Source organism: Melozone crissalis, unplaced genomic scaffold (assembly GCF_028551555.1).
Source record: "Melozone crissalis strain CALT ecotype California unplaced genomic scaffold, PUWL_Pcris_2 ptg000036l_1, whole genome shotgun sequence".
Classification (NCBI taxonomy): Eukaryota; Metazoa; Chordata; class Aves; order Passeriformes; family Passerellidae; genus Melozone; species Melozone crissalis.
Genome location: NW_026535814.1, coordinates 7,016,268 through 7,160,446, shown reverse-complemented (window position 1 = coordinate 7,160,446; position 144,179 = coordinate 7,016,268). Strand labels below are relative to the sequence as shown.

The 144,179-nt window shown below is 46.6% G+C and overlaps 1 protein-coding gene across 1 annotated transcript; it reads right to left on the bottom strand.

Annotated features, from left to right (window-relative positions):
• Window positions 1-76,712: 76,712 nt before the first annotated feature.
• On the bottom strand, window positions 76,713-143,973 carry LOC128941467 (serine/threonine-protein kinase PAK 3-like; the record flags this gene model as incomplete). The annotated part of the gene is made up of 6 exons (XM_054283244.1): window positions 76,713-76,809; window positions 106,156-106,208; window positions 141,752-141,948; window positions 142,328-142,427; window positions 143,106-143,223; window positions 143,867-143,973. Coding segments are annotated over 6 exons (672 nt in total), but the record flags the coding sequence as incomplete, so codon positions are not given.
• Window positions 143,974-144,179: the final 206 nt, after the last annotated feature.

The following is a 144,179-nucleotide window of genomic DNA, read 5'->3' as shown; positions in this document are numbered from 1 at the left end:
AGTTAGAAAAATGTACAACTGTTTGTAAAATATGCCTTAGAGTTCATAGTACAATACTCATTATGGGTGTTTGCAATTCTTAGGATCAAAATCAATAAGTCTATGATTAGGAAAAAGGAAAATGTTATATTTCTGTCTCAGGCAATTACTGCTGTGCCTTAGGAAGCCTTAGTGTGTTTATTAAGAAGTGTTTTTCTAATAGTCCTCCTCATCATTATTGACTTGTTTCAAGAAGAATGGTTAAGATCCAAGGGATATCCAGTAAGATACTCATTAAAAAAAATCAGTTTATCATAGCCAAATTTCAGTTGCAAAGTTCTTTAACTGAAGTTCTGCCACTTGTCATCATTTTGTCCTAGGTTGCAAGGTAATGTCTATCATCATTTTGTCCTAGGTTGCAAGGTAATGTCTGTATTCTATTTGTCATCTGTTAGAGGTGTGGCTCTGTTATCTTCTGTTAATTGAGCAGTTTTCTTCATCTCTTCCAGAAACCAGTCCTCCCTCCGGGGAGACATCTGCTCTTAATGTGCCATTGAGTGCCCCAGCATGACTGATAAAATTACATCATCCCACATTGTGAGAAGCTCTGCCCAGAGGGAGGAGCCAAACATTCCTAACTGGATAGAAGCTGAGATTTTGGGACACCAGGAAAGCCTTTTCCACTGGATTCCCAGAGAAGCAGCTGCCTTTTCCACTGGATTCCCAGAGGAAGACCAGGCTCATCTACACCACCACTGGACCTTCAGAGGAAGACAACACCCTTCTATAGCATCACTGCTTCAACAGAACCACATCTGCCTCTCCAGGAGGATGGCAGCCACCATTTCAATTGGATTGCTACCAACCCCCTGACCAACAGGGTGTCTGTTGGGATCTTGGAGGACACAAGACAAATGATGGACTTTGGACGTGGTTAACATCAGAGATTTGAGAACAGGATGCCCTGGCAAAAGCAAACGGAACTTTGAAAATTAGACCTAGATTGCAAGAAGATGAAATCAAACGGGTTTATCAGAAAAAGAAAATCCCACTAAACTCTGTAGCAAGAGATCTTGTTATATGCATAACTTTGTGTATGTGATTTTAACCCAATCATTGTAGTACTCATTACTAGTCTCCCTGAAATATTATATAAGTGCTTGTATCCCACAATAAAATTGGATTCTGATCACCAAGGCAGTCTTCCCCATCTCTCTCCATCACCGACAGGTGTCATGTGGTGTTCTGACTCTGTCAGTGTTGTTTTGTACTGAATTGTTTATTTTACTTTTATTTTCTTCTCTAATAAAGAACTATTATTCCTGCTCCATATCTTTGCCTGAGAGGCCCCCTTAATTTCAAAATGATAACAATTCAAAGGGAGAAGGTTTACATTTGCCATTTCAGGGGAGGCTCCTGCCTTCCTTAGCAGACATCTGTCTTTTCAAACCAAGACACGTTTTAAAAGGTAAGTCATCTATTAAATCACTAACAAAGATTCTGTATGCAAAATAATGGGGAGTAACATTGTACTTTGGAGGATCATCTTCTCACCAATCATTAGCTGTAAATGCAAGGCAGAAATCCATTGTTAAAGGACCAAGGATTTCTAAGTCTTGGGGCTCAGATACTGCTTTGGGGTGTTCTTTGGCCCAAATGTTCCCATGCAATACAGGATTGCTCAATTGTCAATTTCACCAGACTAACAACAATGAAACCAACACCTGACACATTTGTAACTAGCATAAAATCAGAGTTTGCAGGTCCCACTGATAAAGAGGGAACATCAGGTGTGACCCATGATCCCTCTGTTTCGTTCACGTCTGTGTACTTGCTTCTTCAGTTTTGGACTCGTCAACACGTTCTGGGGTGCAATATGGTTTGACGTTTTTGGCTGGGACACACTTAATTCCTGCACCTGTAGAGACAGAAGCATACCCTTTACCCCAGGTGATTAATCGGAAACGACCTTCAATCGGTCCAGTCTCAGGAGATCTAATTGAAACAGGAGGATTTTCTTTCAGTTTTGCCTGTGTGTTATTTGAAAAATGCCTTAAAATTGGTGTATTAGGTTCTGACCCAGAGCTGTTTAAGAAATTAGAAACATAAAAAGCTTTGTTCCACCTCATCTGTGGTGTGACCACTTCCCCCCCCTTCTGTCAATGAAAAATGCGTTTTAATGTCTGATGTGTCCTCTCAACAATTGCTTGACTTGTGGGAGAAGGAGAAACACCAAGGATGTGACAAACACCCCAAATCTTTAAAACTGTGGCCAATTTTTGAGATACATATGCAGGATCACTGTCGGTTTTTACTTCTTGGGGCACACCCAATGAAGCAAAAGCTTGCAAAGAATGTTGACAGGCATGATTGATAGTGGAGCCCTGGAAAAACGTAAAGATAGCATATAAAATGTTAAGCTTTGTGTTTTCCCAGATCAACTGCACCTGCGTAAGCAGTATGATAAATGATATAATTGTTAGATGTGATGTTTAGTAATTAAATATAATTATTATATCAACGTAAGAAGAATAAAGAGAAACTATGTTGGAAATTCAAAGGGGGGCTATGTTTAGCTGAAATCTATGCATACAATAGAAAAATAGAAGTTTAATAATTAACATGAAAGTTACATAACGATAGAGTATAAAAATATGATCATCTCAGATGTATGGTCGGAATCAGATTTGGGTAATACTCTGATTCCCAGAGCTCCTAAATAAAAAGCATTGCATATAATTGCTTCGTGATTATGTGTTTTTGAACGCTAAAATGATTACCTGCTTCCCTTGCGTGAAGAAAAGCAAAAACTGCACCAGAGAACGTGTCCACTGAAATATGACTATTATTAAATTTACCCAAGGAAGGCTATTTAATGATATCTGTTTTCCATAACTGCAGGCTTTGCAAACCCCGTGCATTGACCGCTCCTGCAGAAACAGGAGGCTGCACAAGCTGACAGTCAGGGCAAGTACTAATGATAGATTTAGCTTGACTTTTGGAAATTTGGAACATGCGCACAAGTGTTTGCAAGTTTTGGTGAAAAAAGGCGTGACTCAGTTTTGCTTGTTCCAAAATGCTTGGTAAAGTGTTTGAAATAACCATTGTCAGTTTGTCCGCTCTTGCGTTTCCTTCCACTAAAAATCCAGGAAGCAAAGAATTAGCCCTGATTTGAGAAACAAAATATGGATGAGTTCTATATTGCAAAGTTGTATAAAGACATGAAAGCCAACAGTATAAAGTGTCATTACTAACATCCTTTAAAATTGACCTTTCTAATCTCTAAACTAAAAACTTCTTAATTTTTGTTGTAGAAATTTTAGGTCCAGCATTCTGGATTTCAGTAACAACACTAGGACAAGCTTGCTCCATCTGTGGCTTCGTTGGAGCTGCGATGAGCAAATCATCCATGCAGTGTGAAATCATGGATCTTGGATACTTCAGTCGAACTGGAGACAAAACTTGTGCTGTAATATATTGGCAAATTAGAGGCGAATTCTTCATTTTTAGAGGCAATAATTTCCAGTGCTACCTCTGCATGGGTTCTCTTTGATTGATGACAGGAACTGAGAAAAGCAAATCTTGGTGCATCATTGGAATGTAGAGGGATGTGGAAAAAACAAAGCTTTAAATCAATGACAATGAGAGGCCAGTGTTTTGGGATCATTGATAAAGAAGGAAGTCCAGGCTGAAGTGGTCCCATGTCTTCAATCATTTCATTGATCTTCAGGTTGTGAGACAACCTCCAGGAGTCCAATATCTTCTTGTGGATGAAGAATACTGGTGAATTCCAGGGAGTATGTATGGGAGTGATGTGACTTTCTTCTAATTGCTCCTTTACCAATCTTTTCAAGCTATTTAATATTTTCTCTGTTAAATGCCATTGACCCATCCACATAGGAAGATCAGTTTTCCAGTTCAGCTTTCAAGTGGCAGGTTTTGATGTGGTTTCCATCAGAGGCCCACCTCCAGCTCTGCTCCCCAATGAGACAGGACTTCTCTCCCCTAGACGGTGAGAAGCTTCTGAACAACAAAAGGACGCATTCTTGCTGCCTTTCCTTCAGGACCTGTAATGTTAATCATGGATGCACTTTGCCAACATACTGCAGCACCTCCAATCCCTGTGAGGGAACCTGCAGGAGCTACTAAATCCCAATCATTGGGCCAAAACATGTCAGAGATTACAGTGACATCAGCACCAGTATCTGCCATGCCTGCAATGTAAACTGTTTTACCACAGTGAGTCAGGCAGCAAGTCAATGTTTCCTGGTTGCGGTCGAAACATTGAACCCAAAAGACCTCAGGACCTGAGGTTCCAAATGGCACGGACAGCATTGAATTCTCTGGAAAGTTGTTTTGCTTGGCTGTACTCATGGGTAGAAGAAATGCAATAGCTAGAGGTGTTTTTGGTGGAGTCACTATAGGAACATTAAATGCAGGAGATAAATATATTAGCTCTTTGTTACAAATTATTGAAACAGCAGCTGGAAGAACTGAAAGTCTGAAAATTTTGTTGCTAGCTCTGCCTAGAATCAGAAGCTCTTGTCTTTGCTGAAAACACCTGATAATTCCAGTAGAAATACTTTCATAACAGAAAGTGTTTAAAATGTGTATCCATTTTTGAGGAGGCCAATTCAAACCTTGTACGTGAGGGTATTGACCTGGGACCATTTGAGGGATGGATGACAGGAATAAATGACTGAGGTACCAATGCCATTTGACTGGGTAATTGACTTTAAGGAGGTCACTACTTGTGTCGAGGTGCGGTGGTAATCCGCGCTCTTTTTTGAGTTTAACGACAAAGCTTTGCCATCAATGTCAAATTGAGAACGACAGTACTTAGCAAGAGGCTTCCTTTCCCACATCGAGGGCAAATAGAATGTGGCTTAGGCTGGATTATTGTACTAGGACAGTCCCTTTTCATGTGTCCTGCTTTACCACAAGCAAAGCCACAAGCTTTGTTATCTGAGTCCAGCTGTACAGTACCAACAGATTTTTCTGGAAATGTTTGTTTGTGCTTCAAGGGCCTTTTCAAGCTTTTCCATTTCTTTGTCCCAATTTTTCTGCCATTGTGTTTTTTTTGTCTTGTCTTGAGCATCTGCGATCTGCTTTCCAAAAGCATTGACTTGCCTTTTTGCAATATTCTATGTAGAGGTGAGCATACTGTAGGCTCTTAGCATCTGTGTTACGGTTGGAGGCTGATCTCGTAAAGTTATAATATTTTTTTTACATTTTTCTTATAAATTCTTTGATCTCATGGTGAGAAAGAGTTTTGTATTGTGGATTTACATCATTACAACCATTTCTAACCAGAATGGCGAGGAGTTGTTTATTTGAATCCAATTTTTTCTATATTTTGAATAATATTAGACCAATTAGGTAGTTGCGATGGAAGGTTTACCACTGATTTAGACTGTGTTTTGTTTTTCCCTTTCATCACTCCTGTATCTGATCCAGAAGAACAGGTAATGTTGTCACAGCAATCAGCTGTCCTAGGAACCCTGCCAAGAAGCTCCAAGTTCTTGGCAGTAGGGTTGTCACCACAGCAACAAATTTTCTCAGGAGCCATGCCAGGAAGGGCTGGGGAGGAGAGCTCCAAGTTCTTGGTGACAGGAAGAAAGCCAGAGCCTGCTAACTCACGTCTGGATTCACTAAATTGGATCTTTTTAGATTCATACAAATCGGGCTGCTCTCCAGCCGCAGATCTGGAATTTGTATTTGTGAGGCTTTCCAATGGACTGTGACAGGTACCACACTGCATCCCTGCCGGCAGGGATACAGCTGGAAAACTCTCAGGTCCAAGCTGCAATCTCAGCATGCTTTTCCCTCCTCAGCAGAGAATGAGACAGGCTTCAAGGCTTCTGAATAAACTGTCTGTGTCTCCACAGCAGCTTTCCTGAGCTCTCCCACCTCCACCCCGTCCACCTCTCTGGGCAGAGCCATCCCTGCCCTGCTCACACCCTGGCTACCACACTCCACCTCTGTCCTCCTCCCTGCCTGCTCCCCTGCAGGCAGAGCCAAATCCAAAGCCCTCCCACCTGCTGTAATCTGAGGCTTGGGAACCAAAAGTGGTGAAAATCTCGGAGGAGGCTTGGCAGATGAATCTCTATGAAAAGATTCCTCAGATCCAGAAAGCAAACTGCCTGCCTGAGCCCGATTTGAGGGGGTGACTTCCCGGGATGGGGAAACAGTGGCAGGGCTGACCCTGCAGCCCCTCGGCCAGGCAGAGCGGATCCAGACCCGACCTTGGCACAACTTCAGAACAAGATTCGGCCGCATCTTCTTTGGAAAAGGAGCAGGGCACAGAAACAGCAGCCCCTGTTTTATAAAGCTTCCCCAAATTCTCATCTCAGGGACCCGTTCAATTCCCAGCCTCCCCAGAACATGACCTCTGACCCCCCAAGTTCTAAGAAGGCAACAAAAATTCCAAATGCTTTCAGGGAATTCTGGGGGTGGATGATTTCATGGAGGAATGGGAGGACAGCCTGCCTAAGCACCAGTAACATAGGGAATCCCGGAAAAAACAAAGCTGGAAGATGATCTCATTCTCCGTTCCTGGGCTTCAGGGTGCTGTCCACATCACCTGGGGAAACCCTGGACATGCCAGGAGAAGGGAAGGAACCCCAAACCAAACCCGAGATTTCCCCAGAGGAGGACAAAAGCCCAGCACCCCTCAGCATTAAAGTCTCAGAATCAGGTGGTCTGTTTTGTTGTTCGAGAAAGTCTCTGTTACAATCATTCTGTTCAAAGCTCTGCATTAAAGCTCTGGAGACAGGCATTAGTTGGACCAAATTCTCTTCCTTTCTGAGAGAGACTAGATTTTAAAATTTCCAGTTTATCTGGTCAAAGGTAAAAGGAGGCTTCAAGTCTGTATGTTGAGTATTTGCTTTTACCCAGATTAATAAGTCTTTTAGTTCATATTTTGAGATGTCTGAATGTCCTTTACCCTGTAAAATTGCCTCAAGGTGGTAAAAGACGTCCCATTCTGGTTTAGATAGATGGTTTCCCATCTCATTGCCCAGGAACCTCCAGAGCTGCTACTTATTACTGACAGGGGTATCAGCTACAGACGGCCAAGAGGACGATCCATTCCTCCTTTAAACAGCCTGGGCCCCTGGCAATGGCACTGTCCATGCTTGTGGGATCTCAGTCTCTCAGAACTGGGGTGCAGGGTGAACGAGACCACCCCTGGGGGACTCGGGAGTCCTGGAATGTTGCCAGAAATGTCTGGTGGCTGGATTTGATCCCACATGGGAGATGACATCAGTATGAGGATAGGAGGATTTCACCGGGGTGAATGGTGAGGGGATAAGTTAATTGGAGTGTGAGATAAAGAGTTTAAGATTTCTGTACAGGGGGGTCTAGAGAAGTAAGATGGAGGAATTGGGGCGTGCCCTTCTCCTTCTTCTTCTTCCTCTAGGCCTCCATCTTCTGTGGTGGTGTTGGCACTCTGGGATTGGACCTTACTAGGGGAACACTGGTTAATAAGGGTAGAGGGTATTGGAGAAAAATGATAAATATTGTATACGTAACTCCGGGTATAAAGATAGGTGGCCGCCCCAGGGGCTCTCAGTGTGTGCCCATGGCTGACTGCTGAGCAGAACTCTGTCAGGCCAAGAGAAAATCTTTTAGATAAGCAATTAATAAACACCGAGAACAAGAAAAAATCTGAAGTTTCCTCTCGTCCTTTCGAACCCGGGGGCCCAAGGCCATCTTGGGCTTTTCCCAGACCATCTAAACAGCCCCAAAATCCGACACATGCTCTTCTTTTTTATTTTTATATTCCTCTAGGCTGGAAATCCTCCTCACTCAGGGGCAGCTTTCCAAAAACCTTCTGATTTTAATGATTCCCACAATATACTAAGTAATATATATTTTAATATATGTTCTCTAAGAAATAGAATGTATAAAATGTAGCCCTGACCTTTTTCTCAGCCAGCAGGCCTTTGCAGCAAGTTCTGAGCCAACGTGCGGCTCTGCTGCCAGCCCAAATCTGTGCTTCCCTTGCCCAGCCTGAGTGCAGGTGGAGCATGTGCTGGGCATGGCTGGAGATTTGCATGGCCAAAATCCTCCAGCATGTACATCTGCCCATGGCTTTGGGTAGCACAAATTACAACACATCCACCTCACTTGACAAATGGCATGTCTTATAAATTGCTACACCAGCACTGACAGCATAGAACTATAGAGATCTCTGTTAAATTTTAAAAAAGTAATTTATTTGATTGTTACACCACATTATTTAAAAACATGCAAAAAACAACTTCTGTAAACAAAAACTAATTTATTGGAAACCTCTACAAACAGTCACTATACACAGAGAGCAAGGGATAATTAACAACCTTATTTATTGCATATTATGGCAAACATACAGCCCATATAGAAATACAAAAATATCAGTATTTCTTGGTAATACCAAGTACTCCACAAATAGAATTCCGCCACTATACAACTCCATACACATTTAAATAGAACTGAATACATAAATAACCACTACAATATACACATGTGAATACAGATTAAATGTTACCTATTAAATTCAAGAAAGAGATACATAAAACAAACCAATCTAGAAATAGACAAACAGCACTACCAATCTAAATATCTGTACAACTTCATCAATCCAAATATACAACTATACATCAGGATATATATGTAAATATAGTATATATGGAAATACATCAATATACATCTAATAACATATAAAAATACGTATATACCAAAACAAATACCAATATACGTATTTAAAAAGATATATACTGAAAACTACATCAATACAAATAGATACCTACACAACTGTATACACACGGAAATCTAAACACAGATATTACAATACATATAACGAACTAGATACATATACAAACAAATATGTGACTGAAAACCTGTATGTATGCAGGTATCTATACATACATATATACATACTACATTCATAAATCTGATACCATATGTACAGAAATATACCTGTACAAATTGCAGGCTACATATGTACAAGTCCATATAAAATCCCTGTTCACACGCAAGTCCGTGTATCTTTCAACAGAGCTCCAAGCAGAGGGATCCCAGCTGCTCCATCTTCAAAGCCTCTCCCTCGGTCTCCTCCTCCCGTGCAGAGCAGCTCTCCTGGACAGCGACAGCAGATGGGACATCTGGCAAGCAAAGGGAACACTGAGTGAGTATGGGGACGCTTCCCTTGGCAGCAGCTGCACTTCCATCAGGGAAGAGGAAATGTCAGAGCCTCCCCAGGAGGGTCAGAAGGAAAAGCAGCCGAGCGGGCCAGGCTGAGGTGAGCTGTTCACTTCTTTCAGGCATCCCAGTTGCTCTGAGGGAACTCCCTCATGTCACGTTATTGAACCACCTCTGCACTTACCAAGATTGTGGCCCCCAAATCAATCAGTATTTATGTCTCCAGCTGCTTGCACCAATGACAGGGAATGTCCTCTAACAGTGCTGGGGCACAAAGTTACCTTCCACAGGTCATCTGACAGGGCCTTGTGCTTCCTGTGCTGCCTGTCTTTCTCCTTATCTTCCTCTTGGAATTTTTACAGCATTTCTTTTTCTTTCCCCTTAATCAGTGCTAAAATGCATGTTTCTCTCCCAGGGTTGAGTTTGTTCAGTGATTCTGTCAAGCCTTTTCTCAGAAGCTTTTATCATGGAATTGAGTGTTAATTTCAGCAATTTTGGTGATTTTATGTGAGATTTATGCAAGTGTCCTGTTCATTGGGCACCATTTAGGAAGGTACAAAAGAGAAAAAGGATGTTTCTACATGTCAGTTTAGTAGTGGAATATTCATGGACACAGAGAGTGATTAGCTGAATTTTACATCTACTCCTTACCTGAATGTGCAACAGGTAACTTGGGGAGAAATTAAAGCCAGATCTCTCCTTCTACCAGCCTGTATTCAAATGTAAAGTAAATAGAGCAGGGTGAGAATGTCACTGTTCAGTTCCTGAAGTGCCTTACTAAGGTGTTCTTCAAGTAATGGAGATAAAATCTGGGTGGGCATTCCTAATTTCCAGACACTCATTGTCAATTCCATTGACTGAAAAAAGCAGAGAAATGTGCACATCATACCTCATCAATCCATTTGGGGCTGTTTTAGGTTCAGATTCTCGGAGGCCTTAGATTTTAGATCTCTAGACAATGCTTCCAGGAATCTAAACAACCTTCAGAAACTAAACTTTTCTCCTTTTTTCCTCTTTTTACTCATGTGCACCAGAAACATTCAGTGCACTCATGTGCACCAGAAACATTCAGTGAATGGATTCCACTCTAATCCATTTCCAAGCTGAATCTCCCAGCTGCGTTCACACTGGTGGTTCGTGTGTCTCTTCTGCACAGTGCAATTTTAAAATCTTCGTTCCTTTCTATCTCTACCCTTCTTTTTCTGTTTTAGCTTGCAAATGCATGCAGATGTATCAGAAATTATACACTTCATTTCTAATGCATCACTTCCTGTCTAGTAATTTCATTTTATCCTGTTCTGATGTTATGCTAGCCTTATATGTTTTATTCTTAGTGCACTCCTGTTTTCTTGAATGTGGAAGTTTACGATGCAATGTTCTCATTCACCTGCTCTCATGAAACCCTTCATTAACATTAGCACAAGTAACTGTGTGGTTCCCTATGGCTTTGTAGAACACTTGGGAAACTCAAGTCCTGCTTAGCTACAAAATACATACATGGTGCTTGTTAATTCCCCTAAGAGCTTAAGTTAATGGTTAAACAACTGCAGCTTATTCATTTCACAGAAACTGGGAGAAAAGACATTGCAAACATTGAGGAATGCAGTGCAAGGTTGATGGGCATCCGTCAGTTATCCAGACAGACTGATCTCACTGGCAAAATTCCCTCTTTTCTAAAGGTTCTAGTTTGCTTTGGCTTGACTTTGTATGACTGCAAGTCACATTTCCCTTGATTTAGGGAAGTATCTTGGCAGGTATTCTTGGTAATACATCTTGCTAATTCTGCCCTTGGAGGAATTACTCAGTTCTGCAGTCCTTATTACACGCCCTGCTCTAAAAGACTTTTATGCTATTTTCCCTCTCTCTGTGTTTTCACACTTGTTCAACAAGGTTTGCTTTCTAAGGATATTAATCACAATATCCCAAAGGATTAAAAAATGCTTAGCTATTTTTTCCCTATGTATTTACAAAAGAAAAAAAAAATCTGTAAACCAGTAAACATGCTGGATGTAAAATGCAAATAGAAATAAACTTGAGAGTTCTCCCAAAAAACTTTAGAAAAAACCCCATGTATTCTATAAAACCCAGGTTATTCATCAACAGTATACAAAAATGGGCATGTTCTAGAAGAGAAAAACGGTTCTGCACAGAATTCTATGCTTTCAAGCTTTTTGCCCTTCGGGGGCAGTGCCATTCTCTGAACTGTAATGCTCTGAGCACGTTCTGCTCACCACGGCAGCTTTCTGCTCTCCCCCATGTTATGTTTGCCCAATTATCCCATCATAAAAAAAAAATTTAAGGTAGCAACAATTTGAATTGAATAGTTTAGAAAATACATAAATAAGGGATAATTTGGTTGGAAGAATAGCGCATAAGCAAGAGATACCGCGGGGTACGGAGTGCAGAGTTCAATGACCCTTGCCACTTCACGTACAAGCTTGCCAAGTAAAAGTCACCCCTTATATGCCATGTGTCAATGCCATCTCCTCCTATTTTCGGTTCGTCACTTTTCTGTCTCCGCCCTCATTACCACCCTCATCACGCATGCACCACCACTCGGTTTGGTGGTCGCACAAGTCTTTGGGGGTTGTCACTGATGAAGGCCCTGCAGTCTTCTTTGTTGTCCTTTAATTCACCTTTGGGTTACACATGCGCACCAAGCCAGTACAGTGTAAGCCAAGACTAACATATCACTGCATCTACACATCAAAGCAATAAGTCCCTTATAATTAGCATTTTCTCGGACCCAACCAGGTTCTTGGTCATTTTTAGCAACTGTATCTTTGGCTTCTTTCCTGTGGTCCTTGAGAACATATGTTGAGAAGGGGTGGGGGGGTGGGGGGATGGGTGGAGCCCCTCCTTTCCCTCTCTTCTTTGGCATTACAACTTTTAACTATTAACTATTTTATTATTCTCAAATATTATTACGGTGTCAATATTGATTACTGTTTCAATTTTTATCAGCATGAATCATACCTATTTATCACAAATCCCCCATTTCTCTTTTTGATCATTATGATTAGTGCTGGATTTAAAAGGCTGTGCCCTGACATCTTTTGTATTTTTCAGAATTTTGGTTTCCTCGTTGTCTCTTTTCAGCTTCAAACTTTTCTAGCATTTCTATTACTGCTTCTAGTCTTTCACACTGTCTTTCAAGTTTAGTTAGCTTTTTTTTTTGGTCTATTTCAATCTTTTTAGGTCCTTGTTCTTTAACAGCCGTTGATTTAGCTTTTAATACCATTATAGATCTTGGTTTTCCTTTGTTTGCTGATTCTGAATCTAGAGACATTGTTGTAATCTGCATCTTTTGAAGCACTGAGTGAATTAGCCTAATAAAACACAAAATCATACAAGGCAGAAATAGAAGTCCCAGAATTGAGCATAACAACATGAACTCTAACTTTTTCCACCAAACATTTCCAAAGAGGTTACTCCACCAATCTGCTTTCAAGATTGAATTCCACTTCTGTACTGGCACATGAGCCACCCTTTTAATTTTCTCTGCAAGTTCTGTGATAGCTTCCCCATAATCATCAATTTCTACACAGCACTTAAATTCATTAAATTTCCCACAAACTCCTCCTTCTTCTGCCAACAGATAGTCTAGGCCGATCCTGTTTTGGTACACAAACGCCCGCATTTGTGTATATTGCCTGGCCAACATTTTTAAGGCACCAGAGGTGTGATTTGACACCACCTCCACTACTGCTTGGAGCCTTATGAATCTATTCAACAGGTAAATTGGGGTCCTATATCCCTGTCGTGGTTTGACCGGAAATGGGACATCTGGGATATGTTGTTTTGCTGTGGTTACCAATGGGTAATTGGAATTTAAGATGGGCACCTAGTTTGACCAGTGGGACATTTGGATCCGCCTCTTGAGACTACGAACCCAAGGGGTTAAAAGCAGGGCTCTTGGCCTTCGGAGCGCTCTTGGGATTTCCGGCGTGAAGAAGTCTCTCCCCCGGCCCAGTTTCTGGCTGGGCTGGGGGAGGGGAAAGCCACGTGGCCCATCTACGGTAGGCCCGGGTTCGGAGGAAGGGTGGCAGACCCTTGAGCGACCAGTTTATTTCCCCCCCCAGAGAATGCAGCCCGTGCTCGAACTGTATATCTTGAAACTTGATATCATGTGCCGGCAGGCAGCACGGCTGGGAGGAGAAAGGGGGGGGGGGGGGGGGGGGGCAGCGGGCAGTCCGGCCGCCTGGGAGAACTTTTAACCCTTTGGGGAATGAAGGCTTCGCAGAACATTGCCTTTCCTGGGAAAGGGACAGGAGTGGAAGATGAAGGAAGAAAATCAGGCCAGTAAGGAGGGTCTGGCAAAGGGAGAAGAGAGATGTTGACGGAATGGAGGAAGATGGAGTGGCAGTTTTTTGCTGGACTCTTTTTTGTTGTATTTCCATGGACTGTTTCCTGGTGAGGCAGAGGCTGTATTGCAGGGGGAAGCGGAGGCTCGGCGTCAAGAGAGTTTGGTTTTGAGACCCCTCGGCCCCAGGGGGTATAGAAGACATGGAGGGGGGACAGAGGTCCCAGGATTGTGACTGTACTCTGCTTGGAACGAGACGAGGCATTCTTAAAAGGCCCTGAAGGCAGGCCCCTGCCCCATCCCATGCCAGGTGGTGAGAGCACCTCGGCATGGAAAGGAGATGTCACGAGATAGCAAGATACCGGGCGGATTGCTGATTGTGACAAGAAGTCCGTGGCACAAGGAAGGACTCCGTCTATCCCTTATGAGCTGAAGATTTGATTTTTTTCCAAAGGGTGGTGCCAGACCGAGACGAGGCATTCTTAAAAGGCCCTGAAGGCAGGCCCCTGCCCCATCCCATGCCAGGTGGTGAGAGCACCTCGGCATGGAAAGGAGATGTCACGAGATAGCAAGATACCGGGCGGATTGCTGATTGTGACAAGAAGTCCGTGGCACAAGGAAGGACTCCGTCTATCCCTTATGAGCTGAAGATTTGATTTTTTTCCAAAGGGTGGTGCCAGACCGAGTGTGGATAATTTTTGGGAAATGTAAATGTGTTTGGGAATTTGGTGGGAGGAGGATAAGGAAGTGTTTCTGTGTAGTTCTCATTCTCCTTGTTTTTTTCCCCTGTGTGTGTGTAGTTTAGTAATTGTTTGTGTAGTTTAGTTAATAAACTTCTCTTTATGTTTAAGTTGGAGCCTGCTTTGCTTATTTCCTGGCCACATCTCACAGCAGATATCAGGTAAAAGGTATATTTATGGGGGCCCTGGCTTTGCCGGGCCTAAACCATAACAATCCCCATGACCCATCCTGAGCCCATGTTGCTGGGTCATAATTTGCTATAATTTGTTCTGCAGGCCATTCGTCCTCCTCCCATTTTTGATTCCCTCCTGCTGTTGGAAAATTTAAATTCAAATTTCCTTTATTCCACTGTAGGGTTTCATACAGTGGCCTAGCACATTGCTCCTGGACCCCAGTAAAACAAAGAAGAAGGATTGTATTACTCCCAAAGTACAGGTTCCTCCCCATTTTTGAGGCAGCTCATTGTATGCTCGTTGCCCACAAATCCAATATATCCCATCTGAGGCTTTCCATTTCTCATCAGTTTTCTCTGGTCGTTCCCAGTAAGACCTCAAGTTGTCGATGGATTGGTAGGGGTTAGCTCCAGGACTTTTGTACCAGCATAAATTAATCTGTTCATCCCATTCACAATTTATTTCTTTTATTGGTCCCCAATATCCAATGGGGTTTTCTGATCGCCAAATTTTTGAACAATTATCTATATTAACCACCAGTGTGGATTTACAAGGAGTTTGCCCTACTATTTTATTAAATTTCTTTCCTTCTCAAGTTATACAAATAATTCCAATTATTTGATGACTTAAAATCCATCCTTCAGGTCTCTTCAATGTTCCAGAAATTTGGGGGTGGTTCCACTTTAAAAATTGCTCTGGAGCTAAGCTCTCACCTTTCCACGGCCATCTTTCAGCCATTTTTAGACCTCCACAAATCCCACATTTGGATAATTCCAATTCCGTAGCAATCTCTTGCATCAATCCCACAAACAGATTCTTATTCGAGGCTGGCAAATCCCAATCTTTGTAATACTGTTTTATCTGTTTATACAATTCAGCCAATTCTGTTGACTCTTTTCTCCTGTTCTTTCCTCTATTTTCCTTTGTTTCTTTTTCTTCTTTTATTTTTTTTCTTTCCATTTTTCTCTTAGTGCCCGATTTCCCATGCCTATACTTGGATCTTTTCCATTATCATTTCTTTTGAAATAAACAGATCTTTCATATTGAGGACAAATTTGATCACCATGGGGATAAGGAACTTGGCCATTACATCCCAAATTTTTCTCTACCCAATACATCTTTCCCTCCTTAATACAAACATGTATAACACTGCTGCGATTGTAGCAGGCAGAACTAACATATGGGTGTGTTACAAACACAGATTCCATCTTGTCCTTAATACATACAGGGTGATTGTAATAATCACAAATGTTGAAATTGCTGGGACTTGGTTTTTGCCTTGTTTGCTTTTTCATTGCCGAAACTCTGTCCAGCGTGGCTCTCTGGCTTTGGCCAACTGCCCAGGGTACCAGAATGATCACAGTGAAAATAATCCTCAGGAAATCTACCTTTCTACCTTTCTCAAGGCCCCTTGGGTTGCAACCAAGGGCCAAGATGCCAGTCTTCTCGGTAGCAAAGCTAATATCCCGGGATCTAGTCACTGGTGCTTTTAGTTTCCTTGGTACCCATAGCTCCACAGAGTTGGCTTGTCTCCTTTTAAATGCCATTTCCCAGTTCTAGCTGGTTAAGAAGAAATAATTAAAATGAAAAATAATTTAAATGAAAAGAACAGGGAAAAAGATTAAGCCAGAATACCATAAACCTGTATTTTCCAAAATTTCAGGGATGTGCCAACCACAATAAGATTTTTCTAATTTATTTTCTGCTTCAAGGGCAGGGAGTTCATTAAGTCGCCACCTCCAATAGGCAAACTTGCAGCACCAATATGCCCCTGCAATGTGCCTATTATGTGGTATATAAACTTCTTCTCCACAACAACTATCAATTTTGAGACACTGGTCTATAATATTATGAGTTGCTCCTTCTCCTATTTGTGTTACAGCCAATACAGCAAGAACCAATTGATCTAAGTTCCCTATTAATCCAGTAGCTGCTGGAAGGGTCCCGTCTCCCAGTCTCAAAGGTATCCAAAAAAATCACTAGCAATGCATTCTATAATTAGCTGGCTAAATACATAACCATAGCAAAGCAAGCAAATCAATTGTCTCTCCTTCTCTTCTCTTTTACTCTCCACTATGAGTTAAAACAAAGTGTGCAAACAATACATATCCGTGGATGACACCCTAAACCATGTTTACCGCACTCCCAACATTTTACTTGTCTCTGAGCTCTTTTAACAACAGGTGTTATCAATCTCAGTTTCTAAAATTGCAGTTCTGTAATCAATTCTAATAATGTTGCTGGTGGGTGATCCTGGAGGAGATCTTCGATCTTTTTAGGCTATTCCCACCGATTCAGAAAGTCTTTTATTCTTTTTCCACCAGCGTTCTTCTGCCTCTGAGCTCAAGGGAATTGCAGTCTGCAGCCACTCCAGGATGCCTAGTTCCTTCTTAATAAATCAGGGATAATATAAATCAACTTAAATCCCACCATATTATCCCATTCTTGGAATTACATGTTCCAACAATATTTTAGTTACTGTATGAACTGTAGCCCGAGCTGCTGGAAATGCTTCAACTCACTGGGTTAACTGATCTATTATAACTAACAAATATTTCACCAACCCACTTTAAGCAAGTCTACAAAATCAACCTGGATCTTTTGAAATAGCCTGTAGGCTGTTTTGCATCCTCCAGAGGGAGGGCTCTTTAACACCTTTTTTTTATTTACCTTTTAACAGGTGAGACACCCCTGGGTAATTTGCTTTCCAATTTCAAATATCCTCATACACCCATAAAATTTTAAAAAGTAATCACAAAAGGGTCTTGTTTCCCAGTATGTCCGTCTATACAAGTTATCTAAAATCTAATGTGCCACTGCTTTTGGCATCATAATCCTGCCATCAGGAAAAACTCACTTTCCCTCCTTAAATGTTGCTCTTAATTTAGCTGCCAGTTCTGCTAGTGGAAGGGAAAGTGCCTCCTGCTGAATTTCTATTTTTTTTGCAAGGTTATAATTTCAGTATCTTCCTTTCTTAAGGTCGCTCTTTTTGCTTCTTCATCAGCCAAATTATTTCTCTGACTTTAATATCCCTCCCTCTCTGGTGTTCCTTTACATGAACTACTGTTATTTTCTTTGAGCCTTTTTAAAGCTTCAAATATCTAAATTATCAATCCCCCGTGTATTAACCCTTTCCTTTGAGTGTTTATAAGTCCCCTTTCTTTCCAAATTTTTCTAAAAGTATGTACCACACTAAAAGCATATTTGGAGTCTGTATAAATAGTCCCTTCTTGCCCTTTTAGTATTAATAATGCACGGAGTAATGCATAAAATTCACAGGCTTGTGCTGACCAGGAGGGACTAAGGGGACCAGACTCCTTCACCCTAAACTTTTTCCCACTTCACCTGAATGCCAACCCGTGTCATTAATTTCTAGATTATCTTCTTCAGTTGAAGAATAAATTTTAAGTTTTCTTTCACAGGGTTTTATCTGTAAATTTAAGGCTATTATTAGATCTCCTCCTAACATATTATTTTCGGCTTCTGGTATCAACAATAAATCATTTACTCCAAATTTGTCATCTGTTTCAATTTGCGCTCCTTTTATTACAGGAACAGGGAAAGCCTCTCCTGTAATTCCGATTACTGAAACTCGCTCACTACTTATCTCACATCCCTGGGGTAATTTTGTCACTGTCGACCGAGAAACTCCTGTATTGACTAAAAATACGACTTCTTCACTCTGAGGACCTACTCTTAGCTTTATTATCAAGGCCTCTTCTGGGTGTAATTTGGTCCTCTTTGTTAAACAAAGCTCTTACCCTCTCTTGATTCCCCTGAGAAGTTTTCTCATCTTGCTGTTTCTTTCTGCAATTTTTTTGCAGGTGCCCCTTGTTATGACAATAAAAACAGGTGGGTCCCCCACCCTTCAAAGTGGGGCAAGAATTTTTTAAGTGTCTTTTCTTGTGGCGGGAAAAATGCACAGGTCTTGTGTTCCTAAAAACAGATCCTGACATCCGCTGCTTGTTTTTCCCTGCAGATTTTTCTGTATTCAAAGCTGCCTGCATTTCTAGAACTGCTGCCACCAAAATTCTGGCATCTGCTTTCTGCTTTTTCTTATTTCTCTTTACAAACACCCTTTGTGCTTCTCTCAGTAACTCTTGAAGTCCCCTATCCTGCCAATCTTTTAATTTTTCCAGCCTTTTCCTGATGTCACTGCAAGATCCGGTCACAAACTGAATTTTTAACAGAACCTGCCCTACTGCAGTATTAATATCTATACCTGAATATAATTGCAAGTCTCTTTTTAATCTTTTTAACCATTCTGCCGGTGACTCATATTTTTTCTGATGCTCACTCAAAACTTTTCCTATATTATGTCCTTTAGGCACTGCCCTCTGAATTTCTTGATTTTCTTCCCTTCGGGATTTCCAGGATTTCCATTCATCCCAAAATCGTATTATCATCCCCAGTAGGCTGTCCTGAGGAATGCTCCCCCCCTGAGAACCCCCCTCACAGTTCCCAGATACCTCAAACCACTGCGAATTTTTCACACAATCCGCAGCCCCTGGGTCAAGGAATTTACTTTTTCCCTGACCTATTTCTAGCGGCAACAAACTAAGAAATCCCCGGTACCAGGAGAGTCTTAGTTTCCCACACTCACCTCATGGCTCAACTTCCTCACTTACTACTCTGCCACACTGCCTTTTCAATCTACCTGTTCCACTCCTATGTCTCCCTCTGCAATCTACTTGTTCCACTCCTCTCTCCCTCTTTCTCAATCTATTAGTCCTGTCCTCTCACCATCTAATCACATACTAAATTGCCTGCTACCAACCCCTCCAAGGAAATTTAACCTATTCTTTCACTCTCTCAGTTTCCCTACTGAGTAAATCCCTCCTGCCCAAGGACCTTCCCACAGGTGCCTGGACCAGGGATCTCCTCCTTCCCCCTGGGTCAAATCCTCCCGGGGTCCCCACTCATTCACTTTTCTTTCACTTCCCTCCTTTTCCAGCCGGTCTCCTCACGGAGATGGAGCCCCCATCTCAGACACTCCACACACACTCACACATGCATACGGCCGCCCCCCGACCCAAAACCCCGTGATACTCACAGCCTCCTTTTCTCACGAGGGTCTTCATGCACAAAGCAGTTTTCTATGTATACTCTCTCTCCTATAAGCCAGCACTTTGATGGGAGCCTCTCCTGCGCGCTTCCAATAACTAATTTGCTTATGTGTTATTGTAAAAAAAACTCTCTTTTCCCAAGGGAGAGTGGTCTAGCCTTGGGACCAATTAAAAGTCTGGTGGGGAGCTCCTTCCCAGAAGCTATCCACCTCCCCGGAGTTAAAAGAGTTCCCGAGTTTTGGCACCAAAATTGTTATGTTTGCCCAATTATCCCATCATAAAAAAAAAACCCCAAACAATATTTAAGGTAGCAACAATTTGAATTGAGTAGTTTAGAAAATATATAAATAAGGGATAATTTGGTTGGAATAATAGCGCATAAGCAAGAGATACCGCGGGGTACGGAGTGCAGAGTTCAATGACCCTTGCCACTTCACGTACAAGCTTGCCAAGTAAAAGTCACCCCTTATATGCCATGTGTCAATGCCATCTCCTCCTATTTTCGGTTCGTCACTTTTCTGTCTCCGCCCTCATTACCACCCTCATCACGCATGCGCCACCACTCGGTTTGGTGGTCGCACAAGTCTTTGGGGGTTGTCACTGATGAAGGCCCTGCAGTCTTCTTTGTTGTCCTTTAATTCACCTTTGGGTTACACATGCGCACCAAGCCAGTACAGTGTAAGTCAAGACTAACGTATCACTGCATCTACACATCAAAGCAATAAGTCCCTTATAATTAGCATTTTCTCGGACCCAACCAGGTTCTTGGTCATTTTTAGCAACTGTATCTTTGGCTTCTTTCCTGTGGTCCTTGAGAACATATGTTGAGAAGGGGTGGGGGGGTGGGGGGATGGGTGGGGCCCCTCCTTTCCCTCTCTTCTTTGGCATTACAACTTTTAACTATTAACTATTTTATTATTCTCAAATATTAATTACTGTATCAATATTGATTACTGTTTCCATTTTTATCAGCACAAATCATACCTATTCATCACACCCGGTACAGATCATCCTCCCAGCAAAGGGGCAGTGCAGCCACCACAACTCGCAGCACCTTCCCACACAGCAAGAGCCTGAAGGGGACAGATGGCTTTCACCAGCTGCTGCGGGTTCTAATAGTGCCACCTCTCGGCTGCTGAAAGCCTGAATTTCTGTGCTGCAGTGTGTTAGTTTCTGAGTCAAATGTTCAGTTAGCTTGCGGTATGTTCTAGTGTCCTCCGAGTTATTACACTTAGTCTCTCCCCTGTGTTATGCCCTCCTACCCAAGTGTCCCTCAAGGAATCCTCTCCCTCCTCACCAGATTTTTCCCTGGCTGTCAAGACAACCCGGCCCCTTTGGCCCATCCATCAGCCCAAACTTTACCCTTTGTTCCAGAAAGTTCCTTGTCCCTCACCCCAAAATCTAATCCCTATCCCAACCCTCTCTCCTCCCCTTGCTCTGATTTGTTGTAGCCCTCGAAACCACACCCCAAGAGTCGCTTATTGGTTTACTATGTGGTGTCCACCCCCCGTTTTTGAAAGATTTTAAAAGCCCGTGCAGAAGGGTGCTGGGGTTTGTTTTAACTTTTGTTATCCTTTGGGGAATTTGTCCTGCAGATCTTCCCTTGCTTTTTCTGATAAATTAGCTGCACTTTACCCTGCAGAAGAGCTTCTTCTGCCTCTTTCCCTCGGTGCTCCAGGGGTCTCTACTTCTAGGTAGCTGGCCTAGAGGTTCTGGCTCAGGCAAAATACTAACCTAACCAGTTCCTCATTCTTGCCATTGTCCCTGGAGCATCACAGAGCTAGCCAGGGCTCCAGAGAGCAGTGACAGTGACCCATGCCCTGGCATGTCACAGTCCCCAGAGCCACACCTGCCAGGCCACAAGCCCCAGCCCTGGTCCCCACTGCCGGCCTCAGCGGCTCCTGGGCATCCTCGCCCTCAGTGCAAAGGCAGCCCCAGGAGCCCCCCAGGGCGATCTGGATCCAGGCTGCAGACAACTGAATGCCAGCACTGACGGGGACATGGATGGGGCCTGCAGCTGGATCTTCCAATGCTCACCAGCCTTGACTGCCCTCTGAGTGAACCCAAACCTCACCTGCAGTGTCTTGGGCACATTTACCTTTCTCACCTATCCTGAGCCGTGGTGTTCCCACATCAGACACCAGCCCTTTGCAGGGAGCTCCCACCTGCTCTGCTACCCTGGCCTTACTTTCTGTTTTGCTGCAATGAAGTTAAGGGATACACTCATGAGAATCTGAGCACAACATTTGCTTTTCAGGAGCCCTTAGGCAAAAAACCTCCGCTGCTCACTAGTTTTTGCACAGAAAAGGAGATCCTAACAAAGCATAAGGCACAGGAAGGGCTCTGGCATAAGAATTCCTGAGCCAGAATGGGTGGGCAGGACTCCACCCATTGTTGTTGCCAGTGGCTTTGCTGATATTTTAGAGCCAGTTCTGAACAGGGCCTGCTGTTGACAGGGTAGGAAAATTTGAAGAAATAAAGGTGCAAGAGACAACCGAGAAAAAACCCCCAAAAAAGGGGTAAAACACTTAGAAATACAGAGCACAGCAGAAGTCCTTGGAGATGGTTCAATAGAAAATGCCACCAGCAGTGAGCAGAACCCGAGGCTGTTCACTGCCAGCACAGGGGCTCCTCAGTCCCCGGCTGGTTTGTGTCTGATCCCTGCTGGGCTCCCTCTGCCCCTTCAGCAGATGCAGCCCTGCCTGGAAAGGGCTCCATGCTCTGGTGTTCCCAGCTTGCTCCAGGCTACATTCTTAGCAGCACTGAAAGAAGAGGTGAAACAAAGAGCCTTTTTCTGTGCTGCCTGCAAACTCTTCTCCTTCAGTGCCACTGCCAGAGATCATCCCTCTGTCAGCTTGGCACTGTGCCTGCTGTATCCTCGTTCCTTGTCCCTTCTATCAGCTCCTACACATCACTTGGTGGTGTCACCATGGGCTGAGCTCAGCAGCCGACTCTGCTGTCCCCAGGGGGACGCCAAGCCTCTCAGGGCTGGAATTCGGGGTTGGGCGGGTTCGGAGCACCCGGAGCCTGGGCCCATGAGTAGCTGCTGCTGGCACTGGCTGTGCTCAGCCCGCTGTGCCGAGCAGCCGCAGCCATGGAGACACGGGCGGGAGCTGTGGCCGAGGCCGGCAGGCGGCCCGGGCCGGCTCGCAGCTGCGAGGACGCCGGCAGCCTGTGCCCTGAGGCCGAGGCTGTGGCGGGCGCTCTGCGGGCAGGGCTTTTCCGAACCGGCTGCAATGTGCTGCCCCCCGTGTGGGCCCGGCTGCGGCAGAGGCAGGCGGGAGCGCGGTGGGGCCGGCAGCAGCGGGCAGAGGCCGCAGAGGGCAGCAGCCCAGCCGGGCCCGCTGCGGAGCGGCACGGAGCTGCCGGGCAGCCCTCGGCCGTGTCTGTGCGCACAGGACAGGAGCAGAGGCCGGAGCAGAGGCAGGAGCCGCGGCAGAAGCCGGCCGCAGCGGCAGCTCGCTGTGCCTGGAGCCGCGGCCGCAGCTCTCCCCTGCCGGCCACAGCAGCAGCCGCTCGCCTCCGAGGCTCCGGCGCTTCCCGAAGATGAGGGGCCCGGCCCCCAGCACGCCCTGGAGCCCCGCAGCGAGAGGAGCCGGCGGCGCCGCAAAGAGCAGCGCAGAGGGCGCAGCTTGAGGAGGAGGACATGAGGCTGGCTCAGGGCCGCGCTGTGGCAACTCTGCCCTCTCGGCCTTCGCCTTGAGCCCTTTGCTCCTTTTCTTTGAGCCCTGATCCCCGTCCTTGGCCAAGGGCCCCCACAGCCCTTTCCAGGGCTGCAGGGAAAGCTCCCTCAGTGACAGAATCACAGAATCATTTGCTTGGAAGACAGATGCTTTTAAGATGATGGAGTCCAACCCATGCCCTAACACCTCAACTAAAGCACGGCACCGAGTGCCACATCCAGTCTTCTTTCAAAGGCTTGCAGGGATGGTGAGTCCACCAGCTCCATGGAGGGGTCACACCACAATACTCTGTACCTATTAGTGCCGGTTGTGGGAGGTGCTGTCTTTTAGTACAAGGCAGAGGATCAAGTTTCTAAATTGCCAGCACTTGGTGTGTCTGCCTGAGGATGCTGAGTGCTGGAGTCCTGCAGGACGTAGCCTTTTCCTGCAGGCAGTGACAGAAATTGGGCTATGACATGTCATGTTGGGTTTCTGTCTCGCCTCCAGCCAAAGAGATTGCATTTAGGGATCTAAATCCAAGTGGCAGGAACCCAAATGCTCTTGAGTCACAGCTGCAGGCCTGAATGCACACAGGATGTTTGGGCTGCCCATTCCTCCTTTGATTTTTCCTGCAAATGCCACTGCCTTTTCTGCCTCAACTAGAAATACCACAGCTGTGCCAAAACCAGCCAGTGGGTGGTATTCCAAAGGCAGTGTGCTCTTGGGAGGATGAATGAAGAAGAGCCTTCTTCACTTTTGAACCATTCAGAAGAAGCCATAAATGTGTCTTGGCACCAGTAAAAAAAAATAATTGGTAATTCAGGAAGAAATGTTGAGTTTTCTGAAAGGGTTAGAATGGGGTCTTCCAAATCTTCCAAATCAGTTGATATTTCAGAAACTTTCTTTAATTATTTAATTAATCCTAATCTATAATCCTATAAAACTCTTCAACAATCCTACTCTAGAATCCTACTCTACAATTCTACTCAAAATTGGCTATGGAGATAATATCTTGACATGATATGTTCTTGTCTCCTACTTCTTCTGAACTGAGTTGGTGAGTGGTGCCAGGATGGATGCTGGCTTGGCTGTTGTTACAAATGGATGCTGTCCACCGGGAAAAAAACCCAAAAAAAACAAAGAACAGTGAACCATGACTTTGCAAGCTCAGTGCTTCACAGGCTCAACGAGGATTCCTCTAGTTCCTAGGAAGACCCAGAAAGTAGAACGATGGGACCATCTGTTCCCCAGTTGTCATGTGCAGGACCTTGCCATCACAGGCAAATGTGGCCCAGAATCCCACTCATGTGTTCATTGTGATATCTTGCTGGGATTTTTGCCCTGCCAGTGCTCTAGAAATGGTGCTTTCTGTCCCTGGGGTTTCTTCCTTTCAGGAAACTCCAATGACTCACATAGGTCCTTGCCTTTGCAAGACAGGCTTTTATTTCCACAGGGAGACAGAGCAGTGTCTACCCTTCCATGCCCTGCCCCTCGTGTGCTGGACGGCACCTTCCTTCCCAGCAGGGCCAGCGCAGTGGCACTGGGTCCTGCAGTTCCCTCTCTGCCACACAACCTGGCAGTAACCCTGGCACAGTTCCCGTCTGCCTGAGCGTGCCAGGCAGCAGATGGGGCTGGGACAAGTCCCTCCCAGCTGGCCCTGTTTGCATGGCAGAAACCTCTAAGGGTGGGCTGGGGGGCACAAACCAGGGCCCCTCAGAGGCTCACAGTGAGTCCCCCACAGCCCCTCCTGCCCACAGCCAAATCTTTGACTGCTCAGCTGGGACTGGCTTCCTTGGGTTCCTGCACCACCATTTCATGTGTCTGTACCCTGCATTGCTCTACTTCAGTTATTTTGCCATTAGATAAAACTGAACACCCAACCAAATTGAAAAAGAGGGCAACAGAAACAGTCAGAGGACAGAGCACCTGTCCTCTCAGGAAATGCAGAGAGAGGTGGAGTTATTCAGTTTTGTGAAGAACAGGCCCCAGCAGACTTCATTGCCACTTTCCAAGACCTCAGAGTGGCGTTGAACAAAGTGGGAGACATCTTTTTTAACAGGGCCAGTTACAACAGGATGTGGGTGAATATTTTTAAATACCATTAGGATCTAACCAGAACTTGTTTACTCGGAGCATGGTGCCGCCCTGGCACAGGTTGCCCCAAGAGCTTGTAGGTGCCCCGTCCCTGGAGCCATTCTGGCTCAGGTGGCAAAGGGCTCTGAGCAACCTGATCTCTTTAAAGATGTCCCTTCTCATTGCAGGACACTTGCACCAGAGGACCTTTACAGGGCCCTGCCAGCCCAGCCCAGTCTAGGATTCCTCAGTGTTTTCATTTGAAGAGCTCCAAGAGTGGAGGTGAGGAGGAAGGGCGCTCATCTGATCCTTGGACTTGAGTGGAGGAGGAGCCCACCCCTCAGAGCATGTTTCACCTGCAGCCCCTTCACATTTTACCTGCAGGAGCTCCTTGGCAGACCAGCGCTGCTCCTCGTCTCTCTGCAGGCAGCAGCTCAGGAAGTGACGCAGGCAAGGCGAGAATTGGTTGGGCTGCTGCAACTGTGGGGTCCCTTCTGTGGCTATCAGGCGTCGAGCCTGGAGAAAAAAACAAACATGAGGCTCCACCTGCTGCTTTCACGTTTCCAAGGCTCTCCCACATCCTTTTGTTTACCCTCTGTTCTTCAGTGGTAGTTTCTGCCCTGGCAGAGACCCAGAGATAATTTTCCTTTACCAACCAGAAACCCAAACCCCGATGCAGCCACAGCTTTTCCACCATCCCGCAGATCTTGCCTTGGCAGCTGATTTCATTGACTGACCTAGTTAGTGGGAGCTACATCAGCAAAAGCACATTTGCTTCTCTGAGAATTCAAACCAATGGAAAAGGGACTGTGCTATAGAAACTCATTCCAAGGGTTAGTACATGAAAGGCACCTCTGCAGTGCTTGTTGGTGCTTTAAGCGCACGTGCCATAGAACAAAACTCATCAAGCTTTTTGTGCTGTTCTTGAAAACAATGAGAATTGGAAGGAAAGTAAGGAAATCCATCAGTTAATCCCCAGGTAAGGAAACAAATATTTACAATCTCATCTTCAACACAGACACATTAAGATGCCTGCACAAATGTATTGGGATGAAAATGCCTGCTTAGGCAAAAAGGAGCCACCTGCAGCTCTGTCTCTCAGCAGTCTGAAAATTGCAGCTTCCCATTTTGCAGCAAAAGAAAAACTGCCATGGTCAGAAGAAGGAGAGGTGCCATGCCTGTGGTCACCCTCTGCTCATTTGGCTACTCAAGTCAATACATTAATGGTAGGCCCATCCCAGAAAGTGCCAGGAAACAAATGGCAGGCTCTCCACATCACCAGGCTCTGGCTTGGTGACACAGAGAATGTGCCTTTGGCTAGGAGAGAAACACGGTCGCTGAGTGTTTCAGCAGCACTGCAGAAGAAGCAGAAGAGACTCTGTGGCCTTTACACTCTCATGCCAAGGTTTCAGGCATGTTTCCAAAGTGAGAAGAAACTGCACAGTGGGTTAAGTTCCTTTCTAAAGACCACAGCTTTTGAAAGTTTTTGAAAGTTTTAGAAACTTTGTTGGGTTTGGGTTTCCTTCCTTCATTTCTGGAAAGATACAAGCAGTTCCAAGACGCTTGTTTCCTGTTACTGGGGCCATCTCCACAGACAAAAGAACTGGAATCACTTATAACCCAAAGGAAAGTGTTGCCTGAGAATGGAGTTTGTTTGCATGTGTAAGGCTTGAGTTCCCCCACTGATGTATCCAAATTGACAGCAGATGCTGATGTGCTGCAGGCACATTTTTAGGAGGGGACCTTGGTAGAAGTAGTTCCAGCAGATGGCCATGGGATTTTGTCCAATGGCATGCAGGACAAGGGACAGATAAGAAAGACAGTGGGATCAGTGAGTATTTGCCCCTTACCGAGGTATGACTTTGGTCCCAGTAAGGAGGTTCTTTTTCTACCATTTCAATCCCCACAATTCCAAAAGACCATATGTCCACTTTGGGGCCATATGGTTGACCTGTGACCACTTCAGGTGCCATCCACCACGGAGTCCCAGCTACCAAGCACGGTCTGCTCTGCTCAGGGGTGAGCTGAGTAGAGAGGCCAAAATCAGCTGAGGAGAAAGCAAAATATTGGTTTTGTTTGAATTCTGTGCAATTAGGAAAGCAGGCAAAAGAATTCCCCAGTAGAAGTTTGCTGGCATTGGCGACTTTAAAAATCCCCATTTTTTACACTGCCTCCAGCAGTGGCTTTTGTTCTTTGCAGTCTTTAGACTTGTAGCTCCCTCCCTCTGGAAGGGGCACACAGAGAGCAAGGCCACTCTTGACTGCTTGTTCCTTGTCCTGCCTCTGTGCACGTTGCAACTGTGCCCTCAGCTCACAGCGGGTGTCCCTGCACTGCCACCAGCACCATTTTTCGGGAGCTGGCTGTCACTCCAAGCAGCCCCACACCCACATCCCTGGAATGCTGCACCTGACCAAGAATATACTGACTCAGCTTGACAGAACCGTCGGTTCTGAGAAGGATGTTGTCGCTCTTCACATCTCGATGGATCACATGGTTTGAGTGAAGAAAATGCAGTCCTTGCAGGCACTGAGAGAGAAAACAGAAAGAGGAGGGCAAAAAGTGTTGTGATTTCAGCACACAAGAAAGGCAACAAAGAATCTAAAAGATTCCCTCTGCAGGGGAATGGGCAGTAATGTCAGAACACAGTGCCACTGTGAGGACGAGTTTGCTGCTCCAACACTTGCAGAGCAGGACCTTTCTGAGGAAAGGCATGTCAGCTTTTGAAAGAGCAACAGCACCTGCTCTTTGTCCCCTGCAAACCAGCCGGGATGACTGCTGCTGCAGTGGATATTGCTCAGAAGCAAAGAGCATTTTGGCTGCACTCCTGTCCTTTTTAGCTGAGGACTGAGAGAAACGAGTCTCTCTTTTTTTTCTTTGCTGTTTGTTTCAAATCCTGCCACCAGCACCTTTGCTTTCACCGGAAAGGGATGCAGTGAAGACAGGCAAAAGTTTAGGGAAGCAAGATGGAGAACAGCAAATAAAAATACAAGAGACAGAATGAGAATGCAACAGCAGGAGAGAAGAGTACTGGCACTGAGTACAGGGAGTGCAGGGGCACTGGCAGGCCTTTCACTTGAGATGCTTTTACTTGCCCATAGCATACCAGTCACACAGAAACCAAGCTTGGCACATGAAATCACTCCTGATCTGAGCCCCTGTTTCCTGGACAATCCTGCCCAAGCCCTTGGAAACACAGATGGGATTGCTGACCTCCCGACTGATGGCTGCAATGTGATGTTCAGACAGGCAGGTCTTGTAGATGACATGACTCAGAGCGCCTCCATCCATGTACTCCATAACCAGCCAGAGTTCCTCACCCACAAGGTAGCTGAAGAAAGGAAACAAAGGTGTGGAGATGAACATGCATGGATACATTGCAGTGCCCAGATGGCTGGCACAGAGACTGATTTTGTACAGTCCTTTGAAGAGTTCTCTTGACAGGAAAAAAAGCACGGGGAGATGCAATCCCAGGAGAGAAGGACATCTTCCCCACCTTTCAGCAGTTTGCCAAAAGAATGCCTTTCCATTTGTAAACCAGAGCACCTCATGCTGCAACCAAGCCCAAAAGTGGCTTTCAGCATCAGGACCCTGACCTCTTTATGAGCAGGCTGAGCTCCAAGATGCCCCTCTCCCAGCTAGGGAAGGCTCCAGCCTCTGCAGTCCCCTCCAGCCCTCAGGGACAGGGCAGCTAGCACAACAAGGCTGGCAAAGCCCAAGCATGAGCACTGACAAGCAGTGGGAAGAAGCCACAGCCAGCCTGAGCCCTGTACAAGCTGTTGCCCTCATTCAGGACACAAGAGGATGGGCCTTGAGATCAGCCACACCAAGGTGCGGATCAGTGCCCTTTTGGTCCCAACAGGTGATGGTAGACACAGAATCCCCTGGGCTCTGGTCTCAGCCCCACCAGGTCTTATCTGAGAGCACAGCACTGGCAGCTGTTACGGGCAAGAGGCAGATTCATTGGGTTGTGCTGCAGAATCACAAAGGGCTTGATGTGTTTTCCTAGAGACTGATCTGAGCAGGGCTTGGGCCAATGGCTAGGATTCTAACAGTCATGGGAAAGAGTGGGAATCAGGTATGGAAAAGTGCCATGGATCTGAGGAATTTACCATGGCTGGGCTGGAGGCTCTCTCCTGAGAAGTTCCTGCAGTACAGTTTTATCTGATCATGCCACTTGGATGTGTCTCTTGGACACATCTTGATAAGCATAAAACTAGATTAAAAAATAGCTTTTTTCTTTCTTTGGGGGCACATGGAAAACACCACGTGCTCTCTATTTGTCCTGTAACCTGATGTTCTTTCAAAGTAGTTATTACCGACAAAAAGATAGCATTCTCTTATTGACAAAAAGATAGCATTCTCATAAAAATAAACTGCAGATGTAGTAGTGGTAACTGTAACAGTCACATAAATTACATCAGCAAGACATGTGGGGCAGAAGAGCTCCTTCAGGATGGAGAAAAACAAACTCCACCAAGAAAACTGCACAAAGGAAAAAAAAAAGGCAAAAAGAAAACCAAAACCAAATACCCACAAGAAAAACAACTAAAACAAAAACAAATAAAAAAAAAAGAACAATAAAAAATCCCCAACCAAAAAGACAAAACCCCAAAGCCAGTCCATTTCTGTGAAGTTGTTTTGCTCTGATGACTGGTTGGAAGTCAGGAGTCTGAGGAGAATTTAGGAAGCTGAAAATTCTGTGCAGTTTGGCCATGAGCACACAGGACTCGCCTAGATCATTTGCAAAGTCACAGGCTTCTGCTGATCCAAGAACAATCCCTGCTTCAGCCTTTAGCAGAGAGGGAAGCTCAGGCAAACCCAAGCCAGTCCAAGGTGCCCTCAGAGGCAGCAGGAACACCCAGAGCGCTCTCTCGCTGCCTCGGAGCAATGCCAGCACTTCCTCTGGGGAGTCCGAAATGGCCCCGTGACACTCAACTCAGGAGGAGCATTTGGTACAGCTCTGCTGACACCTGCACACAACACACTGTCCCTCAGACAAGCAACACCCCAGACGTACCCAGCATCTCCAGGTACTTCTCCTCGGTCTGCTGTTTTGGAGAGTTTAAGGAACTGCCCGAGCTCGAGTTCCCTGGTTTGAGAGAAGAGCTTCCTCGAGGTGATGCTGCTGCAACAGCAGGTTCAGAGCCCATGATGTGCTGGACCTGGAGCACTTCTGGTGGACACTGTTCCTGTGCCTCACTCCTGACTTGGGGTCCTTCATTGCCAGATATTCGCTGGAAGTCTTCACAGGCTGCCTGGTGAGATGTCAGCACTTGCACCTCAAATGAAACAGAACAAAGCAGTCAGACACTACAGCTTGTCCCTGTCAGCCAGGAGTCATTGACTGTGAGGAAAGGCAGAGAACAGATTGACAGGGGATGCAGCTGACAGCTTGTTTCAGTCTTCCATCTGGATCACCACGTTCTACTGTAAAAACACCTCAAGAAAGAAGGGGAGAGCAGGAACAGGCCAGCAGGAATCAATTTGGATGACTGCTGGCCAAAAGGCCAAAGGAAAGTTTCATTGTCCAGGGCAGCAGTTAAGACTCCGCACAACAGGAAATGTCCTTCAGAGTGACTGTGATACCCACTACAGCAGGATGGCACTCAGAGGCATGGCCCCACTCCCTGCTGCTCTGCAGTGTCAAAGGCAAGAAGGGCAGAAACCACCAGTTTGGTGACTGCAGTGACTGCATCCCTCTTTTACTCACTTGGTCTTCTCGAGCCTGAGGGAGGCAATTAAGTTTCTCTCTGACGCTTTTCATTTCTTCCTCCAGCCTCTTCTCTCTTGCCTTGTTGGTAGCCTCAGAGTCCTGCAGCTCTGCCTGCACGTGTCCCTTGATAGACTGGAAACAAGAAGGGAGAGGGCATTTCATGAGTGGAGTGGCTGCCACTCTTTCATTCACCTGGTTTTGTTGATCGCCCCTCTGCTGATGGAGATTCTCCTCTTGAATTCTTCCCATGTCTTCCTTGTTCCTCCTCTTCACTGTCATGATGGCACTCTGAGCTTGGGGCAGCTCTGCTTGTGGCTCTGCCTTGATGTTCTGTGCACACAAATGCAGAGCAAGTGACTGGGAGCTGCCATCAGGCTCAGCTTTTTCCTCTTGCAGCCTCAAAATCACATTTATGCAGCCACTTCTTTCTGCTTCCCTCCCCACATCTGCTTCCAATGTAACCCTCCTGTCCCAGGGCTGATCTCTGCAGATTCCAAGGCTCTGTGCTTCCAGTGCCTGTGGGATTCCTGGCCTCCTCAGTCCCAAGAGCTCTGGTTTATGCCCCTCTTCCTGCCCTTTCTTCTGTCACCTGGCCAGTCAGGCTTACCTGGCCATTCTCCTGTGCCTCTTCCACCTGCTGCCTGAGCTGCCCTTCCTACTCTCGGGCTGGGAACGGCTCTCCCTGAGTCTGGCATGGCATCTCTGATGAAGCAGTCTGCTCCTGCTCTCCCTCTGGAAGCACCTGCACAGAAAGCAGGAGAAGATGGGTTTCAACTTTCCATATGACATTTGTGGGCCAAGACTCAAAGACTGCTGGGCTCACACGTTCCCAAAGCACTGTGCTGCTGCTCTGCTGGGTCATTCTCTGTTTGAGTGGAGGCACAGATTCCAAAGTGACCCTGGCCCTACAATCAGGGGCCATCTAGAAACGAAGCTCCAACAGTCTCTCAGGCAGCTGACAGGGAAGGTGTGGCATTTCTCAAGGGTCTGGTGAGGGCCTCCCTCTGCTTCTACCATGTCCTGTTTGTCTTTCAGTAGTGACTGACTCCTGTCCCACAGCTCCTGCCTGGCTCTGCAGGTGGCTTCCTGGGTGAGCTCACTCCTTGTGAGAGACACTTCTGGGGTTCTCTTCAGGCCGGCACCAGCATTCCTGCCTTCCTGACATGCACGCCCTTGTAAGAAATCCTGGTCGTTAAGGAGATGAGGATGTATGCAAAGATCCCTAATGGACATCAAAGAAACTCTCCGGCCACCTCAGTATATGGAGGACGACCAAGGTGTTTCTTTCCCCTCTTTTGTCACCTGAGAATTCTGACCAGCATTTTGGCCCACGCAGCTCCCCAGCCACAAAGGTGCCCATTTCCCTTCAGATACCGCAGGCACCATTGCAAGATGGCCTTCCTCTTCCGAGCAACAAAAGACAGCAGTCAAGGACTTGCAGCTTCACCCCCACTCCAGGCTGCAAGGCACTTGCCAAAGCTGCAGACTGCACCAAAATATGCACCAAGAGAAACTGGCCGCTTCTCCTTTTGGCCTCACTAGAAGGCTTCGCAACTCCGCACTTTGTTTCTTTGGCTGCGCGGGACAGGGATGGCCTGCCACAGCTGCATGGACCACACAATTCTCCTGCTGCAGCTTATCAAAAGCCAAAAGACAGCTGGCCCACATTAGATAGTACAAGTGAAGAACTACTCCAAGAAAGTGCAGACCGCTTGCACAAGCCAAACACACCATTCCTAAAAGGGGAAACAAACAAACCAAGGCCTGGCACCTCCAGCACTCCCTCCTTTGCCCTTGGCCATAGCAGCGCAGAAGCCAAGAGATAGAGCTTCCCTGAGCCAAGCAGCCAGATGCTCTCCCAGAGGCACCAGCCCTTTGCTGCCTCAATGGGACAGGTCAGAGGCCAAGTTCTGTGGTCGCTGCCTGGAGGAAATCCCGAGTTCCTGGCAGGACTCCAGCACCCAGCATCCTCAGCCTGCAACAGCAAAGTGCTGGCTGCTCCAAAACTTGCAGCTCTGCCTTGCACTAAAGACAGCACCACACAACTGGCACTTACAGCATCAGAATATCCAGGATCCGGTGTGAGCACTGATGGAGGCTGGCGGTCATCCACCTCAGTTTTCTCCTCTTTGGCTTCTTCTCCAGGAGCAGCGGGAGCCAGGGGAGAGACGGCTCTTGGTTCTGTCATCTGTGGCAGGAGACAAGCACGAGGGAGAGGCCATTTCCTATCATGTAGAACCTCATTTCTTTTTACATCTACCATCACATCCTCTAAGGAAAAATCATAACATTTCACAGCGACAGAGGGCTTCTAAGTCACAGCCATCAAATTAATACGGGCCAATTCAACAGAGCTCTTAGATGGATATGAAGTGGTTTCTCCTGCCTGGCTGCTATCAGCAAGCAAGGTTGTCTCGGCAAAACGGAGCTTTTAGCACTTGAAAGCGCTGACGTGGAAACGTAGGAATGCCACAGCAACGCCTTTGCTACTGCTGCTGCAGATGTGGAAAACCAAAACAGGATCAGAATCCCATCCAGGGCTGGGAAACGTTGTGCAGAAGAATCTTTGCTTGCTGGAAAAACAGGAAAAGGAACAGGCCTTCTCCTCCTAGCAAAACAAGTAGCCAACAAACGACAAGATGGAAGTGTCACCCGCTCCAGTGTCTAAAGCCCTTGGATGCAGTGAGGAGATGTTTGGCACTGAAACAGCCCTTGTGCTGAGCACCGTCATGCAGGGATTGATGGAAGTCTGCCTGAAGGTGCCTCAAGTGCCTCCCATTGTCCAGGCTAAAGCTCCCTCAGCACCTCCTCCCTGGCCTTGTGCTGCACCCCCTTGCCCAGCTCCCCTGTCCTTCTGTGCACACGCTGCAGCCGCTCCATGACTCTCTGCTTCCCAGGGCCCACAAGTGCACACAGCACTCCAGCTGTGGCCGCGGCGCTGCCCAGCACAGGGCCACGCTCACTGCCCCGCTCCTGCTGCCCCGCTGCTGCTGACACAGGCCACCATGCCCTTGGCCTTCTTGGCCCCGTGGCCACACGCTGCCTCATCTTCAGCTGCTCAAGGCCGCCAGCCCTGCGTCCTTTTGGCCCACGCTGCTCCCCAGCCACAAAGGTGCCCATTTCCCTTCAGATACAGCAGGCACCTTTGCAAGATGGCCTTCCTGTTCTTCAGTCGCATCTTTTATATATAGATATATTTGTACATCATAGATGATTTAGTAGGAATAGAATTCTAAGGTCCCCTTACTTAATTTCAATGGTGTAATTCCACTGTACAGGAATTTGCTCTTTGTGAAATACTCCACCCTATATGCTGTGGGAGACAACCTTCTCTGTGCAAAACTGGATTTGTAGTTCTTCAAAGCTCTGAGATGGAAATTAATAAATTACCACTTATGCCTCTGATTTTTTTCTTGCAGGCATGAAAATGGATTTTCTTTCAGCCTTCCTAGCTGGCCCTCTATATTCTACTGCCACTGGCCAAGCTCGCAGCTTCCTCTACAATGCTTTAACACCAGGAACATTAAATGTTCCTTTCTCACTCACCTCATGATCAGCTCCACTGAACACAGGCCTCAGGTGACCTGCAGTGGGCAGGGAAAATGAACCAGATGCTGTGAGAAAATATCCTGGGCTGCTGAATCTCACAGAACAAGTCAACCCAAACAGAGATGATTTCCCATTTCGCAGCATCCCTCCAGGACACACATTTCATTCACATAGCCAGCAAGAGGTCAGGTCAATATTCTTGGTTGTGCCTACACTTTGGCCTGTTTTGCCAGTAAATGACTACAAACATCACCAAGAAAATGCAGATTTTTCTTTAACACTCAATGTTCCTGTTCTACTTAACACATAAACAGCTGCTAAAATCCTCTCCTTGATGTAGTTTTTTCTTAAAAATCAGTTGCATGCACCAATTCTCATGAACTTGCTGCATGCCCAGAAAAGCTCCCCCAAAATCCCCCTGAGCTCTGGCAGTTCTGTTGTGAAACAGCAGAGCAGCAGCTCCAGGGTTCTGGAGCAGACTTTCACTGCTTTGGAGTTTGCATTTCATTGCCAAGGGTAGATCACGATTTTAGCCCTCAGTAAAAGGTCAAGTTAGACAGTCAGATCCTTTCAAGAAAAACTGTTGAAAGAAAGAAGCTTTCCCTGAATTCTGGGAACAATTGTAGAGTTTCAAGAAGGCCTTCCAAGATGGTCTGTCAGTCTACATTTTCAAAAGTTCCTGCTTGTCCCAGCAAACTGAGGAAATGACAGACTCTGCTGCCACAAACTCTCCTGTGGAGGGAATTGAAGCCCTGCATGTTCCCTTGCAAATGCTGCCCCTGTGGCTACAGACACCCCCTTTTTAGCTGAACGACTTGACAGGAGCTTTACCAAACCAGTGGCATCCTAATGCTCTTTCTCTTTCAAAATCAGACACTCAGTCACTAAGAGCGAGCAGGAAGACGTACAAAAGCCAGGTTAGGATACACCCTAACCTAAGCAGAAGAGAAACCTCTACTTAGGTGCAAAATTCGTAAAGTAACAGATGGAATATGTAACGCCATATGCAGCAAAAGCTGCAGTGGCCAGATGGTTAATTATTGGCATTTCTGCAATTTCTTTAAAAACTAAAAATTCAAGCCTCTTGTCAGTGGGCAGCTGCCTACTGACAAATGCTACGACCAGGAGGGTTCTCCTGATCTGACAAAGGCCTATGGCTGCTCTGACACGCAGGCCTTCCCCGCGCCAAGGCAGCCTCCTGATGTCACTACGACAATGTGGCAATCATGCCTTGACATCACAAAGGGACAGCTCTGTGTTGTCTGTGAGTTTATGCAAAGCAATAACCAACCTTCTCTAGAGCAAACACAAAATAGCCTGGGAAGTTCTCCTCTGTCACAAAGCAGCACAAATTCCCCTCATGGGCCAAACCCTGTTGTTCAGGGGATCCAAGAGGAACTCCACGAGTGCCCCAAGCACCTACAGCCTGTACGCCCCAAGAGAGCCCTCAGATGGGACACAAGTAAAGGAACCCAGACCAAGAGAATGGCCCACAGCATTGCACATCTGAGAAATTACTCTCATTTTTAACATTTAAAGGTATATTACACATTAATAAAGGAATGAAATAAGGAAAAATTGCAGCATTGAGAGTCTCCATGACTAGTAGGCATGTGCTCATCTACAAAAAGGATGCTCTGCCTATTATACCCTTAGCCCCTCCAAAAGTTTTGTCAGTCAACTCTTTCTCTGCAGTCCACTAGTGGAGATTACTTTCTTGCATCTTGACTGGAGATCAGGTGTTGTTACACACTGCCTGCTGGTCACAAGCCAGCCCTCCCCAAATGCCCTGACTACCAAGGCGATTACAAGGGGGACTAGAAAGACGACTGTGGGAGGATATATTACAAATTCATCAGTACACATTTGAACATCCACATAACATCTACGTCTTAATTGTCAGAGCCAACTATTGCATTACTCGTCTAGAACACACAGAACAAGGAGAGATGGCGCTGTTGGCATCACAGCTGAAATGCTGCCTAACAAATCTGCCCACATATTTGCATATTTATTGGACATGCCCAGGGCTCCGGGGCATGTACATCTCTGCCTTTCTTCCCCTTTGGGAGCAGTCCAACTGGCAGCATCTGCCCGCCAGCAGCAGCTGCTCCAAGCTGGGAATGCCACTGGCAGTGCTGATTTCCAGAGGCTTCTGTGTCCCAGGGGAAGCCAAGGCAGGAGCGGGTTGAACGGTGCTGGCGCTGCTGCTGCTCTGTGCCAGAGAGCCCCGGCTGGGCAGGGCACGGTGCCCACTGCGCTGTGGGCTCCTTCTCCTGCCAGAGCTGGGCACACCTGGGAACAAGGCATGGCAACTTGTGGGCAGCCCAAGGGGTTTCTGGGGCTGCTCTGCTCTGCACACACCCAGGACACCTGCAGCACTGAATTTTAACCCTCAAACAGGTAAACCAGAGGGAAAAAGCTAGAAAAGATTTCATTTGGACCATTCTTACCTGCTCAACAGAAGTCTTCCAAATGAACGTTACCAAGCAGGGCCCAATCCCTGCTGCCAGCTCAGGGTTAGAAGGGAGGCAATACTTGATTTCAGCACAGGGTGTGTGGGGAATCACTTCCCTAATACATGCACATCCAGCAATCTCACTTACTAGTTTGTATCCATGGTTCTAAGACGTATTCAATACTTTGCTGAGACTCACAGGCTAAATATACCCCCAAATTGTTTGATTTACTGACTGATACTTATTGAATTATTGATACTGAAATCACTTCTCTGAATTTACTGACATGAGAATAGGAGTGTCCTGTAGGTCCATTCCAGTTTTAGTCACAGGTTCAGGAGGAGACCTCTGCACAAAATAACCCAGGACAAAACGGGACTTGCAAAGCAAATTCATTCTGTTAGTTGCAGTAGCAAATAATATATACCAACCCCTGGATTCCTAAAAAAACGCTGAGCAGTAGAAGGAGGTGGAGCGTGGCTGTCTGCAGCAGGGGCAGGTGGGCAGTGCACTTTCAGGACATCCCCTGGATGAAAACGCTGTGCATCTCATCCTTCTCACCCTTCCAGCTCAGAACCAGGCCTTATGTCTCCTGCTCAGGAGGGGAATTTCCCAGTTACTGCATTGGCTCACACATGGCTGGCGGTTGAGATGAGGCCAATGAATCAAGGATTTAAAAGAACTGGAAGAGTTAAAATTTTAGCAAGATTTAGTTAGGGGGAAAGAGTATAGCAAGAAGAGTAGAAATAATAAGGGATAGTTAATTTTTTGCAGGTAAGGTAGTTAAGGCTAGGGTAATGTATCACTTGCTTGTCTTTACTATGTTTAAAGAAGCAGGATGGAATGCGGATTTCGTTGTGACAAAGAAGAGGACTGTAGCCTGCACCTGGACCCCGAAACTTCAGCTATAGTCAAGGGGTGTGAAAGCCTGCCAACAGGTCATAAGTAGAGAGGTCAAATTGAGGAAGACGTCTTGGCCTTCATCAGAAGGAGACCATTCCCCACTTTAAAACCCACCAACCCATTTGAAGTGAAAGACTGCAGAAAGCAAAGGAAATTTGGACTCAATTATAATACATTTTAATACAAAGGGGGGTAGGCAGTGTTACCTAATGAATGTGTGTTAGTTTTTTGGGAATTATATGGGTATGTAAGACATTTTAGAAAAGCAGAGAGACAGCGATTCTTCACACGTCTTTAGGAGACAACTCCTCGTGTGCCTGTTGCTGTAATAAACACACCACCTTCTAACTTTAAATGTGGTGAGTTCTATTCCACACTTCATTTGGTGACCGTGGCAGGAACACTTCTCTGCTCCAGCGAGAACAACCGTGCTGTGGATGTCTCTGGGCGCTGCCAGGACATTCCTTTCCTGGAGGCACCTCCTCTCTCGGCTGTTCCTCGTGGGGGACAGACAAGACTGCTGGGACTGTGGAGAAAGGGAATGTTTAACTCTGTATAAAGTAACCCGTAAGGTGTACGCAGGGGAAGGGTGGTTCATAAGTCACACAGAGATGTCCTGTGCACAACATACGCCTGTACAGTTTGGGTTTGGGTCTGGCTGCCGGCAGAAAGGATTTGCTGTGTCAATAAGGACCTGCTAGCAATTCTAGGGGTGAATTGAGCAAATCCTGGTTTATTGCTGCAATTTTTCCTGTGTGCTGTAATTGTGGTTGTGTTTTCAGTGTGTGAATGTTTGAGGAAGATGATGTGAGTGGATGCTGTTGTGATTTATGGTGTGTGTTGTGTTGAGAAAAGCAAGCACTCTGTCCCCTCACAGAGATACTCCTTTCCTGGTGAGCTTGTGTGTGTGGACTTTGTAATTGCAGGGGTTAGTACTCCCTGTGACACCTGGTGCTTGGGTATACAGGGGGGTTGAGTAGTTTTTCTCCCTCATTGGGGTCATTTGGAACTGTACAGTTGGGTTTGGGGAGATTTTAGGATTTTGTTTACATCAAGTGCAGCAATTTATGCAGAAAACTACAGCGTGGTGATTTAACATGTTGAGCTATGGTAGTTCCTTTCTACTGCTCCCCCTCCACCAGGATTTAAAATCTCCTGCCATGAGGTGGATGCTCTGTTTCCTCTCCAGGACATCCTCTTTCCTCTCCTGGATGCTCTCTTTCTCTTCTGGAGTTGTTCTTCATTAAAGCAGTGGGACTTTGGTCCCGAGAAGAAAGAGCACCTCTCGTCTTTTGCTTTTGTCCTTGACAGTGTCACTGTGGTCCAGAGCTTGCCAGACTGATCCCCCACAAGGCAAAAACCGACAAATGGTCCCACATGCAGAGATCAAAAATTGGCCACATTTTTGATGGAATGGGGTGTTTGCCATAGTTTTGGAATTCCCTGTTCCCACACAGGTGAGGCAATTGTTGAAAGGACGCACCACATTCTAAAACCCAACAAAAGGGGAGTGGCCCAAGCAACACCCCAAGATTAGGTTGAGCAAAGCTTTAGATGTCTTTATGTTTTGAATAGCTCATTTGCAGGACCTAATCCTCCAATTTTTAGGCACTTTTCAAACAGCACACAAGCAAAATTGAAAGAAAATCCTTCAATTTTGATCAGAAATCTTGAGTCAGGACAAATTGAAGGACAATTTGCACTAATCACTTGGGGCAAACGGTATGCTTGTATTTATTTGCACAGGTGCCAGGCCTAAGTGGGTCCCTGCGAAGGATGTCTCATACACAAGAGCGCACCAACATTTCCACCAGCAGGGAAATGAGCACGCAGACATCAGCCGCACAAAGAAACTACGGTTCATGCCAGACATTCCCTGTTCAACCTGTGAAAGCTACAAATCTTGAGTTTGATTGTTGATTTTTGGACTGTGAAAATTGTTTGTATCATAGAGCTTTTTCAGCAAAAGCGTGGTGTCCATTGTGTTCAAAAGAATTCTAAGATATCAAATTTTGTAAAACTTGAAGTTTAGAGGGACTTTGTAGTGCCCTATATTTGGCCAGTCCCTTAACAAGTGCTACAAGATTTGCTTGAGAACTGAAATAGATGGGGAAGCTTTTGCCAAAAAGCAGCTGAACAGGAACATGGAGTTTGCTCAAATGATATCCTGGCGCTTGTTGGTTTTGCTTGCTTGCTTTTGTAGTGCATATATGCCTGTAGATCAACCAAAAATGAATGTTTGCCTTGTTTTAGCCAAGTCAGCAGGCCCAGACACCACATGTTTGACCAGTTCGAGCCCAGACAAATCCTTTGTGACATATTTTGTCGGTGTGCCAGTGCCAGCTGAGGAATGCCCAATACCCAACTTTGTAGAATACATCTTTGTTGAATAGGTCTCTGTGGATTGGGTGTTTTGGCAGTGATACTAGTAGTAATACCTTGCTTACGTCGGTGTGTGTGACAAATGATGGGCAAAACTATCAAAGAAATTTTTATCAGACAAGAAAGAGGAAGGAAATGGATTCACAGAGAGTTCTTGAAATCTCACACAGATGGTGAATGAAGGTATAGAAATGGAGGAAGGTTTTGAATTAAGACCTTGAAACAGACAAGACTTTTTTGGAACAAGGACTTGTAATTGCTGTCAGACATGACTTAGGCCTTTGAACTGACTGGACTTTCACAGCATTAAAATTGCTGTGTTGGAATATAGCAAGGCTTAATGCAAGGGAAAAAGGTGCTTTAAGCAAGTAATAATTAGGTATACTATAGTAAAGCTATGAAATGCAAGGTAGTTAATAAACAGCACGGATCCAAGGTTTCTTTTCACTTGTACCGAGAGGAGGAATTGTGGGAATCCTTCAAATCAAAGGGTTTTGGGGAAGCTGCAAAAGGCAGACCTCAGAGACAGCAGAACTGCAATTAGAGCTAAGCAGCAGCCAGAAGATTGGTCAGCAGAAAAGTTTTAAAAGAAGTAGAAAAGTAAGGACAAAGAGAACAGTAGCCTGTGTATTAATGCTTGGCTAGAATTACTCGTTAACCTTCAAAAAGTATATCTATCTAAGATATTAGGAACTTCTCAGCTTAATAATGGAGCTCTGTGCATTGTGTTTTAAGGCTTACAAGCGGGTATTGCATTCAGAAGAAGCAAGCATTGTTTTAACCAAAGGTACGTGTGCTTGTAGTGGTTGGATAGAACTACTGTCAATATGCTTCTGCTTTGTGTGATTGGTCAAAAACTTTTCAAGTAAGTTGTACCACTAAGTTCTTTGCCTGCTGCCACAGATGTGAGCTGCTGGCATCTTCCCATATTCATAACCATGTAATGAGACTGATGCTGGAAAACAAAAAGCTCGAGGCGCGTTCCTCAGCATCCCGTCCCGTTCGTGATTTGTACAGAGACCCCCAGCTGGCAATAGTATATAGATGTTCAATTACATCTATGATAAATTAATAGGTATTATTTCATACATTTTGATATCTTTTCATTTCATATAGATTTTTATATTTTAATTTAATATAGATTTGATTTCTTCCTCCAGCTTGGGAGAGTGAAGATTTTTAACAGTGCAAAACCTTCTGCCCAAACATCAGTCAGCCCCCGGGCGTGTGCATGCACACCCACCCACTGTGCTTGCTCTTCTCAGCATCTTGGGGCTGCTGTTTGCACAGAATTGGGATGAATTTAACTCGACAGAGCCAGGAGTGGGGTGTCCAGCTTGTCAAGAACACTCACATGGTAATGAACAACACAGCGCTCTCAAATCACATTATCACAGGTCATTTCATTTTTTCTGGGCTCTGAGGAACTCTTAAAAGCCCCAAAGACACAGAAAAGAGGTGGAAAACATTGGCATCATGCTACTGCTGGTGTCCTCCTGGAGGAAAATCTCTTGGGTTTCTTAAGGTTGTAGCTTTCCAAAAACAAGGAAGACTGCTCAGCACTGGCAGCCCAATTGTGAATGGTTTTCTTGACTTGGCAAAGCTGGGGTGTTAACAATGGATTCCATCCTTGGTTCAAATCACCTGCCCTCACCTGCAGACAAAAGCAGCAGCAGCACCACCACCAGCAGCTACATCAGTCAATGTTCTCAAAAAGCTGTGTTAAATTTGGGCGATGAAAACACCTCAGACACTGTGGATTAATGACAAGACTCTGAGGAACAGTTCCAAAGCAAAGGGCAGCAGCTTCTCTCTGGGCCACTTCTTGTGCTCCAAGGCAGCCGGGCTGCCCTGGCTGCCCAGGACTCTGCGCTCCACGGGCTCTGCAGAGCTGCACAGCGAGGAGGCAGCTTCGGGCACCTCAGCCCCTGGGCAGGAGTGGCTTCTTGCTCTGCAGGGCTGCCTGTGCGCAAAAGCAGGGTGCTGGCCTTCTGCTCTTGGCCCCAGCCTGGCCTTGCAGGGCTAATCCTGTTCCCTGTCTCAGATGCGCTAAAGACAAACTTGTTTGTTTGCAGCTCTGCACAGGTGTGATTTGCACCACAAAAGACCAAAGGACTAAGGCCTGAACAACAGACCCTGACTGAAGCCTCAACAACAGGACCTGAGCCAAAGTTGCCCTCTAGATGACCTTTCCAACCCAATGTTCTATGTATCTGCTCCTTAACCAAGTGTTACTATCAAAAGGATTGTTGCATCCATTCACTGGTGAAATGCATCTTCACCTTTCTGCATGAGGAAAACGGACACACCTGGCCTTGGTTCCTCCTTGAGCCCTGGGCAGGCTCGGGGAGAAAACCAAGAGGAGAATGAAACCAGCTGTCCCCCCAGCAGAAGCTCGGGCACATTGCTCGTCCAGCACTATCAGAGCTGGGCTACTCTCACAGCGCACTCGGAAGCCTCGTGGCCGGCAAGGCGGAGGCACCGCAGGATTTCCCGGCTCTCAGCCGTGGCTCTGCAGGGCTTGGCTGGGACAGCTTCCCCCAGCTGATGTGCAGCTCTGGATGAAGGGGAAAGCATTGGGGTACCTGGTGATGCATCTTCCTGAATCACCCGAGGCACCCTTTTGTAATAATGCTGAGGTGCATTGCTTAGCTTATCCTTTCCTGACTCTTTTTTGTACTTTTGCATTACAGTAAATTACACTGTTCCTTCAGCTGGTGTCGGTGTCTGCATCGCTGACCCTCCCCACCATCAAGACAAACACACAGCCAATTTAGCATGAGACCTGCCTCTTTGCCAGCCCATCTCTTGGCAAACAACCCTGGTGGCCATCTCCACAAATGAAATTCCCACTTTGCTACTTCCTTTTCTGCAGGCAGGCGAGAAAAAGAGCCACTCCCAGTTCTGGACACCTCCAGAAACCAGCTGCTTTCAGCAGTCACAACCCTGAAACATCAACTCCTTCCTTAACCTGCCACAGAGAGCTCCCACCAAGAGGCCTTTTGTCCAAGGATAGCCACAGAGGAGCTTGAGAAGGGAGCAGTTTGAAACACAACTGCTTCAGAGTTTAAACCTGCCTTTATCAAATGAGCACACACCAACCTGTCCCAAAGGGAAAGCAGGCAGGAAAGAGAAGCTCCTCTCCCACAACAGCAAACTTTGTGCTTCCTTCTGTTCCAGCTGGAGAGTGGAGGCCATGGGCTACACCTCACTTTGGGAAGGAGCCCTGGGAATTGTCCTGATCTGGGAGGGCAGCAAAAGGAATTCTCCAAAAAGTAGGAAAAGATTCTCTGGAAGGAATAGATGATGACAATATTTCTTCAGAAGAGTGAAAAAAAGAGTAATTGATGCATTTCAAAAAGTGCCCACACTGAAATTTTTTTGCCAATACAATAACTCCAAAGTCTCTGTGGTGTGTCATGAAGGTCAGGAATGAACCTGCAAGGCTTGGATAAACATCACTGGTGTCCGTCCGCCAGAGCACAAGCAGCTCCCAACAAGACTTCAAGACTAAGGGACAAAGCTTCCCCCTTCAGCTCCCCACAGCAGCTCTAGGGAGTCTGTCTCCATTGCAAGATCTCCTTTGTCAGTCTACAGTGACAAGAGTTGGCTGCAGGAAGCATTTGCATTGGAGCTCTCCCCAGACTGGGGGAAGAAAAAGGAAAGGTGATTGCTGAGGAAAGAAAAAGGCAACCCTGTCTGGGGAGACACCAGTGTGATTTCGCTACAACTCTAGGCCAGAAATCCCTTGAAGAAAGCAACATCCATCCATGGGGCAGCAGTTTAGCTTTGATATCCATGCTGACAAAATTGCTTAAAATTGCTGCCCCTTCCTGCTGCTGTAGCTGACTCCAAATCATGAGAAATGTGCCAGCTTTGCCAGAGACAGGTAGACATGGTGAGATAAAACCAGCTAGTCTGCCGAAAAGGAGTCCAAGTGAATGTTTTCTAACTCCCCGTTTTTATCCTTTCCCCAGCCAAGCCAGAGCAATGTCCTTCCTCTCTGCCACTGATGGTGACCCAGGCAGGGGATGCAGCGTGAGGACAGAGCCTATCACTGCTGCCAGTGCCCTGCCCTGCCCTTCCCTGCCTGCCTTGCCCTTCCCTGTCCTGCTGCAACCTGCTGTGCTGTGCCGTGCCGAGCCGAGCCCGGCCAGCGGTCACGCATTTCGGGAATGACCCTCCCCTGTGCCGGCCGCCAGCATAATGAACATACCACTGTCTAACTTTGACTGGTTAGAGAGGCTTTGTCCTCTTTCAGTTTTTCAGGTTTTCAGGTTTTCAGTTTTTCAGCTGTTTCAGTTTTAACAATTCTGGGAGCTTTTGTTTTCCCTGACATAAGTACAGTTGCTGCCAAGGGAAACACACCCAAAGACCAGTAGTGACCCAGCCTTCCCTTTGCTTCCCTTTTCCTTCCCTCAATGCTACACAGCACTCTCATACCAGGACCTCAGTGCTGCCTTACCTGAGGATTATGAGCTGCCTCCAGGCCTTTCAGGCTAAGTGCAGGTGCTCAGGACTCAGGTTTTCCTAGCTTCTTGGGAGAAGGTGTTTGCTTCATCTGGACTTCTTGGGGTTTCATCAGAGGAACCGGGAACAGGCAAATTTCCTCTCCACTGTGAGCTCTTCATTCTGCTTGTTCCCATGGAGCCTAAATGCCAACCTGAGCTCATCGTTCCTCTGGTACCCATAGACCATCACAACCTTTCCATGGCCTCTCCAGAGAGGAGCAGCTGCACATCTGCAGAGCAGCAGCTGCCAGCCCACAGCCCATCAGGGAGGGAAACAGCTTCTACCCTTGCTTTCCAAGCAGGTCCTGGTGAGTGACTCTTTAAAGTGTTTTCCTGCAGTGCTCTATCATGGGTAGATCTCAAGTGAGAATCAGGTAGAAAGTGTCAAGTCACCTAGGAAGGGGGACCTTGAAACCAGAAAGATTCTCTGCCTGCTTTTGCTGTCCTCGCTGCAGATTTGGAGGGTGTTCTGGACATTTTGCAGACAGCCTCTCTGTAGGGGTACAAGGGCAAGGTGAAAGATATTGCCTAACAAGTGGTCAGTGTTAGGTGCACTCTCCTCTTTCTTTGAATGAAGTCAAACTAGGACTCTGATAGGACATTGCAGATGTTCAAGACTGTCTGCCCTGCAAATCAAGCCATGCCATTGAAATGAGCCCTGTGTGCCCCACAACAGCTGCAGCTGCAGAATATGGCCTCACCCTCAAGGCTGTTTATAGAATAAACTCACAGTACAAGTTTAGCATGCATGTCTGCAGATCTTGGCACTTTCTGGGTGAATCCATTTTCTGTGGTCTTTTGTGATGAGAAACCAAATGTAGCCAAATCCCAAAGCTGCTGGGAAGATGCACAAAGCTGTGATTATAAGGGGTTTGTGTGTGTATGTGAGTGTGTGTGTTTGTCTATATCAGATTTCCAGTCCATGCTTTAATCTATGTACATGTCAATTAGGATAAATATTTTCAAGAGGAAGAACTCACTCCTCCAATCCCCTGGGAAGTCTGAATACATTTCTGGAACTGAGGTTGCTGTGTGCTTCCTGTGATGTTTGATCCAAGGCAACACTAGAGCTCTGCATCCCAAAGACACATTGTGGAGCCTGACCAATGTGTTTGGATTCTTGCAGCCACCCCAGACACTTCAGCCCCCAGCGCTCCAGCTGGCAGTGCAGGTTCTGCACAGCCCCCCGCTGGCTGTGGAATACTCCTGGGGAAGAGGAATTGCCAGCCCTGGATCTGGACATGGTGCTTGAGACACTGGAGGAGATGTTTTCTCCCCCTGCTTGGGCAACTGCATTGGACAGGGGAAAAAGGGGCTGGAGTGAGAGCTTGTGAATGTTGCTACATGGTTGAGAAGGAAAAGCTTCTTGAGTTCAGCTGTGAATGGACAAGGAAGGCTTTGCCTGGTAAAGCAAGACTTCCTAAAGAAGAGGAAATGAAAATGTCATCCCTGAGTAAGGATGAAAAGCTGTGAGCCTGTGTTGGCCAAGTTTGGGTGCTCCTTTTCCTGGGAAGAGTCCTTGATGCAAGAGCATTTGTGGCGAGGAAGTGGAAGCTTTGTAGGTTCTAAGAGGCTTTGTTTGATGGGAAAGAAGAGAAGAGTGTTTGGAGAAGTGGCACTGTAGGCCATGTGTCCCGTGCAGGGAGGGGCATGCCAGAGGTGCCGCAGCAGATGTGGGCTGTGCCTCTTTTGGGTGGGAAGGCCAAGGCAAAGCAAGGGCTGGGCTGCAGCTGCTGCTGCTGTGTGAGCCCTGCCGTGTGTGTAGGCGCTCCCAGAGCCGTGGCTGGGGCTGGGCTGCAGCTGCAGCTTTCTTGTCCCCTTTAGAAAGCTGCTGCCTGCAGTCCAGTTTCCACCTGGGAAATCCTCAGCTGGGCAAACTGGCCAGTCTATGCTGTTCCCGTTGCAGATCTCCGTCCCCTTGCTCTTGGGCATCTCTGTGGGAAGAGATGTGTGTTCCTATGCTTTCCGGGCCAAGCTGCAGCCTGGATGAGACTGCTGTGCTCAGGGCTGTGGAGGGAAGAGCACATCCCTGTGCCAGGAGCTGGCAGGACTTCTCCTTAGCAGCCATTCCATGTGTTCAGTGTCACCCCCATGTTCAACACTGTCACTGTCAGCTTTGACAGCTCTTGGACTGTGTTTCAGAAGTCAAATTTTTCTGACTGTTGAAGGGCTTTGGGGCCCAGAGTTCTTGTTAGGAACAAGGGATTAAGTGTGTGAGCCATGGAGGTGTTGGACCAGGTGTTTTGTGTAAGTGATGAGAAGGGTTTCTTCCTTTCTGTTTCTCTTTCAAGGGGAATATTAATGTTGCCCCTGAATCGTCAGGAGGGGAGCCTGTGGACAGAGCTGCAGCAGAGGGAGCTTTGCCTGGCACTGAAAGCTGCAGGAACAATTCCCAGGAGCCCGAGGAGCTCGGTAAGGACAGAGCCACCACTGGTTTAGAGAGGGGTGAGATGGCTGCTCTGAGCCTGCCTCTGGCAGGAAGGGAGATGAGAAGGGTTGAGTTCTTGTCTGCAGGCTTGGTGCTTCCTGGTGCCTTGAGTTCAACTCCTGAACGGGCACAACCTGCCTGAGCCCTGCCCTCCACGCTTCTCCAGAGGCTCTGACACTGAGTCCTCTGCTGGGGCAAGAGAGCAGGGAATAAACCTGACCTTGTGGGAGTTGTGTCACCAAGCCAGCGTGTCCCAGTTTTGTGCTGATGTCCATGGATAAGTTTGCTGCAGGACGTCAGTGCTCTGGAGGCAACCCTGAGTGAGTCTTGAAGCAAGAGAGGAAAAGCCCAGCAAAAGGTCAGTGTAGAAGTCTGAGATTTTTGTCTCCAAGCATTAAATCCATGTAGTGCCAGTCTGCTGATAGCTGTAGTGAGATACATTAAAAATACTAGCAGCAGAAGCTCTGAGGCCAAGGAAATCATTAGTCGCAAATCCAATAGCTCAAGGAAAAACTGAAATTGCCCCTTTAAATTAGCGAGAACTAAAGGAGAGAGAGAGCACTTTGGGTCTACATTCTTGAGCAAAGCTGGTGCTGCCTGCAGTCCTGTTAGGGAGCTCTTTCCTTCACAGCTGTGAAAAACAGAATTCACTGCTTAGAATTTTTGAACGTTTAATACTAATACGATAAAAAAAGACAATATTTGCAGCACTGTGGTGCTCCTGGCACAGCCAAACAACACCTGGTGTTTAGAGACAGTGTTATCTTTATGGTGTTACATAGCTGAGATGTAAGCATATTCATGTGATTCGTGAGTTATTCAAGCATTCTTGGCAATTTTCTGATGTTTTGAGAACTCCTTTGTTTGACTTCTTCACACTCAGGCTTACTGCATGGCATCCTGTGTGTCACGTCAATGTATTTTATTTCTTCTTGTGTCTCTTTCCTGCTGTTTCACATCTTCTGATAAGGCTTTAGTATGTTTTCCCTCAATTTAACACTGTATTCTCTAATAATCCTCTGGTGCTCTGGTTTGTGTCAGGTTTATTTTATCATTTGGACAGGTTGGTCAGTGGATGGCCTTACACTGCTTTTAGTTACACACAAGCCTTTTTTCTCCTTAGGTTTTGCTAGGGTCTATAACACAATACACTCATCACACAATTGTTTCCATAAGTGATGCATAGATATTATATTCATTACACTGCTCTTTCTATGAGCAACACAGTGCAAACTTAAGCTGATGGATTCTGTTCTATTACAAGCAGCTAAAAGAGTTCTAACTGATGCCATTTCTAAATACTTATAATCACTAACAACTCGCATAAGCTAATACATAAATGCCAAAGCCAATATGACCTTGTCATTTGTCACAGAGCTGTTCATCCCAGAGCTAGTGGTTGTTTTGGAGGAGCGGTTGCTCACTGCAGAGAGCAGGTTGTAGTTGGCAGGGAACGGTGCTAGTTCATAACTCAGCTGCCAGCACCTTCAGCTTCAGCCATTTCAGTGAGGACTGAGGTCTCTCTGTCAGCACAGAGAAAGAATCAGGCTGGGCTTCTTTGTGCCAAAGGGCTCTCATGGGGGCCCTTTGCACTGCAAGGGCTTTGACTTTATTGGGATACTTCAAAACTTCAGAAGTTTTAAACACTTGGAAGGAGTCCGGCTCTTTCAAAAGCAGGCTTCAAATTGCCAAGTGAGATTTTGCTTTTCCGGCCATCTTTTACAGTCTTTGATAGAAGGACAGTTACTTCCAAAGGGACAAATGATGCACAGAGGCCAGTATTGACCCAGCGTTCCCTTTGCTTCCCAGATTTCCAGCTGATCTGCCTTGCCAGGAGGGCTGCCCTGCATGGGAAGAAGGATCAGAGGGAGAGCCTGTGAGCATCAGGCAGGTGGAATCCCTTAGTGTACACATAGATTTATAGATTTCTACAATTCTATTTCTATATCCCTATAGTTGCATTTATAGATTTACAGAGGTGCGTTTATATGTGCATATATATAGATCTATATAGTTAAATTGACCTATATTGTTATAGATGGGATAGAATTAGTTACATTTCTAGATTTTGAGATTTACATTTATACATTAATACTGTTACATTTACATGCCTACATTTAGATGCTTACATTTAAATGCTTAGATATAGATCTAGAAATATGCATAGTTATTTAGTTAGAGGTATGTGGAAGTTTAGATGCATAGATTGAGCTGTGTATGCCTAGGCTGCATTTTTACCTCTTTCCCCCCTCGGCTGCCTTTTTCACCTCTTGCTTTTCCCCCGGTGCCCCCTGCGTCCCCTGTCCCTTGTGCTGGGTCAGAGCTGGCGGCCGGGCCGGGCGGAGCAGCACTTCCAGCCCCGGCTGTCCCTGGAGCGGTGGGAGCTGCCGCTGGCCCCAGTGCCAGAGGCACTGTCCCCCGAGGAGCTGCTGAAGGACGGTGAGACAGAGGGGGCTGAGGGGGCTGTGGCGCCGAAGGGACGGTGACCCTGAGCTGCTGCTGGGGCTGAGGGCTGTGGGGCAGCCGAGGGCCATGGTGGCGCTGAGGTGACAGGGGAGTGGCACAGGCTGACGGGCTGGCTGGCTCAGAAGGGACTGAGGGCGATGAGAGGACTGTGAGGGGCTGAAGGAAATGAAGGGGGCTGGGGCTTCACCGAGAGCATGGCGGGGCTGAGGGGATGGAGGGGGCCAGCAGGGAGCGCACAGGGCTCCGGGACTGCAGCTCTGCCAGGCCTTGGAAGCAATTCCAGAGCCTCCACTTTTGCCACAGCTCCAAGGAAGACCTTGAGGGACAGCCGGAGACTGACGGGAGGCAGCAGGGAGGAGCTGAAGGCCAGCAGCAAGAGCAGGGGACCTGCTGCTGCCAGCCTGGAGAGAGCCCGGCAGGCCCGGGAGGCAGGCTGGGGCTGAGGCTGCCGTGGGCTGTGGCCGTGGGCACTGCCCGGCGGGGCAGGAGCGGGCCCTGCCCGTGCTGGGGCTGCTCAGCGCAGCTGCCCCGGCTGGCACAGGGGCTGTCCTTGGGCAAGGCAGCTGTGGCGGCAGGGCCCAGGAACTGTGCCGGCTCTGCCGGGCTGCCGGGGCTGCGGGACAGTCCCGCCGCGGCTGCGCTCACCACAGCCGGGCCCGCTCGGCTGCTGTCTCTTTCCGACCCTCCTGGGGAGGCTCTGGCATTTCCTCTTCCCTGATGGAAGTGTAGCTGCTGCCAAGGGAAACGTTCCCATACTCACTCAGTGTTCCCTTTGCTTGCCAGATGTCCCATCTGCTGTCGCTGTCCAGGAGAGCTGCTCTGCACGGGAGGAGGAGACCGAGGGAGAGGCTTTGAAGATGGAGCAGCTGGGATCCCTCTGCTTGGAGCTCTATTGAAAGATACACAGACTTGCATGTGAACAGGGATTTTATATGGACTTGTACATATGTAGCCTGCTATTTGTACAGGCCTATTTCTATACATATAATATTATATTCATTAATATATTTTATATTTTTGAATGTAGTATGTATATATGTACATATATACATACATAGAGGTTTCCGGTTACATATTTGTGTGTATATGTATCCAGTTCTTTATGTGTATTGTAATATCTGTGTTTAGATTTCCATAAGTACACAGTTGTGTAGGTATCTATTTGTATTGATGTCGTTTTGGGTATATGTCTTTTTAAATAGCTATATTGGTATTTGTATCGGCATATATGTCTGGTTGTGTAGTTTTAGCTGTATATTGATCTATTTCTATATCTGCTATATTTACATATATATCCAGATGTATAGCTGTGTATTTGTATCGATGCAGTTCTACAGTTATTCAGATTGGTAGAGCTGTTTTTTCTCTTTATAAATAGGTTTTTTATGTATCTGATTTTTGAAAGTAATATGTAACATTTAATCTATATTCACATCTCTATGTTGTGGTGGTTATATATGTATATAGTTCTGTTTAAATATGTGTATGGACTTGTATAGTGGAGGAATTCTATTTATCGAGTTCCTGGTATTACCTAGAGATACTGATATTTTTGTATTTCTATATGGGCTGTACACTTGTTGTAATATTTCATTATTTCCATTGATCTTTGTGTGTGTAGTAGAGTGTTTGTAGAGGTTTGCAGATTAGTTTTTATCAAAGGAAGTTGATATTTGTATGTTTCTAAATAGCATGGTGAAACAATCAAATAAATTACTTTTTTAAAATTTAACAGAGATCTCTATAGTTCTATGCTGTCAGTGCTGGTGTAGCAATTTATAAGACATGCCATTTGTCAAGTGAGGTGGATGTGTTGTAATTTGTGCTACCCAAAGCCATGGGCAGATGTACATGCTGGAGGATTTTGGCCATGCAAATCTCCAGCCATGCCCAGCACATGCCCCACCTGCACTCAGGCTGGGCAAGGGAAGCACAGATTTGGGCTGGCAGCAGAGCCGCACGTTGGCTCAGAACTCGCTGCAAAGGCCTGCTGGCTGAGAAAAAGGTCAGGGCTACATTTTATACATTCTATTTCTTAGAGAACATATATTAAAATATATATTACTTAGTATATTGTGGGAATCATTACAATCAGAAGGTTTTTGGAAAGCTGCTCCTGAGTGAGGAGGATTTCCAGCCTAGAGGAATATAAAAATAAAAAAGAAGAGCATGGACAGTGCCATTTCCAGAGGCCCAGGCTGTTTAAAGGAGGAATGGATCGTCCCCTTTGCTGCCTGTAGCTGATACCCCTGTCAGTAATAAGTAGCAACTCTGGGGGCTCCTGGGCAACGAAATGGGAAACCATCTCTCTAAAACAGTATGGGACGTCTTTTACCACCTTGAGGCAATTTTAGAGCGTAAAGGCTGTTCAGACATCTCAAAACGTGAACTAAAAGACTTATTTTTCTGGGTAAAAGCAAATACTCAAAATATAGACTTGAAGTCTGATTTTACCTTTGATTTCGGAGACGAAATAAACTGGATAATTGACAATCTAGTCTCTCTCAGAAAGGAAGAGAATTTGGTCCAACTAATGCCTGAATCCAGAGCTTTAATGGAGAGCTTTGAACAGAATGATTGTAACAGAGGCTTTCTCGAACATCAGAACAGAACACCTGGCTCTGAGACTTTAATTCCGAGTGGTGCTGGGCCTTCATCCTCCTCTGGGGGGATCTCAGGTTTTGTTCAGGGTTCCTTCCCTTCTCCTGGTGTGTCCAGAGTTTCTCCAGGCAGTGTGGACAGCACCTCGATCCCTGGGAAAGGGGAATGAGATCAGCTTCCAGCTTTGGTCATGTCCTCTGTTTTTTCTGGGATTCCCAGCATCACAGGTGTTGAGACAGGCTGTCCTCCCATTCCTCCATGAAATCATCCACCCCCGGAATTCCCAGGAAAGCATTTGGGATTTTTGTTGCATTCCGAGAATTTGGGGGGTAAGAGGTCATGTTCTGGGGAGGTTGGGAGTCAAACAAGTCCAGGAGATGAGAGTTTGGGGAAGCTTTGCAAAACAGGGGCTGCTGTTTCTGTGCCCTGCTCCTCTTCCAAAGAAGATGCGGCCGAATCTTGTCCTGAAATTGTGCAGGCAGGGTCAGCCAAGGGGGACTCTGGATCTGCTCTGCCTGGCCGAGGGGCTGCAGGGTCACCCCTGCCACTGTTTCCCCTTTCAAGACTCTTCTGGGATTTTTGCCGCTATTGGCTCCCAAGCCTCAGGTTACAGCAGGTGGGAGGGCTTTGGATTTGGCTCTGCCTGCAGGGGAGCGGGCAGGGAGGAGGACAGAGGTGGAGTGTGGTAGCCAGGGTGTGAGCAGGGCAGGGATGGCTCTGCCCAGAGAGGTGGACGGGGTGGAGGTGGGAGAGCTCAGGAAAGCTGCTGTGGAGACACAGGCAGTTCATTCAGGAGCCTTGAAGCCTGTCTCATTCTCTGCTGAGGAGGGAAAAGCATGCTGAGATTGCAGCTTGGACCTGAGAGTTTTCCAGCTGTATCCCTGCCGGCAGGGATGCAGTGTGGTACCTGTCACAGTCCATTGGAAAGCCTCACAAATACAAATTCCGGATCTGCGGCTGGAGAGCAGCCCGATTTGTATGAATCTAAAAAGATCCAATTTAGTGAATCCAGACGTGAGTTAGCAGGCTCTGGCTTTCTTCCTGTCACCAAGAACTTGGAGCTCTCCTCCCCAGCCCTTCCTGGCATGGCTTCTGGGAAAATTTGTTGCTGCGGCAACCCTACTGCCAAGAACTTGGAGCTTCTTGGCAGGGTTCCTGGGACAGCTGATGACAACATTACCTGTTCTTCTGGATCAAATAGATCCAGAAGTGATCAGGAGTGATGAAAGGGAAAAACAAAACACAGTCTAGACCAACGGTAAACCTTCCATTGCAACTACCTAATTGGTCCAATAGTATTCAAAATATAGAAAAAAATTTGGGTTCCAATAAACAACTCCTTGCCTTACCTGTAAGATATGCTTGTAATGATGTAAATCCACAATACGAAATTCTTTCTCACCATGAGATCAAAGAACTTATAGGAAGAATGTAAAAAATTTTTTATAACTTTCCCGATCAGCCTCCAACTGTAACACAGATGCTAACAGCTTGCACTAAGCTCACCTCTCCAAAACATCTTGCTAATGTGCAAGTCAATGCTTTTGGAAAGCAGATTGCAGATTCTTAAGAAAAGTTAGGAAAAACATTTGGACATAATTTGGGAAAGGCTTTGGGAGAAAATTTGGAACAAAAAATGGAAAAAGCTTGAAAAGGCCCTTGAAGCACAAACAAACATTTGGAAAAAATCTGTTGGTACTGTACAGCTGGACTCAGATAACAAGGCTTGTGGCTTTGCTTGTGGTAAAGCAGGACACATGAAAAGAGATTGTCCTACAATAGCAATCAAACCTAAACCACTTTCTATTTGCCCTCAATGTAGGAAAGGGAAGCCTCTTGCTAAGTACTGTCCTTCTCAATTTGACATCGATGGCAAAGCTTTGTCGTTAAACTCAAAAAAGAGCGCGGATTACCACCGCACCTCGACACAAGTAGTGACCTCCTTACAGTCAATTACCCAGTCAAATCAGTCAAATGGCATTGGTACCTCAGTCATTTATTCCTCAGTCATCCTTCCCTCAAATGGTCCCAGGTCAATACCCTCGTGTACAAGGTTTGAATTGGCCTCCTCAAAAATTGATACACCTTTTAAATACTTTCTGTTATGAAAGTATTTCTACTGGAATTATCAGGTGGATAATTCTGACAAGAGCTTCTGATTCTAGGCAGAGCTAGCAACAAAATTTTCAGACTTTCAGTTCTTCCAGCTGCTGTTTCAATAATTTGTAACAAAGAGCTAATATATTTATCTCCTGCATTTAATGTTCCTATAGTGACTCCACCAAAAACACCTCTAGCTATTGCATTTCTTCTACCCATGAGTACAGCCAAGCAAAACAACTTTCCAGAGAATTCAGTGCTGTGCGTGCCATTTGGAAGCTCAGGTCCTGAGGTCTTTTGGGTCCAATGTTTCGACCGCAACCAGGAAAAATTGACTTGCTGCCTGACTCACTGTGGTAAAACAGTTTACATTGCAGGCATGGCAGATACTGGTGCTGATGTCACTGTAATCTCTGACATGTTTTGGCCCAATGATTGGGATTTAGTAGCTCCTGCAGGTTCCCTCACAGGGATTGGAGGTGCTGCTGTATGTTGGCAAAGTGCATCCATGATTAACATTACAGGTCCTGAAGGAAAGGCAGCAACGGTGCGTCCTTTTGTTGTTCAGAAGCTTCTCACCGTCTGGGGGAGAGACGTCGTGTCCCAATGGGGAGCAGAGCTGGAGGTGGGCCTCTGATGGAAACCACATCAAAACCTGCCACTTGAAAGCTGAACTGGAAAATTGATCTTCCTATATGGATTGATCAATGGCATTTAACAGAGAAAATATTAAATAGCTTTAAAAGATTGGTAAAGGAGCAATTAGAAGAAGGTCACATCACTCCCATACATACTCCCTGGAATTCACCAGTATTCTTCATCCACAAGAAGATATTAGATTTCTGGAGGTTGCCTTATGACCTGAGGAAGATTAATGAAGTGATGGAAGACATGAGACCTCTTCAACCTTGACTTCCTTCTTTATCAATGATCCCAAAACACTGGCCTCTCATTGTCATTGATTTAAAGCATTATTTTTTCCACATCCCACCTCATCCCGATCATACTCCAAGATTTGCCTTTTCAGTTCCTGTCATCAATCAAAGAGAACCCATGCAGAGGTAGCACTGGAAATTATTGCCTCTAAAAATGAAGAATTCGCCTCTAATTTGCCAATATATTACAGCACAAGTTTTGTCTCCAGTTCGACTGAAGTATCCAAGATCCATGATTTCACACTGCATGGATGATTTGCTCATCGCAGCTCCAACGAAGCCACAGATGGAGCAAGCTTGTCCTAGCGTTGTTACTGAAATCCAAAATGCTGGACCTAAAATTTCTACAACAAAATCCAAGAAGTTTTTAGTTAAGAGATTAGAAAGGTCAGTTTTGAAGGATGTTAGTAATGACACTTTATACTGTTGGCTTTCATGTCTTTATACAACTTTGCAATATAGAACTAATCCATATTTTGTTTCTCAAATCAGGGCTAATTCTTTGCTTCCTGGATTTTTAGTGGAAAGAAACCGCGAGAGTGGAAAAAGTGACAGTGGTTATTTCAAACACTTTGCCAAACATTTTGGAACAAGCAAAACTGAGTCACGCCTTTCTTCACCAAAATGTCCAAGCACTTGTGTGAATGTTTCCAATTTCCAAAACTCAAGCTAAGGGTATCATCAGTGCTTGCCCTGACTGTCAGCTTGTGCAGCCTCCTGTTTCGACAGGAGCGGTCAACGCACAAGGTTTGCAAAGCCTGCAGTTATGGCAAACAGATATCATTAAATAGCCTTCCTTTGGTAAATTTAAAAGTATTCATGTTTCAGTGGACATATTCTCTGGTGCAATTTTTGCTTCTCTTCACACAGGTGAAACAGGTAATCATGTCTGTCAACATTCTTTGCAAGCTTTTCCTTCATTGGTCTGCCCCAAGAAGTAAAAACCAACAATGATCCCACATACATATCCCAAAGAAAAGGCAACATTTCTAAAAGAATGGGCTGTTTGTCACATCTTTGGTACTCCTCACTCACCCTCAAGCCAAGCAATCGTTGAGAGGGCACATCAGACATTAAAACGTCATTTAGGTCAACAGACAGGGGGAGTTGAGGTCACACCACAGCTGAGGTTGAACAATGCTTTGTATGTTTTTAGTTGTTTAAGCAGTTCAATTTCAGAACCTGATTTACCAATTTTTAGGAATTTTTACAATAACACACAAGCAAAACTGAAAGAAAATCCTCCTGTTTTCATTAGAAACCCTGAGACTGGACCAATTGAAGGTCCTTTCCGATTAATCACCTGGGGTAAAAGGGTATGCTTCTGTCTCTACAGGTGCAGGAATTGTGTCCCAGCCAAAAACATCAAACCATATCGCACCCCAGAACGTGTTGACGAGTCCAAAACCGAGGAAGCAAGTACATGGACGTGAGCCGAACAGAGGGATCCCAGGGCACGCCTGACGTTCCTTGTGCATCGGTGGAACCTGCAAACTCTGATTTTGTGTTAATGCTATTTATAAGTGTGTCAATTGTATGTCAAATATTTGTTTCTTAGAGCTGATTTTTGGCAAAAGTGTGGGTTTTGTTTTTATTAGGTTATAGATCCCCTCTCTTGGATCTTCAAGGTGAAATCTTATCTTAAGGTCAAAAGCAAGTTTTTAAATTGATATATATGTGAGGATTTTGCCAAAACTTAGCTCATTAACAGGATGGAGCAAAATCAAATTATATGCTGGTGTTGCTGGGTTTTAATTGCTTCTTGTCGTGCGGATTTGCCTGTGTTTAACAACCAAAAACAAATGTTTGGGTGACCTTAGCCAATCCAGCAGGCTCGGATACCATATGTTTGTCTAATTGGGAACCAGAAAAGCCTTTTTCAACCTGTCTGGTTGGTGTGGCAGTAAAGGATTTGCCTTTGGTCAAAAAGCGATCCAAGGGTGAGCCAGGTGCAATTGACAATGGGAACAATCCTGCATTGAATTGGAACGTCTGGGCCAAAGAACTTCCCAAAGCCGTATCTGAACCCCAAGAACAGGAAATCCTTGGTTCTTTAACAATGGATTTTTGCCTTACCTTTACAGCTAATGATTGATGAGAAGGTGATCCTCCAAAGTACAATGTTACTCCCCATTATTTTGCGTACAGAAACTTAAGTTTTGTGTAACTATTCTAACAGTTGGGATGTGCTTTCTGAGGCTGACCAATATCCATGACAATTGCCCAAGGGATACTGGTTCATTTGTGGAGATAGGGCTTGGCAGGGCATTCCATTCCACCTTGAAGGTGGCCCATGTAGCATTGGGATGCTCACTGTAATTGCGCCTACTGCCAAAGCGGTCATTAAAAAGAAACAAAGGGGAAGAAGATCTGCTCGTCATTATGATGAGAACTGTAGAAGTGATTTCATGCCTTGGAAGGCTGCAAACAGGGTTTGTTTTTACCCCAACTGACTTCAGCAATGCATTGAAACTATTAGATCAGGTTGGATGTTGGCTGAGTAAGCAAACTAATGCCACATCCACTGCAATCAGTGACATGTTGACCGATGTTAATAGTGTTAGACATGCTACCCTTCAAAATAGAGCAGCAATTGATTTTAGTTTACTGGCACAAGGCCACGGTTGTGAGGAATTTGAAGGATTGTGTTGTATGAACCTGTCAGATCATTCTGAATCCACCCACAAAAGCATACAAAACCTGAAAGATTTGACAGCCCAAATTAAAGACGACGGTGGGTCCTGCTTAGATGATTTGTTCCAAGGATGGAGCTTTGCACCTTGGCTAAGGGAACTTTGCAAGATAGGTCTCTATGTATTGGGTGTTTTGGTAGTGATATTAATAGTAATACCTTGCGTATTTCAGTGTGTGTGACGAATGATGAACAAAACTGTCCAAAAAATTTTTATCATACAAGAGAGAGAGGTAGGAAATGGATTCACAGAGAGTTCTTGAAATCTCACGGAGATGGTGGATGAAGGTATAGAAATGGAGGAAGGTTTTGAGTTAAGACCCTGGAACAGACGAGACTTTTTTGGAACAATGACTTGTAACTATTGTCAGGTGTAATTTATGCCCTTTCCACTGACTGGACCTTCACAGCATTAGATTGCTGTCTTGTAATATAGCAATGCTTAGTTCCAGCAAGAACATGCTTTAAGCAGAGAATAAACAAAAAATATTATAGTAAGAGTACGAAATAAATGACAAGTCATGAATGACACGATTGGGAAGGTTTCTTTTTGGGTGCACAGAGAGGGGGAATTGTGGGAATCCTTAAAATTAGAGGGTTTTGAGAAAGCTGCAAAAGGCAGGCCTTAGATACAGCAGAATTGTGAGTAGAGCTAAAGCAACAGTCATGAGATAGGTCAGCAGAAAAATTTTTTAAACTGTAGAAAAAGCAAGGGCAAATCGAACAATAGGCCTGTGAAATAATGCTTGTCTGAATAGCTCTCTAAGCTGCAGAAAGTTTATCTAGCAAGATATTAGGAAGCTTAAAGCTTAAAAATGGAGCTCTTTGCCTTGTGTCTTACAATGCAGTATTGTATCCAAAATAAGCAAGCATTGTTTTAACCAAACATACGTGTGGTTATGGTGATTGGATAGAACTACTGTCAGTATGCTTTTGCTTTGTGTGATTGGTCAAGAAACTTACAAAAAAAGTTGTAACATTATGGGTTTTGGCCTGCTGCCTGGATTTTGAGCTGCTAGCATCTTCCCATTAGCATAATCATGTAATGAACGAGACTGATGCTGAAAAATAAACAGCTCAAGGCACTTTCCATAGCAGCCCCGTCTCGTTCGCGTCTGTAAATAGCCCCCGGCCGGTGTCACCCTTCAGCATGCTCGGCATGACCTTGAACTCCATGGTGCTGTGCAACTGAAGCAGCAGGACAGGGACCTTTGCAGCCTGAGCTGCCCTTGTTCCTCTCTGCCCGTGCACAGAACACAGCGTGGAAGAGAAAGGCAGCAGGGCCCTGCGTGTCCCCATGCTCAGGATTTGTGCCACTTCAGCTCCATGGACACATGGGTAAAGTGACAAATGTAAACTGTTTATTAGGGAAGGCAAAGTGAAGGGTGAACTGGGAGGCAAACAAGGGGATAGGCAGGGCCTGGGGGCTGGAGGGAGGGAGGGGAGGGGGGGGGAGGGGGGGAGGGGGGGGAGGGAGGGACATGACAACGCGCTCCTGGAGCTTCCCACAGGCTCAGCTGTGACCAGCAAGAGCTGTGCCTGGAGTTCCAGCTGGTCCCCTGTGTTCTGCAGGTGGTCTCATCTTCACTGGGAAATGGGGGTTGATGAAGGACACAGGTTCTTCTGGTCCTGCAGACCAAGTTCAGCAGCTCTTGCCTCGAAGTTCAGCTGGATAAATTTGTTGATGAAGGAGGGGCACTCATATTCCCTCAGGGCTTGAAGGGCTGGAAAAGAGAAGCACAGGGCCACGGTTAGAGGCCGGATTGCGGGAATCCAGGGAAACGCTCCTGCCAGGGCCATCCCAGCCAGCTCCGGCTATGGCCAGAAGGGAGGCGGAGACAAGGGCTTGGGCCGGAAGGTGCTGGCCTCGGTTCCCCCACGTGTGCCTGAAAGCTCTCCAGGCTCTGCCCCCGCCGCCCCTCGTCCGTCCGCACAGGGAGCAGAGCCCTCGGCAGCCCGGGCAGGGATTGTAACTGCGGAGCCGGGATTTGTAGCTGCCCCTGACGGCTCCCACTGGCACCCGTGCGGCTGCCCCCACTCACCCTGACTGAGGACCTGGAGCTCCTCCTTCTGCCCCATCATGAGCACTCCAGCGACCCCTGGTAAGACAGAGCCCGTGGCGGCGCCAGGAGGCACAGCTGCCCGACACAGGGGCTGCCAGCCCTGCAGCTGCACATACCCTCCAGGGGCATGGAGGGGCGCGGGGCTGCTGGCTCACCGATCAACCTGATGGCCGCCTGTCGCAGGCGCTTCTGTGGGCTCTGCAGGAAGGGCAGGGCCCAGCGCAGGTGCTCGGCCGCTCGGCTCTCATCGTCAAGCAGCTGCAGGGAGGACCGACGGGGAAGGCTTGATGCGGGCTCTGCCCTACGGCCGGGCGCTCCCTGCACCCAGCAGCTGCCGAGCCGGCCCGCACGGGCCAGGGCAGGGAGCGGCGTGTGGGGCACAGACTGGTGGGCTCGGCTGCAGTGCTGGGCAGGGGCACAGCTGCCAGCCCCAGCACGAGGGGCAGGAGGCTTCCCCAGCCCGCAGCTGGGGCTCCCTGGCTGTCCTTACCAGGCGCTCGGCGAACTTCATGCGCTGCTGCTTTGTCAGCAGCTCCTCCAGGTCCCTCCTCCTCTGGAAGCGGGCTGCACAAAGCAGGGCTTGGAAAGAGGCCTGGAGAGCAGCAGAGAGCCGCAGGTGGCACCAGAGCCCAGGGCACAGGACCTGCATGCCTGTGCCAAGGCCAGGGAAGGCCGGAGCCTGCAAGCTGCCAGGACAGGAGGCAGCCCAGCTCCTTGCCAGGGATGCAGCAGCGTCACACAAAACCTGACCTTTGCCACACGCCAGTTGTCATCATGCCAGTGCAAGAAGAGAGGGAGCAGGCTCTGGCTCACAATTCTCATGAGAGGCTTTTCCCTCTCTTCATCTACCAGCTCCATCACTTTGCTGAAGAGCCGAATGGAGAGCAGCTGCGCCTGGCTGTCATCCTGGAGGAAAGGAAGAGACCTCAGCACCAACTACTCCAGGCCCATCAGGGCAGAGGCCCAAAAGTGCACAAGGCACAACATTTCTGGGCAGCAACCAGTGCCCGTGGCTGGGGGCACAGAGCCTTACATTCTCCAAGTATGGCAGGAGCTGCTCGGCCAGCTTCAGGGCGGTGGCACTGGGTATCTTGATGTTTTCCATCTGGAGCATGTGTACAAGCACAGGCAGGATGATGGCGACCGTCGCTACATCTGCATGCGCCATCTGCTCCAACAGGTCTTGGCAGAGGCCGTGTATTCCTCCACCCTGTGTGCAAGAGCAGGCCATGCTGTGAAGCCGAGGACAGCCGCAGCACCAACAGCTGCTTGGGGCACTCGGGCAGCTGAAGTGAGAGGCAGGAGAGCTGGGAGCAGATGCCTCGGCTGCCAAAGCCAGCCAAGGCCAAAGGTCTGCATTGCCCAGCCCCACGCTGTCAACGTGGCTTCAGCCACTGCCCCTTCTCACCAGCGAGGGCTCCTTGCTGAGCTCCACGTGGCCTCTGAGCTCTGGGTGCAGCCTGTCCCTGCTCTCGCTTGGGAGGTGCCTGGCCACAGCCGACAGGGCACTGGCACTGTGCTTGTTCAAGTGCAGACCCTGCAGGGCAGTGACAGCCTCCGGCCTGCCCTCAGCCACTGCCCTGACTGAGTCTGCTGCACGCTCCGGGGAGGCCGAGGTGACATCAGGCTCTGCCCGCAGCTCGGCCATGCCCTCGGTTGTTGTGGCGCTGGTGTTTCTGCGCCGAAGGCCCAGGAACCTCCACAGTATCTGCAACAGAAGGAAGGAAGGGCGGGAAGAGAGGGACGTTCCATGGCCTGCTCCAAGCGCAGCGCTGGGCCGAGCAGTACCAGCAGGCCCAGGCCAGGTGGGGATGGCCGCACGTACCTGCGCTGCTGTGTGGAAGCGGCCGCGAGTGGGGCCCTGCTCTTGTGTCCCATCCTTGCCTACATCTGGCAAAGAGCAAATGCAGCCAGAGCTGAGGGGCTGCGGGAGAGGCCGGAGAACACGGCCCAGCCCTGCACGGCCCAGGCAGGGACAGGCCCCGGGTGCCCAGGGGATGGAGCACGGCCTGGGGGGCAGCCCCAGCCCCTCTTACGTCCTGTCTGCCGGGACGTCCACATAGGCCGGGATGGGATGGGGCCAGGCCGGCCGCAGGCACCAGCCCTGCAGCCCGGCTCTGCCACTCACCGTCCTGCACTGGCTGCAACTTCTCTGGCTCTGCAGGCTGCTGCGCTGGGGAGGCTGCAGGGCCTTTCTTTTTCTTCCCCTTAAGCACCCGGAAGAGGCTGAGCACTCTGCCTGCCATCCTGCTTTCTGACCTGGGAAAAGCTCTGAGTCAGGGAGTCCTGCAGTCTGGCCGCAAGGCCAGCCGCAGGAGTAACGCCTTGGAAGAGCTGTGGTTCAGCGACGAAAGAGCCGGCTGTGTGGGGCTCCTCACAGCACAGCTCTGGCACGTCCTGTCCCCTGATGTGCACCGAGCACTGTGGCGTTGCTTCATCACCACCAGCACCCACTTCACCACGTGTCACAAAGGGTCCTGTTCCATTCCGTTCCATGGTAACCATGCGCCGTGTCAGCAAGGGCCCTTGGACACGCTGCCAAGTGCTCTGGAGCCACCCCAACGCCGCCCCAAATGCCTCTGTTTGGAAGAAATCCATTGCCCCAAGTGTCTAAGACAGTCCGGGACACACTAAGCCCAGCCAAGTGCTCAGGGGAGGACTCTCCACAGTGCCAGGCCAGCACAGCCCAGCTCGCTGCTGGCTCTGGAGCAGAGCAGCTTCCAGCAAGCACGGGGCAAACGCATCTTGCCAAGTGTTAAAACACACCAGATAGGGGAAGCAGCATGAATGTGTGCATCAAGGCCTTTGAATTCACAGCTCCCCAAGAGAGCTTTGGGGCACTCAGCTGGACAAACAGGATCCGGCTCAGACCTGTGCTCAAAGGTGGGCAACAAACCCTGCTGCAGGTGCTTGGCTTGGTCTCTGCAGGCCCAGGCAGATGCCAAAGCTGCTCTTCACATCCTTCCCCTGCGCCTCAGCCAAGTGCAAGGACTGAAGGAAACACAGGAAGTCAAATGGAGACACTTGCACCTGTCTCACTGGGGGCTCCTGGGGAAGCAGTTTCCTTGGGAATCAAGCCCCTCTCTTCCAAGGGCACTTCCCCAAATGTGTACAGTTCCTGGGCAGCACCAACCCACCCTTAAGTGTGGGGTGCGGAGGTTCATGGACATCACACCATAACCAGTATGATCCAGTGAAGCTAAATTTATTATTCCTAAAAAGACTCTATTTATAATAAATCTCTACTGTCCACACGTCTCTAGCTAATACATGATTAGTTAATCCTAGCTGTTCACACATCTAAAATAGAATGCTGATTGGATCATCTAATTTTTCACACGTCTTGCTGGGGTTGTATGGCCCATCCATGGCTCACTTTCCCAACCTTGCTGACAAACATGCTGAGTCCTGATGACTCTTCTTCTTGCATCTTTTTCAAGGATATACCGACCCCATTTCTGAATATGTCCATAATTCATTCTTTGTGAACGTGTTCATTGTCCATTATTACAAGCAGGCTGGATTGTGCATTGGCTGAATATGGCCATTGTCTTGCAAAAACTCCTCCACTTGCAAAATATCTTCAACAGTTCCCCACTTTTGTTTTTGCACAAGCCAGACTGATTTAAAAGCACGGTCAATTACTTTTTGCACACAGCGTAGTAAGCAAGGCACTATTAGCAGAATTGAAAAAAGAATGAAATACAAAGCCAATAATATTTAAAATTATTTATTAATTACACAGCCAAGAATACCTAATGCCAAAGCATACTAAGTCCTTGAGCCAGCCTGTTATTCCCCAGGATTTTAGCCACTCATCAAAAGAATTCTAAACAACTGTCAACTTTATCATGTTCTCCTTCAGCAATGACACTTTCTTGTCAATAGATTCAGAGTGCTCAGAGAGATTCATCCCTTCAAAATCTTCACACCCATCTCCCTGTGCTAGCAACAAAAACTCCATAGCAGCCCTATCCTGTAACACAGTGTGGCGTATGCTGCCTATATCAGTGGTAAGCTCATTCAGTACTTCAGATGTAAGTTAATTTGTTTGTCTGTCCAACAAGCCAATCGTTTGAATTGTGTAAGGGCCTGTGATGAAGCTACTCCTGGTGTAAAAAATGATGCCAGTATAACCAAAGGCATATTCTACAATTCTACATTATCCTTACAGTCTGAACCTAATAGATGCACACTACGTTTTGGATGTTGGAATTTGTGCCTGATGTCAAGCATCTGTTGAATGCTAGGGGCAAACAGTGTCAATTTCCCAAAATAGCACAGTCCTCCTCATGCTTTCTGAGGAATCGCACGCTAAGCTTTATCTCCACAAATGAGAAAAACTCCAGGAGGTGACATCCTTGCAGATTTTGGTCTTAGGGATATAGACCATGTCCAATTGGCACAGTATGCCGTGGTATTGTAATACCAGGAAGAAAGAGGAGATATCCAAGTGCTATCATCGCCGGGTTTTCCTGATTTCTCCCTAATCAGCTCTTTACCCCTGTGGTACTCATAGAACAAACAAAAATTTCCTGGGCGCTGATCCCAAAATATCCAATTCCTGTGGTCACTGACTTGTAGTATTTAAACCTTGAGCAATTTAAATGCCTGGACTCCTAAAGGATTTTTAGAGATGCTTTGTTTTTTACACCAAATTTCTGTGATCATCCCATTTTGATTAGTACACCAATTTGAACAGGCCTTATTTAAGTTGCCATAAATTTGAGCTCTGGTCCAATTTCCAAATTCTTCCATTGAGTCTAAAGGAATTCCAATTAAACAGGTGCCAAATGGATCCAAAGGCGGAGCTAGTGATAGGCAGAAAGATTCTTGCCTTGTTCTGTTAGCCTATGTAACCGTCACGTTAGCTCGCTGCTCCATATTGTATACCCCCTGTGTTTCCTTAATCACTCCACTAAGCAACATTGTTAATATTTGCCAGACTGGTGCCATTGTTGTCCTTGTTGTCCATCACGCCTGCGCTTCGCTCAAACTGCTTTAGCTTGTTCTCACTCTAAATCTCTCAAGTGATGTGTTTGTGGTATTGCTATTCTTACTCTACATTTTGTAGCTATTATCTTGCTCTCTAGCACAATTTGGTTTACTACAGCAATTAAAGCAAGTTTAAACTGCAATCACAGTAACAATCTTTGCTTATCTATTTCTATCAAAGATACATCTTGGAGAAAACTCTGATGTCTTCTTGAGTTATGCCTTAAAAGTTTAGCTAATGCCCTTCTTGGGGTAAATACTGTTAAGTGTGCAAGAGCAGTTATTGCATATTAGTTTAATAGGCCTAAATTTTTGCTTTTTCCCTCGGACCACTACAAAATTATGTTCTTGACAAACTTGGTGCCAAGTTTTTTAGTTACACTTGAGACAATGAACCTTAAGCCATGGCTTACATGCACAACTATGCAGATATCAAGCATTTTCTATCTGATTTACAACTTGTGATGGAAGTGAAGGTCCACGTGGCTGGAATCCAACAAATGCCTTTATCGTAAGTAAGCATATAGAACTTCTTCCTCTTAGTTTGGCTGTAGCTGGTCCTTGCCACACCCCTGTTCCTGGACTTTTGAACGTGACCTGAATGCTGTCAGGCAATTCTTCCCTTGGGTTATGTGTGAGGGCATGATGCACAAGGACAGGTGGATCTTCCCTATCTCCTGTTGTTCTGAGGTAATTAGGCACAAAAATGGCTTTAGCTGTTTTTTCCTCAGGGATAACCCTGGAGTTCCCCCTTTTTGTTTTTGCAGCATGCCCTTGAACTTGTGATGGGCACGCTCAATAATTTCCTCTCCAGTAGGATTGTGGGGAATACCAGTGTCACGTCAAATACCCCATAAATTACAGGAACCTTTGAATCTTAAGGAACAGGAAGTAGGACTATTGTCAGTCTTAATTGCTAACAGGATACCTAATGTGGCAAAGCAATTGTACAAATGTTTCTCAACATGACGTCTCACCTGTTAAGGGAGTAGTCCATAAAACACAAGCATAGGTATCAATGCAAATATGTACAAATTCTTTCTGACCAAATTCTTCTACATAAGTTACATCCATTTGCCACAATTGCAAGGGTTGGGTACCCCTAGGGTTAACACCATGCCTAAACCAATGCCATCTCGTTGACAGATCAGGACAGGATCACACAATACTAGAAGCATCAGTAAGGGGAACAGCAAATTGTTTACCTAACATTTTTGCAAATTGATGAAGAAATGCATGGGAAGTTTTGGCTTGCTGAAATTTATCAGAGTTTGGCATTGGCCAGACAGCGGCTACTAACTGATCAGCTTGAGCGTTACCTTCAGACAGACCAGGGAGAGCTTGATGACTACGAACATAAAGTATTCCCGCTGTCATTGATTTAGGGTTTTAAGCAATAGCTTAAAAGGGAATACTCCTTAAGTACTGCTCTTTCAAGGTGTTGGACACAGCCAACTGCATAAAGTGAATAAGAAACAATGTTAATGGCCTCATTATTCCAATTTTCAAAAGCCCAAATCACAGCTCTCAATTCTATTGTCTGCAACATATCCTTTACCTCTCTGAAAACAAAATGCTTTTTCCACAACTTTGTCTTGCTGCCAAGTGCAGGCAGCCCTTTTGGACCTTTTACCTGCATCTGTAAATACTGTCTGCTTTGATACTGAACAGTCAGATCTCCAGGGTCTGTCCTCCAGATGCTGATGCTCCACTAAAGATAACACCCAGTGCCGTGGATAAGTATTGTGAACTTTACCATCATATCCAGCCCAAGCTATCCATAATGAAACAGAATGTCTAATTCCCCATTCAAGATACCAGTGAGCCATCAAATATGGTTCATGTCCCCAGATTTCCGATACTCTCCTCTGCCCTTCATCATCAAATGAGCAAAAAGCTCCATTCGCGTGGCAATAGTTCTAATTGTTTTACAGGTAAAAATACCCATTCCAAAAGAATGAAAGGACTAGCCCAACTTTTAACCCATTGAAAAATCAAGGCAAAAGGATGCTTGGCATAATTGTCACCCTCCTTGCTCTGATTGATGATCATCAATTGAGATGGAACATGCTCAATCAGAGGATGTGCATGCGATGTAGCAACCTTTGCGGCAATGTGATCCAAGGCCGGATGTTGTCTCTTATCCAGGCTCCGGCGTTCATCTGTCCAAGATGAAGTGCCTAATAACTGTATTAATGGTCCAAGTTCTTCGTTAGTTATCCCACAAATAGGTCTAGTCCATTGCCCCACTCACTTCCGGACATCATGCACAGTTTTCATCTCAGTTGTAATGGTGAGTTTCTGTGGCTCCACTACAGACTGATCAATCTGCCACCCGAGATATGTCCAATGAGCAGAAGATTACAGCTTATCAGAGGCAATTTTTAAACCCCTTTCCTCTAGCAAAATTGTCATGGTTTTTACAACAGTTACAGAGTCTAATTGTTTTCCAGCCACTAATATATCATCCATGTAGTGATAGATGATATACTCAGGGAATTGCTGCCAAACAGGTTCTAATTCCCAAGCCAGATACATTTGGCAGATTGTAGGGGAATTTTGCCTGCCTTTGGGGCAAAGAAATCCATTCATACCTTTTGTAGGGTTCTGCCTTCTTGATAGGTGGAACAGAAAATGCAAAATGACTAGTGTCTACTGGATACAAGGGAATGATGAAAAAACAATCTTTGAGATCAATAGATTCTATTGCTCAGGTATCATAGTAGGAGATGGAAAACCAGGTTGCAAGGCAGCCATACTTGTCATGACTGCATTAACAGCACGCAAGTCATGGACCACTCTCCATTTCACACTCTTTTTCGGGATGGAACAAATTGGAGTGTTCCAAGGGCTAGGGGATGCCTTTATGTGCCCTTCCTCAAGCTCTTCTTGCACTAATTGTTGGATTATGGGCAGCTTTTCCTTTGACAGTGGCCACTGATCAATCCACACAGGTGTATCAGTGGTCTAGCTGATTTTGAGGATCGGCTGCCTACCAGTGGACACTGCTAAAAAGGCTGTGGAACAATGGTGGTTTTAAACTGGCCTAATAGATCCCTACCAAGAAAACCAAGTAAAGTACCAGGAGTTTGCATGACATAAGGCCTTGTAGATACATTACTCCATCTGGGAAAGTAACTGCTCTTGCACACTTAACAGTATTTACCCCAAGAAGGGCATTAGCTAAACTTTTAAGGCATAACTCAAGAAGACATCAGAGTTTTCTCCAAGATGTATCTTTGATAGAAATAGATAAGCAAAGATTGTTACTGTGATTGCAGTTTAAACTTGCTTTAATTGCTGTAGTAAACCAAATTGTGCTAGAGAGCAAGATAATAGCTACAAAATGTAGAGTAAGAATAGCAATACCACAAACACATCACTTGAGAGATTTAGAGTGAGAACAAGCTAAAGCAGTTTGAGCGAAGCGCAGGCGTGATGGACAACAAGGACAACAATGGCACCAGTCTGGCAAATATTAACAATGTTGCTTAGTGGAGTGATTAAGGAAACACAGGGGGTATACAATATGGAGCAGCGAGCTAACGTGACGGTTACATAGGCTAACAGAACAAGGCAAGAATCTTTCTGCCTATCACTAGCTCCGCCTTTGGATCCATTTGGCACCTGTTTAATTGGAATTCCTTTAGACTCAATGGAAGAATTTGGAAATTGGACCAGAGCTCAAATTTATGGCAACTTAAATAAGGCCTGTTCAAATTGGTGTACTAATCAAAATGGGATGATCACAGAAATTTGGTGTAAAAAACAAAGCATCTCTAAAAATCCTTTAGGAGTCCAGGCATTTAAATTGCTCAAGGTTTAAATACTACAAGTCAGTGACCACAGGAATTGGATATTTTGGGATCAGCGCCCAGGAAATTTTTGTTTGTTCTATGAGTACCACAGGGGTAAAGAGCTGATTAGGGAGAAATCAGGAAAACCCGGCGATGATAGCACTTGGATATCTCCTCTTTCTTCCTGGTATTACAATACCACGGCATACTGTGCCAATTGGACATGGTCTATATCCCTAAGACCAAAATCTGCAAGGATGTCACCTCCTGGAGTTTTTCTCATTTGTGGAGATAAAGCTTAGCGTGCGATTCCTCAGAAAGCATGAGGAGGACTGTGCTATTTTGGGAAATTGACACTGTTTGCCCCTAGCATTCAACAGATGCTTGACATCAGGCACAAATTCCAACATCCAAAACGTAGTGTGCATCTATTAGGCTCAGACTGTAAGGATAATGTAGAATTGTAGAATATGCCTTTGGTTATACTGGCATCATTTTTTACACCAGGAGTAGCTTCATCACAGGCCCTTACACAATTCAAACGATTGGCTTGTTGGACAGACAAACAAATTAACTTACATCTGAAGTACTGAATGAGCTTACCACTGATATAGGCAGCATACGCCACACTGTGTTACAGGATAGGGCTGCTATGGAGTTTTTGTTGCTAGCACAGGGAGATGGGTGTGAAGATTTTGAAGGGATGAATCTCTCTGAGCACTCTGAATCTATTGACAAGAAAGTGTCATTGCTGAAGGAGAACATGATAAAGTTGACAGTTGTTTAGAATTCTTTTGATGAGTGGCTAAAATCCTGGGGAATAACAGGCTGGCTCAAGGACTTAGTATGCTTTGGCATTAGGTATTCTTGGCTGTGTAATTAATAAATAATTTTAAATATTATTGGCTTTGTATTTCATTCTTTTTTCAATTCTGCTAATAGTGCCTTGCTTACTACGCTGTGTGCAAAAAGTAATTGACCGTGCTTTTAAATCAGTCTGGCTTGTGCAAAAACAAAAGTGGGGAACTGTTGAAGATATTTTGCAAGTGGAGGAGTTTTTGCAAGACAATGGCCATATTCAGCCAATGCACAATCCAGCCTGCTTGTAATAATGGACAATGAACACGTTCACAAAGAATGAATTATGGACATATTCAGAAATGGGGTCGGTATATCCTTGAAAAAGATGCAAGAAGAAGAGTCATCAGGACTCAGCATGTTTGTCAGCAAGGTTGGGAAAGTGAGCCATGGATGGGCCATACAACCCCAGCAAGACGTGTGAAAAATTAGATGATCCAATCAGCATTCTATTTTAGATGTGTGAACAGCTAGGATTAACTAATCATGTATTAGCTAGAGACGTGTGGACAGTAGAGATTTATTATAAATAGAGTCTTTTTAGGAATAATAAATTTAGCTTCACTGGATCATACTGGTTATGGTGTGATGTCCATGAACCTCCGCACCCCACACTTAAGGGTGGGTTGGTGCTGCCCAGGAACTGTACACATTTGGGGAAGTGCCCTTGGAAGAGAGGGGCTTGATTCCCAAGGAAACTGCTTCCCCAGGAGCCCCCAGTGAGACAGGTGCAAGTGTCTCCATTTGACTTCCTGTGTTTCCTTCAGTCCTTGCACTTGGCTGAGGCGCAGGGGAAGGATGTGAAGAGCAGCTTTGGCATCTGCCTGGGCCTGCAGAGACCAAGCCAAGCACCTGCAGCAGGGTTTGTTGCCCACCTTTGAGCACAGGTCTGAGCCGGATCCTGTTTGTCCAGCTGAGTGCCCCAAAGCTCTCTTGGGGAGCTGTGAATTCAAAGGCCTTGATGCACACATTCATGCTGCTTCCCCTATCTGGTGTGTTTTAACACTTGGCAAGATGCGTTTGCCCCGTGCTTGCTGGAAGCTGCTCTGCTCCAGAGCCAGCAGCGAGCTGGGCTGTGCTGGCCTGGCACTGTGGAGAGTCCTCCCCTGAGCACTTGGCTGGGCTTAGTGTGTCCCGGACTGTCTTAGACACTTGGGGCAATGGATTTCTTCCAAACAGAGGCATTTGGGGCGGCGTTGGGGTGGCTCCAGAGCACTTGGCAGCGTGTCCAAGGGCCCTTGCTGACACGGCGCATGGTTACCATGGAACGGAATGGAACAGGACCCTTTGTGACACGTGGTGAAGTGGGTGCTGGTGGTGACGAAGCAACGCCACAGTGCTCGGTGCACATCAGGGGACAGGACGTGCCAGAGCTGTGCTGTGAGGAGCCCCACACAGCCGGCTCTTTCGTCGCTGAACCACAGCTCTTCCAAGGCGTTACTCCTGCGGCTGGCCTTGCGGCCAGACTGCAGGACTCCTTGACTCAGAGCTTTTCCCAGGTCAGAAAGCAGGATGGCAGGCAGAGTGCTCAGCCTCTTCCGGGTGCTTAAGGGGAAGAAAAAGAAAGGCCCTGCAGCCTCCCCAGCGCAGCAGCCTGCAGAGCCAGAGAAGTTGCAGCCAGTGCAGGACGGTGAGTGGCAGAGCCGGGCTGCAGGGCTGGTGCCTGCGGCCGGCCTGGCCCCATCCCATCCCGGCCTATGTGGACGTCCCGGCAGACAGGACATAAGAGGGGCTGGGGCTGCCCCCCAGGCCGTGCTCCATCCCCTGGGCACCCGGGGCCTGTCCCTGCCTGGGCCGTGCAGGGCTGGGCCGTGTTCTCCGGCCTCTCCCGCAGCCCCTCAGCTCTGGCTGCATTTGCTCTTTGCCAGATGTAGGCAAGGATGGGACACAAGAGCAGGGCCCCACTCGCGGCCGCTTCCACACAGCAGCGCAGGTACGTGCGGCCATCCCCACCTGGCCTGGGCCTGCTGGTACTGCTCGGCCCAGCGCTGCGCTTGGAGCAGGCCATGGAACGTCCCTCTCTTCCCGCCCTTCCTTCCTTCTGTTGCAGATACTGTGGAGGTTCCTGGGCCTTCGGCGCAGAAACACCAGCGCCACAACAACCGAGGGCATGGCCGAGCTGCGGGCAGAGCCTGATGTCACCTCGGCCTCCCCGGAGCGTGCAGCAGACTCAGTCAGGGCAGTGGCTGAGGGCAGGCCGGAGGCTGTCACTGCCCTGCAGGGTCTGCACTTGAACAAGCACAGTGCCAGTGCCCTGTCGGCTGTGGCCAGGCACCTCCCAAGCGAGAGCAGGGACAGGCTGCACCCAGAGCTCAGAGGCCACGTGGAGCTCAGCAAGGAGCCCTCGCTGGTGAGAAGGGGCAGTGGCTGAAGCCACGTTGACAGCGTGGGGCTGGGCAACGCAGACCTTTGGCCTTGGCTGGCCTTTGGCAGCCGAGGCATCTGCTCCCAGCTCTCCTGCCTCTCACTTCAGCTGCCCGAGTGCCCCAAGCAGCTGTTGGTGCTGCGGCTGTCCTCGGCTTCACAGCATGGCCTGCTCTTGCACACAGGGTGGAGGAATACACGGCCTCTGCCAAGACCTGTTGGAGCAGATGGCGCATGCAGATGTAGCGACGGTCGCCATCATCCTGCCTGTGCTTGTACACATGCTCCAGATGGAAAACATCAAGATACCCAGTGCCACCGCCCTGAAGCTGGCCGAGCAGCTCCTGCCATACTTGGAGAATGTAAGGCTCTGTGCCCCCAGCCACGGGCACTGGTTGCTGCCCAGAAATGTTGTGCCTTGTGCACTTTTGGGCCTCTGCCCTGATGGGCCTGGAGTAGTTGGTGCTGAGGTCTCTTCCTTTCCTCCAGGATGACAGCCAGGCGCAGCTGCTCTCCATTCGGCTCTTCAGCAAAGTGATGGAGCTGGTAGATGAAGAGAGGGAAAAGCCTCTCATGAGAATTGTGAGCCAGAGCCTGCTCCCTCTCTTCTTGCACTGGCATGATGACAACTGGCGTGTGGCAAAGGTCAGGTTTTGTGTGACGCTGCTGCATCCCTGGCAAGGAGCTGGGCTGCCTCCTGTCCTGGCAGCTTGCAGGCTCCGGCCTTCCCTGGCCTTGGCACAGGCATGCAGGTCCTGTGCCCTGGGCTCTGGTGCCACCTGCGGCTCTCTGCTGCTCTCCAGGCCTCTTTCCAAGCCCTGCTTTGTGCAGCCCGCTTCCAGAGGAGGAGGGACCTGGAGGAGCTGCTGACAAAGCAGCAGCGCATGAAGTTCGCCGAGCGCCTGGTAAGGACAGCCAGGGAGCCCCAGCTGCGGGCTGGGGAAGCCTCCTGCCCCTCGTGCTGGGGCTGGCAGCTGTGCCCCTGCCCAGCACCGCAGCCGAGCCCACCAGTCTGTGCCCCACACGCCGCTCCCTGCCCTGGCCCGTGCGGGCCGGCTCGGCAGCTGCTGGGTGCAGGGAGCGCCCGGCCGTAGGGCAAAGCCCGCATCAAGCCTTCCCCGTCGGTCCTCCCCGCAGCTGCTTGACGATGAGAGCCGAGCGGCCGAGCACCTGCGCTGGGCCCTGCCCTTCCTGCAGAGCCCACAGAAGCGCCTGCGACAGGCGGCCGTCAGGTTGATCGGTGAGCCAGCAGCCCCGCGCCCCTCCATGCCCCTGGAGGGTATGTGCGGCTGCAGGGCTGGCAGCCCCTGTGTCGGGCAGCTGTGCCTCCTGGCGCCGCCACGGGCTCTGTCTTACCAGGGGTCGCTGGAGTGCTCATGATGGGGCAGAAGGAGGAGCTCCAGGTCCTCAGTCAGGGTGAGTGGGGGCAGCCGCACGGGTGCCAGTGGGAGCCGTCAGGGGCAGCTACAAATCCCGGCTCCGCAGTTACAATCCCTGCCCGGGCTGCCGAGGGCTCTGCTCCCTGTGCGGACGGACGAGGGGCGGCGGGGGCAGAGCCTGGAGAGCTTTCAGGCACACGTGGGGGAACCGAGGCCAGCACCTTCCGGCCCAAGCCCTTGTCTCCGCCTCCCTTCTGGCCATAGCCGGAGCTGGCTGGGATGGCCCTGGCAGGAGCGTTTCCCTGGATTCCCGCAATCCGGCCTCTAACCGTGGCCCTGTGCTTCTCTTTTCCAGCCCTTCAAGCCCTGAGGGAATATGAGTGCCCCTCCTTCATCAACAAATTTATCCAGCTGAACTTCGAGGCAAGAGCTGCTGAACTTGGTCTGCAGGACCAGAAGAACCTGTGTCCTTCATCAACCCCCATTTCCCAGTGAAGATGAGACCACCTGCAGAACACAGGGGACCAGCTGGAACTCCAGGCACAGCTCTTGCTGGTCACAGCTGAGCCTGTGGGAAGCTCCAGGAGCGCGTTGTCATGTCCCTCCCTCCCCCCCTCCCCCCCTCCCCCCCCCTCCCCTCCCTCCCTCCAGCCCCCAGGCCCTGCCTATCCCCTTGTTTGCCTCCCAGTTCACCCTTCACTTTGCCTTCCCTAATAAACAGTTTACATTTGTCACTTTACCCATGTGTCCATGGAGCTGAAGTGGCACAAATCCTGAGCATGGGGACACGCAGGGCCCTGCTGCCTTTCTCTTCCACGCTGTGTTCTGTGCACGGGCAGAGAGGAACAAGGGCAGCTCAGGCTGCAAAGGTCCCTGTCCTGCTGCTTCAGTTGCACAGCACCATGGAGTTCAAGGTCATGCCGAGCATGCTGAAGGGTGACACCGGCCGGGGGCTATTTACAGACGCGAACGAGACGGGGCTGCTATGGAAAGTGCCTTGAGCTGTTTATTTTTCAGCATCAGTCTCGTTCATTACATGATTATGCTAATGGGAAGATGCTAGCAGCTCAAAATCCAGGCAGCAGGCCAAAACCCATAATGTTATAACTTTTTTTGTAAGTTTCTTGACCAATCACACAAAGCAAAAGCATACTGACAGTAGTTCTATCCAATCACCATAACCACACGTATGTTTGGTTAAAACAATGCTTGCTTATTTTGGATACAATACTTCATTGTAAGACACAAGGCAAAGAGCTCCATTTTTAAGCTTTAAGCTTCCTAATATCTTGCTAGATAAACTTTCTGCAGCTTAGAGAGCTATTCAGACAAGCATTATTTCACAGGCCTATTGTTCGATTTGCCCTTGCTTTTTCTACAGTTTAAAAAATTTTTCTGCTGACCTATCTCATGACTGTTGCTTTAGCTCTACTCACAATTCTGCTGTATCTAAGGCCTGCCTTTTGCAGCTTTCTCAAAACCCTCTAATTTTAAGGATTCCCACAATTCCCCCTCTCTGTGCACCCAAAAAGAAACCTTCCCAATCGTGTCATTCATGACTTGTCATTTATTTCGTACTCTTACTATAATATTTTTTGTTTATTCTCTGCTTAAAGCATGTTCTTGCTGGAACTAAGCATTGCTATATTACAAGACAGCAATCTAATGCTGTGAAGGTCCAGTCAGTGGAAAGGGCATAAATTACGCCTGACAATAGTTACAAGTCATTGTTCCAAAAAAGTCTCGTCTGTTCCAGGGTCTTAACTCAAAACCTTCCTCCATTTCTATACCTTCATCCACCATCTCCGTGAGATTTCAAGAACTCTCTGTGAATCCATTTCCTACCTCTCTCTCTTGTATGATAAAAATTTTTTGGACAGTTTTGTTCATCATTCGTCACACACACTGAAATACGCAAGGTATTACTATTAATATCACTACCAAAACACCCAATACATAGAGACCTATCTTGCAAAGTTCCCTTAGCCAAGGTGCAAAGCTCCATCCTTGGAACAAATCATCTAAGCAGGACCCACCGTCGTCTTTAATTTGGGCTGTCAAATCTTTCAGGTTTTGTATGCTTTTGTGGGTGGATTCAGAATGATCTGACAGGTTCATACAACACAATCCTTCAAATTCCTCACAACCGTGGCCTTGTGCCAGTAAACTAAAATCAATTGCTGCTCTATTTTGAAGGGTAGCATGTCTAACACTATTAACATCGGTCAACATGTCACTGATTGCAGTGGATGTGGCATTAGTTTGCTTACTCAGCCAACATCCAACCTGATCTAATAGTTTCAATGCATTGCTGAAGTCAGTTGGGGTAAAAACAAACCCTGTTTGCAGCCTTCCAAGGCATGAAATCACTTCTACAGTTCTCATCATAATGACGAGCAGATCTTCTTCCCCTTTGTTTCTTTTTAATGACCGCTTTGGCAGTAGGCGCAATTACAGTGAGCATCCCAATGCTACATGGGCCACCTTCAAGGTGGAATGGAATGCCCTGCCAAGCCCTATCTCCACAAATGAACCAGTATCCCTTGGGCAATTGTCATGGATATTGGTCAGCCTCAGAAAGCACATCCCAACTGTTAGAATAGTTACACAAAACTTAAGTTTCTGTACGCAAAATAATGGGGAGTAACATTGTACTTTGGAGGATCACCTTCTCATCAATCATTAGCTGTAAAGGTAAGGCAAAAATCCATTGTTAAAGAACCAAGGATTTCCTGTTCTTGGGGTTCAGATACGGCTTTGGGAAGTTCTTTGGCCCAGACGTTCCAATTCAATGCAGGATTGTTCCCATTGTCAATTGCACCTGGCTCACCCTTGGATCGCTTTTTGACCAAAGGCAAATCCTTTACTGCCACACCAACCAGACAGGTTGAAAAAGGCTTTTCTGGTTCCCAATTAGACAAACATATGGTATCCGAGCCTGCTGGATTGGCTAAGGTCACCCAAACATTTGTTTTTGGTTGTTAAACACAGGCAAATCCGCACGACAAGAAGCAATTAAAACCCAGCAACACCAGCATATAATTTGATTTTGCTCCATCCTGTTAATGAGCTAAGTTTTGGCAAAATCCTCACATATATATCAATTTAAAAACTTGCTTTTGACCTTAAGATAAGATTTCACCTTGAAGATCCAAGAGAGGGGATCTATAACCTAATAAAAACAAAACCCACACTTTTGCCAAAAATCAGCTCTAAGAAACAAATATTTGACATACAATTGACACACTTATAAATAGCATTAACACAAAATCAGAGTTTGCAGGTTCCACCGATGCACAAGGAACGTCAGGCGTGCCCTGGGATCCCTCTGTTCGGCTCACGTCCATGTACTTGCTTCCTCGGTTTTGGACTCGTCAACACGTTCTGGGGTGCGATATGGTTTGATGTTTTTGGCTGGGACACAATTCCTGCACCTGTAGAGACAGAAGCATACCCTTTTACCCCAGGTGATTAATCGGAAAGGACCTTCAATTGGTCCAGTCTCAGGGTTTCTAATGAAAACAGGAGGATTTTCTTTCAGTTTTGCTTGTGTGTTATTGTAAAAATTCCTAAAAATTGGTAAATCAGGTTCTGAAATTGAACTGCTTAAACAACTAAAAACATACAAAGCATTGTTCAACCTCAGCTGTGGTGTGACCTCAACTCCCCCTGTCTGTTGACCTAAATGACGTTTTAATGTCTGATGTGCCCTCTCAACGATTGCTTGGCTTGAGGGTGAGTGAGGAGTACCAAAGATGTGACAAACAGCCCATTCTTTTAGAAATGTTGCCTTTTCTTTGGGATATGTATGTGGGATCATTGTTGGTTTTTACTTCTTGGGGCAGACCAATGAAGGAAAAGCTTGCAAAGAATGTTGACAGACATGATTACCTGTTTCACCTGTGTGAAGAGAAGCAAAAATTGCACCAGAGAATATGTCCACTGAAACATGAATACTTTTAAATTTACCAAAGGAAGGCTATTTAATGATATCTGTTTGCCATAACTGCAGGCTTTGCAAACCTTGTGCGTTGACCGCTCCTGTCGAAACAGGAGGCTGCACAAGCTGACAGTCAGGGCAAGCACTGATGATACCCTTAGCTTGAGTTTTGGAAATTGGAAACATTCACACAAGTGCTTGGACATTTTGGTGAAGAAAGGCGTGACTCAGTTTTGCTTGTTCCAAAATGTTTGGCAAAGTGTTTGAAATAACCACTGTCACTTTTTCCACTCTCGCGGTTTCTTTCCACTAAAAATCCAGGAAGCAAAGAATTAGCCCTGATTTGAGAAACAAAATATGGATTAGTTCTATATTGCAAAGTTGTATAAAGACATGAAAGCCAACAGTATAAAGTGTCATTACTAACATCCTTCAAAACTGACCTTTCTAATCTCTTAACTAAAAACTTCTTGGATTTTGTTGTAGAAATTTTAGGTCCAGCATTTTGGATTTCAGTAACAACGCTAGGACAAGCTTGCTCCATCTGTGGCTTCGTTGGAGCTGCGATGAGCAAATCATCCATGCAGTGTGAAATCATGGATCTTGGATACTTCAGTCGAACTGGAGACAAAACTTGTGCTGTAATATATTGGCAAATTAGAGGCGAATTCTTCATTTTTAGAGGCAATAATTTCCAGTGCTACCTCTGCATGGGTTCTCTTTGATTGATGACAGGAACTGAAAAGGCAAATCTTGGAGTATGATCGGGATGAGGTGGGATGTGGAAAAAATAATGCTTTAAATCAATGACAATGAGAGGCCAGTGTTTTGGGATCATTGATAAAGAAGGAAGTCAAGGTTGAAGAGGTCTCATGTCTTCCATCACTTCATTAATCTTCCTCAGGTCATAAGGCAACCTCCAGAAATCTAATATCTTCTTGTGGATGAAGAATACTGGTGAATTCCAGGGAGTATGTATGGGAGTGATGTGACCTTCTTCTAATTGCTCCTTTACCAATCTTTTAAAGCTATTTAATATTTTCTCTGTTAAATGCCATTGATCAATCCATATAGGAAGATCAATTTTCCAGTTCAGCTTTCAAGTGGCAGGTTTTGATGTGGTTTCCATCAGAGGCCCACCTCCAGCTCTGCTCCCCATTGGGACACGACGTCTCTCCCCCAGACGGTGAGAAGCTTCTGAACAACAAAAGGACGCACCGTTGCTGCCTTTCCTTCAGGACCTGTAATGTTAATCATGGATGCACTTTGCCAACATACAGCAGCACCTCCAATCCCTGTGAGGGAACCTGCAGGAGCTACTAAATCCCAATCATTGGGCCAAAACATGTCAGAGATTACAGTGACATCAGCACCAGTATCTGCCATGCCTGCAATGTAAACTGTTTTACCACAGTGAGTCAGGCAGCAAGTCAATTTTTCCTGGTTGCGGTCGAAACATTGGACCCAAAAGACCTCAGGACCTGAGCTTCCAAATGGCACGCACAGCACTGAATTCTCTGGAAAGTTGTTTTGCTTGGCTGTACTCATGGGTAGAAGAAATGCAATAGCTAGAGGTGTTTTTGGTGGAGTCACTATAGGAACATTAAATGCAGGAGATAAATATATTAGCTCTTTGTTACAAATTATTGAAACAGCAGCTGGAAGAACTGAAAGTCTGAAAATTTTGTTGCTAGCTCTGCCTAGAATCAGAAGCTCTTGTCAGAATTATCCACCTGATAATTCCAGTAGAAATACTTTCATAACAGAAAGTATTTAAAAGGTGTATCAATTTTTGAGGAGGCCAATTCAAACCTTGTACACGAGGGTATTGACCTGGGACCATTTGAGGGAAGGATGACTGAGGAATAAATGACTGAGGTACCAATGCCATTTGACTGATTTGACTGGGTAATTGACTGTAAGGAGGTCACTACTTGTGTCGAGGTGCGGTGGTAATCCGCGCTCTTTTTTGAGTTTAACGACAAAGCTTTGCCATCGATGTCAAATTGAGAAGGACAGTACTTAGCAAGAGGCTTCCCTTTCCTACATTGAGGGCAAATAGAAAGTGGTTTAGGTTTGATTGCTATTGTAGGACAATCTCTTTTCATGTGTCCTGCTTTACCACAAGCAAAGCCACAAGCCTTGTTATCTGAGTCCAGCTGTACAGTACCAACAGATTTTTTCCAAATGTTTGTTTGTGCTTCAAGGGCCTTTTCAAGCTTTTTCCATTTTTTGTTCCAAATTTTCTCCCAAAGCCTTTCCCAAATTATGTCCAAATGTTTTTCCTAACTTTTCTTAAGAATCTGCAATCTGCTTTCCAAAAGCATTGACTTGCACATTAGCAAGATGTTTTGGAGAGGTGAGCTTAGTGCAAGCTGTTAGCATCTGTGTTACAGTTGGAGGCTGATCGGGAAAGTTATAAAAAATTTTTTACATTCTTCCTATAAGTTCTTTGATCTCATGGTGAGAAAGAATTTCGTATTGTGGATTTACATCATTACAAGCATATCTTACAGGTAAGGCAAGGAGTTGTTTATTGGAACCCAAATTTTTTTCTATATTTTGAATACTATTGGACCAATTAGGTAGTTGCAATGGAAGGTTTACCGTTGGTCTAGACTGTGTTTTGTTTTTCCCTTTCATCACTCCTGATCACTTCTGGATCTATTTGATCCAGAAGAACAGGTAATGTTGTCATCAGCTGTCCCAGGAACCCTGCCAAGAAGCTCCAAGTTCTTGGCAGTAGGGTTGCCGCAGCAACAAATTTTCCCAGAAGCCATGCCAGGAAGGGCTGGGGAGGAGAGCTCCAAGTTCTTGGTGACAGGAAGAAAGCCAGAGCCTGCTAACTCACGTCTGGATTCACTAAATTGGATCTTTTTAGATTCATACAAATCGGGCTGCTCTCCAGCCGCAGATCCGGAATTTGTATTTGTGAGGCTTTCCAATGGACTGTGACAGGTACCACACTGCATCCCTGCCGGCAGGGATACAGCTGGAAAACTCTCAGGTCCAAGCTGCAATCTCAGCATGCTTTTCCCTCCTCAGCAGAGAATGAGACAGGCTTCAAGGCTCCTGAATGAACTGCCTGTGTCTCCACAGCAGCTTTCCTGAGCTCTCCCACCTCCACCCCGTCCACCTCTCTGGGCAGAGCCATCCCTGCCCTGCTCACACCCTGGCTACCACACTCCACCTCTGTCCTCCTCCCTGCCCGCTCCCCTGCAGGCAGAGCCAAATCCAAAGCCCTCCCACCTGCTGTAACCTGAGGCTTGGGAGCCAATAGCGGCAAAAATCCCAGAAGAGTCTTGAAAGGGGAAACAGTGGCAGGGGTGACCCTGCAGCCCCTCGGCCAGGCAGAGCAGATCCAGAGTCCCCCTTGGCTGACCCTGCCTGCACAATTTCAGGACAAGATTCGGCCGCATCTTCTTTGGAAGAGGAGCAGGGCACAGAAACAGCAGCCCCTGTTTTGCAAAGCTTCCCCAAACTCTCATCTCCTGGACTTGTTTGACTCCCAACCTCCCCAGAACATGACCTCTTACCCCCCAAATTCTCAGAATGCAACAAAAATCCCAAATGCTTTCCTGGGAATTCCGGGGGTGGATGATTTCATGGAGGAACGGGAGGACAGCCTGTCTCAACACCTGTGATGCTGGGAATCCCAGAAAAAACAGAGGACATGACCAAAGCTGGAAGCTGATCTCATTCCCCTTTCCCAGGGATCGAGGTGCTGTCCACACTGCCTGGAGAAACTCTGGACACACCAGGAGAAGGGAAGGAACCCTGAACAAAACCTGAGATCCCCCCAGAGGAGGATGAAGGCCCAGCACCACTCGGAATTAAAGTCTCAGAGCCAGGTGTTCTGTTCTGATGTTCGAGAAAGCCTCTGTTACAATCATTCTGTTCAAAGCTCTCCATTAAAGCTCTGGATTCAGGCATTAGTTGGACCAAATTCTCTTCCTTTCTGAGAGAGACTAGATTGTCAATTATCCAGTTTATTTCGTCTCCGAAATCAAAGGTAAAATCAGACTTCAAGTCTATATTTTGAGTATTTGCTTTTACCCAGAAAAATAAGTCTTTTAGTTCACGTTTTGAGATGTCTGAACAGCCTTTACGCTCTAAAATTGCCTCAAGGTGGTAAAAGACGTCCCATACTGTTTTAGAGAGATGGTTTCCCATTTCGTTGCCCAGGAGCCCCCAGAGTTGCTACTTATTACTGACAGGGGTATCAGCTACAGGCAGCAAAGGGGACGATCCATTCCTCCTTTAAACAGCCTGGGCCTCTGGAAATGGCACTGTCCATGCTCTTCTTTTTTATTTTTATATTCCTCTAGGCTGGAAATCCTCCTCACTCAGGAGCAGCTTTCCAAAAACCTTCTGATTTTAATGATTCCCACAATATACTAAGTAATATATATTTTAATATATGTTCTCTAAGAAATAGAATGTATAAAATGTAGCCCTGACCTTTTTCTCAGCCAGCAGGCCTTTGCAGCGAGTTCTGAGCCAACGTGCGGCTCTGCTGCCAGCCCAAATCTGTGCTTCCCTTGCCCAGCCTGAGTGCAGGTGGGGCATGTGCTGGGCATGGCTGGAGATTTGCATGGCCAAAATCCTCCAGCATGTACATCTGCCCATGGCTTTGGGTAGCACAAATTACAACACATCCACCTCACTTGACAAATGGCATGTCTTATAAATTGCTACACCAGCACTGACAGCATAGAACTATAGAGATCTCTGTTAAATTTTAAAAAAGTAATTTATTTGATTGTTTCACCATGCTATTTAGAAACATACAAATATCAACTTCCTTTGATAAAAACTAATCTGCAAACCTCTACAAACACTCTACTACACACACAAAGATCAATGGAAATAATGAAATATTACAACAAGTGTACAGCCCATATAGAAATACAAAAATATCAGTATCTCTAGGTAATACCAGGAACTCGATAAATAGAATTCCTCCACTATACAAGTCCATACACATATTTAAACAGAACTATATACATATATAACCACCACAACATAGAGATGTGAATATAGATTAAATGTTACATATTACTTTCAAAAATCAGATACATAAAAAACCTATTTATAAAGAGAAAAAACAGCTCTACCAATCTGAATAACTGTAGAACTGCATCGATACAAATACACAGCTATACATCTGGATATATATGTAAATATAGCAGATATAGAAATAGATCAATATACAGCTAAAACTACACAACCAGACATATATGCCGATACAAATACCAATATAGCTATTTAAAAAGACATATACCCAAAACGACATCAATACAAATAGATACCTACACAACTGTGTACTTATGGAAATCTAAACACAGATATTACAATACACATAAAGAACTGGATACATATACACACAAATATGTAACCGGAAACCTCTATGTATGTATATATGTACATATATACATACTACATTCAAAAATATAAAATATATTAATGAATATAATATTATATGTATAGAAATAGGCCTGTACAAATAGCAGGCTACATATGTACAAGTCCATATAAAATCCCTGTTCACATGCAAGTCTGTGTATCTTTCAACAGAGCTCCAAGCAGAGGGATCCCAGCTGCTCCATCTTCAAAGCCTCTCCCTCGGTCTCCTCCTCCCGTGCAGAGCAGCTCTCCTGGACAGCGACAGCAGATGGGACATCTGGCAAGCAAAGGGAACACTGAGTGAGTATGGGAACGTTTCCCTTGGCAGCAGCTACACTTCCATCAGGGAAGAGGAAATGCCAGAGCCTCCCCAGGAGGGTCGGAAAGAGACAGCAGCCGAGCGGGCCCGGCTGTGGTGAGCGCAGCCGCGGCGGGACTGTCCCGCAGCCCCGGCAGCCCGGCAGAGCCGGCACAGTTCCTGGGCCCTGCCGCCACAGCTGCCTTGCCCAAGGACAGCCCCTGTGCCAGCCGGGGCAGCTGCGCTGAGCAGCCCCAGCACGGGCAGGGCCCGCTCCTGCCCCGCCGGGCAGTGCCCACGGCCACAGCCCACGGCAGCCTCAGCCCCAGCCTGCCTCCCGGGCCTGCCGGGCTCTCTCCAGGCTGGCAGCAGCAGGTCCCCTGCTCTTGCTGCTGGCCTTCAGCTCCTCCCTGCTGCCTCCCGTCAGTCTCCGGCTGTCCCTCAAGGTCTTCCTTGGAGCTGTGGCAAAAGTGGAGGCTCTGGAATTGCTTCCAAGGCCTGGCAGAGCTGCAGTCCCGGAGCCCTGTGCGCTCCCTGCTGGCCCCCTCCATCCCCTCAGCCCCGCCATGCTCTCGGTGAAGCCCCAGCCCCCTTCATTTCCTTCAGCCCCTCACAGTCCTCTCATCGCCCTCAGTCCCTTCTGAGCCAGCCAGCCCGTCAGCCTGTGCCACTCCCCTGTCACCTCAGCGCCACCATGGCCCTCGGCTGCCCCACAGCCCTCAGCCCCAGCAGCAGCTCAGGGTCACCGTCCCTTCGGCGCCACAGCCCCCTCAGCCCCCTCTGTCTCACCGTCCTTCAGCAGCTCCTCGGGGGACAGTGCCTGGGGCCAGCGGCAGCTCCCACCGCTCCAGGGACAGCCGGGGCTGGAAGTGCTGCTCCGCCCGGCCCGGCCGCCAGCTCTGACCCAGCACAAGGGACAGGGGACGCAGGGGGCACCGGGGGAAAAGCAAGAGGTGAAAAAGGCAGCCGAGGGGGGAAAGAGGTAAAAATGCAGCCTAGGCATACACAGCTCAATCTATGCATCTAAACTTCCACATACCTCTAACTAAATAACTATGCATATTTCTAGATCTATATCTAAGCATTTAAATGTAAGCATCTAAATGTAGGCATGTAAATGTAACAGTATTAATGTATAAATGTAAATCTCAAAATCTAGAAATGTAACTAATTCTATCCCATCTATAACAATATAGGTCAATTTAACTATATAGATCTATATATATGCACATATAAACGCACCTCTGTAAATCTATAAATGCAACTATAGGGATATAGAAATAGAATTGTAGAAATCTATAAATCTATGTGTACACTAAGGGATTCCACCTGCCTGATGCTCACAGGCTCTCCCTCTGATCCTTCTTCCCATGCAGGGCAGCCCTCCTGGCAAGGCAGATCAGCTGGAAATCTGGGAAGCAAAGGGAACGCTGGGTCAATACTGGCCTCTGTGCATCATTTGTCCCTTTGGAAGTAACTGTCCTTCTATCAAAGACTGTAAAAGATGGCCGGAAAAGCAAAATCTCACTTGGCAATTTGAAGCCTGCTTTTGAAAGAGCCGGACTCCTTCCAAGTGTTTAAAACTTCTGAAGTTTTGAAGTATCCCAATAAAGTCAAAGCCCTTGCAGTGCAAAGGGCCCCCATGAGAGCCCTTTGGCACAAAGAAGCCCAGCCTGATTCTTTCTCTGTGCTGACAGAGAGACCTCAGTCCTCACTGAAATGGCTGAAGCTGAAGGTGCTGGCAGCTGAGTTATGAACTAGCACCGTTCCCTGCCAACTACAACCTGCTCTCTGCAGTGAGCAACAGCTCCTCCAAAACAACCACTAGCTCTGGGATGAACAGCTCTGTGACAAATGACAAGGTCATATTGGCTTTGGCATTTATGTATTAGCTTATGCGAGTTGTTAGTGATTATAAGTATTTAGAAATGGCATCAGTTAGAACTCTTTTAGCTGCTTGTAATAGAACAGAATCCATCAGCTTAAGTTTGCACTGTGTTGCTCATAGAAAGAGCAGTGTAATGAATATAATATCTATGCATCACTTATGGAAACAATCGTGTGATGAGTGTATTGTGTTATAGACCCTAGCAAAACCTAAGGAGAAAAAAGGCTTGTGTGTAACTAAAAGCAGTGTAAGGCCATCCACTGACCAACCTGTCCAAATGATAAAATAAACCTGACACAAACCAGAGCACCAGAGGATTATTAGAGAATACAGTGTTAAATTGAGGGAAAACATACTAAAGCCTTTTCAGAAGATGTGAAACAGCAGGAAAGAGACACAAGAAGAAATAAAATACATTGACGTGACACACAGGATGCCATGCAGTAAGCCTGAGTGTGAAGAAGTCAAACAAAGGAGTTCTCAAAACATCAGAAAATTGCCAAGAATGCTTGAATAACTCACGAATCACATGAATATGCTTACATCTCAGCTATGTAACACCATAAAGATAACACAGTCTCTAAACACCAGGTGTTGTTTGGCTGTGCCAGGAGCACCACAGTGCTGCAAATATTGTCTTTTTTTATCGTATTAGTATTAAACGTTCAAAAATTCTAAGCAGTGAATTCTGTTTTTCACAGCTGTGAAGGAAAGAGCTCCCTAACAGGACTGCAGGCAGCACCAGCTTTGCTCAAGAATGTAGACCCAAAGTGCTCTCTCTCTCCTTTAGTTCTCGCTAATTTAAAGGGGCAATTTCAGTTTTTCCTTGAGCTATTGGATTTGCGACTAATGATGTCCTTGGCCTCAGAGCTTCTGCTGCTAGTATTTTTAATGTATCTCACTACAGCTATCAGCAGACTGGCACTACATGGATTTAATGCTTGGAGACAAAAATCTCAGACTTCTACACTGACCTTTTGCTGGGCTTTTCCTCTCTTGCTTCAAGACTCACTCAGGGTTGCCTCCAGAGCACTGACGTCCTGCAGCAAACTTATCCATGGACATCAGCACAAAACTGGGACACGCTGGCTTGGTGACACAACTCCCACAAGGTCAGGTTTATTCCCTGCTCTCTTGCCCCAGCAGAGGACTCAGTGTCAGAGCCTCTGGAGAAGCGTGGAGGGCAGGGCTCAGGCAGGTTGTGCCCGTTCAGGAGTTGAACTCAAGGCACCAGGAAGCACCAAGCCTGCAGACAAGAACTCAACCCTTCTCATCTCCCTTCCTGCCAGAGGCAGGCTCAGAGCAGCCATCTCACCCCTCTCTAAACCAGTGGCGGCTCTGTCCTTACCGAGCTCCTCGGGCTCCTGGGAATTGTTCCTGCAGCTTTCAGTGCCAGGCAAAGCTCCCTCTGCTGCAGCTCTGTCCACAGGCTCCCCTCCTGACGATTCAGGGGCAACATTAATATTCCCCTTGAAAGAGAAACAGAAAGGAAGAAACCCTTCTCATCACTTACACAAAACACCTGGTCCAACACCTCCATGGCTCACACACTTAATCCCTTGTTCTAACAAGAACTCTGGGCCCCAAAGCCCTTCAACAGTCAGAAAAATTTGACTTCTGAAACACAGTCCAAGAGCTGTCAAAGCTGACAGTGACAGTGTTGAACATGGGGGTGACACTGAACACATGGAATGGCTGCTAAGGAGAAGTCCTGCCAGCTCCTGGCACAGGGATGTGCTCTTCCCTCCACAGCCCTGAGCACAGCAGTCTCATCCAGGCTGCAGCTTGGCCCGGAAAGCATAGGAACACACATCTCTTCCCACAGAGATGCCCAAGAGCAAGGGGACGGAGATCTGCAACGGGAACAGCATAGACTGGCCAGTTTGCCCAGCTGAGGATTTCCCAGGTGGAAACTGGACTGCAGGCAGCAGCTTTCTAAAGGGGACAAGAAAGCTGCAGCTGCAGCCCAGCCCCAGCCACGGCTCTGGGAGCGCCTACACGCACGGCAGGGCTCACACAGCAGCAGCAGCTGCAGCCCAGCCCTTGCTTTGCCTTGGCCTTCCCACCCAAAAGAGGCACAGCCCACATCTGCTGCGGCACCTCTGGCATGCCCCTCCCTGCACGGGACACATGGCCTACAGTGCCACTTCTCCAAACACTCTTCTCTTCTTTCCCATCAAACAAAGCCTCTTAGAACCTACAAAGCTTCCACTTCCTCGCCACAAATGCTCTTGCATCAAGGACTCTTCCCAGGAAAAGGAGCACCCAAACTTGGCCAACACAGGCTCACAGCTTTTCATCCTTACTCAGGGATGACATTTTCATTTCCTCTTCTTTAGGAAGTCTTGCTTTACCAGGCAAAGCCTTCCTTGTCCATTCACAGCTGAACTCAAGAAGCTTTTCCTTCTCAACCATGTAGCAACATTCACAAGCTCTCACTCCAGCCCCTTTTTTCCCTGTCCAATGCAGTTGCCCAAGCAGGGGGAGAAAACATCTCCTCCAGTGTCTCAAGCACCATGTCCAGATCCAGGGCTGGCAATTCCTCTTCCCCAGGAGTATTCCACAGCCAGCGGGGGGCTGTGCAGAACCTGCACTGCCAGTTGGAGCGCTGGGGGCTGAAGTGTCTGGGGTGGCTGCAAGAATCCAAACACATTGGTCAGGCTCCACAATGTGTCTTTGGGATGCAGAGCTCTAGTGTTGCCTTGGATCAAACATCACAGGAAGCACACAGCAACCTCAGTTCCAGAAATGTATTCAGACTTCCCAGGGGATTGGAGGAGTGAGTTCTTCCTCTTGAAAATATTTATCCTAATTGACATGTGCATAGATTAAAGCATGGACTGGAAATCTGATATAGACAAACACACACACTCACATACACACACAAACCCCTTATAATCACAGCTTTGTGCATCTTCCCAGCAGCTTTGGGATTTGGCTACATTTGGTTTCTCATCACAAAAGACCACAGAAAATGGATTCACCCAGAAAGTGCCAAGATCTGCAGACATGCATGCTAAACTTGTACTGTGAGTTTATTCTATAAACAGCCTTGAGGGTGAGGCCATATTCTGCAGCTGCAGCTGTTGTGGGGCACACAGAGCTCATTTCAATGGCATGGCTTGATTTGCAGGGCAGACAGTCTTGAACATCTGCAATGTCCTATCAGAGTCCTAGTTTGGCTTCATTCAAAGAAAGAGGAGAGTGCACCTAACACTGACCACTTGTTAGGCAATATCTTTCACCTTGCCCTTGTACCCCTACAGAGAGGCTGTCTGCAAAATGTCCAGAACACCCTCCAAATCTGCAGCGAGGACAGCAAAAGCAGGCAGAGAATCTTTCTGGTTTCAAGGTCCCCCTTCCTAGGTGACTTGACACTTTCTACCTGATTCTCACTTGAGATCTACCCATGATAGAGCACTGCAGGAAAACACTTTAAAGAGTCACTCACCAGGACCTGCTTGGAAAGCAAGGGTAGAAGCTGTTTCCCTCCCTGATGGGCTGTGGGCTGGCAGCTGCTGCTCTGCAGATGTGCAGCTGCTCCTCTCTGGAGAGGCCATGGAAAGGTTGTGATGGTCTATGGGTACCAGAGGAACGATGAGCTCAGGTTGGCATTTAGGCTCCATGGGAACAAGCAGAATGAAGAGCTCACAGTGGAGAGGAAATTTGCCTGTTCCCGGTTCCTCTGATGAAACCCCAAGAAGTCCAGATGAAGCAAACACCTTCTCCCAAGAAGCTAGGAAAACCTGAGTCCTGAGCACCTGCACTTAGCCTGAAAGGCCTGGAGGCAGCTCATAATCCTCAGGTAAGGCAGCACTGAGGTCCTGGTATGAGAGTGCTGTGTAGCATTGAGGGAAGGAAAAGGGAAGCAAAGGGAAGGCTGGGTCACTACTGGTCTTTGGGTGTGTTTCCCTTGGCAGCAACTGTACTTATGTCAGGGAAAACAAAAGCTCCCAGAATTGTTAAAACTGAAACAGCTGAAAACCTGAAAACCTGAAAACCTGAAAACCTGAAAAACTGAAAGAGGACAAAGCCTCTCTAACCAGTCAAAGTTAGACAGTGGTATGTTCATTATGCTGGCGGCCGGCACAGGGGAGGGTCATTCCCGAAATGCGTGACCGCTGGCCGGGTTCGGCTCGGCACGGCACAGCACAGCAGGTTGCAGCAGGACAGGGAAGGGCAAGGCAGGCAGGGAAGGGCAGGGCAGGGCACTGGCAGCAGTGATAGGCTCTGTCCTCACGCTGCATCCCCTGCCTGGGTCACCATCAGTGGCAGAGAGGAAGGACATTGCTCTGGCTTGGCTGGGGAAAGGATAAAAACGGGGAGTTAGAAAACATTCACTTGGACTCCTTTTCGGCAGACTAGCTGGTTTTATCTCACCATGTCTACCTGTCTCTGGCAAAGCTGGCACATTTCTCATGATTTGGAGTCAGCTACAGCAGCAGGAAGGGGCAGCAATTTTAAGCAATTTTGTCAGCATGGATATCAAAGCTAAACTGCTGCCCCATGGATGGATGTTGCTTTCTTCAAGGGATTTCTGGCCTAGAGTTGTAGCGAAATCACACTGGTGTCTCCCCAGACAGGGTTGCCTTTTTCTTTCCTCAGCAATCACCTTTCCTTTTTCTTCCCCCAGTCTGGGGAGAGCTCCAATGCAAATGCTTCCTGCAGCCAACTCTTGTCACTGTAGACTGACAAAGGAGATCTTGCAATGGAGACAGACTCCCTAGAGCTGCTGTGGGGAGCTGAAGGGGGAAGCTTTGTCCCTTAGTCTTGAAGTCTTGTTGGGAGCTGCTTGTGCTCTGGCGGACGGACACCAGTGATGTTTATCCAAGCCTTGCAGGTTCATTCCTGACCTTCATGACACACCACAGAGACTTTGGAATTATTGTATTGGCAAAAAAATTTCAGTGTGGGCACTTTTTGAAATGCATCAATTACTCTTTTTTTCACTCTTCTGAAGAAATATTGTCATCATCTATTCCTTCCAGAGAATCTTTTCCTACTTTTTGGAGAATTCCTTTTGCTGCCCTCCCAGATCAGGACAATTCCCAGGGCTCCTTCCCAAAGTGAGGTGTAGCCCATGGTCTCCACTCTCCAGCTGGAACAGAAGGAAGCACAAAGTTTGCTGTTGTGGGAGAGGAGCTTCTCTTTCCTGCCTGCTTTCCCTTTGGGACAGGTTGGTGTGTGCTCATTTGATAAAGGCAGGTTTAAACTCTGAAGCAGTTGTGTTTCAAACTGCTCCCTTCTCAAGCTCCTCTGTGGCTATCCTTGGACAAAAGGCCTCTTGGTGGGAGCTCTCTGTGGCAGGTTAAGGAAGGAGTTGATGTTTCAGGGTTGTGACTGCTGAAAGCAGCTGGTTTCTGGAGGTGTCCAGAACTGGGAGTGGCTCTTTTTCTCGCCTGCCTGCAGAAAAGGAAGTAGCAAAGTGGGAATTTCATTTGTGGAGATGGCCACCAGGGTTGTTTGCCAAGAGATGGGCTGGCAAAGAGGCAGGTCTCATGCTAAATTGGCTGTGTGTTTGTTTTGATGGTGGGGAGGGTCAGCGATGCAGACACCGACACCAGCTGAAGGAACAGTGTAATTTACTGTAATGCAAAAGTACAAAAAAGAGTCAGGAAAGGATAAGCTAAGCAATGCACCTCAGCATTATTACAAAAGGGTGCCTCGGGTGATTCAGGAAGATGCATCACCAGGTACCCCAATGCTTTCCCCTTCATCCAGAGCTGCACATCAGCTGGGGGAAGCTGTCCCAGCCAAGCCCTGCAGAGCCACGGCTGAGAGCCGGGAAATCCTGCGGTGCCTCCGCCTTGCCGGCCACGAGGCTTCCGAGTGCGCTGTGAGAGTAGCCCAGCTCTGATAGTGCTGGACGAGCAATGTGCCTGAGCTTCTGCTGGGGGGACAGCTGGTTTCATTCTCCTCTTGGTTTTCTCCCCGAGCCTGCCCAGGGCTCAAGGAGGAACCAAGGCCAGGTGTGTCCGTTTTCCTCATGCAGAAAGGTGAAGATGCATTTCACCAGTGAATGGATGCAACAATCCTTTTGATAGTAACACTTGGTTAAGGAGCAGATACATAGAACATTGGGTTGGAAAGGTCATCTAGAGGGCAACTTTGGCTCAGGTCCTGTTGTTGAGGCTTCAGTCAGGGTCTGTTGTTCAGGCCTTAGTCCTTTGGTCTTTTGTGGTGCAAATCACACCTGTGCAGAGCTGCAAACAAACAAGTTTGTCTTTAGCGCATCTGAGACAGGGAACAGGATTAGCCCTGCAAGGCCAGGCTGGGGCCAAGAGCAGAAGGCCAGCACCCTGCTTTTGCGCACAGGCAGCCCTGCAGAGCAAGAAGCCACTCCTGCCCAGGGGCTGAGGTGCCCGAAGCTGCCTCCTCGCTGTGCAGCTCTGCAGAGCCCGTGGAGCGCAGAGTCCTGGGCAGCCAGGGCAGCCCGGCTGCCTTGGAGCACAAGAAGTGGCCCAGAGAGAAGCTGCTGCCCTTTGCTTTGGAACTGTTCCTCAGAGTCTTGTCATTAATCCACAGTGTCTGAGGTGTTTTCATCGCCCAAATTTAACACAGCTTTTTGAGAACATTGACTGATGTAGCTGCTGGTGGTGGTGGTGCTGCTGCTTTTGTCTGCAGGTGAGGGCAGGTGATTTGAACCAAGGATGGAATCCATTGTTAACACCCCAGCTTTGCCAAGTCAAGAAAACCATTCACAATTGGGCTGCCAGTGCTGAGCAGTCTTCCTTGTTTTTGGAAAGCTACAACCTTAAGAAACCCAAGAGATATTCCTCCAGGAGGACACCAGCAGTAGCATGATGCCAATGTTTTCCACCTCTTTTCTGTGTCTTTGGGGCTTTTAAGAGTTCCTCAGAGCCCAGCAAAAATGAAATGACCTGTGATAATGTGATTTGAGAGCGCTGTGTTGTTCATTACCATGTGAGTGTTCTTGACAAGCTGGACACCCCACTCCTGGCTCTGTCGAGTTAAATTCATCCCAATTCTGTGCAAACAGCAGCCCCAAGATGCTGAGAAGAGCAAGCACAGTGGGTGGGTGTGCATGCACACACCCGGGGGCTGACTGATGTTTGGGCAGAAGGTTTTGCACTGTTAAAAATCTTCACTCTCCCAAGCTGGAGGAAGAAATCAAATCTATATTAAATTAAAATATAAAAATCTATATGAAATGAAAAGATATCAAAATGTATGAAATAATACCTATTAATTTATCATAGATGTAATTGAACATCTATATACTATTGCCAGCTGGGGGTCTCTGTACAAATCACGAACGGGACGGGATGCTGAGGAACGCGCCTCGAGCTTTTTGTTTTCCAGCATCAGTCTCATTACATGGTTATGAATATGGGAAGATGCCAGCAGCTCACATCTGTGGCAGCAGGCAAAGAACTTAGTGGTACAACTTACTTGAAAAGTTTTTGACCAATCACACAAAGCAGAAGCATATTGACAGTAGTTCTATCCAACCACTACAAGCACACGTACCTTTGGTTAAAACAATGCTTGCTTCTTCTGAATGCAATACCCGCTTGTAAGCCTTAAAACACAATGCACAGAGCTCCATTATTAAGCTGAGAAGTTCCTAATATCTTAGATAGATATACTTTTTGAAGGTTAACGAGTAATTCTAGCCAAGCATTAATACACAGGCTACTGTTCTCTTTGTCCTTACTTTTCTACTTCTTTTAAAACTTTTCTGCTGACCAATCTTCTGGCTGCTGCTTAGCTCTAATTGCAGTTCTGCTGTCTCTGAGGTCTGCCTTTTGCAGCTTCCCCAAAACCCTTTGATTTGAAGGATTCCCACAATTCCTCCTCTCGGTACAAGTGAAAAGAAACCTTGGATCCGTGCTGTTTATTAACTACCTTGCATTTCATAGCTTTACTATAGTATACCTAATTATTACTTGCTTAAAGCACCTTTTTCCCTTGCATTAAGCCTTGCTATATTCCAACACAGCAATTTTAATGCTGTGAAAGTCCAGTCAGTTCAAAGGCCTAAGTCATGTCTGACAGCAATTACAAGTCCTTGTTCCAAAAAAGTCTTGTCTGTTTCAAGGTCTTAATTCAAAACCTTCCTCCATTTCTATACCTTCATTCACCATCTGTGTGAGATTTCAAGAACTCTCTGTGAATCCATTTCCTTCCTCTTTCTTGTCTGATAAAAATTTCTTTGATAGTTTTGCCCATCATTTGTCACACACACCGACGTAAGCAAGGTATTACTACTAGTATCACTGCCAAAACACCCAATCCACAGAGACCTATTCAACAAAGATGTATTCTACAAAGTTGGGTATTGGGCATTCCTCAGCTGGCACTGGCACACCGACAAAATATGTCACAAAGGATTTGTCTGGGCTCGAACTGGTCAAACATGTGGTGTCTGGGCCTGCTGACTTGGCTAAAACAAGGCAAACATTCATTTTTGGTTGATCTACAGGCATATATGCACTACAAAAGCAAGCAAGCAAAACCAACAAGCGCCAGGATATCATTTGAGCAAACTCCATGTTCCTGTTCAGCTGCTTTTTGGCAAAAGCTTCCCCATCTATTTCAGTTCTCAAGCAAATCTTGTAGCACTTGTTAAGGGACTGGCCAAATATAGGGCACTACAAAGTCCCTCTAAACTTCAAGTTTTACAAAATTGGATATCTTAGAATTCTTTTGAACACAATGGACACCACGCTTTTGCTGAAAAAGCTCTATGATACAAACAATTTTCACAGTCCAAAAATCAACAATCAAACTCAAGATTTGTAGCTTTCACAGGTTGAACAGGGAATGTCTGGCATGAACCGTAGTTTCTTTGTGCGGCTCATGTCTGCGTGCTCATTTCCCTGCTGGTGGAAATGTCGGTGCGCTCTTGTGTATGAGACATCCTTCGCAGGGACCCACTTAGGCCTGGCACCTGTGCAAATAAATACAAGCATACCGTTTGCCCCAAGTGATTAGTGCAAATTGTCCTTCAATTTGTCCTGACTCAAGATTTCTGATCAAAATTGAAGGATTTTCTTTCAATTTTGCTTGTGTGCTGTTTGAAAAATGCCTAAAAATTGGAGGATTAGGTCCTGCAAATGAGCTATTCAAAACATAAAGACATCTAAAGCTTTGCTCAACCTAATCTTGGGGTGTTGCTTGGGCCACTCCCCTTTTGTTGGGTTTTAGAGTGTGGTGCGTCCTTTCAACAATTGCCTCACCTGTGTGGGAACAGGGAATTCCAAAACTATGGCAAACACCCCATTCCATCAAAAATGTGGCCAATTCTTGATCTCTGCATGTGGGACCATTTGTCGGTTTTTGCCTTGTGGGGGATCAGTCTGGCGAGCTCTGGACCACAGTGACACTGTCAAGGACAAAAGCAAAAGACGAGAGGTGCTCTTTCTTCTCGGGACCAAAGTCCCACTGCTTTAATGAAGAACAACTCCAGAAGAGAAAGAGAGCATCCAGGAGAGGAAAGAGGATGTCCTGGAGAGGAAACAGAGCATCCACCTCATGGCAGGAGATTTTAAATCCTGGTGGAGGGGGAGCAGTAGAAAGGAACTACCATAGTGCAACATGTTAAATCACCACGCTGTAGTTTTCTGCATAAATTGCTGCACTTGATGTAAACAAAATCCTAAAATCTCCCCAAACCCAACTGTACAGTTCCAAATGACCCCAATGAGGGAGAAAAACTACTCAACCCCCCTGTATACCCAAGCACCAGGTGTCACAGGGAGTACTAACCCCTGCAATTACAAAGTCCACACACACAAGCTCACCAGGAAAGGAGTATCTCTGTGAGGGGACAGAGTGCTTGCTTTTCTCAACACAACACACACCATAAATCACAACAGCATCCACTCACATCATCTTCCTCAAACATTCACACACTGAAAACACAACCACAATTACACCACACAGGAAAAATTGCAGCAATAAACCAGGATTTGCTCAATTCATCCCTAGAATTGCTAGCAGGTCCTTATTGACACAGCAAATCCTTTCTGCCGGCAGCCAGACCCAAACCCAAACTGTACAGGCGTACGTTGTGCACAGGACATCTCTGTGTGACTTATGAACCACCCTTCCCCTGCGTACACCTTACAGGTTACTTTATACAGAGTTAAACATTCCCTTTCTCCACAGTCCCAGCAGTCTTGTCTGTCCCCCACGAGGAACAGCCGAGAGAGGAGGTGCCTCCAGGAAAGGAATGTCCTGGCAGCGCCCAGAGACATCCACAGCACGGTTGTTCTCGCTGGAGCAGAGAAGTGTTCCTGCCGTGGTCACCAAATGAAGTGTGGAATAGAACTCACCACATTTAAAGTTAGAAGGTGGTGTGTTTATTACAGCAACAGGCACACGAGGAGTTGTCTCCTAAAGACGTGTGAAGAATCGCTGTCTCTCTGCTTTTCTAAAATGTCTTACATACCCATATAATTCCCAAAAAACTAACACACATTCATTAGGTAACACTGCCTACCCCCCTTTGTATTAAAATGTATTATAATTGAGTCCAAAGTTCCTTTGCTTTCTGCAGTCTTTCACTTCAAATGGGTTGGTGGGTTTTAAAGTGGGGAATGGTCTCCTTCTGATGAAGGCCAAGACGTCTTCCTCAATTTGACCTCTCTACTTATGACCTGTTGGCAGGCTTTCGCACCCCTTGACTATAGCTGAAGTTTCGGGGTCCAGGTGCAGGCTACAGTCCTCTTCTTTGTCACAACGAAATCCGCATTCCATCCTGCTTCTTTAAACATAGTAAAGACAAGCAAGTGATACATTACCCTAGCCTTAACTACCTTACCTGCAAAAAATTAACTATCCCTTATTATTTCTACTCTTCTTGCTATACTCTTTCCCCCTAACTAAATCTTGCTAAAATTTTTACATCTTCCAGTTCTTTTAAATCCTTGATTCATTGGCCTCATCTCAACCGCCAGCCATGTGTGAGCCAATGCAGTAACTGGGAAATTCCACTCCTGAGCAGGAGACATAAGGCCTGGTTCTGAGCTGGAAGGGTGAGAAGGATGAGATGCACAGCGTTTTCATCCAGGGGATGTCCTGAAAGTGCACTGCCCACCTGCCCCTGCTGCAGACAGCCACGCTCCACCTCCTTCTACTGCTCAGCGTTTTTTTAGGAATCCAGGGGTTGGTATATATTATTTGCTACTGCAACTAATAGAATGAATTTGCTTTGCAAGTCCCGTTTTGTCCTGGGTTATTTTGTGCAGGGGTCTCCTCCTGAACCTGTGACTAAAACTGGAATGGACCTACAGGACACTCCTATTCTCATGTCAGTAAATTCAGAGAAGTGATTTAAGTATCAATAATTCAATAAGTATCAGTCAGTAAATCAAACAATTTGGGGGTATATTTAGCCTGTGAGTCTCAGCAAAGTATTGAATACGTCTTAGAACCATGGATACAAACTAGTAAGTGAGATTGCTGGGTGTGCATGTATTAGGGAAGTGATTCCCCACACACCCTGTGCTGAAATCAAGTATTGCCTCCCTTCTAACCCTGAGCTGGCAGCAGGGATTGGGCCCTGCTTGGTAACGTTCATTTGGAAGATTTCTGTTGAGCAGGTAAGAATGGTCCAAATGAAATCTTTTCTAGCTTTTTCCCTCTGGCTTACCTGTTTGAGGTTTAAAATTCAGTGCTGCAGGTGACCTGGGTGTGTGCAGAGCAGAGCAGCCCCAGAAACCCCTTGGGCTGCCCACAAGTTGCCATGCCTTGTTCCCAGGTGTGCCCAGCTCTGGCAGGAGAAGGAGCCCGCAGCGCAGTGGGCACCGTGCCCTGCCCAGCCGGGGCTCTCTGGCACAGAGCAGCAGCAGCGCCAGCACCGTTCAACCCGCTCCTGCCTTGGCTTCCCCTGGGACACAGAAGCCTCTGGAAATCAGCACTGCCAGTGGCATTCCCAGCTTGGAGCAGCTGCTGCTGGCGGGCAGATGCTGCCAGTTGGACTGCTCCCAAAGGGGAAGAAAGGCAGAGATGTACATGCCCCGGAGCCCTGGGCATGTCCAATAAATATGCAAATATGTGGGCAGATTTGTTAGGAAGCATTTCAGCTGTGATGCCAACAGCGCCATCTCTCCTTGTTCTGTGTGTTCTAGACGAGTAATGCAATAGTTGGCTCTGACAATTAAGACGTAGATTTTATGTGGATGTTCAAATGTGTACTGATGAATTTGTAATATATCCTCCCACAGTCGTCTTTCTAGTCCCCCTTGTAATCGCCTTGGTAGTCAGGGCATTTGGGGAGGGCTGGCTTGTGACCAGCAGGCAGTGTGTAACAACACCTGATCTCCAGTCAAGATGCAAGAAAGTAATCTCCACTAGTGGACTGCAGAGAAAGAGTTGACTGACAAAACTTTTGGAGGGGCTAAGGGTATAATAGGCAGAGCATCCTTTTTGTAGATGAGCACATGCCTGCTAGTCATGGAGACTCTCAATGCTGCAATTTTTCCTTATTTCATTCCTTTATTAATGTGTAATATACCTTTAAATGTTAAAAATGAGAGTAATTTCTCAGATGTGCAATGCTGTGGGCCATTCTCTTGGTCTGGGTTCCTTTACTTGTGTCCCATCTGAGGGCTCTCTTGGGGCGTACAGGCTGTAGGTGCTTGGGGCACTCGTGGAGTTCCTCTTGGATCCCCTGAACAACAGGGTTTGGCCCATGAGGGGAATTTGTGCTGCTTTGTGACAGAGGAGAACTTCCCAGGCTATTTTGTGTTTGCTCTAGAGAAGGTTGGTTATTGCTTTGCATAAACTCACAGACAACACAGAGCTGTCCCTTTGTGATGTCAAGGCATGATTGCCACATTGTCGTAGTGACATCAGGAGGCTGCCTTGGCGCGGGGAAGGCCTGCGTGTCAGAGCAGCCATAGGCCTTTGTCAGATCAGGAGAACCCTCCTGGTCGTAGCATTTGTCAGTAGGCAGCTGCCCACTGACAAGAGGCTTGAATTTTTAGTTTTTAAAGAAATTGCAGAAATGCCAATAATTAACCATCTGGCCACTGCAGCTTTTGCTGCATATGGCGTTACATATTCCATCTGTTACTTTACGAATTTTGCACCTAAGTAGAGGTTTCTCTTCTGCTTAGGTTAGGGTGTATCCTAACCTGGCTTTTGTACGTCTTCCTGCTCGCTCTTAGTGACTGAGTGTCTGATTTTGAAAGAGAAAGAGCATTAGGATGCCACTGGTTTGGTAAAGCTCCTGTCAAGTCGTTCAGCTAAAAAGGGGGTGTCTGTAGCCACAGGGGCAGCATTTGCAAGGGAACATGCAGGGCTTCAATTCCCTCCACAGGAGAGTTTGTGGCAGCAGAGTCTGTCATTTCCTCAGTTTGCTGGGACAAGCAGGAACTTTTGAAAATGTAGACTGACAGACCATCTTGGAAGGCCTTCTTGAAACTCTACAATTGTTCCCAGAATTCAGGGAAAGCTTCTTTCTTTCAACAGTTTTTCTTGAAAGGATCTGACTGTCTAACTTGACCTTTTACTGAGGGCTAAAATCGTGATCTACCCTTGGCAATGAAATGCAAACTCCAAAGCAGTGAAAGTCTGCTCCAGAACCCTGGAGCTGCTGCTCTGCTGTTTCACAACAGAACTGCCAGAGCTCAGGGGGATTTTGGGGGAGCTTTTCTGGGCATGCAGCAAGTTCATGAGAATTGGTGCATGCAACTGATTTTTAAGAAAAAACTACACCAAGGAGAGGATTTTAGCAGCTGTTTATGTGTTAAGTAGAACAGGAACATTGAGTGTTAAAGAAAAATCTGCATTTTCTTGGTGATGTTTGTAGTCATTTACTGGCAAAACAGGCCAAAGTGTAGGCACAACCAAGAATATTGACCTGACCTCTTGCTGGCTATGTGAATGAAATGTGTGTCCTGGAGGGATGCTGCGAAATGGGAAATCATCTCTGTTTGGGTTGACTTGTTCTGTGAGATTCAGCAGCCCAGGATATTTTCTCACAGCATCTGGTTCATTTTCCCTGCCCACTGCAGGTCACCTGAGGCCTGTGTTCAGTGGAGCTGATCATGAGGTGAGTGAGAAAGGAACATTTAATGTTCCTGGTGTTAAAGCATTGTAGAGGAAGCTGCGAGCTTGGCCAGTGGCAGTAGAATATAGAGGGCCAGCTAGGAAGGCTGAAAGAAAATCCATTTTCATGCCTGCAAGAAAAAAATCAGAGGCATAAGTGGTAATTTATTAATTTCCATCTCAGAGCTTTGAAGAACTACAAATCCAGTTTTGCACAGAGAAGGTTGTCTCCCACAGCATATAGGGTGGAGTATTTCACAAAGAGCAAATTCCTGTACAGTGGAATTACACCATTGAAATTAAGTAAGGGGACCTTAGAATTCTATTCCTACTAAATCATCTATGATGTACAAATATATCTATATATAAAAGATGCGATTGAAGAACAGGAAGGCCATCTTGCAAAGGTGCCTGCTGTATCTGAAGGGAAATGGGCACCTTTGTGGCTGGGGAGTAGCGTGGGCCAAAAGGACGCAGGGCTGGCGGCCTTGAGCAGCTGAAGATGAGGCAGCGTGTGGCCACGGGGCCAAGAAGGCCAAGGGCATGGTGGCCTGTGTCAGCAGCAGCGGGGCAGCAGGAGCGGGGCAGTGAGCGTGGCCCTGTGCTGGGCAGCGCTGCGGCCACAGCTGGAGTGCTGTGTGCACTTGTGGGCCCTGGGAAGCAGAGAGTCATGGAGGGGCTGCAGCGTGTGCACAGAAGGACAGGGGAGCTGGGCAAGGGGGTGCAGCACAAGGCCAGGGAGGAGGTGCTGAGGGAGCTTTAGCCTGGACAATGGGAGGCACTTGAGGCACCTTCAGGCAGACTTCCATCAATCCCTGCATGACGGTGCTCAGCACAAGGGCTGTTTCAGTGCCAAACATCTCCTCACTGCATCCAAGGGCTTTAGACACTGGAGCGGGTGACACTTCCATCTTGTCGTTTGTTGGCTACTTGTTTTGCTAGGAGGAGAAGGCCTGTTCCTTTTCCTGTTTTTCCAGCAAGCAAAGATTCTTCTGCACGTTTCCCAGCCCTGGATGGGATTCTGATCCTGTTTTGGTTTTCCACATCTGCAGCAGCAGTAGCAAAGGCGTTGCTGTGGCATTCCTACGTTTCCACGTCAGCGCTTTCAAGTGCTAAAAGCTCCGTTTTGCCGAGACAACCTTGCTTGCTGATAGCAGCCAGGCAGGAGAAACCACTTCATATCCATCTAAGAGCTCTGTTGAATTGGCCCGTATTAATTTGATGGCTGTGACTTAGAAGCCCTCTGTCGCTGTGAAATGTTATGATTTTTCCTTAGAGGATGTGATGGTAGATGTAAAAAGAAATGAGGTTCTACATGATAGGAAATGGCCTCTCCCTCGTGCTTGTCTCCTGCCACAGATGACAGAACCAAGAGCCGTCTCTCCCCTGGCTCCCGCTGCTCCTGGAGAAGAAGCCAAAGAGGAGAAAACTGAGGTGGATGACCGCCAGCCTCCATCAGTGCTCACACCGGATCCTGGATATTCTGATGCTGTAAGTGCCAGTTGTGTGGTGCTGTCTTTAGTGCAAGGCAGAGCTGCAAGTTTTGGAGCAGCCAGCCCTTTGCTGTTGCAGGCTGAGGATGCTGGGTGCTGGAGTCCTGCCAGGAACTCGGGATTTCCTCCAGGCAGCGACCACAGAACTTGGCCTCTGACCTGTCCCATTGAGGCAGCAAAGGGCTGGTGCCTCTGGGAGAGCATCTGGCTGCTTGGCTCAGGGAAGCTCTATCTCTTGGCTTCTGTGCTGCTATGGCCAAGGGCAAAGGAGGGAGTGCTGGAGGTGCCAGACTTTGGTTTGTTTGTTTCCCCTTTTAGGAATGGTGTGTTTGGCTTGTGCAAGCGGTCTGCACTTTCTTGGAGTAGTTCTTCACTTGTACTATCTAATGTGGGCCAGCTGTCTTTTGGCTTTTGATAAGCTGCAGCAGGAGAATTGTGTGGTCCATGCAGCTGTGGCAGGCCATCCCTGTCCCGCGCAGCCAAAGAAACAAAGTGTGGAGTTGCGAAGCCTTCTAGTGAGGCCAAAAGGAGAAGCGGCCAGTTTCTCTTGGTGCATAATTTGGTGCAGTCTGCAGCTTTGGCAAGTGCCTTGCAGCCTGGAGTGGGGGTGAAGCTGCAAGTCCTTGACTGCTGTCTTTTGTTGCTCGGAAGAGGAAGGCCATCTTGCAATGGTGCCTGCTGTATCTGAAGGGAAATGGGCACCTTTGTGGCTGGGGAGCTGCGTGGGCCAAAATGCTGGTCAGAATTCTCAGGTGACAAAAGAGGGGAAAGAAACACCTTGGTCATCCTCCATATACTGAGGTGGCCGGAGAGTTTCTTTGATATCCATTAGGGATCTTTGCATACATCCTCATCTCCTTAACGACCAGGATTTCTTACAAGGGCGTGCATGTCAGGAAGGCAGGAATGCTGGTGCCGGCCTGAAGAGAACCCCAGAAGTGTCTCTCACAAGGAGTGAGCTCACCCAGGAAGCCACCTGCAGAGCCAGGCAGGAGCTGTGGGACAGGGCGGGGTGTCAGTCACTACTGAAAGAGAAACAGGACATCGCAGAAGCAGAGGGAGGCCCTCACCAGACCCTTGAGAAATGCCACACCTTCCCTGTCAGCTGCCTGAGAGGCTGTTGGAGCTTCGTTTCTAGATGGCCCCTGATTGTAGGGCCAGGGTCACTTTGGAATCTGTGCCTCCACTCAAACAGAGAATGACCCAGCAGAGCAGCAGCACAGTGCTTTGGGAACGTGTGAGCCCAGCAGTCTTTGAGTCTTGGCCCACAAATGTCATATGGAAAGTTGAAACCCATCTTCTCCTGCTTTCTGTGCAGGTGCTTCTAGAGGGAGAGCAGGAGCAGACTGCTTCATCAGAGATGCCATGCCAGACTCAGGGAGAGCCGTTCCCAGCCCGAGAGTAGGAAGGGCAGCTCAGGCAGCAGGTGGAAGAGGCACAGGAGAATGGCCAGGTAAGCCTGACTGGCCAGGTGACAGAAGAAAGGGCAGGAAGAGGGGCATAAACCAGAGCTCTTGGGACTGAGGAGGCCAGGAATCCCACAGGCACTGGAAGCACAGAGCCTTGGAATCTGCAGAGATCAGCCCTGGGACAGGAGGGTTACATTGGAAGCAGATGTGAGGAGGGAAGCAGAAAGAAGTGGCTGCATAAATGTGATTTTGAGGCTGCAAGAGGAAAAAGCTGAGCCTGATGGCAGCTCCCAGTCACTTGCTCTGCATTTGTGTGCGCAGAACATCAAGGCAGAGCCACAAGCAGAGCTGCCCCAAGCTCAGAGTGCCATCATGACAGTGAAGAGGAGGAACAAGGAAGACATGGGAAGAATTCAAGAGGAGAATCTCCATCAGCAGAGGGGCGATCAACAAAACCAGGTGAATGAAAGAGTGGCAGCCACTCCACTCATGAAATGCCCTCTCCCTTCTTGTTTCCAGTCTATCAAGGGACACGTGCAGGCAGAGCTGCAGGACTCTGAGGCTACCAACAAGGCAAGAGAGAAGAGGCTGGAGGAAGAAATGAAAAGCGTCAGAGAGAAACTTAATTGCCTCCCTCAGGCTCTAGAAGACCAAGTGAGTAAAAGAGGGATGCAGTCACCAAACTGGTGGTTTCTGCCCTTCTTGCCTTTGACACTGCAGAGCAGCAGGGAGTGGGGCCATGCCTCTGAGTGCCATCCTGCTGTAGTGGGTATCACAGTCACTCTGAAGGACATTTCCTGTTGTGCGGAGTCTTAACTGCTGCCCTGGACAATGAAACTTTCCTTTGGCCTTTTGGCCAGCAGTCATCCAAATTGATTCCTGCTGGCCTGTTCCTGCTCTCCCCTTCTTTCTTGAGGTGTTTTTACAGTAGAACGTGGTGATCCAGATGGAAGACTGAAACAAGATGTCAGCTGCATCCCCTGTCAATCTGTTCTCTGCCTTTCCTCACAGTCAATGACTCCTGGCTGACAGGGACAAGCTGTAGTGTCTGACTGCTTTGTTCTGTTTCATTTGAGGTGCAAGTGCTGACATCTCACCAGGCAGCCTGTGAAGACTTCCAGCGAATATCTGGCAATGAAGGACCCCAAGTCAGGAGTGAGGCACAGGAACAGTGTCCACCAGAAGTGCTCCAGGTCCAGCACATCATGGGCTCTGAACCTGCTGTCGCAGCAGCATCACCTCGAGGAAGCTCTTCTCTCAAACCAGGGAACTCGAGCTCGGGCAGTTCCTTAAACTCTCCAAAACAGCAGACCGAGGAGTAGTACCTGGAGATGCTGGGTACGTCTGGGGTGTTGCTTGTCTGAGGGACAGTGTGTTGTGTGCAGGTGTCAGCAGAGCTGTACCAAATGCTCCTCCTGAGTTGAGTGTCACGGGGCCATTTCGGACTCCCCAGAGGAAGTGCTGGCATTGCTCCGAGGCAGCGAGAGAGCGCTCTGGGTGTTCCTGCTGCCTCTGAGGGCACCTTGGACTGGCTTGGGTTTGCCTGAGCTTCCCTCTCTGCTAAAGGCTGAAGCAGGGATTGTTCTTGGATCAGCAGAAGCCTGTGACTTTGCAAATGATCTAGGCGAGTCCTGTGTGCTCATGGCCAAACTGCACAGAATTTTCAGCTTCCTAAATTCTCCTCAGACTCCTGACTTCCAACCAGTCATCAGAGCAAAACAACTTCACAGAAATGGACTGGCTTTGGGGTTTTGTCTTTTTGGTTGGGGATCTTTTTTTTTATTTGTTTTTGTTTTAGTTGTTTTTCTTGTGGGTATTTGGTTTTGGTTTTCTTTTTGCCTTTTTTTTTTCCTTTGTGCAGTTTTCTTGGTGGAGTTTGTTTTTCTCCATCCTGAAGGAGCTCTTCTGCCCCACATGTCTTGCTGATGTAATTTATGTGACTGTTACAGTTACCACTACTACATCTGCAGTTTATTTTTATGAGAATGCTATCTTTTTGTCAATAAGAGAATGCTATCTTTTTGTCGGTAATAACTACTTTGAAAGAACATCAGGTTACAGGACAAATAGAGAGCACGTGGTGTTTTCCATGTGTCCCCAAAGAAAGAAAAAAGCTATTTTTTAATCTAGTTTTATGCTTATCAAGATGTGTCCAAGAGACACATCCAAGTGGCATGATCAGATAAAACTGTACTGCAGGCACTTGTCAGGACAGAGCCTCCAGCCCAGCCATGGTATATTCCTCAGATCCATGGCACTTTTCCATACCTGATTCCCACTCTTTCCCATGACTGTTAGAATCCTAGCCATTGGCCCAAGCCCTGCTCAGATCAGTCTCTAGGAAAACACATCAAGCCCTTTGTGATTCTGCAGCACAACCCAATGAATCTGCCTCTTGCCCGTAACAGCTGCCAGTGCTGTGCTCTCAGATAAGACCTGGTGGGGCTGAGACCAGAGCCCAGGGGATTCTGTGTCTACCATCACCTGTTGGGACAAAAAGGGCACTGATCCGCACCTTGGTGTGGCTGATCTCAAGGCCCATCCTCTTGTGTCCTGAATGAGGGCAACAGCTTGTACAGGGCTCAGGCTGGCTGTGGCTTCTTCCCACTGCTTGTCAGTGCTCATGCTTGGGCTTTGCCAGCCTTGTTGTGCTAGCTGCCCTGTCCCTGAGGGCTGGAGGGGACTGCAGAGGCTGGAGCCTTCCCTAGCTGGGAGAGGGGCATCTTGGAGCTCAGCCTGCTCATAAAGAGGTCAGGGTCCTGATGCTGAAAGCCACTTTTGGGCTTGGTTGCAGCATGAGGTGCTCTGGTTTACAAATGGAAAGGCATTCTTTTGGCAAACTGCTGAAAGGTGGGGAAGATGTCCTTCTCTCCTGGGATTGCATCTCCCCGTGCTTTTTTTCCTGTCAAGAGAACTCTTCAAAGGACTGTACAAAATCAGTCTCTGTGCCAGCCATCTGGGCACTGCAATGTATCCATGCATGTTCATCTCCACACCTTTGTTTCCTTTCTTCAGCTACCTTGTGGGTGAGGAACTCTGGCTGGTTATGGAGTACATGGATGGAGGCGCTCTGAGTCATGTCATCTACAAGACCTGCCTGTCTGAACATCACATTGCAGCCATCAGTCGGGAGGTCAGCAATTCCATCTGTGTTTCCAAGGGCTTGGGCAGGATTGTCCAGGAAACAGGGGCTCAGATCAGGAGTGATTTCATGTGCCAAGCTTGGTTTCTATGTTGCTGGTATGCTATGGGCAAGTAAAAGCATCTCAAGTGAAAGGCCTGCCAGTGCCCCTGCACTCCCTGTACTCAGTGCCAGTACTCTTCTCTTCTGCTGTTGCATTCTCGTTCTGTCTCTTGTATTTTTATTTGCTGTTCTCCATCTTGCTTCCCTAAACTTTTGCCTGTCTTCACTGCATCCCTTTCCGGTGAAAGCAAAGGTGCTGGTGGCAGGATTTGAAACAAACAGCAAAGAAAAAAAAGAGAGACTCGTTTCTCTCAGTCCTCAGCTAAAAAGGACAGGAGTGCAGCCAAAATGCTCTTTGCTTCTGAGCAATATCCACTGCAGCAGCAGTCATCCCGGCTGGTTTGCAGGGGACAAAGAGCAGGTGCTGTTGCTCTTTCAAAAGCTGACATGCCTTTCCTCAGAAAGGTCCTGCTCTGCAAGTGTTGGAGCAGCAAACTCGTCCTCACAGTGGCACTGTGTTCTGACATTACTGCCCATTCCCCTGCAGAGGGAATCTTTCAGATTCTTTGTTGCCTTTCTTGTGTGCTGAAACCACAACACTTTTTGCCCTCCTCTTTCTGTTTTCTCTCTCAGTGCCTGCAAGGACTGCATTTTCTTCACTCAAACCATGTGATCCATCGAGATGTGAAGAGCGACAACATCCTTCTCAGAACCGACGGTTCTGTCAAGCTGAGTCAGTATATTCTTGGTCAGGTGCAGCATTCCAGGGATGTGGGTGTGGGGCTGCTTGGAGTGACAGCCAGCTCCCGAAAAATGGTGCTGGTGGCAGTGCAGGGACACCCGCTGTGAGCTGAGGGCACAGTTGCAACGTGCACAGAGGCAGGACAAGGAACAAGCAGTCAAGAGTGGCCTTGCTCTCTGTGTGCCCCTTCCAGAGGGAGGGAGCTACAAGTCTAAAGACTGCAAAGAACAAAAGCCACTGCTGGAGGCAGTGTAAAAAATGGGGATTTTTAAAGTCGCCAATGCCAGCAAACTTCTACTGGGGAATTCTTTTGCCTGCTTTCCTAATTGCACAGAATTCAAACAAAACCAATATTTTGCTTTCTCCTCAGCTGATTTTGGCCTCTCTACTCAGCTCACCCCTGAGCAGAGCAGACCGTGCTTGGTAGCTGGGACTCCGTGGTGGATGGCACCTGAAGTGGTCACAGGTCAACCATATGGCCCCAAAGTGGACATATGGTCTTTTGGAATTGTGGGGATTGAAATGGTAGAAAAAGAACCTCCTTACTGGGACCAAAGTCATACCTCGGTAAGGGGCAAATACTCACTGATCCCACTGTCTTTCTTATCTGTCCCTTGTCCTGCATGCCATTGGACAAAATCCCATGGCCATCTGCTGGAACTACTTCTACCAAGGTCCCCTCCTAAAAATGTGCCTGCAGCACATCAGCATCTGCTGTCAATTTGGATACATCAGTGGGGGAACTCAAGCCTTACACATGCAAACAAACTCCATTCTCAGGCAACACTTTCCTTTGGGTTATAAGTGATTCCAGTTCTTTTGTCTGTGGAGATGGCCCCAGTAACAGGAAACAAGCGTCTTGGAACTGCTTGTATCTTTCCAGAAATGAAGGAAGGAAACCCAAACCCAACAAAGTTTCTAAAACTTTCAAAAACTTTCAAAAGCTGTGGTCTTTAGAAAGGAACTTAACCCACTGTGCAGTTTCTTCTCACTTTGGAAACATGCCTGAAACCTTGGCATGAGAGTGTAAAGGCCACAGAGTCTCTTCTGCTTCTTCTGCAGTGCTGCTGAAACACTCAGCGACCGTGTTTCTCTCCTAGCCAAAGGCACATTCTCTGTGTCACCAAGCCAGAGCCTGGTGATGTGGAGAGCCTGCCATTTGTTTCCTGGCACTTTCTGGGATGGGCCTACCATTAATGTATTGACTTGAGTAGCCAAATGAGCAGAGGGTGACCACAGGCATGGCACCTCTCCTTCTTCTGACCATGGCAGTTTTTCTTTTGCTGCAAAATGGGAAGCTGCAATTTTCAGACTGCTGAGAGACAGAGCTGCAGGTGGCTCCTTTTTGCCTAAGCAGGCATTTTCATCCCAATACATTTGTGCAGGCATCTTAATGTGTCTGTGTTGAAGATGAGATTGTAAATATTTGTTTCCTTACCTGGGGATTAACTGATGGATTTCCTTACTTTCCTTCCAATTCTCATTGTTTTCAAGAACAGCACAAAAAGCTTGATGAGTTTTGTTCTATGGCACGTGCGCTTAAAGCACCAACAAGCACTGCAGAGGTGCCTTTCATGTACTAACCCTTGGAATGAGTTTCTATAGCACAGTCCCTTTTCCAAAAAGCCTCTCAAGCCGGTTTGAATTCTCAGAGAAGCAAATGTGCTTTTGCTGATGTAGTTCCCACTAACTAGGTCAGTCAATGAAATCAGCTGCCAAGGCAAGATCTGCGGGATGGTGGAAAAGCTGTGGCTGCATCGGGGTTTGGGTTTCTGGTTGGTAAAGGAAAATTATCTCTGGGTCTCTGCCAGGGCAGAAACTACCACTGAAGAACAGAGGGTAAACAAAAGGATGTGGGAGAGCCTTAGAAGCGTGAAAGCAGCAGGTGGAGCCTCATGTTTGTTTTTTTCTCCAGGCTCAACGCCTGATAGCCACAGAAGGGACCCCACAGTTGCAGCAGCCCAACCAATTCTCGCCTTGCCTGCATGACTTCCTGAGCTGCTGCCTGCAGAGAGACGAGGAGCAGCGCTGGTCTGCCAAGGAGCTCCTGCAGGTAAAATGTGAAGGGGCTGCAGGTGAAACAGGCTCTGAGGGGTGGGCTCCTCCTCCACTCAAGTCCAAGGATCAGATGAGCGCCCTTCCTCCTCACCTCCACTCTTGGAGCTCTTCAAATGAAAACACTGAGGAATCCTAGACTGGGCTGGGCTGGCAGGGCCCTGTAAAGGTCCTCTGGTGCAAGTGTCCTGCAATGAGAAGGGACATCTTTAAAGAGATCAGGTTGCTCAGAGCCCTTTGCCCTCCACCTGAGCCAGAATGGCTCCAGGGACGGGGCACCTACAAGCTCTTGGGGCAACCTGTGCCAGGGCGGCACCATGCTCCGAGTAAACAAGTTCTGGTTAGATCCTAATGGTATTTAAAAATATTCACCCACATCCTGTTGTAACTGGCCCTGTTAAAAAAGATGTCTCCCACTTTGTTCAACGCCACTCTGAGGTCTTGGAAAGTGGCAATGAAGTCTGCTGGGGCCTGTTCTTCACAAAACTGAATAACTCCACCTCTCTCCACATTTCCTGAGAGGACAGGTGCTCTGTCCTCTGACTGTTTCTGTTGCCCTCTTTTTCAATTTGGTTGGGTGTTCTGTTTTATCTAATGGCAAAATAACTGAAGTAGAGCAATGCAGGGTACAGACACATGAAATGGTGGTGCAGGAACCCAAGGAAGCCAGTCCCAGCTGAGCAGTCAAAGATTTGGCTGTGGGCAGGAGGGGCTGTGGGGGACTCACTGTGAGCCTCTGAGGGGCCCTGGTTTGTGCCCCCCAGCCCACCCTTAGAGGTTTCTGCCACGCAAACAGGGCCAGCTGGGAGGGACTTGTCCCAGCCCCATCTGCTGCCTGGCACGCTCAGGCAGACGGGAACTGTGCCAGGGTTACTGCCAGGTTGTGTGGCAGAGAGGGAACTGCAGGACCCAGTGCCACTGCGCTGGCCCTGCTGGGAAGGAAGGTGCCGTCCAGCACACAAGGGGCAGGGCATGGAAGGGTAGACACTGCTCTGTCTCCCTGTGGAAATAAAAGCCTGTCTTGCAAAGGCAAGGACCTATGTGAGTCATTGGAGTTTCCTGAAAGGAAGAAACCCCAGGGACAGAAAGCACCATTTCTAGAGCACTGGCAGGGCAAAAATCCCAGCAAGATATCACAATGAACACATGAGTGGGATTCTGGGCCACATTTGCCTGTGATGGCAAGGTCCTGCACATGACAACTGGGGAACAGATGGTCCCATCGTTCTACTTTCTGGGTCTTCCTAGGAACTAGAGGAATCCTCGTTGAGCCTGTGAAGCACTGAGCTTGCAAAGTCATGGTTCACTGTTCTTTGTTTTTTTTGGGTTTTTTTCCCGGTGGACAGCATCCATTTGTAACAACAGCCAAGCCAGCATCCATCCTGGCACCACTCACCAACTCAGTTCAGAAGAAGTAGGAGACAAGAACATATCATGTCAAGATATTATCTCCATAGCCAATTTTGAGTAGAATTGTAGAGTAGGATTCTAGAGTAGGATTGTTGAAGAGTTTTATAGGATTATAGATTAGGATTAATTAAATAATTAAAGAAAGTTTCTGAAATATCAACTGATTTGGAAGATTATTTGGAAGACCCCATTCTAACCCTTTCAGAAAACTCAACATTTCTTCCTGAATTACCAATTATTTTTTTTTACTGGTGCCAAGACACATTTATGGCTTCTTCTGAATGGTTCAAAAGTGAAGAAGGCTCTTCTTCATTCATCCTCCCAAGAGCACACTGCCCTTGGAATACCACCCACTGGCTGGTTTTGGCACAGCTGTGGTATTTCTAGTTGAGGCAGAAAAGGCAGTGGCATTTGCAGGAAAAATCAAAGGAGGAATGGGCAGCCCAAACATCCTGTGTGCATTCAGGCCTGCAGCTGTGACTCAAGAGCATTTGGGTTCCTGCCACTTGGATTTAGATCCCTAAATGCAATCTCTTTGGCTGGAGGCGAGACAGAAACCCAACATGACATGTCATAGCCCAATTTCTGTCACTGCCTGCAGGAAAAGGCTACGTCCTGCAGGACTCCAGCACTCAGCATCCTCAGGCAGACACACCAAGTGCTGGCAATTTAGAAACTTGATCCTCTGCCTTGTACTAAAAGACAGCACCTCCCACAACGGGCACTAATAGGTACAGAGTATTGTGATGTGACCCCTCCATGGAGCTGGTGGACTCACCATCCCTGCAAGCCTTTGAAAGAAGACTGGATGTGGCACTCGGTGCCGTGCTTTAGTTGAGGTGTTAGGGCATGGGTTGGACTCCATCATCTTAAAAGCATCTGTCTTCCAAGCAAATGATTCTGTGATTCTGTCACTGAGGGAGCTTTCCCTGCAGCCCTGGAAAGGGCTGTGGGGGCCCTTGGCCAAGGACGGGGATCAGGGCTCAAAGAAAAGGAGCAAAGGGCTCAAGGCGAAGGCCGAGAGGGCAGAGTTGCCACAGCGCGGCCCTGAGCCAGCCTCATGTCCTCCTCCTCAAGCTGCGCCCTCTGCGCTGCTCTTTGCGGCGCCGCCGGCTCCTCTCGCTGCGGGGCTCCAGGGCGTGCTGGGGGCCGGGCCCCTCATCTTCGGGAAGCGCCGGAGCCTCGGAGGCGAGCGGCTGCTGCTGTGGCCGGCAGGGGAGAGCTGCGGCCGCGGCTCCAGGCACAGCGAGCTGCCGCTGTGGCCGGCTCCTGCCGCGGCTCCTGCCTCTGCTCCGGCCTCTGCTCCTGTCCTGTGCGCACAGACACGGCCGAGGGCTGCCCGGCAGCTCCGTGCCGCTCCGCAGCGGGCCCGGCTGGGCTGCTGCCCTCTGCGGCCTCTGCCCGCTGCTGCCGGCCCCACCGCGCTCCCGCCTGCCTCTGCCGCAGCCGGGCCCACACGGGGGGCAGCACATTGCAGCCGGCTCGGAAAAGCCCTGCCCGCAGAGCGCCCGCCACAGCCTCGGCCTCAGGGCACAGGCTGCCGGCGTCCTCGCAGCTGCGAGCCGGCCCGGGCCGCCTGCCGGCCTCGGCCACAGCTCCCGCCCGTGTCTCCATGGCTGCGGCTGCTCGGCACAGCGGGCTGAGCACAGCCAGTGCCAGCAGCAGCTACTCATGGGCCCAGGCTCCGGGCGCTCCGAACCCGCCCAACCCCGAATTCCAGCCCTGAGAGGCTTGGCGTCCCCCTGGGGACAGCAGAGTCGGCTGCTGAGCTCAGCCCATGGTGACACCACCAAGTGACCAATGGAAAATTCACCAAATCCTCATCAGAGACAAGAGAAAACTCCCATGTGCCTGACAGCCTGAAGCAACTGCCAATTACGGATCATTCCATCCATGTGGGAAAGAAACCCTTTGCATTAAAGCAGAAAAGAGTTATCTAAAAGGAGATCAGGAACAAAGTTATTTGGACTCATACTTCTTTTGTCTGTTCAAAAGGCCACGAAAATTAAATCTTTGCTCTTCTGACACAGCTCTCTGTTCTTGATGTGGGACAGTGAGTGCTGATGTGCAGGAGCTGATAGAAGGGACAAGGAACGAGGATACAGCAGGCACAGTGCCAAGCTGACAGAGGGATGATCTCTGGCAGTGGCACTGAAGGAGAAGAGTTTGCAGGCAGCACAGAAAAAGGCTCTTTGTTTCACCTCTTCTTTCAGTGCTGCTAAGAATGTAGCCTGGAGCAAGCTGGGAACACCAGAGCATGGAGCCCTTTCCAGGCAGGGCTGCATCTGCTGAAGGGGCAGAGGGAGCCCAGCAGGGATCAGACACAAACCAGCCGGGGACTGAGGAGCCCCTGTGCTGGCAGTGAACAGCCTCGGGTTCTGCTCACTGCTGGTGGCATTTTCTATTGAACCATCTCCAAGGACTTCTGCTGTGCTCTGTATTTCTAAGTGTTTTACCCCTTTTTTGGGGGTTTTTTCTCGGTTGTCTCTTGCACCTTTATTTCTTCAAATTTTCCTACCCTGTCAACAGCAGGCCCTGTTCAGAACTGGCTCTAAAATATCAGCAAAGCCACTGGCAACAACAATGGGTGGAGTCCTGCCCACCCATTCTGGCTCAGGAATTCTTATGCCAGAGCCCTTCCTGTGCCTTATGCTTTGTTAGGATCTCCTTTTCTGTGCAAAAACTAGTGAGCAGCGGAGGTTTTTTGCCTAAGGGCTCCTGAAAAGCAAATGTTGTGCTCAGATTCTCATGAGTGTATCCCTTAACTTCATTGCAGCAAAACAGAAAGTAAGGCCAGGGTAGCAGAGCAGGTGGGAGCTCCCTGCAAAGGGCTGGTGTCTGATGTGGGAACACCACGGCTCAGGATAGGTGAGAAAGGTAAATGTGCCCAAGACACTGCAGGTGAGGTTTGGGTTCACTCAGAGGGCAGTCAAGGCTGGTGAGCATTGGAAGATCCAGCTGCAGGCCCCATCCATGTCCCCTTCAGTGCTGGCATTCAGTTGTCTGCAGCCTGGATCCAGAGCGCCCTGGGGGGCTCCTGGGGCTGCCTTTGCACTGAGGGCGAGGATGCCCAGGAGCCGCTGAGGCCGGCAGTGGGGACCAGGGCTGGGGCTTGTGGCCTGGCAGGTGTGGCTCTGGGGACTGTGACATGCCAGGGCATGGGTCACTGTCACTGCTCTCTGGAGCCCTGGCTAGCTCTGTGATGCTCCAGGGACAATGGCAAGAATGAGGAACTGGTTAGGTTAGTATTTTGCCTGAGCCAGAACCTCTAGGCCAGCTACCTAGAAGTAGAGACCCCTGGAGCACCGAGGGAAAGAGGTAGAAGAAGCTCTTCTGCAGGGTAAAGTGCAGCTAATTTATCAGAAAAAGCAAGGGAAGATCTGCAGGACAAATTCCCCAAAGGATAACAAAAGTTAAAACAAACCCCAGCACCCTTCTGCACGGGCTTTTAAAATCTTTCAAAAACGGGGAGTGGACACCACATAGTAAACCAATAAGCGACTCTTGGGGTGTGGTTTCGAGGGCTACAACAAATCAGAGCAAGGGGAGGAGAGAGGGTTGGGATAGGGATTAGATTTTGGGGTGAGGGACAGGGAACTTTCTGGAACAAAGGGTAAAGTTTGGGCTGATGGATGGGCCAAAGGGGCCGGGTTGTCTTGACAGCCAGGGAAAAATCTGGTGAGGAGGGAGGGGATTCCTTGAGGGACACTTGGGTAGGAGGGCATAACACAGGGGAGAGACTAAGTGTAATAACTCGGAGGACACTAGAACATACCGCAAGCTAACTGAACATTTGACTCAGAAACTAACACACTGCAGCACAGAAATTCAGGCTTTCAGCAGCCGAGAGGTGGCACTATTAGAACCCGCAGCAGCTGGTGAAAGCCATCTGTCCCCTTCAGGCTCTTGCTGTGTGGGAAGGTGCTGCGAGTTGTGGTGGCTGCACTGCCCCTTTGCTGGGAGGATGATCTGTACCGGGTGTGATGAATAGGTATGATTTGTGCTGATAAAAATGGAAACAGTAATCAATATTGATACAGTAATTAATATTTGAGAATAATAAAATAGTTAATAGTTAAAAGTTGTAATGCCAAAGAAGAGAGGGAAAGGAGAGGCCCCACCCATCCCCCCACCCCCCCATCCCCCCACCCCCCCACCCCTTCTCAACATATGTTCTCAAGGACCACAGGAAAGAAGCCAAAGATACAGTTGCTAAAAATGACCAAGAACCTGGTTGGGTCCGAGAAAATGCTAATTATAAGGGACTTATTGCTTTGATGTGTAGATGCAGTGATATGTTAGTCTTGACTTACACTGTACTGGCTTGGTGCGCATGTGTAACCCAAAGGTGAATTAAAGGACAACGAAGAAGACTGCAGGGCCTTCATCAGTGACAACCCCCAAAGACTTGTGCGACCACCAAACCGAGTGGTGGCGCATGCGTGATGAGGGTGGTAATGAGGGCGGAGACAGAAAAGTGACGAACCGAAAATAGGAGGAGATGGCATTGACACATGGCATATAAGGGGTGACTTTTACTTGGCAAGCTTGTACGTGAAGTGGCAAGGGTCATTGAACTCTGCACTCCGTACCCTGCGGTATCTCTTGCTTATGCGCTATTATTCCAACCAAATTATCCCTTATTTATATATTTTCTAAACTACTCAATTCAAATTGTTGCTACCTTAAATATTGTTTGGGGTTTTTTTTTTTATGATGGGATAATTGGGCAAACATAACAATTTTGGTGCCAAAACTCGGGAACTCTTTTAACTCCGGGGAGGTGGATAGCTTCTGGGAAGGAGCTCCCCACCAGACTTTTAACTGGTCCCAAGGCTAGACCACTCTCCCTTGGGAAAAGAGAGTTTTTTTTACAATAACACATAAGCGAATTAGTTATTGGAAGTGCGCAGGAGAGGCTCCCATCAAAGTGCTGGCTTATAGGAGAGAGAGTATACATAGAAAACTGCTTTGTGCATGAAGACCCTCGTGAGAAAAGGAGGCTGTGAGTATCACGGGGTTTTGGGTCGGGGGGCGGCCGTATGCATGTGTGAGTGTGTGTGGAGTGTCTGAGATGGGGGCTCCATCTCCGTGAGGAGACCGGCTGGAAAAGGAGGGAAGTGAAAGAAAAGTGAATGAGTGGGGACCCCGGGAGGATTTGACCCAGGGGGAAGGAGGAGATCCCTGGTCCAGGCACCTGTGGGAAGGTCCTTGGGCAGGAGGGATTTACTCAGTAGGGAAACTGAGAGAGTGAAAGAATAGGTTAAATTTCCTTGGAGGGGTTGGTAGCAGGCAATTTAGTATGTGATTAGATGGTGAGAGGACAGGACTAATAGATTGAGAAAGAGGGAGAGAGGAGTGGAACAAGTAGATTGCAGAGGGAGACATAGGAGTGGAACAGGTAGATTGAAAAGGCAGTGTGGCAGAGTAGTAAGTGAGGAAGTTGAGCCATGAGGTGAGTGTGGGAAACTAAGACTCTCCTAGTACCGGGGATTTCTTAGTTTGTTGCCGCTAGAAACAGGTCAGGGGAAAAGTTCCTTGACCCAGGGGCTGCGGATTGTGTGAAAAATTCGCAGTGGTTTGAGGTATCTGGGAACTGTGAGGGGGGTTCTCAGGGGGGGAGCATTCCTCAGGACAGCCTACTGGGGATGATAATACGGTTTTGGGATGAATGGAAATCCTGGAAATCCCGAAGGGAAGAAAATCAAGAAATTCAGAGGGCAGTGCCTAAAGGACATAATATAGGAAAAGTTTTGAGTGAGCATCAGAAAAAATATGAGTCACCGGCAGAATGGTTAAAAAGATTAAAAAGAGACTTGCAATTATATTCAGGTATAGATATTAATACTGCAGTAGGGCAGGTTCTGTTAAAAATTCAGTTTGTGACCGGATCTTGCAGTGACATCAGGAAAAGGCTGGAAAAATTAAAAGATTGGCAGGATAGGGGACTTCAAGAGTTACTGAGAGAAGCACAAAGGGTGTTTGTAAAGAGAAATAAGAAAAAGCAGAAAGCAGATGCCAGAATTTTGGTGGCAGCAGTTCTAGAAATGCAGGCAGCTTTGAATACAGAAAAATCTGCAGGGAAAAACAAGCAGCGGATGTCAGGATCTGTTTTTAGGAACACAAGACCTGTGCATTTTTCCCGCCACAAGAAAAGACACTTAAAAAATTCTTGCCCCACTTTGAAGGGTGGGGGACCCACCTGTTTTTATTGTCATAACAAGGGGCACCTGCAAAAAAATTGCAGAAAGAAACAGCAAGATGAGAAAACTTCTCAGGGGAATCAAGAGAGGGCAAGAGCTTTGTTTAACAAAGAGGACCAAATTACACCCAGAAGAGGCCTTGATAATAAAGCTAAGAGTAGGTCCTCAGAGTGAAGAAGTCGTATTTTTAGTCAATACAGGAGTTTCTCAGTCGACAGTGACAAAATTACCCCAGGGATGTGAGATAAGTAGTGAGCGAGTTTCAGTAATCGGAATTACAGGAGAGGCTTTCCCTGTTCCTGTAATAAAAGGAGCGCAAATTGAAACAGATGACAAATTTGGAGTAAATGATTTATTGTTGATACCAGAAGCCGAAAATAATATGTTAGGAGGAGATCTAATAATAGCCTTAAATTTACAGATAAAACCCTGTGAAAGAAAACTTAAAATTTATTCTTCAACTGAAGAAGATAATCTAGAAATTAATGACACGGGTTGGCATTCAGGTGAAGTGGGAAAAAGTTTAGGGTGAAGGAGTCTGGTCCCCTTAGTCCCTCCTGGTCAGCACAAGCCTGTGAATTTTATGCATTACTCCGTGCATTATTAATACTAAAAGGGCAAGAAGGGACTATTTATACAGACTCCAAATATGCTTTTAGTGTGGTACATACTTTTAGAAAAATTTGGAAAGAAAGGGGACTTATAAACACTCAAAGGAAAGGGTTAATACACGGGGGATTGATAATTTAGATATTTGAAGCTTTAAAAAGGCTCAAAGAAAATAACAGTAGTTCATGTAAAGGAACACCAGAGAGGGAGGGATATTAAAGCCAGAGAAATAATTTGGCTGATGAAGAAGCAAAAAGAGCGACCTTAAGAAAGGAAGATACTGAAATTATAACCTTGCAAAAAAAATAGAAATTCAGCAGGAGGCACTTTCCCTTCCACTAGCAGAACTGGCAGCTAAATTAAGAGCAACATTTAAGGAGGGAAAGTGAGTTTTTCCTGATGGCAGGATTATGATGCCAAAAGCAGTGGCACATTAGATTTTAGATAACTTGTATAGACGGACATACTGGGAAACAAGACCCTTTTGTGATTACTTTTTAAAATTTTATGGGTGTATGAGGATATTTGAAATTGGAAAGCAAATTACCCAGGGGTGTCTCACCTGTTAAAAGGTAAATAAAAAAAGGTATTAAAGAGCCCTCCCTCTGGAGGATGCAAAACAGCCTACAGGCTATTTCAAAAGACCCAGGTTGATTTTGTAGACTTGCTTAAAGTGGGTTGGTGAAATATTTGTTAGTTATAATAGATCAGTTAACCCAGTGAGTTGAAGCATTTCCAGCAGCTCGGGCTACAGTTCAAACAGTAACTAAAATATTGTTGGAACATGTAATTCCAAGAATGGGATAATATGGTGGGATTTAAGTTGATTTATATTATCCCTGATTTATTAAGAAGGAACTAGGCATCCTGGAGTGGCTGCAGACTGCAATTCCCTTGAGCTCAGAGGCAGAAGAACGCCGGTGGAAAAAGAATAAAAGACTTTCTGAATCGGTGGGAATAGCCTAAAAAGATCAAAGATCTCCTCCAGGATCACCCACCAGCAACATTATTAGAATTGATTACAGAACTGCAATTTTAGAAACTGAGATTGATAACACCTGTTGTTAAAAGAGCTCAGAGACAAGTAAAATGTTGGGAGTGCGGTAAACATGGTTTAGGGTGTCATCCACAGATATGTATTGTTTGCACACTTTGTTTTAACTCATAGTGGAGAGTAAAAGAGAAGAGAAGGAGAGACAATTGATTTGCTTGCTTTGCTATGGTTATGTATTTAGCCAGCTAATTATAGAATGCATTGCTAGTGATTTTTTTGGATACCTTTGAGACTGGGAGACGGGACCCTTCCAGCAGCTACTGGATTAATAGGGAACTTAGATCAATTGGTTCTTGCTGTATTGGCTGTAACACAAATAGGAGAAGGAGCAACTCATAATATTATAGACCAGTGTCTCAAAATTGATAGTTGTTGTGGAGAAGAAGTTTATATACCACATAATAGGCACATTGCAGGGGCATATTGGTGCTGCAAGTTTGCCTATTGGAGGTGGCGACTTAATGAACTCCCTGCCCTTGAAGCAGAAAATAAATTAGAAAAATCTTATTGTGGTTGGCACATCCCTGAAATTTTGGAAAATACAGGTTTATGGTATTCTGGCTTAATCTTTTTCCCTGTTCTTTTCATTTAAATTATTTTTCATTTTAATTATTTCTTCTTAACCAGCTAGAACTGGGAAATGGCATTTAAAAGGAGACAAGCCAACTCTGTGGAGCTATGGGTACCAAGGAAACTAAAAGCACCAGTGACTAGATCCCGGGATATTAGCTTTGCTACCGAGAAGACTGGCATCTTGGCCCTTGGTTGCAACCCAAGGGGCCTTGAGAAAGGTAGAAAGGTAGATTTCCTGAGGATTATTTTCACTGTGATCATTCTGGTACCCTGGGCAGTTGGCCAAAGCCAGAGAGCCACGCTGGACAGAGTTTCGGCAATGAAAAAGCAAACAAGGCAAAAACCAAGTCCCAGCAATTTCAACATTTGTGATTATTACAATCACCCTGTATGTATTAAGGACAAGATGGAATCTGTGTTTGTAACACACCCATATGTTAGTTCTGCCTGCTACAATCGCAGCAGTGTTATACATGTTTGTATTAAGGAGGGAAAGATGTATTGGGTAGAGAAAAATTTGGGATGTAATGGCCAAGTTCCTTATCCCCATGGTGATCAAATTTGTCCTCAATATGAAAGATCTGTTTATTTCAAAAGAAATGATAATGGAAAAGATCCAAGTATAGGCATGGGAAATCAGGCACTAAGAGAAAAATGGAAAGAAAAAAAATAAAAGAAGAAAAAGAAACAAAGGAAAATAGAGGAAAGAACAGGAGAAAAGAGTCAACAGAATTGGCTGAATTGTATAAACAGATAAAACAGTATTACAAAGATTGGGATTTGCCAGCCTCGAATAAGAATCTGTTTGTGGGATTGATGCAAGAGATTGCTACGGAATTGGAATTATCCAAATGTGGGATTTGTGGAGGTCTAAAAATGGCTGAAAGATGGCCGTGGAAAGGTGAGAGCTTAGCTCCAGAGCAATTTTTAAAGTGGAACCACACCCAAATTTCTGGAACATTGAAGAGACCTGAAGGATGGATTTTAAGTCATCAAATAATTGGAATTATTTGTATTACTTGAGAAGAAAAGAAATTTAATAAAATAGTAGGGCAAACTCCTTGTAAATCCACACTGGTGGTTAATATAGATAATTGTTCAAAAATTTGGCGATCAGAAAACCCCATTGGATATTGGGGACCAATAAAAGAAATAAATTGTGAATGGGATGAACAGATTAATTTATGCTGGTACAAAAGTCCTGGAGCTAACTCCTACCAATCCATCGACAACTTGAGGTCTTACTGGGAACGACCAGAGAAAACTGATGAGAAATGGAAAGCCTCAGATGGGATATATTGGATTTGTGGGCAACGAACATACAATGAGCTGCCTCAAAAATGGGGAGGAACCTGTACTTTGGGAGTAATACAATCCTTCTTCTTTGTTTTACTGGGGTCCAGGAGCAATGTGCTAGGCCACTGTATGAAACCCTACAGTGGAATAAAGGAAATTTGAATTTAAATTTTCCAACAGCAGGAGGGAATCAAAAATGGGAGGAGGACGAATGGCCTGCAGAACAAATTATAGCAAATTATGACCCAGCAACATGGGCTCAGGATGGGTCATGGGGATATAGGACCCCAATTTACCTGTTGAATAGATTCATAAGGCTCCAAGCAGTAGTGGAGGTGGTGTCAAATCACACCTCTGGTGCCTTAAAAATGTTGGCCAGGCAATATACACAAATGCGGGCGTTTGTGTACCAAAACAGGATCGGCCTAGACTATCTGTTGGCAGAAGAAGGAGGAGTTTGTGGGAAATTTAATGAATTTAAGTGCTGTGTAGAAATTGATGATTATGGGGAAGCTATCACAGAACTTGCAGAGAAAATTAAAAGGGTGGCTCATGTGCCAGTACAGAAGTGGAATTCAATCTTGAAAGCAGATTGGTGGAGTAACCTCTTTGGAAATGTTTGGTGGAAAAAGTTAGAGTTCATGTTGTTATGCTCAATTCTGGGACTTCTATTTCTGCCTTGTATGATTTTGTGTTTTATTAGGCTAATTCACTCAGTGCTTCAAAAGATGCAGATTACAACAATGTCTCCAGATTCAGAATCAGCAAACAAAGGAAAACCAAGATCTATAATGGTATTAAAAGCTAAATCAACGGCTGTTAAAGAACAAGGACCTAAAAAGATTGAAATAGACCAAAAAAAAAAGCTAACTAAACTTGAAAGACAGTGTGAAAGACTAGAAGCAGTAATAGAAATGCTAGAAAAGTTTGAAGCTGAAAAGAGACAACGAGGAAACCAAAATTCTGAAAAATACAAAAGATGTCAGGGCACAGCCTTTTAAATCCAGCACTAATCATAATGATCAAAAAGAGAAATGGGGGATTTGTGATAAATAGGTATGATTCATGCTGATAAAAATTGAAACAGTAATCAATATTGACACCGTAATAATATTTGAGAATAATAAAATAGTTAATAGTTAAAAGTTGTAATGCCAAAGAAGAGAGGGAAAGGAGGGGCTCCACCCATCCCCCCACCCCCCCACCCCTTCTCAACATATGTTCTCAAGGACCACAGGAAAGAAGCCAAAGATACAGTTGCTAAAAATGACCAAGAACCTGGTTGGGTCCGAGAAAATGCTAATTATAAGGGACTTATTGCTTTGATGTGTAGATGCAGTGATATGTTAGTCTTGGCTTACACTGTACTGGCTTGGTGCGCATGTGTAACCCAAAGGTGAATTAAAGGACAACGAAGAAGACTGCAGGGCCTTCATCAGTGACAACCCCCAAAGACTTGTGCGACCACCAAACCGAGTGGTGGCGCATGCGTGATGAGGGTGGTAATGAGGGCGGAGACAGAAAAGTGACGAACCGAAAATAGGAGGAGATGGCATTGACACATGGCATATAAGGGGTGACTTTTACTTGGCAAGCTTGTACGTGAAGTGGCAAGGGTCATTGAACTCTGCACTCCGTACCCCGCGGTATCTCTTGCTTATGCGCTATTATTCCAACCAAATTATCCCTTATTTATGTATTTTCTAAACTATTCAATTCAAATTGTTGCTACCTTAAATTTTTTTTTTATGATGGGATAATTGGGCAAACATAACATGGGGGAGAGCAGAAAGCTGCCGTGGTGAGCAGAACGTGCTCAGAGCATTACAGTTCAGAGAATGGCACTGCCCCCGAAGGGCAAAAAGCTTGAAAGCATAGAATTCTGTGCAGAACCGTTTTTCTCTTCTAGAACATGCCCATTTTTGTATACTGTTGATGAATAACCTGGGTTTTATAGAATACATGGGGTTTTTTCTAAAGTTTTTTGGGAGAACTCTCAAGTTTATTTCTATTTGCATTTTACATCCAGCATGTTTACTGGTTTACAGATTTTTTTTTTCTTTTGTAAATACATAGGGAAAAAATAGCTAAGCATTTTTTAATCCTTTGGGATATTGTGATTAATATCCTTAGAAAGCAAACCTTGTTGAACAAGTGTGAAAACACAGAGAGAGGGAAAATAGCATAAAAGTCTTTTAGAGCAGGGCGTGTAATAAGGACTGCAGAACTGAGTAATTCCTCCAAGGGCAGAATTAGCAAGATGTATTACCAAGAATACCTGCCAAGATACTTCCCTAAATCAAGGGAAATGTGACTTGCAGTCATACAAAGTCAAGCCAAAGCAAACTAGAACCTTTAGAAAAGAGGGAATTTTGCCAGTGAGATCAGTCTGTCTGGATAACTGACGGATGCCCATCAACCTTGCACTGCATTCCTCAATGTTTGCAATGTCTTTTCTCCCAGTTTCTGTGAAATGAATAAGCTGCAGTTGTTTAACCATTAACTTAAGCTCTTAGGGGAATTAACAAGCACCATGTATGTATTTTGTAGCTAAGCAGGACTTGAGTTTCCCAAGTGTTCTACAAAGCCATAGGGAACCACACAGTTACTTGTGCTAATGTTAATGAAGGGTTTCATGAGAGCAGGTGAATGAGAACATTGCATCGTAAACTTCCACATTCAAGAAAACAGGAGTGCACTAAGAATAAAACATATAAGGCTAGCATAACATCAGAACAGGATAAAATGAAATTACTAGACAGGAAGTGATGCATTAGAAATGAAGTGTATAATTTCTGATACATCTGCATGCATTTGCAAGCTAAAACAGAAAAAGAAGGGTAGAGATAGAAAGGAACGAAGATTTTAAAATTGCACTGTGCAGAAGAGACACACGAACCACCAGTGTGAACGCAGCTGGGAGATTCAGCTTGGAAATGGATTAGAGTGGAATCCATTCACTGAATGTTTCTGGTGCACATGAGTGCACTGAATGTTTCTGGTGCACATGAGTAAAAAGAGGAAAAAAGGACAAAAGTTTGGTTTCTGAAGGTTGTTTAGATTCCTGGAAGCATTGTCTAGAGATCTAAAATCTAAAGCCTCCGAGAATCTGAACCTAAAACATCCTCAAATGGATTGATGAGGTATGATGTGCACATCTCTCTGCTTTTTTCAGTCAATGGAATTGACAATGAGTGTCTGGAAATTAGGAATGCCCACCCAGATTTTATCTCCATTACTTGAAGAACACCTTAGTAAGGCACTTCAGGAACTGAACAGTGACATTCTCACCCTGCTCTATTTACTTTACATTTGAATACAGGCTGGTAGAAGGAGAGATCTGGCTTTAATTTCTCCCCAAGTTACCTGTTGCACATTCAGGTAAGGAGTAGATGTAAAATTCAGCTAATCACTCTCTGTGTCCATGAATATTCCACTACTAAACTGACATGTAGAAACATCCTTTTTCTCTTTTGTACCTTCCTAAATGGTGCCCAATGAACAGGACACTTGCATAAATCTCACATAAAATCACCAAAATTGCTGAAATTAACACTTAATTCCATGATAAAAGCTTCTGAGAAAAGGCTTGACAGAATCACTGAACAAACTCAACCCTGGGAGAGAAACATGCATTTTAGCACTGATTAAGGGGAAAGAAAAAGAAATGCTGTAAAAATTCCAAGAGGAAGATAAGGAGAAAGACAGGCAGCACAGGAAGCACAAGGCCCTGTCAGATGACCTGTGGAAGGTAACTTTGTGCCCCAGCACTGTTAGAGGACATTCCCTGTCATTGGTGCAAGCAGCTGGAGACATACATACTGATTGATTTGGGGGCCACAATCTTGGTAAGTGCAGAGGTGGTTCAATAACGTGACATGAGGGAGTTCCCTCAGAGCAACTGGGATGCCTGAAAGAAGTGAACAGCTCACCTCAGCCTGGCCCGCTCGGCTGCTTTTCCTTCTGACCCTCCTGGGGAGGCTCTGACATTTCCTCTTCCCTGATGGAAGTGCAGCTGCTGCCAAGGGAAGCGTCCCCATACTCACTCAGTGTTCCCTTTGCTTGCCAGATGTCCCATCTGCTGTCGCTGTCCAGGAGAGCTGCTCTGCACGGGAGGAGGAGACCGAGGGAGAGGCTTTGAAGATGGAGCAGCTGGGATCCCTCTGCTTGGAGCTCTGTTGAAAGATACACGGACTTGCATGTGAACAGGGATTTTATATGGACTTGTACATATGTAGCCTGCAATTTGTACAGGCATATTTCTGTACATATGGTATCAGATTTATGAATGTAGTATGTATATATGTATGTATAGATACCTGCATACATACAGGTTTTCAGTCACATATTTGTTTGTATATGTATCTAGTTCGTTATATGTATTGTAATATCTGTGTTTAGATTTCCGTGTGTATACAGTTGTGTAGGTATCTATTTGTATTGATGTAGTTTTCAGTATATATCTTTTTAAATACGTATATTGGTATTTGTTTTGGTATATACGTATTTTTATATGTTATTAGATGTATATTGATGTATTTCCATATATACTATATTTACATATATATCCTGATGTATAGTTGTATATTTGGATTGATGAAGTTGTACAGATATTTAGATTGGTAGTGCTGTTTGTCTATTTCTAGATTGGTTTGTTTTATGTATCTCTTTCTTGAATTTAATAGGTAACATTTAATCTGTATTCACATGTGTATATTGTAGTGGTTATTTATGTATTCAGTTCTATTTAAATGTGTATGGAGTTGTATAGTGGCGGAATTCTATTTGTGGAGTACTTGGTATTACCAAGAAATACTGATATTTTTGTATTTCTATATGGGCTGTATGTTTGCCATAATATGCAATAAATAAGGTTGTTAATTATCCCTTGCTCTCTGTGTATAGTGACTGTTTGTAGAGGTTTCCAATAAATTAGTTTTTGTTTACAGAAGTTGTTTTTTGCATGTTTTTAAATAATGTGGTGTAACAATCAAATAAATTACTTTTTTAAAATTTAACAGAGATCTCTATAGTTCTATGCTGTCAGTGCTGGTGTAGCAATTTATAAGACATGCCATTTGTCAAGTGAGGTGGATGTGTTGTAATTTGTGCTACCCAAAGCCATGGGCAGATGTACATGCTGGAGGATTTTGGCCATGCAAATCTCCAGCCATGCCCAGCACATGCCCCACCTGCACTCAGGCTGGGCAAGGGAAGCACAGATTTGGGCTGGCAGCAGAGCCGCACGTTGGCTCAGAACTCGCTGCAAAGGCCTGCTGGCTGAGAAAAAGGTCAGGGCTACATTTTATACATTCTATTTCTTAGAGAACATATATTAAAATATATATTACTTAGTATATTGTGGGAATCATTAAAATCAGAAGGTTTTTGGAAAGCTGCTCCTGAGTGAGGAGGATTTCCAGCCTAGAGGAATATAAAAATAAAAAAGAAGAGCATGGACAGTGCCATTGCCAGGGGCCCAGGCTGTTTAAAGGAGGAATGGATCGTCCTCTTGGCCGTCTGTAGCTGATACCCCTGTCAGTAATAAGTAGCAGCTCTGGAGGTTCCTGGGCAATGAGATGGGAAACCATCTATCTAAACCAGAATGGGACGTCTTTTACCACCTTGAGGCAATTTTACAGGGTAAAGGACATTCAGACATCTCAAAATATGAACTAAAAGACTTATTAATCTGGGTAAAAGCAAATACTCAACATACAGACTTGAAGCCTCCTTTTACCTTTGACCAGATAAACTGGAAATTTTAAAATCTAGTCTCTCTCAGAAAGGAAGAGAATTTGGTCCAACTAATGCCTGTCTCCAGAGCTTTAATGCAGAGCTTTGAAAAGAATGATTGTAACAGAGACTTTCTCGAACAACAAAACAGACCACCTGGTTCTGAGACTTTAATGCTGAGGGGTGCTGGGCTTTTGTCCTCCTCTGGGGAAATCTCGGGTTTGGTTTGGGGTTCCTTCCCTTCTCCTGGCATGTCCAGGGTTTCCCCAGGTGATGTGGACAGCACCCTGAAGCCCAGGAACGGAGAATGAGATCATCTTCCAGCTTTGTTTTTTCCGGGATTCCCTATGTCACTGGTGCTTAGGCAGGCTGTCCTCCCATTCCTCCATGAAATCATCCACCCCCAGAATTCCCTGAAAGCATTTGGAATTTTTGTTGCCTTCTTAGAATTTGGGGGGTCAGAGGTCATGTTCTGGGGAGGCTGGGAATTGAACGGCTCCCTGGGATGAGAATTTGGGGAAGCTTTATAAAACAGGGGCTGCTGTTTCTGTGCCCTGCTCCTTTTCCAAAGAAGATGCGGCCGAATCTTGTTCTGAAGTTGTGCCAAGGTCGGGTCTGGATCCGCTCTGCCTGGCCGAGGGGCTGCAGGGTCAGCCCTGCCACTGTTTCCCCATCCCGGGAAGTCACCCCCTCAAATCGGGCTCAGGCAGGCAGTTTGCTTTCTGGATCTGAGGAATCTTTTCATAGAGATTCATCTGCCAAGCCTCCTCCGAGATTTTCACCACTTTTGGTTCCCAAGCCTCAGATTACAGCAGGTGGGAGGGCTTTGGATTTGGCTCTGCCTGCAGGGGAGCAGGCAGGGAGGAGGACAGAGGTGGAGTGTGGTAGCCAGGGTGTGAGCAGGGCAGGGATGGCTCTGCCCAGAGAGGTGGACGGGGTGGAGGTGGGAGAGCTCAGGAAAGCTGCTGTGGAGACACAGACAGTTCATTCAGAAGCCTTGAAGCCTGTCTCATTCTCTGCTGAGGAGGGAAAAGCATGCTGAAATTGCAGCTTGGACCTGAGAGTTTTCCAGCTGTATCCCTGCCGGCAGGGATGCAGTGTGGTACCTGTCACAGTCCATTGGAAAGCCTCACAAATACAAATTCCGGATCTGCAGCTGGAGAGCAGCCCGATTTGTATGAATCTAAAAAGATCCAATTTAGTGAATCCAGACGTGAGTTAGCAGGCTCTGGCTTTCTTCCTGTCACCAAGAACTTGGAGCTCTCCTCCCCAGCCCTTCCTGGCATGGCTCCTGAGAAAATTTGTTGCTGTGGTGACAACCCTACTGCCAAGAACTTGGAGCTTCTTGGCAGGGTTCCTAGGACAGCTGATTGCTGTGACAACATTACCTGTTCTTCTGGATCAGATACAGGAGTGATGAAAAGGAAAAACAAAACACAGTCTAAATCAGTGGTAAACCTTCCATCGCAACTACCTAATTGGTCTAATATTATTCAAAATATAGAAAAAATTGGATTCAAATAAACAACTCCTCGCCATTCTGGTTAGAAATGGTTGTAATGATGTAAATCCACAATACAAAACTCTTTCTCACCATGAGATCAAAGAATTTATAAGAAAAATGTAAAAAAAATATTATAACTTTACGAGATCAGCCTCCAACCGTAACACAGATGCTAAGAGCCTACAGTATGCTCACCTCTACATAGAATATTGCAAAAAGGCAAGTCAATGCTTTTGGAAAGCAGATTGCAGATTCTCAAGACAAGACAAAAAAAACACAATGGCAGAAAAATTGGGACAAAGAAATGGAAAAGCTTGAAAAGGCCCTTGAAGCACAAACAAACATTTCCAAAAAAATCTGTTGGTACTGTACAGCTGGACTCAGATAACAAAGCTTGTGGCTTTGCTTGTGGTAAAGCAGGACACATGAAAAGGGACTGTCCTAGTACAATAATCCAGCCTAAGCCACATTCTATTTGCCCTCGATGTGGGAAAGGAAGCCTCTTGCTAAGTACTGTCGTTCTCAATTTGACATCGATGGCAAAGCTTTGTCGTTAAACTCAAAAAAGAGCGCGGATTACCACCGCACCTCGACACAAGTAGTGACCTCCTTAAAGTCAATTACCCAGTCAAATGGCATTGGTACCTCAGTCATTTATTCCTGTCATCCATCCCTCAAATGGTCCCAGGTCAATACCCTCACGTACAAGGTTTGAATTGGCCTCCTCAAAAATGGATACACATTTTAAACACTTTCTGTTATGAAAGTATTTCTACTGGAATTATCAGGTGGATAATTCTGACAAGAGCTTCTGATTCTAGGCAGAGCTAGCAACAAAATTTTCAGACTTTCAGTTCTTCCAGCTGCTGTTTCAATAATTTGTAACAAAGAGCTAACATATTTATCTCCTGCATTTAATGTTCCTATAGTGACTCCACCAAAAACAGCTCTAGCTATTGCATTTCTTCTACCCATGAGTACAGCCAAGCAAAACAACTTTCCAGAGAATTCAATGCTGTCCGTGCCATTTGGAACCTCAGGTCCTGAGGTCTTTTGGGTTCAATGTTTCGACCGCAACCAGGAAACATTGACTTGTTGCCTGACTCACTGTGGTAAAACAGTTTACATTGCAGGCATGGCAGATACTGGTGCTAATGTCACTGTAATCTCTGACATGTTTTGGCCCAATGATTGGGATTTAGTAGCTCCTGCAGGTTCCCTCACAGGGATTGGAGGTGCTGCTGTATGTTGGCAAAGTGCATCCATGATTAACATTACAGGTCCTGAAGGAAAGGCAGCAACGGTGCGTCCTTTTGTTGTTCAGAAGCTTCTCACCGTCTGGGGGAGAGACGTCGTGTCCCAATGGGGAGCAGAGCTGGAGGTGGGCCTCTGATGGAAACCACATCAAAACCTGCCACTTGAAAGCTGAACTGGAAAACTGATCTTCCTATATGGATGGGTCAATGGCATTTAACAGAGAAAATATTAAATAGCTTGAAAAGATTGGTAAAGGAGCAATTAGAAGAAAGTCACATCACTCCCATACATACTCCCTGGAATTCACCAGTATTCTTCATCCACAAGAAGACATTGGACTCCTGGAGGTTATTTCACAACCTGAAGATCAATGAAATGATTGAAGACATGGGACCACTTCAGCCTGGACTTCCTTCTTTATCAATGATCCCAAAGCACTGGCCTCTCATTGTCATTGATTTAAAGCTTTGTTTTTTCCACATCCCTCTACATTCCAATGATGCACCAAGATTTGCTTTTCTCAGTTCCTGTCATCAATCAAAGAGAACCCATGCAGAGGTAGCACTGGAAATTATTGCCTCTAAAAATGAAGAATTCGCCTCTAATTTGCCAATATATTACAGCACAAGTTTTGTCTCCAGTTCGACTGAAGTATCCAAGATCCATGATTTCACACTGCATGGATGATTTGCTCATCGCAGCTCCAACGAAGCCACAGATGGAGCAAGCTTGTCCTAGTGTTGTTACTGAAATCCAGAATGCTGGACCTAAAATTTCTACAACAAAAATTAAGAAGTTTTTAGTTTAGAGATTAGAAAGGTCAATTTTAAAGGATGTTAGTAATGACACTTTATACTGTTGGCTTTCATGTCTTTATACAACTTTGCAATATAGAACTCATCCATATTTTGTTTCTCAAATCAGGGCTAATTCTTTGCTTCCTGGATTTTTAGTGGAAGGAAACGCAAGAGCGGACAAACTGACAATGGTTATTTCAAACACTTTACCAAGCATTTTGGAACAAGCAAAACTGAGTCACGCCTTTTTTCACTAAAACTTGCAAACACTTGTGCGCATGTTCCAAATTTCCAAAAGTCAAGCTAAATCTATCATTAGTACTTGCCCTGACTGTCAGCTTGTGCAGCCTCCTGTTTCTGCAGGAGCGGTCAATGCACGGGGTTTGCAAAGCCTGCAGTTATGGAAAACAGATATCATTAAATAGCCTTCCTTGGGTAAATTTAATAATAGTCATATTTCAGTGGACACGTTCTCTGGTGCAGTTTTTGCTTTTCTTCACGCAAGGGAAGCAGGTAATCATTTTAGCGTTCAAAAACACATAATCACGAAGCAATTATATGCAATGCTTTTTATTTAGGAGCTCTGGGAATCAGAGTATTACCCAAATCTGATTCCGACCATACATCTGAGATGATCATATTTTTATACTCTATCGTTATGTAACTTTCATGTTAATTATTAAACTTCTATTTTTCTATTGTATGCATAGATTTCAGCTAAACATAGCCCCCCTTTGAATTTCCAACATAGTTTCTCTTTATTCTTCTTACGTTGATATAATAATTATATTTAATTACTAAACATCACATCTAACAATTATATCATTTATCATACTGCTTACGCAGGTGCAGTTGATCTGGGAAAACACAAAGCTTAACATTTTATATGCTATCTTTACGTTTTTCCAGGGCTCCACTATCAATCATGCCTGTCAACATTCTTTGCAAGCTTTTGCTTCATTGGGTGTGCCCCAAGAAGTAAAAACCGACACTGATCCTGCATATGTATCTCAAAAATTGGCCACAGTTTTAAAGATTTGGGGTGTTTGTCACATCCTTGGTGTTTCTCCTTCTCCCACAAGTCAAGCAATTGTTGAGAGGACACATCAGACATTAAAACGCATTTTTCATTGACAGAAGGGGGGGGAAGTGGTCACACCACAGATGAGGTGGAACAAAGCTTTTTATGTTTCTAATTTCTTAAACAGCTCTGGGTCAGAACCTAATACACCAATTTTAAGGCATTTTTCAAATAACACACAGGCAAAACTGAAAGAAAATCCTCCTGTTTCAATTAGATCTCCTGAGACTGGACCGATTGAAGGTCGTTTCCGATTAATCACCTGGGGTAAAGGGTATGCTTCTGTCTCTACAGGTGCAGGAATTAAGTGTGTCCCAGCCAAAAACGTCAAACCATATTGCACCCCAGAACGTGTTGACGAGTCCAAAACTGAAGAAGCAAGTACACAGACGTGAACGAAACAGAGGGATCATGGGTCACACCTGATGTTCCCTCTTTATCAGTGGGACCTGCAAACTCTGATTTTATGCTAGTTACAAATGTGTCAGGTGTTGGTTTCATTGTTGTTAGTCTGGTGAAATTGACAATTGAGCAATCCTGTATTGCATGGGAACATTTGGGCCAAAGAACACCCCAAAGCAGTATCTGAGCCCCAAGACTTAGAAATCCTTGGTCCTTTAACAATGGATTTCTGCCTTGCATTTACAGCTAATGATTGGTGAGAAGATGATCCTCCAAAGTACAATGTTACTCCCCATTATTTTGCATACAGAATCTTTGTTAGTGATTTAATAGATGACTTACCTTTTAAAACGTGTCTTGGTTTGAAAAGACAGATGTCTGCTAAGGAAGGCAGGAGCCTCCCCTGAAATGGCAAATGTAAACCTTCTCCCTTTGAATTGTTATCATTTTGAAATTAAGGGGGCCTCTCAGGCAAAGATATGGAGCAGGAATAATAGTTCTTTATTAGAGAAGAAAATAAAAGTAAAATAAACAATTCAGTACAAAACAACACTGACAGAGTCAGAACACCACATGACACCTGTCGGTGATGGAGAGAGATGGGGAAGACTGCCTTGGTGATCAGAATCCAATTTTATTGTGGGATACAAGCACTTATATAATATTTCAGGGAGACTAGTAATGAGTACTACAATGATTGGGTTAAAATCACATACACAAAGTTATGCATATAACAAGATCTCTTGCTACAGAGTTTAGTGGGATTTTCTTTTTCTGATAAACCCGTTTGATTTCATCTTCTTGCAATCTAGGTCTAATTTTCAAAGTTCCGTTTGCTTTTGCCAGGGCATCCTGTTCTCAAATCTCTGATGTTAACCACGTCCAAAGTCCATCATTTGTCTTGTGTCCTCCAAGATCCCAACAGACACCCTGTTGGTCAGGGGGTTGGTAGCAATCCAATTGAAATGGTGGCTGCCATCCTCCTGGAGAGGCAGATGTGGTTCTGTTGAAGCAGTGATGCTATAGAAGGGTGTTGTCTTCCTCTGAAGGTCCAGTGGTGGTGTAGATGAGCCTGGTCTTCCTCTGGGAATCCAGTGGAAAAGGCAGCTGCTTCTCTGGGAATCCAGTGGAAAAGGCTTTCCTGGTGTCCCAAAATCTCAGCTTCTATCCAGTTAGGAATGTTTGGCTCCTCCCTCTGGGCAGAGCTTCTCACAATGTGGGATGATGTAATTTTATCAGTCATGCTGGGGCACTCAATGGCACATTAAGAGCAGATGTCTCCCCGGAGGGAGGACTGGTTTCTGGAAGAGATGAAGAAAACTGCTCAATTAACAGAAGATAACAGAGCCACACCTCTAACAGATGACAAATAGAATACAGACATTACCTTGCAACCTAGGACAAAATGATGATAGACATTACCTTGCAACCTAGGACAAAATGATGACAAGTGGCAGAACTTCAGTTAAAGAACTTTGCAACTGAAATTTGGCTATGATAAACTGATTTTTTTTAATGAGTATCTTACTGGATATCCCTTGGATCTTAACCATTCTTCTTGAAACAAGTCAATAATGATGAGGAGGACTATTAGAAAAACACTTCTTAATAAACACACTAAGGCTGCCTAAGGCACAGCAGTAATTGCCTGAGACAGAAATATAACATTTTCCTTTCTCCTAATCATAGACTTATTGATTTTGATCCTAAGAATTGCAAACACCCATAATGAGTATTGTACTATGAACTCTAAGGCATATTTTACAAACAGTTGTACATTTTTCTAACTTTTGTAGGATAATCCTTCAGTGTGTTTATTAGAGTTTTTGGAACATGATAAACTTGATTTTTCAGGAGCTAAGGTGGTTGTGAGGTTTTGAAAAGGTTTGTAGGGAAATGTTGGCTTTCTCCTGCACTTGGTGAGAGAGTGGCTCTCTCTCAGCTGCTGTGAAATGGCTGTGGCATGTGACCAGCACCGTCTTCTCAGGATGGCTTGGTTGCTATTGCTGGCATGGCCCCACACACTTGCACGCTTCTTTACACTGTTTTTTGCTGGTTGGGTCCCCTGCAGGGGCTTTTCCCACACTCTCATTCTGGGTTTGGTGTCTGCAGCTCTTCTCAGATCCATCCTTGGAGGAAGGCTCAGGGGCAGGGCCACTCCCGGTGCAGACATGGTGAGGCTCCACAGAGGTGTGACCTTGCAGCCAGCCCACTCCCTTTCCATGGTGATGGGAAGTGCGGGGGACCCAGTGCCAATGGTGGGGTCGATCTCAGGGGACATGTGGCACAGTGCAATGGCTGTGGAATTGCTCTTTAACCCAGAGGGCTTGGAGCGGCTGCATGGCGTGGTGTGCGCAGAGGGGCAGAAGTGCCCACCACGTGCTCTGCTCCCCCAGAGCAGGGCGGTGTGGTGTGCCCACCTGGGTCAGCTGCAGGAGCTTTGGTGGCTGTCATCTCTCCACCTGTCTGGATCGTGCAATCGGCGCTGCCAGGTCTCTGGACAACGTTGGTGTCCTCAGCTCGGGCAGCCCCCGGATGGTGTCCGTTTTCCAGGACTCCCCCACTCCCCAGGGCTGTGCTGCTTCCCACGACCACTCTGCATTGGTCAGCCACAGTTCTATTGTAGTGGGACACGTTTTCACAGTGGCCGGGTCCCGCTGACTCCTGTGGCAATGCCACTCACACCCAGGGTGGAACGAAGAGGCGGCTGCGCTGCTGTCCTTCTCCCCGTGCCCTTCATAATCCATTTTTATAATAAGTTCAGAAGAAGCATCCATGGTTTTATAATACCAATGGCTGCATCATCACCAAATGAGACTGCCTCAAATATATTCTGTCCAACCCTCTCCTAAAAGGGGAAATCTAAAATGTCCCCTTCTGATATGTACAGCTCATGGTTTTTGCACCACATGAATAAAGCTTGTAGAGCTCATTCATTGTGGTTTATCCCTCTTCTCTGGAAGAAGAAAATCAGTACCTTCATTATGGAGTTTTCTGGTCCTGACATCCAAGCTCCCATGGTCTCCTAAGTGGTTCCAGTCCACATAAACAAGGCTAGCAACCTCACTGCACTTTACGCTACTTAGCAAAGTCCTGGGTTTTCACCATATTGGCTCTTTTACCGTTTCCAGCTCCCAGGCTGTATTTCTCCAGTTCCAAACACCAATCCAGGGTCTGATGCCCTTGTAATCTGGTTCCCACACTGTTTCCCAGCTCTCAAGCTGCTTGTAATCCAGTTCTACACCATTTTCCAGCTCTAACGCTGTGTGTCTCCTTTGCTCTGTGCTTCTGAGTTCTTATCACTTTGGGGTTCACCACGTGTTAGGTCAGGTGTGGGGGTTGCTGGTGCAGGAGACAGAGATTGCTCAGCCCTGATGTTCATGCGGCACAGAGAGTGTTTATTTCCCTGGCTACTCCTAATACAGAGCATTTGAAAGACCCGGTCTGCATATTCTCATTGGTCTGAACTCCACGCCCCCTCAGGATCTGGCCAGTGAAATGCTTGCAGCTTCCTAAGAGACCTGACTGGGAGAAGCCCCTGGCAGTCAATCCTGGGGCTTGGTAGCAAGCTCATCCATGACATTCGGTAACACCAACCAATGGGGTGCCTTCTTTCTGCTCAGTTCTGTTAGGTCTCAGTTTGGGTTCAGTTATGTCAGGTTGAGATTAAAGGCATAAAAAGGGTGTGATTTTTACAGTAAAATGATCTCCTCTGGATGCCTGAGGGGATCCCTGTCGCTTTGTTCCCCACTGCTGCATGCAAATCTGCCTTTTGGGAGTGCTAATTCAATAAATAGTCACTATACATAAACAAAGCTAGGGCTATAATTCTCAAAAAACTTAGAACTGTCTCAAGTTTTGTTTTGTTTGACAGAATACCTGAGGTATGGGGTTGTGGTGGTGTTCACAGAGGTCCCATGACAAGAGAAGAGATGAGAATCTTGACTCCGTGCTTGACGCGATGCTAAATCAAAAGGCGTATTTATTATTTTATGATATATATATATATTATAAAAATGATATATTAGAACTATACTAAAAGAATAGAAGAAAGGATTTAATCAGAAGGCTTGACAGGAAAGGAATGGAATGAATAACAAAAGACTCAGAGAGTCCAAGCCAGCTGACTGTGATTGGCCATTAATTAGAAACAACCACATGAGACCAATCTAAGATCCACCTGTTGCATTCCACAGCAGCAGATAATTATTGTTGACATTTTGTTCCTGAGGCCTCTTACCTTCTCAAGAGAAAAATCCTGGCCAAGGGACTTTTCAGAAAATATCATGGCTGCATGGGGTAGAGAGTTATATCTTACAGGCTGCCTTAAAAGAAGAGATACTGCAATCTCATGAAATCAGATCAACCAAAGCACTCCCAATCTATTAGTAAGAATTAACAAAGTCTGAACTTACATTTGCTATCTCAAACTTTGTACGTACATCCATCCATACAATACCACTGTGATTAACTACACTGACACACAGGTTTGCATAACTATTATTTTCTCAAATACGCTGGAGTATGGTAGGGCAAAAGAAAACATTGATTGCAGTGTCTAAAGACGCTGCATGTGGGTAAATATTCTCTTTGTATTCACAGCTTTAAATAATAATTTACCTTTATAAATAAAGGTATTAAAGGTACTATCAATAAAGGTATTAGAGGTTCCCATCAACTCCACAGATCTCAGAGAGGTATTTGAAGGCTAGGTCTGAAGAAAGAGAGGTATTTCATTAGAAGGTTTCAGTTGCAGAATTTTCTGCCTGAGTGTTTGCCACCTGTCACCTCTGTTTACAGTGTCTATAAAATCATTTTCATGCTGAAAATAACTAACAACTACCTTCCATATTTGTTTATGGTGAGTCACTCATGCCAACTCCTGCTGAAGTCAAGAGCAGATTTCTGAATATAGCAGGAATAGGATTAAACCTAAAAGGTCTACCAGTGCTATCACTGAAATACTAATTTGTGTGTTTTCTTATTTTTGAATCAAAATACAACCATGGCTTTTAATGTTGGGTTTTTGCAGCTGGTATGCAGATGCAATAATCACAGAACTGAAGTCATTTGAGATTACAGAAAGGTTAAAAACTATGCATGGGAAGGTAATAACAGGAATTTCTAACTAATAAAAAATGGTTTGTCCTGCAGCCTTGAGGTCATGTCCTTATACCCTTCCTAAAAGAAAACCTATTCATTGAGCTTGCATCATCATCCCAAAAACATGTTTAAATGAATTGGAACTGTTGATTAGCCCATGTCAATGAGTACCTTCCTTTTTCTTTCTGCTGACTAACTCTGATTCAATTTCAAATCATAAATCTTTCAAGGAAAAAATACACCATGCAGAGGAAACCCCAAGGCATAGGCTTCTATACATGGTATTGCCAATCCCTGGGTGACTGCAGCTCCTGCTACCTTCCTACATCAGACACAGGGCAACTTCGCTGGCTGCAATATAGACTTTCCTAATACTGGTGACATTTTAAAAATCCAAAGATACTGCTTGTTTTAAAAGTCCTAAAAAGAGCATTCTGAGTTCCTGATAGCAAACATAGAGGCACTAATTTGGTTTGGGAGAGAAGGTGTTTGTGCAGTTGGATAACAGCCTGCATGTTGACATGTCTGGGGGGATTTATATGTTTGCACTCCCCTTGTTTGAGGCAATGAGCGCAATGTCACCTGTGCATACCTGACACCATGGTTTAAGACTGTATGCCTTGAAGGTGTAAGGTGCAATGCTTTATTTGTAATCAAAGGGGAAATGTATCTAAACTTGTTAGAATAAACAGTTCCTTTGCAAATAGACTGATCTAGAAACTCTGCCATTTTAAGGAGTAAAATCCCAAGGTTATAAGGAAATTGCACATATGCTTTTCATTGCCTTATAGAATTTTCTTGGACCTGATTTCATTTTTCTGGAACATGACTTGTACACCTGCAAATACATTCAAAGGATCTTGTTAAATTTATTTCAAAGGTATTTCAGACAGCAGGAGTAGCAGTAACATCTTTCATTTCAACAATGCTTGGTTGGTTTCTTTTGTACAAAACCCCTAGGCTACTCATTTCCTTAAAATAGGATTTAATTTATACAGAGATATGTTATTGTTTTAGTCTACAACTGTTACTCAGAATGGAATTTTGCAAAATGAATGCTCACAGCAGTGCTTTGACAATCTTAAGTACTGCAGCATTTTAAAGAGATAGCTGTCTATTCCAATAGATGTGGAATAGAGACCCCAACACCTGTGACTTCCTTTCTCAGTTAAAAAGAAAAGGAATAGAGAAATAGCTGGGTTTTACCTGTGTGTCTGGATATGAAGCCATGTGAGATTTTTGAATGGCTCCACACAAGTTTTTCAAGTTTTCTCAGAGCGTCTGGGTTTCCCAGCCCCAGGACCACCACTGGCCGGTTTTGTTGGTTTTGCAGGGCTTAAGTTTTGGAGAGGAGGAAAGAGGGCAGCCACCAAAGTGGTATTTCTCTGAGGAGCTGCTACAAGCTGTCTCCGTGCTGGCAAAACCAATCACTGACTGGCTCTGGAAACAGGCCCACTGCTGAACCAATTAGAAAAGCTGGTGACGCCTCTGGGACAACATATTTAAGAGAGGAAAAAAGGTGCAGGAAGCTTTTTCTTTCTTTCTGCCTTCCGAGGGGGGCTGCGGGGACAGCTGAGCCCCTTCCCGGGGGGTCGGGGGCTCTTTGCCATCAGGGCGGCCGGGCCCTGCTGCCGGGGCTCATCCCAGCGCCGCGAGCAGCTGCGGCCAAAGCCGGGAGCGGCCCTGGGGGCAGGAGCAGGAATGGCCCCGCTGCCTGTGCCGGGAGCAGCCCCGCGACCGGTGGCAGGAGAGGCCCCACGGCCGAAACTGAGAGCGGCCAGGGCCGCAGGAGCCCACGCAGCCACCGCCACCTGGGCACGGCCCGCGACACACTTTGCCTGCCAGGCCACCAAGAGCCTGCCGCAGCGCAAACCAAAGGACAGAAACCTTCTTAGCAGGACCACTCTCTTTGTTCTCAAGGCTAAGACAGCCATTTGCATGCATTAATCACTGCACTGGGGGAATAGAGGGCTCAACATTGTCTGGTACAGCTAAAGGAATTCAGCATTTGTTACAATTCAACTTTTTCTCAACACCTTCCTTCTCTGGGAATTGCTCACAAGCATTTCGTCAGTGCACCACAAAAACAAATGCTTTTGCTGATTGAAGCTGCATTGCCTCTTTCCTTCAGAAATTATTGAAGAAAACACAATCTGCCTTCTGAAACCCTTCTGCTCCCTTCTAAATCAATTCACTACCCAAGCACAAGCCTCAGGCTCATCCCTGATTCCCTCTGGGAGATAGGAGGTAATATTTTGCTGCAGCCAAAAAGTTATTAGAATAAAGAATGAAAGTTGTTGCTGCTAGGTGGTGTTAGTTATGGTTTGCATTTGTTCCAGTTATTTTGGTGGGCGTTGCTGTGAGCTGGAAAAGGAGAGGTGTTGAGCCCCAGACCAAAAGGGATGTAGGAGAAGAGGAGAGAGGACAGAAAAGAAGGCTGTCAGAAGGGAACAGAAGTTCCCCAGTACCTAGCTAAAGGGAGAGGGGACAGGGGTGGCCCAGGACTGGGAAAAGCAATAAAAAGCAGCATTATCTTGGCTTGTGTGTATGTTCAGCTCTCAGGAGAAGGAGATACACAGCTGGCTCAGTTGAATCTTTACTAAGAAAGTTCTCTTTTGCTTAAATGACTTTGTCTCCATTTAATTGTATCTAGGAGTTTGTTTATTCTAACACCTCTCTGCCAGCAGCTCAGAGCTGCATTGCACAGCACTTGCTGTGTGCCAGAGAGCACAAAGCAGGCTGGCCTGGTGGGCCTCAATATTTCTGCACAACACTCTGCATCTCACACCTTTGCTCTGGCTCAGTGCAGAACTGCAGGATTGCAGGCGCTTCCTCCCAGAGCTGCGTGAGGCGCTGGCTCCTGCAGATGTGCCCTGCCAAGCTGTCCCTGCCTCACGCTGGCCTTGCTTCCCCTGGCACAAGTGCCGGCCGGGCCGGAAGGAGGCTGCCCTGTGCTCCAGCCTGCCGAGCAGCCCAGCTCCCTGCCCTGGTGCCCAGAGTGCTGCACACACTGCTGACCTTTGCCAGGAGTTGCAGGGCAGCCGGCAGAAGAGGAGGAATCCTCAGGCAGCCCAGCGGCCCTCGGCTGCCCTTGGCCTTTCTCTGCTCCTGGGCACACTCCAGACAGCCAATGCCTCCAGGCTGGGCTGTGCCCAGCACGGCTGCGCTTCCCCTCGGGAGCAGCCAGCTGCCACCTGGGCTCTGAGAGCGGAGGATTCGCCCGCTCCCAGGAACAGGCACCCAGGGCCCGGCTGCTGCCTCTTGCAGCTCCAAGGGCCTCCTTCCAGCCTGCCTCTGCTGGGGCTCTCTTGGGGCTCCACCCCGGGCAAGCCGGGCCTGCTCTCACCTCACAGGCGCTGACAGCTCTGCACCACAGGAGACCTTCCCGAGCACCCTCTCTGATCCTTCTGCTTTCTCCCTTGAGCAAGGCTTTCCTCCAGCCAAAGAGATTGCATTTCAGGATCGAAATCCAAGTGGCAGAAGCCCAGATGCTCTCGAGTCACAGCTGAAGGCCTGAATCTGCACAGGATGTCTTAGCTGCCCCACTCCTCCTTTGCTTTTTCCTGAAAATGCCATTGCCCTATCTGCCTCAACTAGAAGTGTCACAGATGTGCCAAAACCAGCCAGTAGGTGGTATTCCAAAGGCAGTGTGGTCTGGAGAAGATGAATGAAGAAGAGCCTTCCTCACTTATGAAGTCATAAATATGACTTAGCACCCATAAAAAACAACTGGTAATTCAGGAAATGTTGAATTTTCTGAAGGGGTCAGAAGGAGGAGAATCTTCCAAATGAGTTGATGTTTCAGCAACTTTATTTAAATACAACACTAATCTATAATCCTATTCTACAAAACTCTTCAACAACCTTACTCTACAATCCTGCTCTAAATTGGTAACAGAGGTAACATCTTGACATGATTGTTACATTCTCATCTCCTAGAGTTAGGGTTAGGGTTATGGTCAGGGTTAGGGTTTTGGGTTAGGGTTTAGGGTTAGGGTCCTTCTTCTTCTTGACTGAGTTGATGAGTTGTACCAGGATGGATGCTGGCTTGGCTGTTGTTACAAATGGATGCTGTCCACCGGGAAAAAAAAAAAAACACAAAGAATAGTGAACCATTACTTTCCAAGCTCAGTGCTTCAGAGACTCAATCAGGATACATCTAGTTCCTAGCAAGACCCAGAAAGAGGAACAATGGGACCATCTACTCCCCAGTCATGCCCAATGTGCAGGACCTTGCCATCACAGGCAAATGTGGCCCAGAATCCCACTCATGTATTCATTGTGATATCTTGCTGGGATTTTTGCCCTGCCAGTGCTCTAGAAATGGTGCCTTCTGTCCCTGGGGTTTCTTCCTTTCAGGAAACTCCAATGACTCACATAGGTCCTTGCCTTTGCAAGACAGGCTTTTATTTCCACAGGGAGACAGAGCAGTGTCTACCCTTCCATGCCCTGCCCCTCGTGTGCTGGACGGCACCTTCCTTCCCAGCAGGGCCAGCGCAGTGGCACTGGGTCCTGCAGTTCCCTCTCTGCCACACAACCTGGCAGTAACCCTGGCACAGTTCCCGTCTGCCTGAGCGTGCCAGGCAGCAGATGGGGTTTGGACAAGTCCCTCCCAGCTGGCCCTGTTTGCATGGCAGAAACCTCTAAGGGTGGGCTGGGGGGCACAAACCAGGGCCCCTCAGAGGCTCACAGTGAGTCCCCCACAGCCCCTCCTGCCCACAACCAAATCTCTGACTGCTCAGCTGGGACTGGCTTCCTTGGGTTCCTGCACCACCATTTCATGTGTCTGTACCCTGCATTGCTCTACTTCAGTTATTTTGCCATTAGATAAAACTGAACACCCAACCAAATTGAAAAAGAGGGCAACAGGAACAGAAAACAGAGCATCTCTCCTCTGAGGAAATGCAGAGAGAGGTGGAGTTATTCAGTTCTGTGAAGAACAGGCCCCAGCAGACTTCATTGCCACTTTCCAAGACCTCAGAGTGGTTTTAAATAAAGTGGGGGACATCTTTTTTAACAATGCCAGTTACAATAGGATGTGGGTGAATATTTTTAAACAAAATGAGGATCAAGTCAGAGTAGGTCTAAGGAAGAACTTGTTTACTCGGAGCATGGTGCCGCCCTGGCACAGGTTGCCCCAAGAGCTTGTAGGTGCCTCATCCCTGCAACCATTCTGGCTCAGATGGCAAAGGGCTCTGAGCAACCTGATCTCTTTAAAGATGTCCCTTCTCATTGCAGGACACTTGCACCAGAGGACCTTTACAGGGCCCTGCCAGCCCAGCCCAGTCTAGGATTCCTCAGTGTTTTCATTTGAAGAGCTCCAGGAGTGGAGGTGAGGAGGAAGGGCGCTCATCTGATCCTTGGACTTGAGTGGAGGAGGAGCCCACCCCTCAGAGCCTGTTTCACCTGCAGCCCCTTCACATTTTACCTGCAGGAGCTCCTTGGCAGACCAGCGCTGCTCCTCGTCTCTCTGCAGGCAGCAGCTCAGGAAGTCATGCAGGCAAGGCGAGAATTGGTTGGGCTGCTGCAACTGTGGGGTCCCTTCTGTGGCTATCAGGCGTCGAGCCTGGAGAAAAAAACAAACATGAGGCTTCACCTGCTGCTTTCACGTTTCTAAGGCTCTCCCACATCCTTTTGTTTACCCTCTGTTCTTCAGTGGTAGTTTCTGCCCTGGCAGAGACCCAGAGATAATTTTCCTTTACCAACCAGAAACCCAAACCCCGATGCAGCCACAGCTTTTCCACCATCCCGCAGATCTTGCCTTGGCGGCTGATTTCATTGACTGACCTAGTTAGTGGGAACTACATCAGCAAAAGCACATTTGCTTCTCTGAGAATTCAAACCGGCTTGAGAGGCTTTTTGGAAAAGGGACTGTGCTATAGAAACTCATTCCAAGGGTTAGTACATGAAAGGCACCTCTGCAGTGCTTGTTGGTGCTTTAAGCGCACGTGCCATAGAACAAAACTCATCAAGCTTTTTGTGCTGTTCTTGAAAACAATGAGAATTGGAAGGAAAGTAAGGAAATCCATCAGTTAATCCCCAGGTAAGGAAACAAATATTTACAATCTCATCTTCAACACAGACACATTAAGATGCCTGCACAAATGTATTGGGATGAAAATGCCTGCTTAGGCAAAAAGGAGCCACCTGCAGCTCTGTCTCTCAGCAGTCTGAAAATTGCAGCTTCCCATTTTGCAGCAAAAGAAAAACTGTCATGGTCAGAAGAAGGAGAGGTGCCATGCCTGTGGTCACCCTCTGCTCATTTGGCTACTCAAGTCAATACATTAATGGTAGGCCCATCCCAGAAAGTGCCAGGAAACAAATGGCAGGCTCTCCACATCACCAGGCTCTGGCTTGGTGACACAGAGAATGTGCCTTTGGCTAGGAGAGAAACACGGTCGCTGAGTGTTTCAGCAGCACTGCAGAAGAAGCAGAAGAGACTCTGTGGCCTTTACACTCTCATGCCAAGGTTTCAGGCATGTTTCCAAAGTGAGAAGAAACTGCACAGTGGGTTAAGTTCCTTTCTAAAGACCACAGCTTTTGAAAGTTTTTGAAAGTTTTAGAAACTTTGTTGGGTTTGGGTTTCCTTCCTTCATTTCTGGAAAGATACAAGCAGTTCCAAGACGCTTGTTTCCTGTTACTGGGGCCATCTCCACAGACAAAAGAACTGGAATCACTTATAACCCAAAGGAAAGTGTTGCCTGAGAATGGAGTTTGTTTGCATGTGTAAGGCTTGAGTTCCCCCACTGATGTATCCAAATTGACAGCAGATGCTGATGTGCTGCAGGCACATTTTTAGGAGGGGACCTTGGTAGAAGTAGTTCCAGCAGATGGCCATGGGATTTTGTCCAATGGCATGCAGGACAAGGGACAGATAAGAAAGACAGTGGGATCAGTGAGTATTTGCCCCTTACCGAGGTATGACTTTGGTCCCAGTAAGGAGGTTCTTTTTCTACCATTTCAATCCCCACAATTCCAAAAGACCATATGTCCACTTTGGGGCCATATGGTTGACCTGTGACCACTTCAGGTGCCATCCACCACGGAGTCCCAGCTACCAAGCACGGTCTGCTCTGCTCAGGGGTGAGCTGAGTAGAGAGGCCAAAATCAGCTGAGGAGAAAGCAAAATATTGGTTTTGTTTGAATTCTGTGCAATTAGGAAAGCAGGCAAAAGAATTCCCCAGTAGAAGTTTGCTGGCATTGGCGACTTTAAAAATCCCCATTTTTTACACTGCCTCCAGCAGTGGCTTTTGTTCTTTGCAGTCTTTAGACTTGTAGCTCCCTCCCTCTGGAAGGGGCACACAGAGAGCAAGGCCACTCTTGACTGCTTGTTCCTTGTCCTGCCTCTGTGCACGTTGCAACTGTGCCCTCAGCTCACAGCGGGTGTCCCTGCACTGCCACCAGCACCATTTTTCGGGAGCTGGCTGTCACTCCAAGCAGCCCCACACCCACATCCCTGGAATGCTGCACCTGACCAAGAATATACTGACTCAGCTTGACAGAACCGTCGGTTCTGAGAAGGATGTTGTCGCTCTTCACATCTCGATGGATCACATGGTTTGAGTGAAGAAAATGCAGTCCTTGCAGGCACTGAGAGAGAAAACAGAAAGAGGAGGGCAAAAAGTGTTGTGATTTCAGCACACAAGAAAGGCAACAAAGAATCTAAAAGATTCCCTCTGCAGGGGAATGGGCAGTAATGTCAGAACACAGTGCCACTGTGAGGACGAGTTTGCTGCTCCAACACTTGCAGAGCAGGACCTTTCTGAGGAAAGGCATGTCAGCTTTTGAAAGAGCAACAGCACCTGCTCTTTGTCCCCTGCAAACCAGCCGGGATGACTGCTGCTGCAGTGGATATTGCTCAGAAGCAAAGAGCATTTTGGCTGCACTCCTGTCCTTTTTAGCTGAGGACTGAGAGAAACGAGTCTCTCTTTTTTTTCTTTGCTGTTTGTTTCAAATCCTGCCACCAGCACCTTTGCTTTCACCGGAAAGGGATGCAGTGAAGACAGGCAAAAGTTTAGGGAAGCAAGATGGAGAACAGCAAATACAAGAGACAGAGCGAGAGTACAACAGCTGGAGAGAAGAGTACTGGCACTGAGTACAGGGAGTGCAGGGGCACTGGCAGGCCTTTCACTTGAGATGCTTTTACTTGCCCATAGCATACCAGTCACACAGAAACCAAGCTTGGCACATGAAATCACTCCTGATCTGAGCCCCTGTTTCCCAGACAATCCTGCCCAAGCCCTTGGAAACACAGATGGAATTGCTGACCTCCCGACTGATGGATGCAATGTGATGTTCAGACAGGCAGGTCTTGTAGATGATATCACTCAGAGCGCCTCCATCCATGTACTCCATAACCAGCCAGAGTTCCTCGCCCACAAGGTAGCTGAAAGAAGGAAACAAGGGCATGGAGATAAAAATGCATGGCTACCTTAACTTTTTACTTGCCATTTTCTTGTTTCCAGGTTGCTCTGTGACTAGGACAGAATCAAAGGAATAGAGAATCTGCAGACTGTGCAGTCTGGAGGAGAAAGGCACAGCTGTGAAATAGGAGATGTCTTAGATGGCCAGCAAGTGAAAAATGCAGTTTAGCAACAGCCCAGATAAAAATCCTGTCAGGCATGGTGTTTCTGGAAATAAGCACATAGTATTCCTGGCATGCACAGCAATGGCAAAGAGGGGCAACAATCTAAGAGAAATCTACTTTAGGGTGGTTCATCAGCATTTAAGAGTCTTTAAAATTCCTCCCAAAAAAATGTAGAGGCAGTGGACTTTGAGTGTATTGACTTAGGAAGATACAGCTGATCCAGGTTTTGAATAAGTTTGGAATAATTTTCAAACGACGAGTGGCAGGGAAAACTCATGCAGATAAGATGCACTCTCTTCTCATCCATTGGAGATGAGTAAAGAAATATGAATACATAAAAATTAACAGCTCTACTTTCTGCCACTAACCCAAGTAGGTTTTTAACCTCTCATGTTTGCTGTATGTAAATGCACATCCATGGGATAACACCATGACTTCTCACCTGTCTAAATATTTCACAACATTGGGACTCCTACACCTCTCCATGATCCTTATTTCATTAATGGTTAGTTCCTTCCTCCTCAGTCCTTGAAGATTTATTTTTTTTATGGCCACCTAAAATGACATTGAAAATGAGTAACTTGAGCAGTTGGTGGCACGAGACTACAACACACATGGAGAGAGTGATTTTGCAATGACACAGCTGAGCTGTGCCGAACTGCCTTGTGATTCGGCACTGCAGTAATTAGGAACTGACATTTCCAACAGCCCATTTCTCTGCTCCCTTGGGGGCCAGTTAGAGGATACGTGGGGCC